Source organism: Cetorhinus maximus, chromosome 28 (assembly GCF_964194155.1).
Source record: "Cetorhinus maximus chromosome 28, sCetMax3.hap1.1, whole genome shotgun sequence".
Classification (NCBI taxonomy): Eukaryota; Metazoa; Chordata; class Chondrichthyes; order Lamniformes; family Cetorhinidae; genus Cetorhinus; species Cetorhinus maximus.
The window spans coordinates 27,786,495-27,900,972 of NC_135906.1; the positions used below are offsets into that span (position 1 = coordinate 27,786,495).

The 114,478-nt window shown below is 45.6% G+C and overlaps 1 protein-coding gene, 1 long non-coding RNA gene and 1 pseudogene across 2 annotated transcripts; 2 read left to right on the plus strand and 1 right to left on the minus strand.

Annotated features, from left to right (window-relative positions):
- Positions 1-12,690: 12,690 nt before the first annotated feature.
- LOC144668976 (phospholipid phosphatase 3-like) lies at positions 12,691-91,451 on the minus strand. The gene is made up of 6 exons (XM_078531514.1): positions 90,615-91,451; positions 51,748-51,905; positions 37,420-37,700; positions 36,486-36,543; positions 23,009-23,185; positions 12,691-16,231 (listed from the first exon to the last, which is right to left on the minus strand). Exons 1-6 carry the CDS (start codon positions 90,787-90,789, stop codon positions 16,130-16,132), a joined length of 951 nt encoding a protein of 316 aa, XP_078387640.1. The 5' UTR covers positions 90,790-91,451; the 3' UTR covers positions 12,691-16,129.
- LOC144668980 (uncharacterized) lies at positions 38,696-52,626 on the plus strand. Its single transcript, XR_013573575.1, has 2 exons — positions 38,696-38,856; positions 51,412-52,626. It is a non-coding gene; the product is annotated as an uncharacterized LOC144668980 (long non-coding RNA).
- On the plus strand, positions 45,373-45,887 carry LOC144668977 (large ribosomal subunit protein uL5 pseudogene; annotated as a pseudogene).
- Positions 91,452-114,478: the final 23,027 nt, after the last annotated feature.

Consider the following 114,478-nt stretch of genomic DNA (forward strand, 5'->3'; position numbering starts at 1 on the left):
CCCCCTCAGGCAGTGTGTGTTCCAGATTCCAACCACACTCTGGTGAAAATTTTTTTCCTCAAATCTACACTTCCTGCCCCTAACCTTAAATCTATTCCCCCTGGTTATTGGCACCTCTGCTAAGGGGGTCAGTTCTTCCTATCTACCCTAGCTATGCCCCTCATAATTTTGTATATCTCTATCAGGCCCCCCCCCGCAGCCTTCTCTGCTTTAAGGAAAACAATCCTAGCCTATCCAGTCTCTCTTCATAGCTGAAATGCTCCAACCCAGGCAACATCCTGAATCTCCTCTGCACCCTCTCCAGCGCAATCACATCCTATGGTGTGGCGATCAGAACTGCACACAGTACTCCAGCTGTGGCTTAACCAGCGTTTTATACAGTTCTAGCATAACCTCCCTGCTCTTACAATCTATGCTAATAAAGGCAAGTATCCCATATGCCTTCTTAACCACCTGTGGCGTTGCCTTCAGGGATCTATGGACATGTACACCAAGGTCCCTCTGATCCTCTGTACTTCCTAGGGTCCTACCATTCATTGTATATTCCCTTACCATGTTAGTCCTCCCAAAATGCATCACCTCACACTTCTCAGGATTAAATTCCATTTGCCACTGCTCTGCCCATTTTACCAGCCCATCTATATCGCCCTGTAATCTAAGGCTTTCCTCCTCACTATTTACGACACCACCAATTTTCATGTCATCTGCGAACTTACTGATCATACCTCCTATATTCACGTCTAAATCATTAATAAATCATTAAACTACAAACAGCAAGGTTCCCAGCACTGATCCCTGCGGTACAGCACTTATCACAGGCTTCCAATTGCAAAAACAACCTTTGACCATCACCCTCTGCCTCCTGCCACTCAACTAATTTTGGATTCAATTTGCCAAATTGCCCTGGATCCCATGGGCTCTTACCTTCTTGACCATTCTCCTGTGTGGGACCTTGTCAAAAGCCTACATGTAGACCACATCAACAGCACTACCCTCATCTACACAACTAGTCACCTCCTCGAAAAATTCAGTAGTGTTGCTGCATCATCTGCTGTGCCAGTGAACAACAATGTGAATAACGGCCCCCACTCATCCCCAGAGATGCTGCACAGGGCTGAATCTTCCTGGCCTCAGTGTGGTGGGAATGGAGTGGGGGGGGAGGGGACTGGGGAAAATAGCGGAAGCCAGGTCAGGGCTGCTCCCTGACGCATTCTCGTCCCCGGAGAAGTTTTCTAGGTGTGGCTTGAGAAGCAGATTGCCTGTCCACTGCACTGAGGCAGGCAGGCTTTTCAAGTAGTTAAGGCCCCAAATGCAGCACTGGCAGCATTTTCCTGGTGGTGGGAGGCCCCTCCCCTCCCCCCGCAGTCAGCTCCACAGAGGTGGCCTCCCTGTGGCATTTTGGGGGTGGGGGTGGATCATTCACCCAAAGAGGGGGCCATGGGCAGAAAAGACATCCCTTATGCCCCCAGGAGGAGGGGTTTCCCTGCCAATCCAAAAGGCCTGCTACCTTCTCCCTTCTACAATATTTCGTTACTCTTACCCCTGTGAGCATTGCCTCTATTCTGAGGCCCCCCTCCTCACATTTTCAGACCTGCCTCAGTACTGTCCATCTCTTCTGTGGTTGGTCTGCCAGTATCAGGAGCCTGCCTGTGATCTAGGACGGTGAGAGCCCAGGCGGCCATTAGGAGGCTGGCTCTTGGATACTTTGGTCTGGCTCCTGGCAAGTGCCGGCTCTGGGATCTGCATTTGGTCCTGAACTTTGGGATCCTAAGACCCACGGGAACATCCTGCCCACAGTACCGCAGCAACTTAGCAGATACTCCTAATTCATCATATTAATACCTTTGACAAAACACAATACCCAGCAGAAAGCCTATGAGATTTTGACCAATGCACCCCTTGACTGGCATGGAGACAGATTCACTGGCTAATTAAGGGCAGGATCACAAAGATGGAAGGCTATTTAGAGACTGGCAGCCTCTGTGGAGAGAGAGAAACAGAGTTAATGTTTGGAGTCCAACATGGCTCTTCTTCAGAAGAAGGGTCATTATTGGACTCGAAACGTTAACTCTGTTTCTCTCTGCACAGATGCTGCTAGACCTGCTGAGTTTTTCCAGCACTTTCTGTTTCTATTTCAGATCTCCAGCATTTTGCTTTTATTTATATAGAGGGCACCTAGTTTCAGAGAGCACCCAGCTACAGTCCAAGGTAAGTAACTGAAAGGCAGCTTCAACTGGAAGATGCCCTTTCAGCTACTTTTTGGAAAATGTAATTAAAAGATAGAAAAAGCAGCACTGCCAATCCCAAACCCCCCTCAGCCAAAATGGGCAACACTTGGGGTGGGGTCAGGGGTCAGGCATGCTGGCCAGTTCCAGTATATTTTGTCCCTATCCCCACTTCCATTCCCAATCTCAGTGGGATCTGGAAATCTTGCACTTTAAGTCAAAACATTTCACTATTTGATCCATTGTTCTGGTACTTTTTCCTGATTTTCCCTTCCCAAATCATCTCTAGATTCTTCAGGTTTAAGCACAGATCAAATAATTAATAAATATGGAAAAGGAAAGGAATGAGAAGGGACCGTTCATTTTATTGCCACTTCTTCAACAGACCATGTTAATCTGTTCTAACAGAGATCTTATTCTATCACCTACAGAAGGCAGCCCTACAAAGTTACCTCCCATCATTGAACAACAACAAATCAACTCCAACTGTGGACGAACTTGCAAAGACAATCTTCATAATTGATCACTGGTGCTGTAGAGATTTGCATCATTAGCTGGGGTTGTTTGTTTTTATTATTCATTCATGGGATGTGGGTGTCACTGGCTAGGCCAGCATTTATTGCCCACCTTATTGCCATTCAGAGGGCATTTAAGAGCCAACCACATTGCTGTGGGTCTGGAGTCACATGTAGGCCAGAAGATTTCCTTCCCTAAAGGACATTAGTGAACCAGCAATGGTTTCACAGTCATCATTAGACTTTTAATTCCAGATTTTTATTGAATTCAAATTCCACCATCTGCTGTGGTAAGATTCAAACCCAGGTCCCCAGAACATTACCCGGGGATATCTAGATTACTAAAACAAAAAATAAAAAATAAAAAAATACCTGGAAAAACTCAGCAGGTCTGGCAGCATCGGCGGAGAAGAGTACAGTTGACATTTCGAGTCCTCATGACCCTTCAACAGAACTAGGTAAAAATAGGAGAGGGGTGAAATATAAGCTGGTTTAAGTCAGGGGGGGAAGAGAGAAGTGGGGGGGAGAGAGAAGGGGGGGGTGTTGTTGGGACAAGCAAGCAGTGATAGGAGGAGATAACCAAAAGATGTCACAGACAAAAGAACAAAGAGGTGTTGAAGGTGGTGATATTATCTAAAAGAATGTGCTAATTATGAATGGATAGCAGGACAAGCAAGGTACAGATAGCTCTAGTGGGGGTGGGGTGAAATAAGACTAAAAGGGCATAAAAGGTATAGATAAATGATCGGTGGAATACATTAAAAATAATGGAAATAGGTGGGAAAAGAAAAATCTATATAAATTATTGGAAAAAACAAAAAGGAGGGGGAAGAAACGGAAAGGGGTTGGGGATGGAGGAGGGAGTTTAAGATCTAAAATTGTTGAACTCAATATTCAGTCCGGAAGGCTGTAAAGTGCCTAGTCGGAAGATGAGGTGCCGTTCCTCCAGTTTGCGTTGAGCTTCATTGGAACAATGCAGCAAGCCAAGGACAGACATGTGGGCAAGAGAGCAGGGTGGAGTGTTAAAATAGCAAGCGACAGGGAGGTCTGGGTGATGCTTGCAGACAGACCGAAGGTGTTCTGCAAAGCGGTCACCCAGTCTGCGTTTGGTCTCTCCAATGTAGAGGAAACCGCGTTGGGAGCAACGAATGCAGTAGACTAAGTTGAAGGAACTGCAAGTGAAATGCTGCTTCACTAGAAAGCAGTGTTTGGGCCCTTGGACGGTGAGGAGAGAGGAAGTGAAGGGGCAGGTGTTGCATATCTTGCGTTCGCATGGGGAGGTGCCGTAGGTGGGGGTTGAGGAGTAGGGGGTGATGGAGGAGTGGACCAAGGTGTCACGGAGGGAACGATCCCTACGGAATGCCGCCAGGGGGGTGAAGGGAAGATGTGTTTGGTGGTGGCATCATGCTGGAGTTGGCGGAAATGGCGGAGGATGATCCTTTGAATGCGGAGGCTGGTGGGGTGATAAGTGAGGATAAGGGGGACCCTATCATGTTTCTGGGAGGGAGGAGAAGGCGTGAGGGCGGATGCGCGGGAGATGGGCCGGACACGGTTGAGGGCCCTGTCAACGACCGTGGGTGGAAAACCTCGGTTAAGGAAGAAGGAGGACATGTCAGAGGAATTGTTTTTGAAGGTAGCATCATCAGAACAGATGCGACGGAGGCGAAGGAACTGAGAGAATGGGATGGAGTCCTTACAGGAAGTGGGGTGTGAGGAGCTGTAGTCGAGATAGCTATGGGAGTCGGTGGGCTTGTAATGGATATTGGTGGACAGTCTATCACCAGAAATTGAGACAGAGAGGTCAAGGAAGGGAAGGGAAGTATCAGAGATGGACCATGTGAAAATGATGGAGGGGTGGAGATTGGAAGCAAAATTAATAAATTTTTCCAGGTCCCGACGAGAGCATGAAGCAGCACCGAAGTAATCATCGATGTACTGGAGAAAGAGTTGTGGGAGGGGGATATCTAGATTACTAGTCCAGTGACAATACCACTGTGCCATTGCCTCCCCTCTCCTCCCCTTGTATTTTAATATACAGTAAAATTGAAATTTCAGAATATCTGACTGCTCATGTCAGTTTTTTCTTTGTAAATACAGCTCTTTACTCTGGCCCTCAGAATTTTGTTGGTTCTTTTTAAACCAGGAGTAAAACTTGGAGGCTGTATATGGTTTGGAGGGAGCCCAATACTAACAAGCTTGATGTGTCTGTCCGATCTAACATCAAATGAATTGGCACAGATGAGTATAACCTCAACATAAACGCTCTTATCAGAAACACTGAAAGCGGGATAATTCTTTGCCAATCACTCATGGTGCAAAGTTGGCTTTAAGGCTGCTAAAATACACTTAGCCCTCTCTCTCCTGCTCCACTGTTTAACTGTTAAAATTAACAGTAATTAAACAAAGTAAACATCGAGCCAGATTATTGACATTGCTTCTCAACAGTTAACATTGATTTTTGCACAAGAATATTGTGGGAATGTGCAGGCTTAATCCATGGGGGATTTTCACTATCACTTTCATCCTGCCTTGTCATAGAGAAACTCATATACACACATGCATGGGCAACGAATGGCTGAGTGTCAAATGCCAAAGTTACATTGAGAAATGCTGGCTGTATTTAAAACTGTACAGAGGGTTGCGAGGGTGCAGAGATGTAAGTTGTAACAGACCCGTAAAAAATTAATCTCTTTGCGGTGCCTCTGAACTCCCAACATCCCTTATCAGCACTTAGAACAAGCATGTCACCCTATCTCAAAGGATAAGAGCTCCTGACCCTTAACGTCCGCAATGGTTGATTTCCTTTCAAAGTAAAATTAATGAGGGGCATTCTTTAGTGTGAGAAGTTTACAGGAAAGTACCAGCATCCCAGACACGGCTTTCACAGTTTCTGGGGAGATAAAGGACCCTTGATGTTGAAAGTCTGACTCCTTGATGGGTCCGTTTGTTCTTGACAATGTAAACTTTGTTTAAAAGAAGATTGTTTTCATGGAGGTTTACCAAGAAGATGTGATAAACATCCCTAAAGCTTGTCCTAATTTGGCATTGTTTGGGCCAGGTGGAAGGATCTTCTGAAGAATCCTTGTATGCTGTTCATAGGCAGAGACGATTTTGACATAGGTCTAATGGTTTTGACAGCTCCTCAAAGCATAGTCTGCTGCTTGGGATGCCCAGAGGAATACAGGAATCATTTGTTGGCATCATAGAATGTCTGTAGCAGGTCAGAGACTGGAAATTCTGCGGCAAGTAATTCAACTCCTGAAATGCTGTCCACCATCTACAAGGTGCAAGTCAGAGTGTGATGGAATACTTTCCACTTGCCTGGGTGTGTGCAGCTCCAACAACACTCACAAAGCTCGATACCATGCAAGATAAAGCAGCCTACTTGATCGGCACCCCATATACATCTTAAACATTCACTCAATCACCGGCACTCAGTGGCAGCAGTGTGTACCATCTACAAGATGCACTGCAGCAACTCATAAAGGCTCCTTCAACAGTACTTTCCAAACCTGCAACCTCTACCATCTAGAAGGACAAGGGCAGCAGACACATGGGAACACCATCACCTGCAAGTGCCCCATCAAGTCACTCACCATCCCAACTTGGAAGTATATCGCCGTTCCTTCACTGTTGCTGGGTCAAAAATCTGGAACACCCTTCCTAACAGCATTGTGGATGTACCTACACCGCATGGACTGCAGTGGTTCAAGAAGACAGCTCACCACTACTTTCTCAGGGGCAATTAGGGATGGGCAATAAATACTGGTCTTGCCATCAACACTCACATCTGAAGAACAAATAAAAAAGTGCCGCAGCCTACTCCATTCCCTTTAAGTGGTGTCAGAAGGTGGCAATGACCCCATAGAGCCATATCTACGAAAGCTGTTTGCCCCTCCTATCTGTAATCATTGACACTTCATAGTGAGCTGGACATTGCACTATCAGTGAGAAGTGGCAGTCTTTGCATGTGTGAAAGGAGGCCTCAAACTGACCATTAATGATCTGGGTGTCCAGGGTGATGTCAAGCAATGCACATATATACTCAGACTAGACCAGGCCAGTTTCCAACACTACCTACATTTCAAGCGTCTACACGGCAAAAGTAACTTTTTGGCTCTAACGGATTTAAGGGTGTCCTGAGGCCATGAACAAAGTTATATAAATGGAAACATTTATTTTCTTTTTAGATGATTTCAATCAAATTCTGCCGTATGAAACAGAAAATAATGAATACTGTGATTGAGCTACAGACTGGAATTTCAATGGGAAGGTCAGATGGTTAATACATAGAATAATAGACACTGGAAAAAAGTTACAGACTGGAATCTAATTGAGGGGTTTGGATGACTCATATAGAGAATAACAGACACCAGAGGGTTTATTTTACTAACTCTCCCAATAGGAAACTTAAATGATCAACTTGGCCACCTGTTTACACCCCATTGATCTTATTTTCCATTAAAGTCAATGGTAAGCAAAATTGGGCAGATTGTAAAATGGCAAGCTGATCTGATTCCATATTAACCTGCTGACTGGGCCAGATTAAAAATAACCACCAGGGTGAGTTACAAGACGGAACGTAATTGAACAATTAAGGTGGTTTCTAGACAGAGAGGGGTTTTAAACTGGAACCTAGCTGAGGGGCTGAAATGGTTTACATATAGAATAATAACATATAGAATAATATTAAATGCTACAGGCTGAAATCAAAGAGTTGGGATGATTTATATATAGAATTACATCTGAGAACTTAATCAAGGGGTTCAGATATCAAATGATAGATACTGAGATGACTGAAATCTGATCAAGGGGTTCCGATAATTTACATATGGTATGGTATGCTATCAATGCTCTGCCCAGAGGCAGGGTTCTTGGGTTCATTATCTCTATTTCACCCTGAGCTGTTTTTGGCAGCAGTGCCACTGTCTTTCACTCTCAATAAGCAGGGCAGGTCCCCAAGTCTACCTGAGCAAGAGCAAGAATTGAACCTATGCTGTTGGTGCTTAATCTGAACCACACACTTGCCAGCTAGCCAACTGAGCTAAACAGCCCCCATAAATAATCAGATACTGAAGAATGCAGGCTGGAGTCTGGTTTGAATGGTTTAAATATAGAATAAACATAAACCTGGGAGTTAGTTACAGGCTTGGATGTGCTAGAGGATTGTGAACATAGTTAACCAAGTGTGTCCTTAGCAGTAAGTCATTCAGGGGAAAAATAATTTGTCCTGATTCATAATTAAATCCCCATAGGTTGCATCAAGTATATGATCAGCCTCAGTGATACAATGGTGTGTTGATTCCTTTCTTTGTGAATGGTTAACAATCCTACCCAGGTTCCTTTCCTTTTTCACCGTTGTTAATGGACAGCCATTCATTATGTGCCTGCATTTCAACTTTCCTGTTCCAACTTGCATTAGTGTATATTTAGACCAGCATCAAACATCATCTGCTATTACTCAGTCTATCAGCTATTTTTCCATGTTCCTTCAATGCTATCAAATCTCCCCTATACTAGTAACAACGTTAGGCAGCTTGCTGCCATCAGCAAATATCACAAGAAGCCACCTGCTCCACATCACTTACCAATAGTATGAATAGCAGGGCTCTCAGACGGACTCTGGAAGGCTGCATCAGCCAATGTCTCAACCTTTGCATTGATAGCAATTCTCAGTTAACTGGTATGCCATTAAATCTACAATCCTTTCTCCTCATGCAGAATTTTCTTGAATGCATTCTGAAAAACCATAGAATCATTGAATGGTTACAGTACAGGAGGTCATTCAGTTCATTATGTCCATGTCGGCTTCCTGTAAGAGCTACTCAGCAAGTCCTTGTTTCTTTCCCCATAGCCCTGTAAATATTTTCTTTTCATATAATTAATTAAAATTATCCAATTCACTTTTGAGAGCCACCAATGAATCTGCCTCCACCACACTCTCAGGCAGTGCATTCCAGATCCTAACCACTCACTGGCTAAAAAGTGTTTTTTCTCATATTGCTGTTGCTTCTTTTAAATCAGCTCCTCTGGTTCTTGACCCTTCTGCCAATGAGAACACCTACCCCATCTACTCGGTTTAGCCTCCTCAAGATTTTAAACATCTCTATCAAATCTGCTCTCAAACTTTTCTCCTCTGTTGTAAGGGTTTGTTCAGTGTTTCACTAAGAGGTCTGGAGGCTTGTATGATTGAACATTAAGTGTTTACTAATAACTCATAACTATATACATCTCCAGGTGGATACTGTCACCATGCTGGCTTCCGCTAGATTCTACTATACTCGGTCTACTATCATGTGACCCTCTCCACCATACTGTGGGCGGTACTGTTTCCCCAGTCCCACACTAACCCTTACAATGCCAAATCCTTTATACCACATTCTTTAAAGCCAGCTGCCCTAGGTTCACCAATCTATCCTCATGACTGAAATCTCTCATCCCTGGAAGGAGCTGATAGCTTAAAAATTTATATCTGCGAGTAGTCTCTAATCTGCTAATTTGCCTCTTCAAAATGTTAAACTAAATCATGCCAAGTTTTTCTTCTGCTCTCAGTGCTCTTTAGATGAGTACTGATCTTGTAAAATGCTTTTGGACACTTTAGCCATGACCAATGTTGGGTCAGCTCTGAAATAGATTCCACCCCTTGGCTCACCTGTTTTCTGAAGGTCAGGATAACATTTGTTATTTTCAAATCGTCAGCGACAGCTCTTGATCTTATGGAGATCCCAAAAATTATGAACTTGACCTATTTACTTTTGTATCTTTGGAGTATTTTAGGGCATATTCCATCTGGTTCAAGCACCTTTCAGATATTTAATTCATACAGGGTCAATACAGAGAAGGAAGGCCATTTTATATACCTTTCAAACTTCCATTCAGAAATATCTAGTCCCCTCACCACCAGGGTTTCTGCTTGGATGTTTATTTGATGTGATCATATTTTATGTTAAAAAAACACCCTCCTAAAAATAGTCCTCAAATGTATCTTTTCTTGTCTCGTTTATTTTGTGCCAACTTTCACTACTTACCTTGAAGCAGTGTTCCAGATTTAGCCTTTTCTATGTTTACTATCGTACATACTTATGTCCTGCCTCAGTTACCTCCCTTTAAGACCGAAGAGCCCAAGTTTCTCCAGTCTCAGTTTATAACCTAATCCTTTGACTCTAGGATAAGTTTTGTGGCTCTTTTCTGTGCTGCCTCCAGGGCTTGTACATCTTCCTTTGTGTGTCAGTGGCCAAGGGTGGAGCCAGTACTCCAGGTGCAGTCTGACCGAAGCATCATACAGTTTTAGCATAACATTCTCCAACTTATAGTCCACTTGTCCTTCAGCATTTCAGATACTTTGCTGCTGCACAATGCCGACATGTTAGATCCCGAATCCTCCAATGCATTTGAGAGGGTTCCAGGGACAAGAGACTTCAGTTATGAGGAAAGATGGGCAAAGCTGGCACTGTTCACCTTACAGAAGGTTGAAAGCAGATTTTACAGGTGTTCAAAATCATCATGTGTCTAGAAAGAGTCGACAGAGAGAAACAGATCCCATTGGTGGAAGGGTCAAGAACCTGAGGATACAGATTCAAAGTGATTTGAAAGAGAAGTAGAGGCGACATGAGGGAAAACCATTTTACACAGCGAGTGGTTAGGATCTGGAATGCACTGCCTGAGTGTGTTATGAATGTTATGACATTATGACCAGAGATATTCAGATTACAATGAAAAGGAAAAGTGAGGCTTTTAGCAGGTACAAGGGAAGCAAATCAGCAGAGGCATTAGTGGAGTACAGACAGTCCAGGGTGGAGCTTAAGAAAGCAATTAGGAGAGCAAAGAGGGGATATGAGAAAGCTCTGGCTGGTAAAAGTAGGGAAAATCCCAAGATATTCTATAAGTATATCAATGGGAAGAGGATAACCAGGGAAAGAGTAGGGCCCATAAGGGACCAAGGGGGCAATCTATGGGTGGAGCCAGAGGACATCGCTGGAGTGTTGAATGAATACTTCACGTCCGTCTTCACCCAAGAGAATGAGGATGAAGGTATGGAACTTGGGGATAGAGACTGAGAGGTTCTTGAGCAAATTGATATAGGGAGTGACAAGGTAGTTGAGGTGTTGGCAGGCTTAAAAGTGGACAAATCTCCAGGTCTGGATGATTTGTGTCCCAGACTGCTGAGGGAGGCAAGGGAGGAGATTGCAGGGGCTCTGACCCAAATTTTTAATTCCTCTCTGGCCATGAGGAGGTGCCAGAGGACTGGAGAACAGCTAATGTGGTTCCGCTATTTAAGAAGCGTTGTAGAGATAAGCCAGGGAACTACAGGCCAGTGAGTCTCACTCCAGTGATAGGGAAACTATTAGAGAAATTTATGAAGGAGAGAATCTATCTCCACTTGCAGAGCCAAGGTTTGATCAGGGATAGTCAGCATGGCTTTGTCAGAGGGATGTCATGCCTAACAAATTTGATTGAATTTTTTGAGGAGGTGACCAGGTGTGTAGATGAGGGTAGTGCAGTTGGTGTAGTTTATATGGATTTCAGCAAAGCCTTTGACAAGGTCCCACATGGGAGACTTATAAAGAAGGCAAATGCACATGGGATACAGGGTAATTTGATAAGGTGGATTCAAAATTGGCTCAATTGTAGGAGGCAGAGGGTGATGACAGAGGGATGCTTTATTGACTGGAAGCCAGTGTCCAGTAGCGTACCACAGGGATCTGTGCTGGGTCCCCTATTATTCGTCATTTATATAAACAACATAGATGACTATGTGGGTGGTAGGATTAGTAAGTTTGCGGATGACACAAAGATTGGCCGGGTGGTTAACAGTGAGGTTGAGTGTCTTGGGCTACAGAAAGATATAGACGGGATGGGCAGATAAGTGGCAGATGGAATTTAACACTGAAAAGTGTGAGGTGATACACTTTGGAAGGAGTAATTTGACAAGGAAGTATTCAATGAACGGCATGACACTAGGAAGTTCTGAGGAACAAAGGGACCTTGGTGTGTGTGTCCATAGATCTCTGAAGGCGGAGGGGGCATGTTAGTGGGGTGGTGGAAAAGGCATATGGGACACTTGCCTTTATCAATCGAGGCATAGATTACAAAAGTAGGGAGGTCATGTTGGAGTTGTATAGAACCTTGGTGAGGCCACAGCTGGAGTACTGTGTGCTGTTCTGGTCGCCACATTATAGGAAGGATGTGATTGCACTGGAGGGGGTGCAGAGGAGATTCACCAGGATGTGGGATGAAACATTTAAGTTATGAAGAGAGGTTGGATAGACTTGGGTTGTTTTCGTTGGAGTAGAGAAGGCGACCTGATCGAGGTGTACAAGATTATGAGGGGCATGGACAGGGTGGATAGGGAGCAGCTGTTCCCCTTAATTGAAGGGTTAGTCACAAGGGGACATAAGTTCAAAGTGAGGGTCAGGAGGTTTAGGGGGTATGTGAGGAAAAACTTTTTTACCCAGAGGGTGGTGACGGCCTGGAATGCGCTGCCTGGGAGGCGGGTTGCCTCACATCCTTTAAAAAGTACCTGGAAGAAAATTCAATCATGGTTTTCAAAAGCGAATTGGATAACTACCTGAGGAGAAAAAAATTGCAGGGTTATGGGGAAAAGGCAGGGGAGTAGACTAGCGGAATCGATCTTACACAGAGCTGGCAGGGATGAGGGGATGAATGGTCTCCTTCTGTGCGGTAGCCATTCTATGATTCTTTGCTTTCTACATTGCTTTCAACTTCACTTTTAGTGTTTACAGAACATTTGCTTTACTGGTTTGTTTACTCAAAACTAATATACTCTATTATTGCGAAAAACTCTATTTGGTGACTATTCTCCAGAACTTTAATTTAACTCATACAAGAACTGTGGGTGGGTTTCCTACATTAACCTGTATTTATATAGAACCTTTATTGTTGGCCTGTTGAAATGCAAAGGTCAATGAAAAAAATACCATAGCTCTCAATAAAATTGAAAAAGGAATTAACTTTTATTTACAATAAAAATTTTATACACATATATTTTGAGGTTTCTCACACATTATACTCACAATTCATAATACACACCAAAGCCCTTTGGCAAGGCTGTTAAGGTGTCTACAAAAGTTGTCTGATAAAAATATGGCTTTTAGCAGCACAAAGAAGCAATTCACAATCAGGCCATTTCCACAACACCAGCAGACATTTATAGAATTCAAGACTTGGGTGGCCAAATACTGCAATGATTTACAAATAAGACAGCCTTTTCATTTCTGGGTCCTTTGTTCAAACCCAGCTGAGACTGTTGGGATGAAAATCGCTCTTCTCTGGGCTGGAAGGGTCCCAAGTGAAATAATTCTGGAATTTGTCTTAATCGAGTTCTTATTGGGACACAAACTGTCCATGATGGCATTAGAATTAGGTACTAAATATTACACTACAGATGGGACGTTCGAAGGCTGGGGTTAAGCAACATGAAGAGAAGTATTCTTCTGGTCACTGTGTGCAATGACATTGAACCTATGTTAATAAAGATTTACTAAACACTATGTTCATGCAAGTTCAAACACTGATGTTTATTGGGCCTTGCACAAATTCACTGCTTGGAAAACAGTGACCATACTTCAAAAGTGATCCAGCGTTTTTAAGGTGTTTTGGGGTGTCCTGACAATACAATAAGGTGCTAACTAAACGCAAATTAATTTTTCTTCACTGGTGTGCAGATGTTGACAAGCAGGACAGATGTAGAATGATGTTATACAAATGGCCCAAATCTATTTTAAGAAATACTTAATCCCTATTCGCACAGCAATGACACGAATGCAGTAGAAACTGCAGCTGGGATGAATGGACATGACACTGAGAATAGAAAACAGAATGTTTCAATTCAGCTTGAATTTTATTTCCCAGTTTTCTACTGAGCTGAAGGAGATTTCTCCACAACCCCCCTCCCTCCATGCCAAGTTTTATCAAGGCACTCTTCCAAGTTCAGCTTCACTGAAGAAAATGTCACTTTGTCCTTGAGATTTGCAATGCAACAGGGCATGTGACATGAATAGAAAATTCCCGGAGGTTTGGAATATTCCGAATCCTCAACTTAACGCTAGATTAAGCTCAGTGACATCTATCATGATAAATATTTCATAATGCTCTTAACAAATAGGGTACAGCAGGGCAGTGAAATTACACAGAGCTAACAGCAATACTACAGAGGTTAATGCTGGTGTTCAGTGCAATTGTGCCATGATGTTTCACCTTCTGCATGCTATTTCTGAAACAACACACTGCGGCTATGAATTTCTCAGAGAACAAGACTGACAGTGGTTTAATGCTATTCGGTTCAGGCAAATACCTCAAGGAAGGGTAAGATATCACTTTGGAGTAAAGAGTATGCTAAAAAAATCCATGGTTAAAAATGGAAATAAAACAGACAAGTTAAACAGATCTAGCAAGTTATTCAACTTAGCATTATATACATGTTTATTAAAAAGTAAAATATAAAACTATTGGGATTAAAATATGGATCTCAACTTTTTGACTTGAATTGAATAAATAACAGTGGAATTGAACTGACAACGTTCCAATTACCCAACTTCCTGATCAGCCAACAGAATAGACCCATGTCCGATGGTCTCTCTTGGTCATAAACATTCAGTAACTGCTATTTGCCCTCAGCCTGACTCTTCTCAGTTGCAGGCTGCAGTCTCTCTGCTCTCCTCTCTTTCTGCCCTCAGCTAGAGTCCTGGTGCTCATGCTGTCTCCTGATTCAGCCACTACTCCTTCCTCTCACATGTGAAGACTCTCAATTAAACACCAATTTCCAATCCTCAGTAGCCCCTTTACACTGCATAATAGACAAGATTGGATTTGCTATTGCACTTTGCACAGATTGTCAATTTGTTGTGGTGAGATGTTACCAAAACAGAGATCATGTGGTTTATTTAATTCAAATTAAAATCACTGAATTAAGAAACTTAGTCCTAAAATGTTATAAACAAGTCAACTAAATGCATATCAAATTAAACTGTACTGAGTTCAATGTAAAGTTGGATCAGGCCCCTTTGAGTACTTAATCTGCTTTCTGACAGAACAGATGCATCCCCCAGCAGACCATTAATATCCCTCTTACCAGAATAGATGAGCCAAAAACAGACAGTAGCAGACATTTCTCATGGGTCTAAACCATCTTCTGTTTAATGCACAATAGCTCACTGATATAGGATTTTAAACTCACTCAAGTTTCCTCCATCTCTATTCAGTATGTTGCATGCAACATTCTGTCAGTGTTGCTTAATGTCAGCCTTCCATCATGTCTTTCATAGCTCTGATCTCTCTTTTCTGCCATTTCAGGTGATTTGTTTGAATCCATTCGAGTCTAGCCCATTTTGCCTCAGGTCAGCCGACTCAATGAACATGCTCAATGGTTTATTTTAACCTTTTTGCTCCTTCTCCCAATCAGTTTACCTATTCCTTTAGGGCATTTGATTTCAAATACATCTGGACTGATGCCTCAAAACTTTGCACATGACCAATCGGACGACTGGACACCAGAGGTAGGGTCATCACCATCTTCAACATTCTTAACTTTTCATTCTGTCCAATGTCATGTCTTTCTCACAATATCCTTCAATGCCATTGATTGTCAACCTAGCTTTATACTGCATTAAAAAGTCTGGAAATAGAATTACTTTTCTTACCACCCACTTGCTCAAGTGAGTAACACATCAGTTCTAGACTTCAAAAGTGAACAGGACCCATTAGCAAAATATATCAGTCTAACTCCAACCCCCAGGTTTAAATCCCATGAGTTACAGATATAATAAAACTAGGTAATTACTTTGGAAAGAAATTAGCTTGTTTTAGCTGTATACTGAATAACTGGTAAATATCTTAACTGTAGATTCTTCAGTCACAATGATACACTCATAAAAGGCTCAGCATAATGTGACTCATAATATTAATTTCTCATTACAAATATAGAATACATTATTGCTCACAGCATTAAGTGTGTGTGTGTATGTGTGTGTGTGAGTGTGTGTGTGCACGTGTGCATTGTTCAGAGTGTCCATGTGGTGCTAGTATCTATGGTGTCAGGCACTTAAGGGCTGTTAGAGAAAATAGGCAAATTGCGACTGCTTAACAGGTTCAAAATCCATTAGTCACTGGAGTAGAAACTGGAACTGAAAGAAGTACTCAAAGCTACCACGGAAAATTCCAGATGATGATCACCAAGCTTCCAGTGAACATGGCATCAGGGACTCGCCTGAAGAAAAAAAATCAGAATGAAGCCGTGCTTGGAGAATGTTCCGGAGATTAAAAAAGAAATGGAAAGTTGTCTTTCAGCACTGGCTTCTTAATACACTTCTGGTGCAGGATGGTTTGTGCTGCCTCCCCAACATCCTTCTGATGCTTTTGGCTCTTGTCCTGCTAACATGTTGTGTGATTGGTCTGTATCGAATTGTCTACACAGATGTTTGATTCTTTTGCCGTCTTTCTCTTTGATTTAAACATGTCCGAGATGTGGAACGCCTGAAAGAAAAAGAATATCGCAATGGTCACTTTCACTATTCCTGGCTAAATCACCTTTCTCAAACCATCAGTCTCATCTACACATGAATTGGAGTTCAATCAGTCAGATTAATAAGACGTCGTCACAGTCTCTCCCATGGTGAGCTTACTCTCTGCTAAGTACAGAAGATGATTCAGCTGTAGTTCTATTTCAGATCCAAGACCCCAGGCAGCCGCACATTGTGTTATTATTACATCTATGCAGAGGAGATGAGATCTATACTGAGGTAACAGGATGGCTCAAGGGGGTGGTGTCAGCTAGATATAGACACTGCCGCTCAGCTGGTGCACAATGACTTCTTCAAACTCCAAATGTGCTTCACTGTTCTGTATTAGTCCAAAGATCTGCAATGAATGTTAGCAATCAGGCTTTGCACACTGCTTCTCCTCCCTCAAAACCCTTTTACAGGCCATGCTGTTAGCTGGAATACTGTCCTGTATATATGCAATGCAGTGAAGTGTCACCTGCTATACTGGGAAGAATTAAGGTGCCATCACAAACTCCATCCCCATCTCTGGCTGCTCATGCAGGCTGCATGCAACTTCGACACCCTGTTCAACAAGAACAGAGCTTCAAAGTGTATACAATCCCATTATCAAAATCACATTTCCATTCAAACACACGAACAAGGAACAGGAGGAGGCCATTCAGCCCCTCGAGCCTGCTCTGCCATTCAATAAGATCATGGCTGATCTGTCACCTCAACTCCACATTCTTACCTATCCCCAATAACCTTTCATTCCCTTGTTAGTCAAGAATCTATCTAACTCTGCCTTAAAAATATTCAATGATCCTGCCTCCATCGCTCTCTGGCAAAGAGAGTTCCAACGACTCACAACCTTCAGAGAAAAAAATTCTTCTCATCTCCTTCTTAAATGGGAGACCCCTTATTTTTAAACTCTCTCTCCTAATTCTAGTCTCTGCCACAGGGGGAAACATCCTTTCAACATCCACCTTGTCAAGTCCCCTCTGGATCTTAAATGTTTCAATAAGATCATCTCTGATTCTTCTAAACTCCAATGTATACAGGCCCAGCCTGTCCAACCTTTCCTCCTAAGATAACCCTTTCATCCCAGGTATTGGTCGCGTGAACCTTCTCTGAACTGCTTCTAATATATTTATATCATTTCTTAAATAAAGAAACCAGCACTGTACCCAGTACTCCAGATGTGGTCTCACCAACGCCCATTACAACTGTGTCAAACTTCCCTACTTTTATATTCCATCCTCCTTTGCAATAAACCACAACATTCCATTTACCTTCCTAATCACTTGCTGTACCTGCACACTAACTTTTTTTGTGAGTCTTGTACTAGAACACCCAGATCCTTCTGTAGCTCAGAGTTCTGCAATCCCTCCCTATTTAAATAATTTGCTGCTTTTCTATTCTTCCTGCCAAAGTGAACAAGTTCACATTTTCCCACATTATTCTCCATCTGCTAAATTTCTGCCCACTCACTTAACTTATCTCTGTCTCTTTGCAAACTCCTTATGTCCTCTTCACAATTTACTTTCCTACTTGGGTCATCAGCAATTTTAACAGCCACACATTCGATCCAGTCATCCAAGTCACATTTCCACCTGCAATCCATCTTTCTCTTACTGCTACCGAAACTGGGAACAATGTTTTGTAAACTCAATTCTTGACTTATCCAATGTCCTCCTTGTTGTTCTGTCCTCCACATCAGTATGTTTACAAATCTTCAATTCCATTTACTGAGAAAGCCACACTGGTTTCTGTATTCCCAGTGTGAAGCACACTCCCCCATAGAGACATGACCCACTTACCCAAGTTCAAAGAGCTTGAGTGCATATTGGCAAAACTAAGGCTTTGGGATCTAACGTATGCACAGGATTACTTATTGCTAGAGTTTCACCAGTTTACTCGAGATGCCCAGTTAGCACCACACTACCTATCAGAGCACTTGCTTGTAGAGCTATTGGGAATTCAATGGCATCCTAGCTCCCAGAGAAAGCCAAGTATTTTTCTGGGTTTACTTTGTCCACAGGAGTCATGGAGTCATTATGGAGTTAGAAGGAAGCCAATCAGCCTATCGAGTCCAGGCCACCTCTTTGTAGAGCAGTCCGGTTAGTCCCATTCCCCCACTCCATCACTGCAACCCCAATAATTTTAAACATCTTGTCCCATTCCATAATGTTCCCTCTGAACCATGCTTTTTCATACTTTCATTTTTACAGACCCCTATATTGCCACTGCTGTTCATCATAAACAGAACCTACATTGAGCAGCTGAAGACTCATGGCACAGACTAACTCACTTCAGCTTTGTAACTGTGAACAACTAAACCAGATCCCACTGGCTTTCTTTCCTCCCCTACCGCTATCTTGAAGCATTGACCCCTTATGGGCTACTGGCCAGGGATGCCAGGTGCCATTCTGCACTTCAACTAACAATATTATTCATGTGCCAACCATGGCAAACTATTCAACAATGGCAGCATTACTGAAGAGATTTATTCTATCTGCAGGCGGGCCCAGATTTTCCGACCCCCCCCCCCCTCCCCTGCAACCCCGGTTGGCACCATCGCAGATTGGACGGGAAAGTTTGGACAGCTGTTGGCTTTTAACAGCTCTCTAAATGTTCCCATCCCGTCCACCAGTGTTGGGGTCAGATCCTATAAGAGTTCACTTCCCAGCACAGGTCACTGATACCAATTACGTGGAAACCAGTGATGAGTTCCAAACCCTAGTCCAGGGGCACTGAGGCCAAATTCAGCACCTCCTACCTCTGCCCTGGCACCCATCAGCTATTATCACAGACGGGGGAATAGAGACTGGAACTTTCCCAGTCTGTGATATTCAACTGCTAATCTTATGAGGTTTAATCGTATATTCTCTCATACAAAAGATCCACCAAGTAGACGCAATATCAAGGATGCTATTAGTCTAATTTACAGACAGTGATAGATACTGAGAGCTGCATCCCAACCACTTAGGCCTCATATTGAGGTTACTTTTCAGAAAAATTAATATGGGAAGTTAAAATGTAACTGAATTATCTAAAGGTTAGTTAAAGTTTCAATTTTAATTCTATGATATTTCGAATACAAAATTACATTAAATAAAATGTTAAGCAAACATTACCAAGAGAGCCTTGTGAGAGCAGCCATGTCCCTTTACTGAGCTGTACATTGTCGGCCCTAAGCAAAGGTCTCATACCAGGGAATGCTGCGGTCTGCTACTCCCGGATAGCACAACAGATCTCTGTTGTCCTCTGGAATTGCATTGAACACACTGTTACCATGCCCTAGGTAATGTACAGCAAAACCTAGGCATTGCAACAGAGTGAAACTCAGAGTTTGTTCAAGCTGTAGAGGACATTGAAGTTGCAAACACTGTCAATTCATTTCAATTCAGATAGACACAGTCTCTGTTCCACAAAGCAAGTGTGATGAGAACAGCCTGAATTCTGCACTGCTCCACACCAATGCTGGCCTGGAATCTATATTCTTTACAGATCTTTGACCCAATTAAACAACACACATGAAAATATTGGCTTGCTCCAAATTTTTGCAAAAGAATTCATAGCTATTTTGTCGACAACACTTGGAGAATGGATTATTCTCACATGACCCACTGAACCCAGATATTGCCATTCATGTTGTGCTGAAACAAATTGACACTTTTTCGTCGTATTATCCTGACATTGTGGGCAGGATTTTGATGGGCTGGGTGGGGTGGGAATGGAGGCGGGTGGGTGCGTAATTTCAAGCCACTGGCCAGTGTGCTGGTTTTCTGGCACCACCCCTGCTCCCGAGCCATTTTGGGGAAGGCCGGATTGGGAGAAGAATGGCTACCTGCCCACAAGTAGCTAGTCAAGGTTAACAAGCCCATTATCAGAGGCTAACTGGAATTTTCCATCCAGCCTGAGGCTCCCCCACTCCCCCCATCAGCCCCCTTTCCCCACACCCCCAACCCCTGACAATGCCACGAGGCAGCCTTCAAGACCTTCTTCAACTACCTTGCCTCCTGCATACTAGTCTGGCCTGGCAGCTGTGGCCATTTTTTACTCCAAATGTTTTGGAAGTTGCTGGGAAGGTGCCTCAAGACACCCTCTCTCCCCCTTACCTGCAACAGCAGGCTGCAGCTCCTCCTGGGCTGGAGGGCCTCCTATTGGCCCTTCAGTTTTGAGAGCCTGTCCATCATCCTTAATTGGACAATAAGCATGACCTCTGGCCACTGATTGGGAAATCTAGACAAAACCAATGCTGGATGACTCTTCCCGGTACAGTACATGGTCGTGACCTGCATTTGACCCAGATGTCAGTGTCCCAGCTAAAAAACCCGAAATCCTGCCGTGGTGATCCGCCTTAAAACGATGCTTTTCTTTGTTACCATGAGTCTTAGCTTTCCAATCCCGTCTGTCTCCTGGAGCTTGAGCAGCAATGACCATTATGGCAGCCGGCAGTGCAATAACAGAGAAGTCAGGATTCCAGCTTTAATTATTGCTCAAATTTTTCTACCCTTTTTTAAGTGTATTTTGCAGCCATCAATCATTGGATGAAGCACAGGAAATACTATCTTGGGGTGAGAAACTTCAGACCATGAGCTCTCTCCTCCATCCTCACCCCTTTTTTTCCATTTCCATTTTCCAATTTTTATTTTTTTATTTCACTTTTTAATTTTTATTTTTCATCCACTTATTTTTATTTTCATTTTTATTCATTGTTTTATCCCTACCCTTTATCCTATTTTCAATCTTTTTTCCCACCACCGTCCCCTTCCCCCCCACCCCACTCCCACAAGATCCATCTGTCACTAGTTCATGTTGTTCTTTCCAAAGTGCTATCCTTGTCCTGCTATTATCACATTCTGCTTTCTGACCTTAATGTCACTATCAGCACCTCCTTTAGCCAGTGTCACTATCATTAACACCCCTTTGTCCTTTTGTCCACAACATCTTTGTCAATCTCTCCTTTGCCCCCACCTATCACTGACCTTCTATCCAGCTCCACCCCCCCTTAAACAGTATAAATTTCATCACATTTTTACTTCTTTAACTCTGAAGAAGGGTCATATGGGCTCGAAACATTAACTCTATTTTTCTCCCCACCGATGCAGTTAGACCTGCTGAGTGTTTCCAGCATTTTCTGTTTTTGTTTCAGATTTCCAGTATCTGCAGTATTTTGCTTTTAAATAAGAGGACATCTCTCTTAACCAACCATAGAATGTCAATGATAGCGGTCCTTAACCCACCAAGTTTAATCCTGAGTGGACACGTCAGTGAATGAACCCATCACATGGGAATGTCTAAGTTTTCATTTTATTCCTTCTTCCAACCTGAAGGGATACTGCAAATGACAACTGACCTTAGCACCCTGGGAAATGGAGGAAAGACACACCAGAGCCCTTGCTCTTGACTAAGTGTGTGTGTGTACGTGACCTTAACTGATGATGGAATTAGTCTTGGTTGTGATATCCCTCAATGGTTCTCAATCGCTGTGTATGTTAAAAATAGCTTCTTGGCCAAGGAACTGGAGGCTGATTGGTGAACCTGGTGAGAACTCTTCTTTAAAGGGGAGCCCATCTTCCCAAGCGCTAATTAATTCCCCTCGCATCTGTTGTATAACAGGGGCGACTTGTTAAAGGAGACATTTTCACTGCCAATTCGAACAGGTTCAGGCTTTTCTCTGAGGCCACAGCTAGTTTCCACTGATTGCAGCAATCCAATTTCCAAATCAGTCAGGGCAATGCAACAAGGTCAAGTAAGGTTCGCTGTGAAGCATAATATCCCTATAGTCGAAAGGAGTTATTCATAATTGGAAACTATGAGGTTTAGGCTCTGCAAAGAATTGAGTCATTGTTATGCAATTGTCAAGTGACAAGCCTTTTAAGTTCAGGCTATGGTATCTACACTTATTGGAATGTGCTAAATGTCAGCATACCCTTAATTATAATATCAATGTGCTCATAGCAGCTCTCTCCACATTTTCACCACATAGACCACATGAGAGATGTTTTCGCTTTACTGAAAACTTTTATAACCCAATGAATGGTGTGCTCTCTTACCCCAATATTTTGTCTTTGGCCAAAAAGAAAATGGGTAACAAAAAATGTCTTGTTGTTTTTGTGGTTGGGAGAGAGTCTGAGTGTAAGAGTGCGTCTGAATCCCCAGGTGAGTGAAAGTGTCTTAATCTCGGTGAGAGAAAGTCTGTGTGCGTATAAATCCGTGTGTGAGACTGAATCTGAGAATGCGTGTGTATCGCTGATTGTGGCTGTGCATCTATGCCTTTATCATGCTCACCCCTTGTTCTGCTTCTGTTAAACCCAGACCGGGCAGGGCTGGGGTTCAGTTTTGAGATTTTTAAAGTTTGAACAAATTATCTGACCCTAACTCACCCATTGATGGGAGCTGAGGTTCAGCCCAAACACTGAAGCCTAAGGCTGGAATTTTCCAGTCCCCCACCCCCACTTGAGGTTTCCCCGTGGCGAGGCCAGTGAGCCACTGAAATCTCCGTTCACATCGGAATGATCGGAAGAGCCCACTGGCGTGAGGGGGCTGGGAAATTCCAGCCTGAGAGTTAACGTCATGACTACCAGCAATGCATTAAATCACAAGTGGTATCATGAGTGATCTGGCTCTTGTCTTCACTGAATTTCCATCACGACTCACTGAATACCAACTGGCAGAAAGAAGCTGGGGTAACACTTTCCTCTCCTGAGCCCTCCTGCCAATTTAACTGATTATAATTAGAAAAAGAAATGAAACAACTTACGATCCAATAGGCGATTAATGCTCCCTGCAGTAATCCCACCAGGACATCTGTCGGATGGTGCCTATAGTCGGACACACGAGAGAGTCCGGTGTAAAATGCCATCATGATTAACAGTGACTGGAGGAGTGGTCTCAGCAATCGTGCCCCCTTCCAGGTAAACCGGGCTTCCAGGTAAAACTGCAAAAGAAAAGGCATTTTTAAAGTCAACCTTCGCCATTGCAATGTTCCCTGTAATGATGGCAGGCTGTTTAGTGTTGTGTTTTCTTTTTCACTGTTGAGACTCGCTAGGTATACTGATACAGGGATCCCCCTGTAAATGTTAATCTATCCCCAGGGACCATTTACAAATATTAACACACTTCCAGGGATCAGCAACACATTCCTCAGATTCTCTTGTCAATACGAATGCACTCCCAGGGACTGTCCACAAATATTAACACACTCCCCTGTAAATCCTGACATTTTGACAGGGGATTTCTACAAATGCTGAAACACACTCAGGGGTGCCTGGCATATATTAAACCTCCCTGGGGTTCCCTGCAAGTAGTAAAACTCTCCTATGGACCTTGAGTAAATATTAAAGCATTTCTGTAGAACTTGTGGCAGGGCCTGGGGGCTGGGGTCCTCCTACGATTACCGACACATTCATGGGGACCTTCTGCAATCACTGGGATCTGGGGGCCTCCTACAAACACTGACAGTGTCAGGGTCTCCAATCCTAGCTTATGAAAGACACATCAGATAACCAGTGCATACTTTTTCCCTCCATATTAAATAACGCACTACTATAGGCAAACAAATACAGAATATATACGTATACAAAACACACACACAGTATTCACGAGATACTGCTTGCAAGCATGAAGACTGATGGATCTGCAGGGGGATCCTTTGTGTTTTCTCTGGGGCAGGAGGATCCTAGTTTTGAAAGCACATAGTTTAGAGTGAGGCAGCAACTGGCATAATGTCACTGCCACTCGCAAACTAGAACTCTCTATAAGGAAATATGCAGTTTTATTATACTAGGAGGATTTGAACCTATAAATCAGAAATCCTGCCTTAAGCCTCCTAAATTTTTTTTTTAAAAAAAAGAACAATTTCTTCTCTCCAACTATCCTCACACTGCGTATTATTCCTTGGCCAGGGTTGAATTCTGGAGATGTCAGGATGGACGAGTGCTCCAGGTTTTGTTTGATTCCCTTTAGGAATCAGGCTGTATTCATATAGAACCTTCCTACAGGGGATATCTGATAGGATAAAGAGCTCGCGCTCTGCCTCAGTCACCTTAGACTAGAGAGAGTGTCAGCCTTAGATTATCTGCACAAATCCTACCGTGGGCTCAGCCACTTGAGTGCCAGAGTTGCCATGCTCCAGATGAAATATTACATTGAGGCTCTATTTACTTATCCCAGTGGAAACTCAGCTTCTTGCGATAATGACTTTCACAGATCTCCTGGCTGAGATTCCTCCCTCAACCAAAAACACACAAAAGAAACATTTATGGCATCTCATTGTGTGCAAAATGGCTGCTGTACTTTTAAAGCAGCTGAATGCATTTGAAGCAATGGGCGATGAGATGATGCAGGTCCTATTTCTTTCTAAAGGTAGACCTTTAAATTTATTTTCTCCCTATACCTTCCAGCTCCGTTAAAATGTATCTTTTAATTGCCTTTCCCAGTAGCTCACTTGCTGGAATTCCATCCTCTTTTCCAGTGCTGGAAATATTGTATCGCTAACTGTTCATGATGTATTATTACTTCCCTGGACTTAACATCCTAGAATTCCAAGCAGCAAGCCATTTATTCAAATAAGTGATCATTGGCATTCCGATTGGAAAGTCCAGGTCAACATCTAAAAGCACATGTCCCATATATACTGATCAGAAAATATCTGGTTTAGTTCGAAAAATATTAGGGAACAAATACGTAACTTGAATATGCTGAAGATGGTACAATATTAGGGACAAATAAATTGCTATGAAATCCTCTGCTATTTTAACAAAGCCCCTGATTTTGGGTAAATATCAGGCAACACGAGTACAAACCAAGAAACAATCTTGATAGAGTCTAGATTTACTTTGTACAAACAAAAATTCCTCCTCTCTTTTTTTAGTCTCTGTTTTCCCTCTGTTCACCCACCACAACAGATTGAATGTCTGTTCAATCAGACAGACATTCCACAGCGGGCTCCAGATAACTCATCTGTGATAAACTGTCCGTGACATGCAAGTCCCTTGTCAGTATCTTGTCCTCAGAGAACCAGAAAAGCCTGCTTTCCACTGATCACTCACTTCCAATTACCACTCAAAACACCTTCACCACCACATGCCTCCCAGAGATTAAAAGGTCATGTTGGAATAACTCAGGGGAATCTTAAACATTTTTAACCCAGTGACCTGAGTTTTAGACGTGCAGATGTAAGCAGATGGATTCAGAGACTAGGGAAATGCAGGGCATAATTTAATTCCGGCGATGTGGTCAGCGAGAGTCCTGTCTCGACTCCTCTGAGGAAGGCCCATTGTGTTATACAGGATCAAGGACCCCGGGGAGGGTGGGAATCCCACATTCCCCCCTCTCCCAAGAGCTGTCGGCCATTCACAGGCCAACAGCTCCTCACCTCTGTCAGCGCCAGCGGGAGTGGTGGTAGCCGCTGGCAATGCCCTCACCAGGGACCCAGGTTAGAGGTGAGTGAGGGCAGGATGGGGGGGGGGGTCGAGAGGTGAGGGTCGCAGGAGGGGGTGGGGGCGGGGCGGGTGGAAGAAAGGGCAGGGCAGGGGTGGTTCTCCTTTCCCAAGGCTGAGTCCCTCCACCACGCACTGAGTGCCTGTCAAGCGCCCCTTCACCCCCGCCCCACCCACCCTGACAGCCTGCAAGTAAACAGGGTTTCCCGCAAGGTGACTGTCCCTCCCGCTGCTGGGTGAATACAAGTGGCCAGAGGGTGAGGTCCTTAAATGGGCATTAATTTCCCACGTAAGGGCCTCAATTGGTGGCAGGACAAGCCCACCCGCCCTGTATCTAATCGGTGCAGAGGCAGGAAAGTGGCAGGGTCCCCACTGCAACCATCTCTCGCACCCACCCCCACCACCCCTTCCGATTCCAAACCCGCCTGGGGGGAGGACATTAAATTTCCCCTGCAGCATAACAACTATTGATGGGACGACAATAATCATTTCAAAATGTATCATCATTTATATATCAAAATACACGCATCGTCTTTATACCGTGAGCAGGGAAATGTTCCTGCTGAAATATATTTGATTCTCTCATTTGTTGAAATGCTAAACCCTTCCGAGTTCAAAAGTAGAACATTTTCATTAGTGGAATTTTTAAATCCTGGTTCACCTGGTGCTGTGGGGATTTTTTTTGGTGGGATCTGGGGTCTGAGGGGCAGGTTATTGTTTACAGATACATCATATCTCCATAACGTTTATAAAGTAGACGGAGGTCAGGGTTAACTATTATACCCCCCCACCTCCCGCACTTTCAACCAGGATAGGTTAGAATTTCCACGATCCCATTTTCCTCAAATATACAGAACAGTGTTAGTTTTCCCACAAAGGAAATTGGCTCTTAAACTGGCCTTCCATCTCTGGCTCTGTACACATCCAAAACTCTGTCTGTATCCCATCCTGCAAAGTCCCACACACCCATCACACATACACTTGCTAGCCTACAATATTAAGAATAAATAAATTGGGACAAAATTCCTCTGCTATTTTCATGAAGCCAGTCGACCCAGGGTAATGATCTCACAGTACGAGTGGAAGCCAAAAAAGGGCAAGTTATACTTGGTCTGTGGAAGGAATAGTCTGGACAGAGTGAATCCCTAGACACCCTGGATTGAAAAAGTGCTAGTATTACTCTAGCATGAGCCTCAAAACACTTGAGTGCTTGAGTGAGAGAGTCAAAACAGGTAATAAATCGAGACCCCATTTGCCTTCTCAGAGATACTGAACATTTCAGGACAATGAGTTTTTCAGATCTCCTGACTGAGGCTCCACCTTGAGCCAGTAACACAAAGAATAAACATTTGTGGCAACTTGCTGTGTGCAAAACGGCTGCTGCTTCAGAGTAGCTGTCTGTATGTGCAACACTGAGCAGCAATTCATTTTTAGCTCCTTAAAGTATTCCAATCTTGTGCTTGTGACAGTGGCAGGTGTACTGGGTTGGGGGGGCGGGGGGGGTAAAGGTCAGCGAGAAAGGAGGTTAGGGATGTCAGTTACTCAGCAGCTGTGGGCTTATCCAAGTCGGATTCCAACCTAGAACAGGGGCCGGAGAACAGGACAGCAGAGGAGGCGAGATGGGTTGGAATTGGGATTATTGAGGGCAAGGCACCCAATAAGAGGGAAATGGAAGGGGATGGGGGTGGCAGGCAGCAGAGGAAGAAATGGAGGGTCTGAGAGAGGCTGAGAAAAGAAAAAGGGAGGTAGAAAGTAATGAAATAGAAACAGGAAATGATGGAAATATTCAGCAGATCTGGCAGCATCTGTGGAGAGAAAAACCAGGGTTAATGTTTCAGGATGTGATCTTTCACTGAAACACTCATTCTGATTTTCTCCCCACAGATGCTGGCTGACCTGCTGACTATTTCCAGCATGTTCTGATATTATTGCAGATTTCCAGCGTATAGGGCATTTTGCTTTCGTGGTAGAAGTAATGAGCCCAGGACTGGAGCAGTGGCCAAAATGTGCAAACAAATGGTCCCAGAGAGAATTCCATTCACAGGAGAGAGGGGAAAGGTCAGGGTAAAGACAAGGACCAATTAGTGATATGTCCAGACAGCCAGCCAAGGGTGAAAGGTAAAACCTTGGTTAACAGAGCAGAAGAGGGACGTGGTCTGAACTACATAGAAATGAGGCGGACACATGATCAGAGGCAGCAGTAAGAGCTTGAGCTGGTTCAGCTCTGTCTAGCAAAGGATAACGGTGGAGTTTGAAAAGATGAGTGCTTAGCTGCTACAGGTACCAAACGAAACGCAGAAATCATTCGGCAAGTAATTTAGCAGAATTGAGAGTGCAGGGCAAGAACCAGATCAGAGCCTGTCCAGTGACTGGAATGAAAAATTCCCAGCAGGGTCACAGAAAACCAAACCCATAGAAGCAAATCAGTTATGGGAATCGAGGCAGAGAATGTAGCCTCAGCAAAAAGCAACAGTGAATGTCACAGGAAAGCCATAGAAATGGTGGAGGAATGGATTTCAGCCCAACAGGTGACCAGTGTGTGCGTCCAGGACCCAACGCTGCATCACAATTTAACTATAACATTTTGCAATGTTCGCCTATCTGCTCATCATCCCTGCCTAAAACAGGGTCGTTCAGTCCAAGGTCAGGTCTCTCCTCCTGCAAACCCAGCATCACAGGATGTAGAATCCTGGCACTAGAGAACAGTACGTGATCTACACCAAACTCGGACGACACTTGGAAGTCCTGTCATACCAGCCCCACCCGCACAACAGCTTCTAAAGAGATGAATTTTTAGTGCTGAGAAGCTCTAGTGTGAAGGTAGAAATAGCCTGAAGAGTTGGTGTTTTGTTTGGAAAGGGAAGCACTGCTCTATTTAAAGGGGAACTCTATCCTATTTAAAAAAGCGACAAACGTCAACAGCTTCCTCATAAACACAATTTTCTATCAAGTATTCAGATGGGTGTGTCTGTGCACCATGGCAAAGTTCAGCCTGAAGCATTGTCATTTTGCTTCAGGAGAGGGGGTGGCGACAATTTGTCGTCTTCCTGCTTGCTTAATTGCTTCAGGTTTCCCACCGACAACTTCCCTAGCGAGACACACTGTGCCAAATACTCAACTACACAGGATTGTCCTGTGATCGTTTGCGGTGCTCAGCTATGTGCAACACAATGTTGAGTGGAGCAGTGCAAAAAATGAAATCAAGGAGAAAAGAGGCCAGAATGTCGCCCCTAATGGAAAGATGTCAGAAGGTCTTGCGTTGGTTTCATATCTTAGCCCAGAACATGAGCACCAATCCACGTTTGTGCCAATGTTGGTTCCAATTTGTTCAAAATGTGGAAACTTTGCATTTAAACCACTAATGTTATGTTGGGTTTTCTACATCATATCTAACACCAGACACCCACCCCAGGCCCCACCCTTTGCTTCCTCCATGTTTTTCTTTTTTTGCTTAGTTTCCTGGCAGGAAATTGTGAGTTTCCACAGGAAGAACCAGTCAATATCAAAATTCAATTTTTCCCAAATGTGTCCGGATTCCTGGCTTTCCAATGGATTTTGGGTTCAGTCAGGTTTTCTGCTCTTCTCCAGCAGACACTAACTTTTTGGGGTAATTAAATGTTTTGAAGTGCAGTCAATGCTAATAATGTGGGGAAATGTAGCTGCTAATGTGCCCACAGCAAAGTCCAACAAACAGCAATCGGATAAATGACCAGATAATCGCTTTTGTTTTAAGTGATGAAGGTTCAGGGATATGGAATCATAGGGTGGACTTCTACCAGTGGGATCTTCCGATCCTACCACAACAGGGCTGTAAAATTCCGCCCATAGAACCATAGGAAGTTTAAAGCACAGAAAGAGGCCACTTGGCCAGCCTAATCCCATCGGGTCATCCAAGCCTAATCCCATCGGACCATCCAGCCTAATCCCATCGGGTCATCCAAGCGTAATCCCATCGGGTCATCCAAGCCTAATCCCATCGGACCATCCAGCCTAATCCCATCGGACCATCCAGCCTAATCCCATCGGGTCATCCAAGCCTAATCCCATCGGGTCATCCAAGCCTAATCCCATCGGGTCATCCAAGCCTAATCCCATCGGGTCATCCAAGCCTAATCCCATCGGGTCATCCAAGCCTAATCCCATCGGGTCATCCAAGCCTAATCCCATCGGACCATCCAGCCTAATCCCATCGGACCATCCAAGCCTAATCCCATCGGACCATCCAGCCTAATCCCATCGGGTCATCCAGCCTAATCCCATCGGGTCATCCAGCCTAATCCCATCGGGTCATCCAGCCTAATCCCATTGGACCATCCAAGCCTAATCCCATCGGGTCATCCAGCCTAATCCCATCGGACCATCCAAGCCTAATCCCATCGGGTCATCCAAGCCTAATCCCATCGGGTCATCCAAGCCTAATCCCATCGGGTCATCCAAGCCTAATCCCATCGGACCATCCAGCCTAATCCCATCGGGTCATCCAGCCTAATCCCATCGGGTCATCCAGCCTAATCCCATCGGGTCATCCAAACCTAATCCCATCGGGTCATCCAAGCCTAATCCCATCGGGTCATCCAAGCCTAATCCCTTCGGGTCATCCAAGCCTAATCACATCGGGTCATCCAAGCCTAATCCCATCGGGTCATCCAAGCCTAATCCCACTTCCCAGCATTTGGTCCACTATGGGGACCAGGGCTACCCTGCAGGTTATGGTAGTTGAGGTGCACATCCAGACACCTTTTAAATGAGTTGAGGGTTTCTGCCTCTACTGCCCTTTCAGGCAGAGAGTTCCAGACCCCCCACAACCCTCTGGGGTTAAACATGTTTTCCTCATCTCCCCTCTAATCTTTCTACCAGTCACTAAATCTATGCCCCCTAGTCGCTGACTTCTCTGCTAAAGTAAATAGTCCCTTCCCATCCACTCTATCCAGGCCCCTCACAATTTTGTACATTTTGTATATATTGGCCTGCACACCAGAAGGACTACACTAATCTTCTTCAAAATGACGGGTGCGAGATCTTTTTAACATTCATCTGTAAGGGCAGAAAAGACCTAAATTAGCCTCTCCAATAGTGCAACCTTCCCTCAGTACTGCACTAAATTGTTAATCTGGATTATTAGCTCAATTCCCTATCTTGGGACTGGAACCCACAATCTTCTAACCCCGGGATGAGTGTGCTACCCCTGAGCTGAAGCTTTCACCTCAAGAGCATGTTTAATTCCTTTGGAGCAGCAGCAAACACTGAGGAGGATGTTGATGCTGCTAAAATCATGCCTAGATTGCACCTGGAGCGCTGTGTGCTGCTTCAAATCACATTGACACAAGGTAAACATGGAGATGACGCAGGCACAAGCCTCAGGGCTGATGTAGTGCCAGGTTTAGTGATGCGGAAAGACTGAATCATCTTGTGAGTAGAGTTAGATCCAGTTGGAAAATCTGACGTGAGGCTATAAACCTTGACCTGGATGAGATAAAAAGGGCCATAAAGCTTTTGCAATGAAACCCAGGTGTTTGGAGGGATCAGGCACTGAAAGGGTTAAATGACACAGCCTTCAGCTGGAACAGATCCCTGTCAGATCAATTGTTTTTTGACTAAATACTGTAGGCAAGGATAGCTGTAGTAGTACAAAGGTTGTAAGAAACTCTGTATGTGGATGTCCAGGGAACAAAGAACAGTTGCTGATTAGTGGAAATTAGCTGTAGAAAGATGCAGAGAGAGAGAGGGAAAAGGAAGGGTATATCAGTAAGTGAATGAGGACAGGATCTTGTCGATCAGAGATTCTCAACCATTTTGCTTTTGAGACCCCCCTTTACGTGTTATAAAAATTCCACCAAACTCAGTAATACAAATATTTTCTCTGTATGAACATTACTTCTACAATTAAATATATATATTTATGGCTATTTTACTTAAGTTAAATGGGACCAACACTCCTAGCATTTGGAAATACAGCACCAGCTTCCACAGTGAGTCGGAAACCAGCTTCCTCGATCAGAGAGCACACTGAGCGGGTTTCCCGGCACTCACAGCTGAGCAGAAAGTATCAATTGTGTTTTTGACATTGCTCCTTTGTCCTTGGGATACAGCAATGGAAGGATGGTGGGAACCCCAATGTGGCCCACGTTTAACAATATCCCAGCCTTCTGCCCGGTAACATTAGGCGCTCCATTGCTCCCAGCGCAATCTCATCATCCCCTCACAAAATGACACCCATTCTGACTGGGCAATGTTCCTGTCTCTCAACAGGGAAAGTCAGACCTTTGAACATCACCAGCCCACTCCCCCCCTTTTTTTTAGGTTTGAAATCTTGCAGCTCCCATCCTGGTTGAGAACCCTCTTAGAAAACGACAAGGACAGCACCTGGGAAAGATGAACAAGACAACGCAGAGGGACAGCGGTCAACATCACATCAATACAAAGGTAGGTCCTTTGTATTGTCCTTTGTAAACTACTTAACTACTGTAAACTATTAATTCTCGTCTCAAATACAGCCATAACTATTACCAACTACAGTCAGCACCAAACAATTGAACAAAGTCAGAATTAACTACACTTCTGTGTATTTATGATGTGAAGTTCTACAGTGGGGATTTACCTAGTTTGGAGGTCTCAATAAGCTAATAGTGTACCTTGCACCCTCCAAAGGCTAATTGCTCAGTATCTTGGAGGCATCAGGAGGTTTGGGGAACACTCCATTGCTGACAATAGGTCAGTGTCTGATAAAAATCATCAAAAGGGATAGGTTATGCAGCACATGGAATTATTAGTCAATTCTTTCCTGTGAGATGAATAATTTGTGCATAGGATTGACTGGAACAGATTGGAGGCTGCAAGCAGACAGGAAGTGGGGAGTATAAAGACAAATGTTTCTGTATTGCATCACTGAAAGGCAAGTTCGTCAGGGTGCGTGGGTGTAAGGAGAGTGCTAAAGTTGAAGTGGAACATTATATTAATCAGAATCATATCAAGTGGCGGTCTCCTGTACTGAACATCATAAAGCACAATGTGTGTTGCTTTCCAGGTTTCACTACCCTGCAGAGTAGCTGACTCACTGGCCTCAGTAATTTTCGACTACATTAAACAGGAACAAACAAATGTGTAATGCCCATGTGTGTAATTCATGCTCCATGCTTTGTATACTATTAGTCACACGTAGTGAGAGCTACCTCTCTCTTCTCCTTTCAAGCCTACTTTATTTATTTTGACACTTTTGGTTATTCGCCCCTATATCTCCTTATGAGACTGAGTGTCAAATATTGCTTTATAATGTCAAATATTGCTTTCTAATGCTCCTGCGAAATTGGGACGTTTTATTACATTAAAAGCAACGGGAACTGTAACATAGCAGTAATGTTACTGGACTAGTAATCCAGAGACCTGGACTAATGCTCCTCAGACACAAGTTCAAATCCCACCATGGTAGCAATTAGTAAATCTGGAAAAAAACACTAGTCTCAGGAACGGTAATCACAAAACTTCTGGATTGTCGTAAAAGCCCATCTGATCCACTAATGGCCATGAGAGGAGGAAATCTACCATCCTTATGCAACCTGGTTTACATGTGACTCCAGACCTACAGCAATGGGTTGACTTTTAACTGCCCCCTGAAATGACCTAGAAAAGACACTAAGTATTAAAGTATTAAACTGCAACAGCAAAATGGCACCAGGCGGACCTACACTGCATGGAACTGCAGTGGTTCAAGAACGCAGCTTCCTCTGGGGCAGTGAGGGTGGGGGAACAAATGCTGGCCTAGCCAGTGACACACACATCCTGTGAATAAACAATAAGACAAACGCGAGATGGTGTTTTTGTTACTGTTTAACTCCTTGCATGTAGATTGCTAGCGGGGTTGGAGTTGATTCTGTTTTAAGGATATTTTTAAATGTAGTGAGTTTGTGCTTTAACTTCACCTCATAAATGAAGGGTAGGGCATGTGACCTGGACTAAATCTTGTTTCAGTTGTGCCCAGAACAGTTGTGTTTGTAGCACAGTTTGTATTATAAGCCTTCCCCATTAGTGTTTGTATGTGATGTTTCCAATATTGCTATGGGGGAAGGTGGAAACCTGTTGGGGCCAGTTTGCAATAGGAGCAGGGGATGGGTGACTGTACTCACCTTGGCACTCATGCCCCTTTGGGAGCACCATCTGAAATGGTGCTGCATTTAAAATGGAAAAGGGACAGCTGTCACTCGCAATGCCATCTTCACAACAATTGGACTGTGTGGGTACTCAGGCCAAAAATAGCAGTCACCTTCAACATAATATCTAGCTTCTGGTTTAAGAAAGTCTCACACCAGAGAATAACACTGATAACCACACTAACTGGGCTGTGTTACTGCACTTATATCTTGCAGCTTCCAATAACCACTCTCCAATTATCCGCTAGTCCAGTAACATTACTGCTATGTTACTGTTCCTGTTGCTTTTAATGTAATAAAACGTCCCAACTAAATGGACAGAACTTATTTGTGAGAAAACGTTGCATGGGACTAGATGAAACCATATGACCTTTCCCCTTGCTGTTTGCATTGTTCATCTTTACCCCTACACTGGGGCTGTTAATACTGCTGTACCCCAGGATGAGGTGATTAATCAGTTATCTCCTGTGAGCTGAGGGTTAAATGAAGCAATGGCTGTATTCAAATAGTGGCTATAAATAGGTTCAGCCTCCACTCATTCACTGGAATTGGGGGCAAATGGTCCCTCGAGGTAGCACATCATAACCCTGTGAAAAGCTGCCTGTAACTTATACCAACACAGCTCCATGTGACTCCAAAACAACAGGTTCAGACAGAGCGAGAATAAAACACTTGACTGAACAAAGGGAACATTGCTTCATAGCTGAGAGCCTTTTGCAGCTGAGGGTGTCTTTCCTGTGATGCAGTAAAACTCCTTTTCCATTCTTTGACAAAGACATCTTTTTTCTATTCATCTTTACGTAATATTGGAGAAAGAAAATGAGAGAGAGGGAGAGAATGAGAGCAGCTCTCATGCAAACCAATAATTGAGTTAGCCGCACTTTAGACTTTTCAATTCCTCTGATCCAGACTGATGTGGTTTTATGATAAGCATCACAGTCCATTTTCATAAGTAAAATAAAACGTCATTAGTTACTGCATTTATCAAAAACAGGTTTAGTGACAAAAGGGCTTTTAGAATAAGACGTCCAACAATTACGTCAATTCTTCCAAAGAACAGCCTGTTTACACATCATTTCACTATAGCCCTCAATCCCTTCTCCCTCCAGGAAAGCATCCAGTACCTTCTTGAACCCATTTATACTGTTGACTTTGATATTGTTCCCTGGTAATTTATTTCAAAAACTTATTACATTTAAGGGAAAAATGTGTTCACATACGTCGCCTGCCAATGTACTCACTTTGCTAACAATGCAGTTTACAGCGGATATGCTGTACATGATTCAGTTTTAGTCTGTGCATGCCAACACTGGTGTTGAGTGAAATCCAGGCAACATGTGGATAAAACCTTGTTAATTTTGCCTCATGAAGCTAACGTGGAGAGAACATCTTTCAGTTAATTTTAACACACTTTCATCGTGCTGCAGTGCCACCTCTACTGGAATCTTTCGACAACAGCCCTCAATGTTATAAAATAACTGATTTTAAAATTTATTCGTTCATGGGATGTGGGCGTCGCTGGCTAGGCCAGCATTTATTACCCACCCTAGTTTCCCTAATTTAGAGGGCAGTTAAGAGTCAACCGCATTGCTGTGGGTCTGGAGTCACATGTAGACCAGACCGGGTAAGGACGGCAGATTTCCTCCCCTAAAGGACATTAGTGAACCAGATGGGTTTTTACAACAATCGACAATCATTAGAATTTTTTATTCCAGATTTTTATTGAATTCAAATTCCACCATCTGTGTGATGGGATTCAAACCTGGGTCCCCACAGCATTACCCTGGGTCCAGTGACAATAAGACTATGTCATCGCCTCCCCTATTGGATATTAGTGTATAAATGCTGGGCTGGCCACAGGAAGACATTAAACATTCATAAGCTAACGTCATGCATGGTTACTTCCAGGCTTATATTTAACAGTCTTCTTCCTCTTCTCCTAAGGCAGCCCGTTGGGATAAAGGATGACTTGCTTCCACTCTGATTTGGTGGACTTATCAGCCACCCAGAAGCCAATGCGCAGACTCTGCCACACAGGTTGTTTAAAGGTTCGTGCGCTCTTGTCGACACGTCGACTTTGCCTCTGCAGGTTCCTGACAAAGTCTCTCGATGTACTCAGTGCCTTCCTGGATGAGCCTTCTCTATATTGGCCAGGCACAAGCCAGGGACACCCACAGGGAAGTCCTCTTTGAGGACATTACCTAAAGCATTTCCACTGTCCTCCTGGGGTCCTTCTGCCACGACCAAGTCCGAGTAGAGCAGTTGCTTTAAGAGGCTGGTGTCAGGCTTACAAACAGCATGTTCCCCCACAACAGAGCTGGTTTTGAGTGTTTAATAGAGTGACACACTGGGAACAAACATGCACAGAGTGATTAACCTTCTATTGCCCTCATGGGTTTAAGGCCCATTTTAATGCCAAGATTCTGGCATCAATGCTATGCATTCCTCGCACAATTGGAATGCTACTCAATACAAATCCAAACCTAAACAAAGCAGCTCAAAGTTTAACAGTTCTAGCAAGGAAATGGTTAAATGTATGAGCTTGCATAGTTTTATCGAAAAAATTATATTGCTTCTTCCTACTCCATGGCATGTTTCAATGATCATGTTTAGGCCCTGTGTGTCCAATGGAAGATGCCTAATAGACACTTACCGCCAGATAGAGCAGGGTGTACATTGCAAAGGAGGCGTGTCCAGAGTAAAAAGATTTCCTAAGAATAAAACACAGAACTCAGAGTGAGACACTCAGGTTAAGGGCAAGCACTTTGTATCAGAAAGAAAATAATTGTTAAAAGACTTTCCGTGTCCTTCACAGGCTATTCAGCCCAGCCAGTCCATGCCGGTGTTTATGCCCCACTCGATGCTCCTCCTGTAACTGCTTGTCTATATCTACCATCGCAGCCCTCTATTCCTTTCTCCCTCACATTTTTGTCTAGCTTCCCTTAAATGCATCGATGCTATCTGCTTCAACCACTCACTGTGGTAGCGAGTTCCACATTCTCATCCCTCTCTGGGGTAAAGAGGTTTCTTCTGAATTCTTTATTGGATTTCTTGCTGACTATCTTATATTGATGGCTTCTAGTTATGGTTTTCCCTCATGAGGGAAAACATTCTCTCTGTGGCCGCTCTATCAAAACCCTTCATGATTTTTAATACTTCTATTAGGTCAGTCCTCAGCTCTCTTTTTTCTAGAGGAAAGAGACCCAGATTTTCATCCTTTGCTGATAAAGTATACCCACATGGCATCACCTTTGTAAATCTTCACCCTCCCCCTCAGCCATCAAAGCCAATTGAACACCCTTCAGCTGAGAACAGTAATTCCAGTTTGGGTGACAGATAAAACCTGGGGGCCCTGCTGATCTCTATGGTTCTATAATGACGCCAGACAGTGTACTTAGAGCAACAACCACCCAGCCCCGATGTGCGGGCTTGACCAACTAGGCACAGAACAGCAGTGGCGAGACAAATCATCCACCTCATATCTTGGGCTAAGGGAGCAAAGAGGGTGGTGGGGATGGGGCCAGCGATATAGGAGAAAGAGGCATCAGTTAAAAAGCAAAAATCCAAGATCAACAGGGCTGTCCTACCGAGCTTCGGTTTCTGCTGAAAGTTTCACATTGCAAACGTACTCCTCAACATATCCTTTGGAGCAGTTAATTTTTGAGAAATCCGGTTGGCAGACATCCAAGAAATGGGGCCTCAGCCTCCCAACAGCAACCTTCGCCAGATCGGTGAGGGACTGGCTAACTGCACAGCCGAAGAGGAAGCAGCCAACCTGCTTGTATATCACCGAAACGTAGGGGTTCGAGACAAATGACTTTGTTTTCTCATTCAAGAATCGGACTCGATAGCTTTCGCCAAAGGCAATCTGTGGGAGAACAAGACAGAAAGAAAAGGAAAAAGTAAGATTTTGCAAGGCTTGTTATCTTCAACTTTCCACCCCCTTCCCCCACCAACTACCCTTGCATCCTTCCCCGTCTGTCATCTTACTATGGGCACCACTGGGGACATGAGACAGTTCAGAATATGCAGGAGGGTGCAGTGGCTGGGGAAGGTAGTGAGGGGAGTTGGGGGTTGGGTGGGGATGTGTTGTCATGGAACAGGGCAGTCAGAGTTTTTTCGCCCTTAACTGTTTGGACTAAAATTTGCAGAAATCAATATGGTCAAGTAAGAGAGAGTTGAACTCATGCTATCCAAACTGAAGTCCACTACCATGAGTGTACCTTCATGGCTGTGAACCCTCGACTGTTGTGTATGCAAGCTATCTAAACAAGAATCAAAATCTCAATGTGGCTGAACTCTTCCCCATGGGATTTATCTCTGACTGATCCCACAGTTCAAATCCTGTGAAACTCAAACTTGGGTCCCTGTGGCCTCATTACATACTAACAACTTAGTTATTGTAATTCAAGGACACAAAGTTAGACAAGGCCCTTGTTATATTAAGGCATTTTCGGTCTGCTTCGGTAGCTGACAAGCAAGGCTTTGACACTGTATTTGTACAGTTAGTAAATATCATGATTGTATGTTAAAGGTACATGCTGACCTTTGTGCTACCTTCAAATAAACATCCCCACCAAATAAAGCAAGATTCTATTTGTGTCCACACAGTGAGAAGTACATTTTAGTTGACTGATCTGACCCCATCCTTCCCAGTTGTGTTTTCCACAGATCTTTTCAAAGTCAAATTCACAGCCTCCAAGGCAGAATAGACAGCTGTGACGTCAGTGCGAGTCCAATGCCAAGATAAATTCTGTGGCACAGGAATGAGCAACAGTTCCTTCCCCACATCATTAATCACACAGGGAGCAGGCAGCATGAAATGAGGCCTGTACAGTTTGACATCAAACATGTAAATAACGACAGGAATTCCTTTACAGGAACAAACTGCTGACGTAGATTTATAGTTTATTAACCCCTTCCGGTCTGGGAAAACAGCCTTTGCGCCGCTAAGCACACAGCAGGGACCGGCAAGACAACTGGATTACTTCACTGTGCAGCGCTCGGGGGTTGTTCTGTTCTAGGTAAGAGCAATGGATGTGCAGAAAATATCTTGCTTCATTAAACTTTCCAAGTCAACTGCAAGTTAGTGTTTTGGTGCAATATTCATAATATTGTCCATCCTTTCAGACCCACTTTCTAGCCCTTAGCTGATTTTGCTGCTTCACAACCCTTGTACCCTCAGTTGTGGTCTGCCCAGTTTTACGATGCCATTTGTTTTAGGAGTCTGAATATAACAATTCTTACAGCAGTTTTACGACAATATAGATGCAAGATAACAGCACCTGCCAGGTGTTTGAGGACTCCTTCAAAGTAATATTAAACGCCAAACATCACTACACAGATTGCCCAAGAGATTGCAACTGAGTCAGCCATGATTTCTGGCAATCAACGTACAAAGTAACTCCAGGGCACCTTCTGTAACATCTTATATTATCAAAATATTTCAGACAATTAGTGACTTTGGTGGCAAATTGACTTGTTATAAGGGAAAGACATGGCAACCCACATACACTAGTGACATCCCACAAATAGCAATGTGCTGCATGGCTAGTTACTCTGTTCTTAGTGATGTCGGCTGAGAGATGGATGCTGACTTGAATACCAGGGGAGCTTTGAATAGTGCCATGGCTTCTTTAACATCCACCCGAACCCCAAAAACAGACAGGAAAGACAGCAGCTTAACACCTCTGACCATACAGTTCCCAGTATTGGAATGTGAGCTCAAATCCTGGAGTGGGGTTCATGACAAGAGTCAGTAAATACCTAAACGCTGACAGCTGATACCAAGGACCTTTTCTGCCAGTGAGTATGAATGGGAAGGAAATGCAGCCCATGTCAAACAATATGATGAACATTTTGAAATGGCAACTGGTCAATAAGGTAGGAAAATAAAAATGTCCCTTTGAGACAGATACTGGTGCAAGTGCATATTCATTCTTGTTTGTATCCAAGGTCTGGGAACAGAAAGGGTGCAATATAGAAGTTATATATTCTACAATGTATGATTCCTACTCCCCCTATAATTGGTAATACCCACTAAATCCCCTTTGGTATCCCTCTTTGAATCCCTTGAGAAACGAAGGCTGAGGGGTGACCTAATGGAGGTTTCTGAAAGTGTGAGGGGTTCTGATAAAGAGAATGTTTCCTCTTATGGAGGAGAGCAAAACAAGGAGCCATCAAAATAAGATAGTCACCAGGAAATCCAGTAGGGAATTCAGAAGAAACTTATTCACTCAAAGAGCGCTGAGAGTGTGGAGCTCACAAATAGTATCGATGCATTTAAGAGGAGGCTAGACAAACATATGAGGAAGAAGGGAATTAGAGGGTTGTGATGATCGATTTAGATGAGGAAAGATGGGAGGAGGCCCAAGTGGAGCATAAATGCCAGAATGGACAGGTTGGGCGGAATGGCCTGTTTCAGTGTCTGATATCCTAAATAAACCTATGAATTAAGTGATCTAAAGTATCTCGAACAAGAGAGAATCTAACCACCACCACTGAATCCTTCACTATCAACATCCTGGGGGTTACCACTGACCAGAAACTGAACTGGGCTAGCCATATAAATACTGTGGCTACAAGAGCAAGTCAGAGGCTAGGAATCCTGTGGTGAGTGACTCAACTCCTGACTCCCCAAATCCTGTCTGCCATCTACAAGGCACAAGTCAGGAGTGTGATGGAATACTCCCCACTTGCCCGGATGAGTGCAGCTCCCACAACACTCAAGAAGCTCAACACCATCCAGGACAAAGCAGCCCCGTTTGATTGGCACCCCATCCACAAACATTCACTCCGTCCACCACCGACGCACAGTAGCAGCAGTGTGTGTACCATCTACAAGATGCACTGCAGGAACTCACCAAGGCTCCTTAGACAGCATCTTCCAAACCCGTGACCACTACCATATAGAAGAACAAGGGCAGCAGACACATGGGAACACCACCACCTGGAAGTTCCCCTCCAAGTCACTCACCATCCTGACTTGGAAATATATCGCCGTTCCTTCACTGTCGCTGGGTCAAAATCCTGGAGCTCCCTCCCTAACAGCACTGTGGGTGTACCTACACCACATGGACTGCAGCGGTTCAAGAAGGCAGCTCACCACCACCTTCTCAAGGGAAACTGAGGATGGGCAATAAATGCTGGCCCAGCCAGCGACACCCACATCCCATGAAAGATTTTTAAAAAATCTCAATAGTTTCTTATTGACTCCAAGGCAGAACCATGGTGCAATCTGCTTTTGAATTTATATACTGATTCTGGTTTGTTATATCAGAATAATCTCAGTTGATAGAACTTTTTGCCTTTGAGTCTGGTCTGATTGTCAGTTCAATGACGACATTGTGGTCTAGATTAAAACTCCATTGCAGTACCATGGTAGTGATAAATGTAGTAAGGGCATTAATAAGGAATAGCTGCAGTAGACCATTCAGCCCTTTGGGCCTGTTCCACCTATCAATATGAACTCCACCCATCCCCATGTCCCTTAATTCTAAAGGATCCAAAAATCTATCAATCTGACCCAAAGACTGAACAGACACAACCCTGACAATTCCAAATATTCACCAGCCTTTTGGAGAAGAAATTTCTCCTCGTCTTGGTCTTAAAAGGCTGACTCCTTATTCCAAGACTGTTATCTCCAGGCAGGAGATACTCTCTCCCCGCATCTACCTCACCAATCCCCTTAAGGATTATATGTTTCAACAAAATCACCTTTAATTTTTCTAAATTCTATGGAATCCTCTTCTCCCAGGAATCGGTATAGTGAACCTTTGTTACACTCCCTCCAAGGCAAGTATATCCTCCTCCAGGTCATTGTCCCTCAAATGAAGAAAAATATGGAGGTCCCATCTATCTGTTAATGTTGTTGCTAATGGTCCCACAGCATCAGAGAATTATTCCAGTGTTCTAGCTGTTAATCATTTCCCAATCAACACTGCCAAAACAGATCAGCCTGTCATTTACTGTTTGTGGGAGCTTGCTGTGTACAAATTGACCATGGCATTTGGCCGCATAAGGGCGGCTGCACTTCATAAAGTGATTCATTGGCTGCAAAGTGCTTCGTGGCACCTTGAAGTATGGTAAGTTGTGTATAAATGCAAAATTTTATTTTGTTTATTAACAAAATAAATTCAACACAAGAGCTTTAATGATGGGTTTTGGTAGAGATTCACAGGCTTCTCAAGTCAGATACTTGAGGTTTATGATATCATCTGGATGCCTTGATGAAATTCTTGCTGATCATGCAGGTCCCACTCATTCTCCCACCATCCTTCACCCTGCAGAGTCCACAATCTGCAGAAAAATTAATCATTTCCTCCAATGTCACACTAACTGCATTAGTTCAGCTTCCTCCTGATCTTCAGTGAACTGTCCTCAGCGTGTAACTATTTCCATGTTCTCCTGAAGTTACTGAATTAATGCAATGTGCAAATACTCTTTTTTTCCATTATAAATGTATATGACCTCATCAGTTATGGATCATGAGCAGTTTACTCAAGGGGGTATCTTCACATTTCACTGGTCCTTTTATTCCAGTTTGTAGCCCTTTAAAGTGCAAGGGGATTGTTTGCACAGCCGTGAGATTGATAGAAGGGGAGTCTATATTCAGGAGCCACCCTTTTACTGCGTATTACACAACCTTTTGATCCAGAAAGGGGACATAAAGAAGCACATTTCACACCCGGTAAGATCTGTGGTAATGGAGAATAAATAATCAGTTCACACACACCCCTGAATCCCACCCCCCCACTGCACCAAAAATTTAGGTATGCACTTCATCAAACAATGAAACGCGATTCTACATTGCGACGAGGATAACGATATGACAAAATAAAGTCAGAGGAGAAAAACGTTCAATCAACTGTCACCGCCCAGAATCCATGGGAGGAGTTTTACGCTGGCGGGATTTTACAGTCCCACCGGGGTAATGACCCGCTCCGGCTGTGAAGGGGGCCCATAAGATCCTGCCCCAGGTTTAATTGGATCAGGGTAGCCGCTCTCCCACCAGCAACATTCGATTCCCTACTGGAGCGAACATTAAAAGACAGGATTTGAGTCCCCCAGGGTTGGGGGCTAGCAGATGGGGCCCAAAAATACTGGCGCCTGCAATTTTTGGGGAGGCAGTTTCACAGCCCAGAAAGGCTGCAACCCCCCCTCTCCCCACCCAACCCCCACCCCCACCCCCGCCCACGAGACAGGCAGCCAATTGGACTCATTAAGAGTCTGTTAACAGTAGATGTACTGGAGCCTAATCGGGATTCTCCAATCAGCCTCCAGTTTTCCAACGCAACGGGAGGATGCGAGAGGCCCAGCTGTAAGCTGGGGTTGTCAGTGCTCCAGACAGGCCTACTTGCCTTCCCTATCTGCCCGGGTGGAAGCACAGCCAATAAAGGAATTCCACCTCTACCCCCTGCTCAACGGCGATCTGGCTGCTTTTCTTTTATTTAAAAAAGTACCTTGAAGTGCCCCCCCATTTACTTACCCTTGACTGAGGGCTGCCTCACCACTCGAGCTGGAAAGGCTCTAATGGGCCCTCCAGCTTCTAGAGGCCCTCCCGCTACCCTTAACTGCACAGGGGAATCTGGCTCCTTAGCAAATAAGGGGGAGCCACGATCAGAATCCCAACCAGTGATTGTTTGCTCCCCCAGGAGTGGGTTTGGGACCCAGAAACAATCCCGGTTTCTGTATCATGTCCCCACAGTGAAAATTCAGCCTTAAGTTCTTCCCTGCCTCTGCTTCTAAATATCTCCAGCTGTTACTCAAGTCCTTTTCTTCATAGATATTATTCCAGCTCTTTTCAACTGATTCCAAATCAACTCCCTGTGGAAGGAAAAGTTTTGTCTAATCTCTCACCCAGTTTAAGTTTATGAAAATCTAATACCAGTTGTACATTCCTCAAGACTCCGCCCGCCTTTGCGTCATTTGGTTTCAGTCCGGCTCTGTGAAGGCCAGACCGTGGTTGCACACCTTTTCAGTTTTATTTTCTCCCATTTTAACCCTTTCCTGAATGCTTTCCTGTGGTATGGTATGCAATGTGGAATATGTTGACCAAGCAGTTACTACTCATTGCATTGGCGGCAACAACGAGTGTAAACAGATTACAATAGTGAGGGTATCACAGTTGAGTCACTCAGCACCTACATTTCAGTAAGTTTTGCTTGGTAGTGATCAGGAACAGGATCCTCAGGATGCATGCCTGACATGGATGTACACTGCAAACATCAATACCACCTCAGAGTGAAACACGGTTGTATGGAGAAAAGTGGAATTCTATTGAACTTTACAAAACATTTCAAATTGAATGTTACTGAATGTCCTTTTACAAATTTTATAAATAAAGAGGAGGTAGATGGATTTTTGAAATATCGGGGAGTTGAGGCCTATGAGGAGCTGGCATGCAAGAGGGGTTAAGGCCTGGGGCAGATCAGTCGTGATCTTATTGAATGGCAGGGCAGGCTTGAGGGGCCAAATGGCCTCCTCCTGCTCCTATTTCTTATGTATATTTTTGGGGAAAAATAAAGATTCTTGGCTGAATTGTGCTTATCGCCCAGAGGTACTAAAAGCAGCTGTACTACTCCCCCCCATCAGCACCCCAGTGAACAGCAGCTAATTCAGCACAACAACCTGGGATACTCACACTAACTCCCAAAGCCATTGATAGGGTTGGGCTCCAGGCATTCTCACTTTGTTTTCTGCTATTCAGTGGGGGTTGCACTTTGTACCAACATGAGCAAGGCTCAGGCATGTAGAAACAAGAGGAGCAGATAATGCGCGGCAGTAAACAGCAAGCGATGGATCACAGGTTTTGTGAACTGGACTAGCTGCAGCCAATGTGACTGAAGCAGCAAATTGTCTTGGTGCATTGTGCCAATTTGTGAACATATTACATCTTCTATTTGCAGTAAGACACTTGGTGAAAGAATCATTTCTGCCTCTTGCCAAAACCAAGCTGGTTCCAGGCAGCAATGAGCTGACTCAGCACGAACAATATCTCATTTTGATGGGACGCTACACTAATGCTGGCTCTCATTATGTACGTTTGATAGAAGGAGTTGTCACACAAGATTCTGCAGATTGTGGACACACACACTATTACCACGTGACACTATATCCTACCATCACACACCCTCTGAATAGTAATTCAACAATGTTCAAATCTGAGAGAGAGTTCAACACTTTACTCAGCTAAAACTGGCAATTCAGCCTCGTAATGTCCCCCCCAAAGACAGAGACCTGTGCTTTATGATCAAGTAGCTCATGGATGGAAACTCCAAGTAATTAATGCAGCCAGTCAGATCCTAGGATGTCTCAATCTGCAAATCTTCCCACAACATGAATGAAACCCCAGCAAAATATCTGTCCATTGATCAGCAACTGAACTGGAGTGGTCACATAAATACTGTGGCTACAAGAACCGGCCAGAGGCTGGGAATTCTGTGCTGAGTAACTCACCTCCTGACTGCCCAACGCCTGCCCACTATCCACAAGGCACAAGTCAGGAGTGTGATTTTGCTGTGGAGCTGCTGTGGGGATGAACAGAAGGAAAATCCTATGCGTGAGCTCCGCTTTAGGAAGCTATGCCTGAATAGCTGTGGAGGTGAAAGTGGTGATGGACTCACCAGAGCTGCTAAAGTGCTGGAGCAACTCACTGGCCAGATCCCAGTGTTTTCTAAAGCTCGCTATACTGTGCGATCATTTGGGGTTTGAAGAAATGAGAAGATTGCTGTTCATTGCACAATCTGTGGAGCCAAAGCTGAGGAAATTTTAGAGAAGGGTCTAAAGGTTCGGGAACATGAACTGAGAAAGAGCAACTTCTGTAACACTGGGAACTTTTGGCTTTAGGATCCAGGAGCATATCGATCTGGGCATCAAATATGACCCTAGTGTTGGAATTTATGGCCTGGATTCCCATGTGGTGATGGGGCGGCCTGGTTTCGGCATTTCTGATAAAGAAGGTGAAGAGAAGATGTGCAAACACAAGATTTCCAAGGAGGAATCAATGAGGTGGTTTCTGCAGAAATATGATGCTATCCTCCTGCCTGGAAAGTAAGAGCACACGGAACATGCAATAAAAACTATTTTGTAACAGTGAAAAAAAAATACTGGCCATTTGCCTTGTTGAGTGCAGCTCCAACAACGCTCAAGAAGCTCGACACCATCCGGGACAAAGCAGCCCATTTGACTGGTACCACATCCACAAACATTCACTCCCTCCACCACCGACGCACAGTAGCAGCAGTGTGTGTACCATCTACAAGATGCACTGCAGCAACTCACAAAGGCTCCTTCAACAGCACCTTCCAAACCCACAACCACTAAAGCAGATACATGGGAACACCACCATCTGCAAGTTCCTCTCCAAGTCACTCACCATTCTGACTTGGAAATATATCACCGTTCCTTTACTGTCGCTGGGTCAAAATCCTGGAACTCCCTCTCTAACAGCACTGTGGGTGTACCTACACCACATGGACTGCAGCGGCTCAAGAAGGCAGCTCACCCACCACCTTCTCAGGGGCAATTAGGGATGGGCAATAAATGCTGGGCCCAGCCAGAGAAGCCCAAATCCCATGAATGAATAAAAAAAAAACTCAAAAATCCGTGCAGGTGATGCTCAGCCTCTGTCTAAAATCTGGAAATTACCAGCTGCCTGCCTTCTACCGAGGCCCAAGTCAGATGTCATCAAATTTGATGCCTTTGTGCACCACAACGGTACATAGCCTCAGAAACCTCAGATATTGCTCAAACACATATTTACACGTATCCGCAGCTATCTCAAGCTGCTGGATGTGTTGTGTTCCGATTTAAAAGACTATTAAGAATGGCCTTGTTCAAAACTCCGAGAACAAGAAAGTTCAAACAGGACAAACGCAAAGAAGGAAGGGAAGCCCAAATAGGGCTAAGTCACCTGGGTTTATACCTTCCTGTACGCTAATGTCTCTTGGTAATTTAATGTTATTTTCTCTGCTTGAAAAGACTTAGTGGTTTGTCAACATCACCGGGCAGGTGGTTTGTGGTGGGACAATAGTCACAAATCATGTGCCTAATATATAACTCGTCAGTGAGGGGGGAGCATAAAAATAACCCAGGGTTGAATTTTATGGCCCGGGGAGGGGGGAGGAGATTGGTGTGGGTGTATTGCTTGAACCCCCACCCCCATCACGCTACAATATTCGGTTTCAAACTGACCGACTTAAAATTAGACAGCTCCGCGGCAATTAGATAAAAATAAAATACTGCGGAAAAACTCAGCAGGTCTAACAGCATCTGTGGAGAGAGAAACAGAGTTAACGTTTTGAGCCTGTGGGACTCCTTAGGGGAGATCTAAACAAGCAGCGAATGGGACTGGAGCCCCTCGGGAGGGAGGGACCTCCCTTGAGAGTTGCCGGCCAATCTGGTTGGCCAGCAGCTCCCGCAGTCCCGGAGTTTGCATGTCACCGCTCTGGACAGCCCGGGCAAACCTCCAGCGCTCTCAGCCAATCAGCGGGAGGGAGCGGCATTCCACTCACTCCAGGTTAATCCGGCCCCGCATTTGTCTGACCTCCCAACAGAAGCACAGCTGATGACTCTCTCCCAAATCCTCTCACATGTTGCCAGTACAGAGAAAGATGCAAGCTGTGGGTCACCATGTGAACACACCACAAACCACCTGGGCCCCAATGGGTTAACATTTGGAAACCAGTGTGTTAAAAGAGTCAAAAAAGTACAATTCTCACTGGGGGCTGGATTTACCCCCGCCCCCATCACTGCCGGGTGTGTTTTTGGTGGGGGCGGGGGGCATGTAAAACATGATGGATGGCTAGCCCACCACCTTCCCGCCCACCCCCCCACCCAGTCCGTGTAAGGCGGTAGGCGGTGGGGGGCGGGGGAGGGGCGGTGCCGAAATCGGCAGCCCCGTCCACCATTTTGATAAATATGACAAGCTCAGTAGCCCATTGGTTAACAAGCCAATTGGCCAGAATACCATACCCACGATGCAGTTGATGTGGGCGGGTGAGCCAGGGTTACAATCCTTGTTTTTAGAAAAACACAGCTGGTTAAAAGGCAGAGAGGAAGGGAGGGTACACCCTTCGGGGGTGGGGGTGCCCTGTGCCCATTGGGGGCAGGCCCCCCTGCCTTTGTGCCTCCCCACCCGGACTCCAAAACCCATCCCCGCCCCTCCCTAAAGGTGCCTGGTCCATTCCCACCCTAAAAGCCCAGGATCTCCCTTACTCCAGGTCCGCTGCTCTTCTTTCTGGAACCTGCTTGTAGCCCCAACAGCGCCCAATACGGAGTCCTGGCATTGCAGGGACTGCTAGAGCTGCTGGCCAATCAGGTTGGCGGTGAGGCTAGCAATATGCCCCCACCCCCCCCCGCAAAACTGTAAAACTCAGCTACTCAGCTCTGGGTTTCTCTACACTTCCCTCTCACTGACAGAGTTTATGTTAAACACAAACACATGGTTTGCGATGACTGCGTCACCATAGACGACCTGCCTGATGATGCTAACAAACCATTGATCCCACTAAACCGTCTCAACCAAAGAAAAGATGTCAGTGTACAGGAAGTGCTTGGACCACATACTAAATGTTTAAACTAATGTATCCCATCACAAAATGTGGTGCTAATTTTTTCCTCCACTGTCACTCTGGAACTAACAGCTATGCATGTACACATTGGATTGGTTATGGTTTCAGACTCACTCTGGTGCCTCACTGAATTACTGACAATTCAGTCAAAAGGTTAACCTTACTTCCCAAATTACAAGTGAACTCAATTTCAAAAGTACCTCATTCATTGTAAAGAGCTTTGGGACTTCCCGAGGTTGCGAAAGATGCTGTAGTAATTCAAATCACTCCTTCTTTCTTTGCATGCTGCAACAGATTACAGAGATCCCAATCACTTCCTCGACTGCCGCTCCCAAAGCCAGGATCTCCGTCACCCAGAAAGGCAAAGGTTGCAGGTGCATGGGTACACCATCTCCACCAAGTCGCACTTGGACTTGTAGCACTGTTCCATCATCAGCACTGGGTTAAAATCCTGGAAAACCCTCCCTAACAACATTGTACAAGTGCCTTTACCACACGGATTGCAGCGGATCACCATAGCCTCGAGGGAAATTAGGGATAAGCACTATAGCCTGCTTTGCTTGTGATGTCAATATTTTTTTAAAAAATTCATTCATGGGATGTGGGCTTCGCTGGCTGGGCCGGCATTTTTTGCCCATCCCTAATTGCCCCTTTAGAAAGTGGCGGTGAGCTGCCTTCTTGAGCCGCTGCAGTCCATGTGGTGTAGGTACACCCACAGTGCTGTTAGGGAGGGAGTTCCAGGATTTTGACCCAGTGACAGTGAAGGAACGGCCGATATATTTCCATGTCAGGATGGTGAGTGACTTGGAGGGGAACTTCCAGGTGGTGGTGTTCCCATCTATCTGCTGCCTTTGTCCTTCTAGATGGTAGAGGTTGTGGCTTTGGAAGGTGCTGTTGAAGGAGCCTTGGTGAGTTCCTGCAGTGTATCTTGTAGATGGTACACACACTGCTGCTACTGTGCGTCGGTGGTGGAGGAAGTGAATGTTTGTGGGTGTGGTGCCGATCAAGTGGGGCTGTTTGATTGGCACCATAGGATAAATTTAAAAACACACGTTTAAAAACATACAAAATGAAATTCACACAACTTGGTTAATACCGTGCCCCAAATATCCTCCAGCAGCTTGCTTATTAAAAGGGTCCAATGCCAATACTTCAAAATAAAATTGCAAGAGAATTGTTTGCTAAAAAATGTAGTCCCATTAATAATATTCAGCCAAGAGAATGAAAATGAATTGCTGTTAATAAATTATTTTAATTTGCTTAATTAAGACACCCTGATGGAAACTGATAGCCTTTCACCATATAGTAATAACCCCGACTGATTTAATTAGATCAGGAATCGATTGGTGTGAGAGCAATTGTCCACATTAAGCCGTGTCTCTTTATTATTTAATATTCCTCCAATCAGTGTCAGCTGCCAAAACTAGTGTTCTTTATTTCTGTCTGGGGTTTGTACACACTTCCAGGCTTTGTGACAGCACCCACTGGGTTAAAGTAGTTGCTGTTAGACAAATTGCCGGCATCTGTTCCTCATCAAATGACATCTTTATATAACCTTGTGTTAAGGTTAACCTCCAATCAGATTGGACAGATGTTCCCTATTTCCATTTAAACAGGTCTTGTTAAAATTTCTATAAATTCTGGTGCTCTCTTACAGGGAATGGGCAGTGCGTGTACAGTAGCTTTTGAGAAAATGGGGATCAAGGGCTTGACAGCCTGAGTTCCTTCTTTTTGATTCTCACCTTCCCTGTCCTATTGTACTCATTCTCGATCCTGGTGCTGACATTTTCTCTATGCTAGCTCCGAGTCAGTGTTTCAAGTGTTGACGCAAGGTTTGTTTTATAATGGCTTTCCGTCAATGTAAAGTTATTTTCTATTTAGCCTGTGGTACTATATCTGGACAGTTTCTATCACGCCAGTATTGGTGGCCACACCTTCAGATGTGTAGGCCCCAAGCTCTGAAATTCCCTCCCAAGACCTCTCTTCCTCACCTTTGTCCTTTCAGACACACCTTAAAACCTACACCCAAACACAAGGGATAGGAGGAGTAGACCATATGACCCATCGAGCCTGCTCCGCCATTCAATTTGATCATGGTTGATCTTGGGTTTCATCTGCCTCTTTCACCCAGGTTTTGGTCATCTGACCTAATATCTGCTCATGTGACTGCGTGTCATGCATTGTTTTATAATGCTCCTTGAAGCACTTTGGGCTTTTAACTATGTTAAAGGTGTCATATAAGTTGCCGTTGCCCTACTGGTTGAAACAGCTGACATTACCATTGCAAAGCCACATCCCATTACCTGTCTATTACCATGTTTTGCCCCATCCCATTATAATGCCTTGCTGTAACACATCCGCAGTACTTTGCTTTTGGCTTTCCCTATCGTAATGACCTGTCTCGCTGCCACACCTTCCTATGAAACCAGCTCTTTCAATCAGTAAAAGATTCACTAGCCTTATAGGAGTATTGTATTTTGAGAGCCACAGATACAAGGGGTCGTGCATGCATGCCACTGTGCATGCCAGTGTAACGCCAGTGTGCATGCCATGCTCCCAGCGCAATGTTGAACTGGCACCATCTGAATAAGAGCAGAATGTGAAGCCCCATTGTATTCTGGCTTTCAAATCCAGAGCTCTGTTCCCATTCTGTCGCTTACCATAAGTAACGATACTTAGTGCAAATTTGCTTGCACATCACTCTATGAACCGGAGTAAGGTTTTCCCATCAGATGCTGATGGTGTGTGACCCTCTGACCCCTCCTCGCTGTGTCGAAACAGCATCCCCCCCATGAAAGAACATGTGTGGCTGACTTGCTCGGGGAACATCCCTGTAAGAGTACATCTATAAAGGACACCACTTCACTCACCCAACACCTGCCTCCTGGGTCCAGCTGGGATCAGATGAATACTTTAGCTGTATAAAAACTCCCAAATCATTTCACATTTCCTTTGCATGTTGTGATGTCATAAATGTATTCTTTATAAATAAGCAATCTGCCACAGCCACTGCAGAGAGCCCACCATCTTCCTGAATCGTCAATCGCTTTGGAATGGAATAAAGACAATGAAGCTATTCAAGCTCTCTTCACGTTGAGAAGGGAGTTTCTTCCAAGTGGGACTGACGTTGGTATTTACCAGTGGAAGATGTGACTGAGCCTTCCCTACCCAAACTCCCCTCTTCCCCAGCAGCAACTTCATAACTACCCTGGTGGCCAGGAGTGGACTACTTGTGCAAAGAGAGAGATCGGAAATGAAAGGATATACACACCAAAACAGTATCAGCCATTTTGGCACAGTCCCTGAAAATGTTAACCACACAGAAGAAATACACAAACTTACAGCAACAACTGTGATTAAGATGCCGGCAACGCACAGCACAGGGTCACTGATGGTCTCCTCTTCCTTGTGTGGGTAACTGATGCTCTCGTCATTGCAGTAGAAGCCACGACGATACGGTTTGACAGTGTTGAACTCCACCATGAAGAAGGGCAGGGAAGCTGTAAGAGACAAGACAGCTGGAATGAAGAGCTACGTGTGACAGCTTGGAAATAAAGAATCATGTTAGCTTCTACATAAAACGCATTTCAGGGCAATCCAATAATAATGGACTGTTCTTTCCTCCCCTGCTGCCCCCACCTTTTCTAAACTCCGCACTTGCTTAAAGTTCACTGCATCTCTAACTTATATCAGTTTTCACCAAAAGCCGTCATTCTCCACAGATACTGCCTGACCTGCTGACTATTTTCCACAGCTCCTGTCTTTATTATGTGAAGAGATTGATTAGGGAGCTACTAACAGTGGAGCAATATTGGAACTTGCTCAGTTATTTGGTTGTAATAATTTTCACACACCTGCTGGAGGGACTGACGGGGCACGGCTGCTGACAAACAAATCGACTAATTCATCTCTAGGCTTGTTCCTTGTCTTGTGAAACACCGGATGAAATGCACCCCCAGTTTATCTGCAATTCAATGGAGGGCAGAGCCTAGTTCATCCTGGCATTTGGAAAGGGCCTTCATTCCCCTAAAAGGGGCGGTTTTAATGCTGATTATCTATCGTCACCCTTATTGGTCCATCAAACTAGGCCCCTGCTCTAAATCACCCCTTACTGCTCAGGGTCTGTTACTCTCCTTTACTTTACTGCATCACTAATGGCGCTACAGAAATACAACTTGTTGAAATCATGTCAATAGAAATAAAGATATTTTTATTCCAGTCCAGGAATTGTCTTCTTTCAGGTGTTTTACACATTTTATAAAAACAATTGGAAAATCAGAATGATGAAGAAGAGTATTTCTGATTCTGTTACGGTTATTCTGATAGCCAGTGTGAAAATTCCAACAACCTATAGTTGTTTTCTTTAATTCGCCTCGCTAATTTGACTAGACAGCAGTATCTAATCTTCCAGGAGGCACACTGGAACTTCGGCCTACTGAGACTGCTACGCTGTTTTGTTAGCCACAATTGCTCTTTAACCATTTAATCCCAGGCTTTCTTGGGCCTTGCAGGGTCTTTACACAGAGTTAGGGCGTCTGTACGTTGCTCTTAATCACATTCAAACTGAGTGATGACTAGTTGCTCTGCCAAGATCGAGGGTCCAGTGGAGAAACAGCATCCAGGACTCCGACTTCCACAGGTAGTTGAAGCTCTGCCTCCCATTCTGGAACTCCCTATAAAGTGCCATCGGGAATCTGGATGATTAAACTGGCTTTATTACCATTGAATGCTTCATCCAGCCCATACAGAAATACAGCCCCTTTCCAGTGTGTAACACTGCCCCAGACCCATACTGAAAACTAACCCTACTGGGTGTATAACACCACTACTAACCCATACAGGAATTCCCGGTTTTGCAAATGAAGCTTGAAATGAATAACTAAAAGGCTCAAACTCAACATCGCAATATGACATCAATACAATAGGATTGTGCAACTCCTGTGTCCAAATATAATCCTCCGTGTCTCTGATAAGCATCACATCAGGAGACTAATGTGAAAAATTACACTCAGTGTAATTGTGAAAGGTCAGTAAAAGGATTCACATCAGTTTCTGGTGTAATACATTTAGAGAAAATAAACGTCAGCTCTGGGCAGTTCAAGTAGAGGGCATTAAAAGTGTCCTCTCTCTGATGGGAGATGGGGTTTCTATTGTTATCTTTTCATGTCTGTAACCTGGGTTTAAGTTCAGCGCAGGTACAGGAGACAAGGAATTCAGTGGTACAGCAAGATACGTGTGATAGATTCTAACAGGACATTCAATTCTGGACCTGGGTTTAAATTCACCCCAAGTTTGTTGATTTTAACTTAAATAAGTATCAAGCATCAGGATATTTTCATACCCATTTCTAAGGTTTATAAAGTTGCAACAGATGATGCCCCTAAAACACACGCAGTCGTTGGCATAAATCTATTTCTCCCTGGGGTGGGGCCAAGGGAGAGAAGCAGGGGCCCCACGAGATAAGCAGAACAAAAGGGTGAGCAGGGAGGAAGGAGGAAAGGTTGGTGTGAGACAGTGAGTGAATAAAACTGGCCCAGCTGACACAGTAGAAGGTGCTGTGATGTTGGGTCTGTGGTACATTGTCAAGACAACACACAGGAAGGCATTGCCTTGAATCCACACCATATCTGGGGGTACCTGATACTGCCCAAGTGCAGAGAATTCTGTGACTCAGGCATCAAATCTTGTTTGATAACATTCCTGGGAAGTGCCAGGGATGTCAAAGGCGCTAGATAAATGTAAGTTGTTCTTGTTGTGCTTAATAAAAATGCACCCACACATCACTGAAACAACAGGATAAATTCCAGTTGACCTCCCCATCAGAGTGGGCAGGATTTTTGAGGCCTTCAACTATTAGGAAAGTTCCTTTTGGACTTGCCTTCCAAACTCGATCTTCCTGTTGACTTCCAGTGAATCTGCACACATCTGCAGCCCAGATTTTTCTCCCCCAAGTTACAGGAACCAATAGAAGCTGTCGGAGTGTTAAACTATTCACTGCTAGACTCAGGGATTGGGCTTATTTGACGTCAAAACTGCTTTTAAAATATATTCTCGGTCTCGCTCTCTCTCTCTCTTCCTGTCCTGTCAGGAGAGCTTGGGCTGAGAAATTCTCCACAAGCGGCATTTCTAGTCAACCAGAAGTCAGGAAATGTGAACCGTATGGGTGGGCTGGGAAATGTCAGTGCCTCCCTTCCTTGAAGATGGAATGCCTTGTAGTCAGATGGGGAATGCATTAAATTTGGCAAAATGATTAAGTCAGAAGCGTCCCGGGGTCTTGAACCGCCGACCTTCTCGCACATTAATTGTGGCCAAGCTGCTGCCCGCCCAGCCCCACGTCTGCACTGTGTAACGCGATTTATCCTTACACCTTCCTCTGAGACAGGGGGGGGAAAGAAACGACTGATGGAAGTGCTCGAGATTATGAAGGGTTTTGTTAAGGTCAATAGGGCCAATCTGTTTCCAGTGGTTGGTGAGTCAGTAACTTAGAGGGCATATATTACATCTCATCGGTAACAGTACAAAGAGAAAGGGCTGAGAGTGTTTCTGACCAGAGGATCACTGGGACATGGTTCAAGCAGAAACACACCAAAACGTGTAACAACTTTCAAAAGAGAAATGGATAAATACGAGGGGAAAAATATGTCCCGACGGGGAAAAGGGGGCTGAGTGGATAGCTATTTCAGAGAATGCTGATAGACTTCCCAATGTACTCTCAAATGTTATAAAATGAGTTGGCATAGCATCATAACAGCACTAAAGGAGGTCATTTGTTCCATCAGGTTCATGCCAGCTCTCTGTAGAGCAATCCAATCTGTCCCGCTCTATCCCTGTATCCTTGCGAGTTTATTTCCCTCAAGTGCCCGTCTAATTTCTTTTTGAAATCATTAACTGCCTCCACTTCCACCACCCTCATAGGCAGCGAGCTCTAGAATGAACCCTTACTCTCTTCTCAATAAACAAAAATCCGTTTGAAGTTTGCTGCTGTTTTATTTCTCACTGTTCGAGAGTTAATCCACATTGTGTTTATTGTTTTTGGGGGGGGGGGTGTGTGTGTGCGCGCACGTGTGTCCGTGTGTGTCCATGTGCGTGTGTGTGCATGTGTGTGTGTGCGAGCGCGTGTGTGTGAGAGACAGAGAGAGTGTGAGTGTGTGTGTGTGAGAGACAGAGAGAGTGTGAGTGTGTGTGTGTGAGAGACAGAGAGAGTGTGAGTGTGTGTGAGAGACAGAGAGAGTGTGAGTGTGTGTGAGAGACAGAGTGTGAGTGTGTGAGAGACAGAGTGTGAGTGTGTGTGTGTGTGTGTGTGAGAGACAAAGAGAGTGTGAGTGTGTGCGTGTGTGTGAGAGACAGAGAGTGTGAGTGTGTGTGTGAGTGTGTGTGACAGAGAGAGTGAGTGAGTTAGTGAGAGTGTGTTTATTGTTGGGGGTGGTGGGTGTGTGTGTCTGAGTGAGAGAGAGAGAGAATGAGAGTGTGAGTGAGTGTGTGTGTGACAGAGAGAGTGAGTTAGTTAGTGAGTGTGTGTTTATTGTTTGGGGGGGGGTGTGTGAGTGTGTGTGTGACAGAGAGTGAGTTAGTAAGAGAATGTGTGTTTGTGTGTGTGTACGTGGCTGTGCATGAGAGCGTGTGAGAGAGCGTGAGCATGTGTATATATTTTAAATATACAGACACACACACACTCTCAAGCAAAATCCGGAAAAGGTTGTTGAATTTGTTGAATATCAGTGTGGTTCCTACACATTGCCCTAGAGCGGGATCTCCATCATCAACATTACACTGAACTGTACAGATTAGAAGCTCGCTCAGCTGTACCAAGTTGAGGCAGTAGCTGTGGTGCTACAATTGGTTTCAGCTTCCTGCTCCTGACTGCTTCAGTGACTTCACACTGAAAAGTACTTGTGTGTGGACAGGATCAGATTTGGCTCTGATAAATAGCACGCCAACCCCTCCTGTTCAGTTTCCAAGATGAAGAATAGCCACTCGAATGGGGCGCCAGATGACAGCAAAACCTTTGGAGCCAGGCACTAAGGGAGGATCCAGTGCCTTTAGGAAGGAGGCAAGAAGACCTAACTACACATTACTTCAGTGCAGAGAGAACAAGAGGGTGGACATACATCAGCTTCTGCTGACACTGCTCAACAGAAGGCCCCGATTCTGACTCATGTTGATGTGGGGTTTTATGTGCTGCTCATTTATTAAAACCATTATAATACACCCATAAACTTCAATCCTGGAACTCCCTCCCTAACAGCACTGTGGGTGTGGCTACACCACAGGGACTGCAGCGGCTTAAGAAGGCAGCTCACCACCACCTTCTCAAAAGCAATTGGGGATGAGCAATAAATGCTGGCCCAGCCAGTGATGCCTACATCCCATGAATGATAAAGGCTTGAATCAGTTCAGTCAGCACACTGAAACATGTCAATGTGTTTTACAATAAGAACAGAGGGCAGACGCCGGATGTAGGAGAGGTGTCAGTGCAGGGCCAAAGACCTGGTCAAAGTGACTTTTGATGGTGGAGAGAATGGGATTAGGAAAGAATGAAGGGGCGGAATGGTTGAAGGCTCTCTGGCCGATGATGGTAGTGGTTTAGGATGCACAAACATCTTGGACCTGAATGCCCAGGTTTCCTATAAAATCAAATCCTGGTCGTCCACTCATCTCCACAGCAACTCCTGAATCCAGGAATAAGAGTGTCCGTGATCCTCCACAGTAACAACCTGGGCCAAGAGGCTCAGTGAGAGCGCTGAGTGGTGAACTGCTCCGAAATCCTTCATGTAACTGCGGAGGAGGGAGAGTGAATACTAACTCTCACAATACAGCTGTGTTAGATATTTGAAAACCACAGAAAGAATGTAGTTCAAAGCAGCTTCTTATTCAATCACTATCTGTACACAGCACAACACATCCCATAATAATTCTCTGCAACCCAGAGGAAGACGCGGTTGAATAAAGTATGTATTTACTCTGTCGTTTCCTCGTCATTGGCCAGCTTTCCTTTAATGCAAACAGCAGGATTGTTTATGGGGTCACATTAACCACTTTAGGGCAGCAATGGCACAGCCAATCAGAGCAGTCACCCAGCCCAGTCCCTCAGCCAATCAGAGCAGTCACCCAGACCAGTCCCTCAGCCAATCAGAGCAGTCACCCAGACCAGTCCCTCAGCCAATCAGAGCAGTCACCCAGACCAGTCCCTCAGCCAATCAGAGCAGTCACCCAGACCAGTCCCTCAGCCAATCAGAGCAGTCACCCAGACCAGTCCCTCAGCCAATCAGAGCAGTCACTCAGCCGAGTCTCCCAGCCAATCAGAGCAGTCACCCAGCCGAGTCTCCCAGCCAATCAGAGCAGTCACCCAGCCGAGTCTCCCAGCCAATCAGAGCAGTCACCCAGCCGAGTCTCCCAGCCAATCAGAGCTGTCACCCAGCCGAGTCTCCCAGCCAATCAGAGCAGTCACCCACCCCGGTAGCTACCTAGCAGGCCATTCACCCAGAGCAGCAGTAACCCAGCCCAGCAGCCCTCAGCACAGCATTCATTCAGCCCAGTGCTCTCCCAGCCCAGCAGCCACCAGCAGACCCATTCACCCAGCCCAGCAGCCACCAGCAGACCCATTCACCCAGCCCAGCAGAGCAGTCACCCAGCCCAGTGCTCTCCCAGCCCAGTGCTCTCCCAGCCCAGTGCTCTCCCAGCCCAGTGCTCTCCCAGCCCAGCAGCCCTCAGCAATCAGTCAGAAGCAGCTGCTTCCCAATCACCCTGTAGTGTCCTCACTGACCTGTTATCATTCTTTGTTTTCAAACTTTTAAAAGCAGCAGAAACCAGATTTTAATCCAATGACCATCTGTACAACACAACATGTCCCACTGCAGCGTTATTAACCTTCAGCATTTGCATCTCAGACGTGGTTATTAGTATAAAACAATTTAGGAGCAGTGACCACTGAACTGTTGAACTGAGACTGACCTTTTGATGTGATTGAGCAAATTGTGTTTACTGCTCTATTCCCCTTGTTAGTAGCTAGTTTTCCTTTAAGTCCTGTAAGATTGTTTGTAAGGTCATATAAATCAGCCAAGGACAGCAGTGGGCAGAGAGCAAACACCCAGCTGTGACCACCATTGGCCCAGCCTGGCCCAGCAACCCCTCACTATCTCACACATCAGCAGCTGGTCATCCCCTTTCCAGGCCAAACAGCCGAGTCTATCCAGACTTTCCTGACTCTAGGGGCTGGATTGTCCCTGTCTGAGCTTCTGGACGCTGTCATCAGGTTCCAATGGGGCTCAGCAGCTTGCAATGTACGGGCAACAGCCACTCATTGTGACTTCTTTCCCTCCAGAGCAGCCAGTTAATGGCCAGAGGTTCAGTGTCCGATTAAGGGTAGCAGACAGCCCCTCGGAACTGGTGGGCCAATCAGATGCCTCCCTGCAAAGGGAGGTAAGGAAGAGAGAGGGTGCTTCAAAACTCCAAGAAAAGTTGAAATAAAGATTTTTTTTATTTCGCAGCCATTGGGGAGGGAGAGGTGATGGGAATGGCCTCTGGAGGATTGCCTGCAGCTGCTGCAGCATCCAGTTGAGCAGCGTGGGCCTCCAGACCTGCCTGGAGTACAAGGCACTGGCTCTGTCACTGGGAGGCCACCCCCAGACTGTTAAACCAGCCCTTGCCGCCCGAGGGAGCCTGGAGGCCAACTGGAAAACCCCAGTGGGCTTCCGTTAGCCGGCCTTAATAGGCTGTTAGTTACTTTAATCGGCTACCTGTCATGTGTCACCTCACCCCTCCCATCCTGCCTCCAGGAAAATGGTCCAGGGTCGGGTTGGAGCTGGGGAAATGGTGGGGGCCTAAAGATCAGGCCCTAGGAATCGGTCTTATGTCTCTTCTCTCTACTGCTCTACGGCTTGTTGATCAGGGCACGGTGTGGACTGACCAGAGTACAGTTTGAGCGGGGTGCCCTCTGATCTGTACTGTACGTTTTTGGCTCAGTGAAAAGCACTGAACATTGAGAGGAGAAATGAGCGACACACGTACACCAGAATTGGAACAGAATTAGTCAAAAGCAAAGTTGGTAAAGACCTTGAAGGCATCTTACACTCAACATGTCCGATATAGAGCAGCAGTTAATAAAACCAATCGAATGTTGAACCAGTCAGACAGAAGCCAGTTTGGACTCTCTAGAATATGAAGCTGGTGTGGAGAGATCTGTATGTGGTATCTGATTCTATCACTTCTGCTTATACAAAGGGTGGGATTTCACACTTTGCCAGGAGGCGGTGGGGAGTGCACTGGGAGAGAAGGGGGGCATAAAATGAGGTGCCACATTCATAGCCTAGCTGCCTCCATAAATACTTTACCAGTGCTGGGGAAGGCTCTGGGCCAATTGAGATACTTAACTGGACAATTAATGGCCACCTAAGGGCCACCTCCCATCAATGGCATTATTCTACTGCACAAGCCATGTGGTGAGGCTGCCAGGTATACCCTGGCTGCCTTTATGAAGGCTAAGGGGGCTGCCCCTCCTGTTCAGAGACCACCCTCCCCACCATAGTATCCGTCCACCCCCCCCCTCCCGTGTTCCAACCCTGCCACCCTCCCAAACCTGGCCGTCCACCCCCTTTAACCAGGACCAGCCCAGAGTGGCCCTGGCAAACCACCCGCCCCTGCCCCATTCATCTTTGAACCTGGCCTCCATGGCTCCTTGGCATGGTTGACTGCCTGCAGTTTCAGCCGTGCCACTTCTCCCAGTGGCGTTGCTGAGACTGCGGAGCTATTGGCCATCTGATCGGTGGCAACTCTCAGAGGTGGGTCTTCCTCCCAGGTGAAGTTGAGGCAATTAACAACCCAACAGCTGTAAAATCGGTTCTGGGTGGCCTGGCAAAGCGGAAGCGGGCTCTCGCTTGACTTTTAAGCAAGGGCGGGGGTGCTGTGTCTACGACTTCAGTGCAAAATCCAACCCATAGAGTCATTACAGCACAGGATGAGGCCATTCGGCCCATTGAGTCCATACCAGCACTGACATTTTTCTAGTACGTTTTCCCGGGAAAGTGATGAAGTGGATTTATCAGCGCAACAATTAAAATCTTCACTCGAGACTAAAATATCTGCTGTTCAAGAATTATGGAAATTATTGCTTGTGGAAATAGAGAGATGTTTACCATCAGAGTCTCTTTGTTAACTCACAGCTGCCTGCTGAGATGGTAAGAACCCCTTTCCATTCGCTGCAAGGAGACTCAGCCCCTTTCCTCTCATCCGTCAGTGATCAAACCAACATAAAACCCCGAAACGCATCCTAGTGACAGATTGCTGGGAACAGCTCCATCGCTTTCTTGGAAATTAGAGCTGGAAATCAGGAACTGAATGGTGGATGGAGTGGGACTCCTCAGGGAACTCAAAACCCTCGAGCGGTGAACAGTCCTTCTGCTGCCCGAGAGCAGATAGTAAAATGAACAAAAATGGCTTCAGTGTGGCACATGGAGAGCTGACAACTTAACTTAGCCCTCTGGCATTAAGAATGAGAGTACAAAGCTCAGTAAATAGGTACATTGCTTATTGGATTTCTGAGCCACACAAATATGGAAGATCCCTGGCTGGATGAGGTTAGCTGGTCAAAGCCAGAATGGTGCCAATTTTTATCTGATAATGGCCCCCGTGAAGCACCTTGGGACATTTCACTACATTAAAGGCACAATATAAATGCAGATTGTTGTTGTCGTCGGCACAGAGCTTTGGAGAGAAAATTTAGGCAGGATTCTGTTCCCAGTTGCTACCCCGAGACCCCAGAAAGCACGTGCTTGTAAATGTCCAGTGAGAGCTGTATATGGAACTGTGACGCCCCATGCAGTTGAACAGGCCCAGTGCTCCACCCACCGATATGCATCGTGTAGATATCCACATGAATGTCCTTTCAGCGAGGCACTGAAGGGTTAGTTGTACCCACGAGTTCCCAGCCCAGCAACAAGTCAGGCTGGAGAGGAGGGGGACGGGAGGTGAAGGAGTCCAGTCAGAGTGGAGGGTGTCAGGCTGAGGGTGTGAATCTGTTCAAACCCGGTTGGTGAGGTCTGGCTTCTCAGCAACCAGGTTTCAACCCACTTTAAATCTTTGTACAAGAGCAGATTGTTCTGTGCAGGAAGATGACTGTGGAGCTGAGCCCAGTATTTCAGTGAATGAAGGATTTCTACAGCAGACATTCCAGCAAAGCACATGTGGTTTGTTAACTGCTGAGCTGGACTCACAACTTTAAAGTCCAAACGGAGACGACTCCACTCACTCTTGCAAAGCACAACCCTGCCAACCTCATGTGACTAAACTCACCCCTAATATCCTGCTCGACATAATTGCAAAATCTGTAACTAGGAGGCCACGGACTCGAGCTCAGCAGCTGGAAGGAGAACAGTCCATTTTAGATTTAACTACTTCACCTGGAGGATGGTGAACACTTGAGGCTCTGCTGCCCGTGTCTTAACTCACAGCGAGTCCCACGCCCTCATCATTCCTGCCCTCCACTGAGCCCCACGTCCCCATCACTCCTGCCCTCCACTGAGCCCCACGCCCTCATCACTCCTGCCCTCCACTGAGCCCCACGCCTTCATCACTCCCACCCTCCACTGAGCCCCACGCCCCCATCACTCCTGCCCTCCACTGAGCCCCACGCCCCCATCACTCCTGCCCTCCACTGAGTCCCACGCCCCCATCACTCCTGCCCTCCACTGAGCCCCACGCCCTCATCACTCCTGCTCCCCACTGAGTCCCACACCCCCATCACTCCTGCCCTCCACTGAGCCCCACGCCTTCATCACTCCCACCTTCCACTGAGCCCCACGCCCCCATCACTCCTGTCCTCCACTGAGCCCCACGCCCTCATCACTCCTGCCCTCCACTGAGCCCCACGCCTTCATCACTCCCACCCTCCACTGAGCCCCACGCCCCCATCACTCCTGCCCTCCACTGAGCCCCTCACCCCCATCACTCCTGCCCTCCACTGAGCCCCTCACCCCCATCACTCCTGCCCTCCACTGAGCCCCTCACCCCCATCACTCCTGCCCTCCACTGAGCCCCTCACCCCCATCACTCCTGCCCTCCACTGAGCCCCTCACCCCCATCACTCCCACCCTCCACTGAGCCCCACGCCCCCATCACTCCCACTCTCCACTGAGTCCCACGCCCCCATCACTCCCACCCTCCACTGAGCCCCACACCCCCATCACTCCTGCCCTCCACTGAGTCCCACGCCCCCATCACTCCTGCCCTCCACTGAGCCCCACGCCCCCATCACTCCTGCCCTCCACTGAGTCCCACGCCCCCATCACTCCTGCCCTCCACTGAGTCCCACGCCCCCATCACTCCTGCCCTCCACTGAGTCCCACGCCCCCATCACTCCTGCCCTCCACTGAGCCCCACGCCCCCATCACTCCTGCCCTCCACTGAGTCCCACGCCCCCATCACTCCTGCCCTCCACTGAGTCCCACGCCCCCATCACTCCCGCCCTCCACTGTGTCCCACGTCCCCATCACTCCTGCCCCCCACTGAGTCCCACGTCCCCAATCACTCCTGCCCTCCACTGAGACCCACGCCCCCATCACTCCTGCCCTCCACTGAGTCCCACGCCCCCATCACTCCCACCCTCCACTGAGTCCCACGCCCCCATCACTCCTGCCCTCCACTGAGTCCCACGCCCCCATCACTCCTGCCCTCCACTGAGTCCCACGCCCCCATCACTCCTGAGTCCCACGCCCCCATCACTCCTGCCCTCCACTGAGCCCCACGCCCCCATCACTCCCGCCCTCCACTGAGCCCCTCACCCCCATCACTCCTGCCCTCCAGAGCCCCACGCCCCCATCACTCCTGCCCTCCACTGAGCCCCACGCCCCCATCACTCCTGCCCTCCACTGAGCCCCACGCCCCCATCACTCCTGCCCTCCACTGAGCCCCACGCCCCCATCACTCCTGCCCTCCACTGAGTCCCACGCCCCCATCACTCCTGCCCTCCACTGAGCCCCACGCCCCCATCACTCCTGCCCTCCACCAGCTTCTGTTCAAGCAATGGCCTCATTTTAAAATTTTCATCCTTGTTTTCAAATCCCTCCATGGCCTCACCCCTCTCCCTATCTGTATAATCTCCTCCAGCCCCACACCCTCCGAGATATCTGCGCCCCTCTAATTCTGGCCCCTTGTTCATTCCCAGTTTTAATCACTCCATCACTGGTGGCCACGCCTTCAGTTGCTTAGGCCCCAAGGTCTGGAATTGCCTCCCTACATCTCTCTCCCTCGCTCTCCTGCTTTAAGGCGCTTTTTAAAACCTACCTCTTTGACCAAGCTTTTGGTCACCTGACCTAATATCTCCTTATGAGACTTACGTTTTACAATGCTCTTGTGAAGTGCCTTGGGAGGTTTCATTATGTTAGAGGCGCTATATAAATGCACATTGTTGTTGTTGAGACAGGAGGCTGATAGTGTCAGTGATTTGAAGAGAAAGCTGGAAAGTTCTTGGTGAAAGAATTGAGGGTTTAAAGAGCCAGCGTAAAGTGCAGGCTTATTCGTTTTGTAATCCTCATATCCAGCCAACTGGACTGCAGTGCTGTGTGAAACAGGAGGCAGTACCCTCATGCCTAGCATATACTGTGAATCATACTGAGATAGGGTTCATATCCACACTGCAGCCAGGTGCCCATTACTAAGACAGGATTCCACAGGTGTACCAGCCTCGATACTGGGAGAAAGGTCCTTGGCAGCTGGCCATAGTGGGAGAGTTTAACACAGGTCCTACCCGATGCTAAAGCAAACTTCACAACAAGAAGCAAGGGCAGAAATCTGGACCACATTCTGGTCACAAGAAAACAGCCGGCTAATGTTTCAACATTGTCTCAAAATAAACAATCTCAGGTCCCCATGTTCTGATCCAGTGAGCAGATTAGGATATTGAATAGGGTGAAGAGAGCGTGAGAGAGAGAGAGAGAGAGAGAGACGGAGTGAGGGAGAGAGGGAGGGAGAGAGAGAATGGTTGTTGGAATCCCGATACCGGCCGCCTCTCCTTTGAACATGCTGTGAATATACCTCTGCTATCTTCAGCTGGGGCAGTATGGTGGTTGGCTGGGTGTGGGGTGGAGGTGGGGGGCACTGATTGGGAAGGAGGAGGATTGACTATAAAGGGCCAAGGCTTCGCAGTGAAAATAGCAAATGGGCCAGGCACAGCTCCAGCACATGGATTTGTTTTTCCCCAGCACATAATGTCCCCTATTGTGAAGAGACACTTTTACAGCTACAGTGAATCTTCTTCAATGAACCATGATATTGCTATGGTCGATCACCGTACATGCTCCCGGGTTCTAGGTTGGATTTTATTTCTTCTGCTGAATTCAAAGGGAAAAGGCTCTGCTGCTGCTTTTCACAAAAACCTTTCCCCCCCCGCCCCCGCCCCCTCCTCACCTCGAGGGGTTGAACTCTTGGGGAACAATTCCCCGGGAGCTAGCTGGCCTTGTTCCCGTGTGTAAACTTGGATGAGAGAGTAAGTGATCCAGCCTGGGGCCTTCCAGTCTGCATAGCTTTGAGCTACAAATGCAGAGCCTCAATCCACGGGGCCATCAGGGGATTCAAAGAGGCTCTTTCATTCGAGGAATTCAGGGTCTCCTCAGTATAAACAAGCAGAGAACCAACAACATTACAGAGCCACAAGGAGGTGGCTGTACAAATGTGCCTTAGAATCAAATGACTCACCACACAGTAGGCAGGAGCAATGGGCGCCCTCCCTGTTCAGATAGAGGTACAGAAAATGCCCTCAGTTGTACCTAATAATATAGTATTGTTAAGTTCCCTCTTCTGGCTGTGTAGATAATGATGTTGTGTGATAATGCTGCTGTGTCATACAGGACCTAGAGGATTCCTGCTTCAATTTGTGGTCTCTGCCAAACTATTTGGCCTCAGCTGCAGAGGGAAGTGTGGTAGGAGCAGTACAAAGGGCTCTGGGAAAGGGCACAGAAAAGTTTGGGTTTCCTGCTCCCGATTACATGGTCAGGAGAGGCCAGAATTGGGCTTGACAACGACAGCCAAATATTATGTCGACATTCACTACCTCGGCCCCAGGAGTGATGACTGGGTAAGCCAGTGTTCAAACCCCCACGAGCAGAGCTTCCTGGAGAGATGGGTTAAAGGGCCACAACTCAGGGCCAAAATGGACAAAGGATTTTGGAAAAAAAAAGAACATAAGCACAGTGAAAGGTGTCAGTGGGCAGCACGCTCACCCCTGTCAACAGATTGTGGGCTCAAATCGTACTCGAGACTCGGGCACATGACCTAGGCTTACACTTCCAGCTGAATTTTCACCTCGGGGGTGGGAAACAGGAATTGGGATCGTTTGTGGGATCTGAGCCCACTCCCAGCAGGGGGGTGGGGGAGAGGGCATTCACTCTGGGATTTTCGCAGGGTGGTGCCCCCTAATCTGGCATGGAGACAGGGTCCCTGTCCAATTAAAGGCTGCAGTAAAAGGGTGTGTAACTGAGAGAGCCCTTTCACAAGAAAGTGCCCTGTCACCAACCTTTTTAAAAATTCAAAGAGAAAACTAGTAAAAGCAGCCAGGGCAGCAGTGTGGAGGGTGGATGCCTCTGCAGGGTGGCCTTTGGCTGTACTCCCACCCACCCAGGCAGGGAGGCAGGGCCTAAAGGCCTGCTTGGAGCGCTGACCCATCCCGGCCTACTGCCTCCCGGGCGCCTGCCTCGTTCCAGTTAAATTGCCCCCCGCTGCACCCCACCAGCCCCGTCACATCGGAAAACTGCAGACTGACTGGGAATCCCAGTCGAGCTCGTTTAACCGTCCGGGATTTTCGACCCCCACCCGCCTTCGTCTCCTGACCTTGGTGGTTTCCGATAAAAATTTCCCTTGGAAGCAGCACTGAGGGAGTTGGAGGTGACGTCTCTGGAAGGAGAGACCCCTCTGCTCTCTCAAGCGCACATAAAATATTCCAAGATACTTTTCAAAGAGTCCTGAACAATATTTATCCTTCAATCCAGCATCACTGAAAAAAAAATTCTGGTCCTTATTCCCAGGTGGGTCCTTGTTGAAAACGCAGTAACCAATTTCCACACATTACAAAAGAGATGACATATCCTGAGTTTGTGAAAGGCACAATATTAATGCAAGTTAGTTTCTATTTTGTTTGACGTTGTATTCCCCAGCTAACAAGCATTTCTACTGCAATTCCTCTAATATGTTTTAATTCAGGACTAATTGCTAAAGCTTGCAGTTAGCTGCAGGCGTTTCTGTGTTGTTGCCAATATAGCTGCTCAGTGAAGATTCTTTCTGTATTATGTCTAAATGATAGTTACTAATCAGATAATAGTTGTTGCTTGGGCTGCAGTGTTTAGGTGAGTAAAGCTCTGTCATCTAATACTCCGCTATTATCCCGTTCCAATTCAAACTCATCCCCATCCCATCTCTGCCCCTCTCCATTGACCCAGCTCCCAACTTCCACCTCACTGACTCAAAATTCCCCCTCACTCCTCAGTTAGTAGCAGAGCCATCAACCCACCCTCACATGCACAATGGAGTTGCCCTTCACTTTGGTATACCTACCCCATCCTCACAACTCCGCTTTGGTCAGGATGTGGAACGCACTGCCTGGCAGTGTGACAGGACGCAGATTCAAAACATGGCTTTCAAAGGAGAATTGGATCATCATCTGAAGAGAAGATTGCAGGGCTATGGGGAAAAGCTGGGGGAGTGGTACTAGGTGAATTGGTCTTACAAAGAGCCAGCACTTACACAATGGGCCAAATGGCCTCTTACTGTGCCGTAAGCATTGCATGATTCTATGATTGACATTACCTTCAGTCTAACCCTTCTCCCAACTGCTGATTGGTGTCCAACCCAACTTACAAACTTGCTTTAAAGATGCCACACAAGCGGACTTCTGGCTATACATGAATTTCTTTCTGAATGTGTTCAAGAATGTGCACTCTCGCTGGGGGCTCTTTAACACTGGGTCTTCTTATCATGTCCATGGACAGTCTATACATGGCCCAGCCAGAACTGGACACGTTTTTGCGCCTTGTTGTTGAATTTGGAAAGATCTGCAACAAAGCAGGGTTCCTCTAGAGATAAACGTTGCAGAAGACGTTGCATAGTCTGTGGCTCAGTTCCACATTCACAAGTTGTCGGGCAGGTTGTATATCCCCATTTGCTTAGTGACACCTTTGAACAACCTACACCAGTCCTAAGTCTGTTGACGCACTTCCAGGTTGCCCAGTTGCAATTAGCTACTGGGGGAAGGCTTTCATCCGGCAGAATTTCCATCGCTGGGGGTTGTTCGAGACTGGCGAGTCGGTCTTTCCACAAGGCGATGCGGGCTTCAGATGGGGTTGATTGTAATGGAACAACACTGTTCATGATGCTCTTCTTTGACTTTAGGCGGCTGGGTGTAGGTGTATGACCATGTAGAGGGTGCCTCTCATCTGATGTTTGACGGAGTCGCTCTTTCTTGCTGGCTACCGTTCTTATATCAGGGGAGCGATACCCGCCAGGATATATAGTGGGTTAATACTAGAAAGCCAAAATCCAGACTGACCACCAGCTGGCTCTTGGCTCCTGGCTTTTTCAGTGAAGCAGGGTTGCCAGTTTTGGTGGGTTGAGGAGGGCTTACATACCCATCACAGCTAGGCCGGGGGTGGGGGTGGTTACAATCAAAGGAGGAGGGGCCCTGGCCTGTTAATCACTCCGGTTGGATCGGACTGCTCTGCTGCAGCATGCACATAGAGAAGGACAGAGTTAAGGGCGATAGATCTTAAATAAATTGAAACTGATAGCTGTATAGCAAAGCTTCTATACTGCAAGTCTGGCAGTGAGGAATCACCCGCTTACCACTGTAACTCTCATGGTGCTGTCACCTCAGAAGTTAAACTACTGACCCCGAAGTTGCGCTGTGCAATTGGGTACGGAAAATAAAAGGGACATTTCCAGGAATTATTTAATTAAAAAATGCACATTAGAATCCAAAGATTACACTGCGTAATTACAGCTACAACTCAGTCCCCACAAGGATTTACCAGATACCACTCGCATCAGAGGCAGTCAACTAAAATAAATGCTTAAGGAACGTTTAATCAATTTTTCCAAGCATTATTTAATTGATTTAACAAAAATGAAATTGGCAACATTGTTAAAACTATCCAAAATATTTCTGTTGCCTGACTGAGAGGTTTCATCAGGAGTTGACAGCAGCCGCTAGTATTCAGGCCTGAGGGGAGCCTCAGGGAATTAGGGCCTGGTTTACAGGCCAACAGTTGACAGTGTTCAAGTGTTTACTCTGCGGAGTTATTTAATCTTTGGTCTCTCGTTAAACTGCAGTGGGATTAAGTGAGTCCACCCTGACCATGTTGACAGGATTTCTTCACAAATGATACTCTGTGCAAACATGTTGTGTAAATAAACAAATGCTACAGCTAAAGATACACAAGTTGTCACATTCACCTCATCAGGTGCAAATTGGCAGGGTCACTCCTCACCTGATAAAAGAGAGATTGCTGTGGTCCCAGCTCATTTGTACAGAGACGGCCTATACCCCTAGGCCTGGGGTTCACTCCGGAGGACATCACAGCTGAATCCTGCCCACAGCAGAGTTTCTCTCCTCAGCAAACTCGTAGTGTTGCGTTGGTTGGCATTTTTTTGTTTATTTATTCTTTCATGGGTTGTGGGTATCGCTGGCAAGGCCAGCATTTGATTTGTCACCCGTCCCTGAGTGGCTTGCTCAGCCATTTAAGAGGCCAGTTAAGAATCAACCACATTACTATGGACCTGGAGCACCATATGGGCCAGACCCAGTAAAGATGGCAGATTTCCTTCCCTAAAGGACAGTGGTGAATCAGATGGATTATGATCATCGATGATAGTTTCATGGTCACTGTTACTGAGACAAACTTTCATTTCCAGATTTTATTCATTCAATTTAAATCTAACCAGCTGCTGTGGACCACCTGGGCCTCTGGGTTACTAGTCCAGTGACATTACCGCTACACCACCATACAGTCAGGCTTCACTATGACGTCCTCTGCTATTCAGAAGCCATCAACAACAACAACCTGTACTTATATAGCACCTTCATTCTGATGAAACACCCAAAAGTGCTTCAGTCACCTTCCAGGAGAAAGGGCAAAATCTTCACCTGTCCGGTAACCACAGAGTTGGAACTACTGCAGTCACAGCCAGCGCCTTCAGCAGGGGAGGGAAGAGAGGGAAATCTAGGGAGAAAAACATTCAACTAACGACTGGGTTCCTCTCAAGTATTGGAGACCCCACAAAAACTGCAGAATCTGGTGTTAACAGGTCAGCCTGTTCCCATTTGCTCTGATAAAGCCTAATCTACAGGGAACCAACAGACACTTCTTGCACAATCGCAATGGGTGAATATTTTGCAGTTCAGATAAAGCATTCGGATTGGGTCACGTACGAAAAGGGGATTCACAGTGTCTGCAATCAGAGAGATTGGAATGTGTTCTCCTGAGACATCGCATAAGTGGGCAATAACCCCACAAGTCAAAGAGACATCCAGCCATTGCCACTCAGCTTTAACAACCGTGTGCTAAATTTAAAAACAGCAATAAACAAACTACTCGGAAGCACACAGCAAACTGCCACGCTGATCAGAAACACAAGTCTGCCATCATTCCTCCTCTTTCTCCCCTCCCACCCTCTACCTTTTCACTGATAAACTGAACCTGGGTGGGCCACTGTTCTCCGTGCTGGCTATGATGTTTATCACTCTGCTTTCGACTGTGTTTTGTGTCGCTTTTGCTGTTACAGTGTACAGCACACATGAACAGGCTGTAGGAATGCAACCGACCATTTCCTCCACCTGATAGCTTCAGCTCGAAGGAGTGTAGAAGCAGAGACGGTGGGAGGCTGCAGGAATGCATGCTGGCATTTCCTGTCTCAGGTAGCTGATAAACAACAGATAGGGCTGTTGTTTTTCCCCATATACCAGTACATGGCAAATTAGGGCAGCTTTCAAAAAAAACCCCCACTCCTGTTTACCTGACCATTTCATTCCCCTCCTTTTCAAATGTTTGTCTCTTTGCCGGCCTGCACTTTTAAAGAGGGGGAGGCGGGGGGCGTCAGCAGCTGTCTGGTACCTCACTGACTGTCCATTAAACTAGAATCGAGCCAGATCCTGTTCCCACTAAAAAATAATCACGCACAAGCAGGATTCCCTGGGTAATGTTTACACCCTGTCCAATCTCGCTGCTCAGGAGCCCAGGTGTACCGGTCCAACTGCAAAATTGACTCTCATCTCCCTTTCCCATTGGTGTCTGTGGCCCCCACCATTAACCTTCTCCCTTTGGCTGCAAAGATCTGGACAGTGCGTTAGAATAATGGGTAACTCGGTTGAGTAGAGGGGGCACCCCACTATTGAGCTTGTGTCACAGGACCGCAGGGCACAATGTGCTTTACCCCGGTTTGGAAACACTCCTTCAGACATCACTGGGCAACGATGTTAACCTCAATGGAAAGCAAGCCAAGCATAAAATAGGCAGCCGTCCGCAAGCTCACCCGCATAATTAGTCTGGGAGTTAAACTGCAACCTCTGGAGATTGGACTGAGGGTAATGAGGCAGTGTAGAGGGAGTTTTCCTCTCCATCCAATTTGTACAGCACCTGACCCAAACATGTCGATACTGATTCCAGTTTGCACAAAGTAGAAATACATCCCATTCACCAGATCGAGCACCTATCACCTTGTTGTCGCTCTGGACTACAGGCAAGATAGAACATGACAGACAACACTGAGTTTTTTGCTATGGCCTTATGATTAAGGCCATGAGAAACTAAACCACCACAGAGCAGCAGGGATCTCGATTTGACCCCCAGTCTATACTGGGTTAGCCAATCCTAGCCAGTGAAGTAACCACAATTGGCCTCTGCGCCCATGATCTAATGAAGAGTAAATCAGTCCAAGTTCTCACTCGGAATTGCTTTCCAATGATATCTCCTGGAATGAGTGCGTTTTTGAATGAGTATCTTTAAAATCGCAGGAGGACAGGATCGTGCTTGGCTGTGATGCCCCTACAGCTGAATATCTCGTGAGAGCGAAGGTCAACACGAGAAGAGAGACTTGGGTAAGAGAGGAAAAAGTGTCTGTGCAACAGCAAACAGTCAGCACCTTTAGAAAAGGGGATAAAATGGGAAGGAACAACTCCCCTTTCTCAGAAGCACGACTTATCTCTTAGATATTAAACCATCTGCCAACAGTGCACTGTTACCCAGATTGGCATCATACACTGTAATTAAAAAGCTAAGGAATTAAGGCAGAATCAATCTAAACCTTCCTATCAACTGCACCTCCTTTCACTGCACCAATATCAACAAACAGGGCCTCAGTAGGCGGTATCAGACCTACACTCAGGCGCCTGCTAAGGCACCGGGAGAGTTTCCCCTCCAGCTGTTGCTTCCAGGGCTCTTGGCTGCTGGTGGATGAGTCAGTGAGAAGCCTCCGCTGATACACGACTGTAGCTACTGCTCACTTAGTGAAGAAACAATGGACATTACTGCTGCTCCTTGAAGGATTCAAATGCAAAATTTAATTCGTAATGGATCCAAGGAATCAGTGCCAGAATACTTAGTAAAGGGAATATTCGAGGAATTGTGGCAGCAGGATATCAAGGATGACGCTGACAAGTCATTATATACATCAGCTTAAATTGTACATTTTATGTCCATTATTTGAAAAATCTTAGTTAAAATTGATTTCTCCGTAAGAAGTTCAAATAGAGAGCTGCCCTGTATCACAGTTCTGTCATTCACTAATCCACCCTATGTCCCAGACTGAGATGATCTTGAGTGCTTGCCCCAGTGTCCCCCACTTTATGATCTATCACAGCATTAAAAGGCCAGGGAAAGGGGTGAGGGTTACACTGGACTATTCACACACTCCTCACCCCAATGTGGCTATTCCTCATCTGTGAACATTAGTGTGTGCCAAAAACATGAATAATCACAGCCAGCCTAAATCCAGTTTACTACAGAGTCACTAGATAGTGATCAGGTGTAAGAACCCTCCCTGACTGACTGACTGCTGCATTCTCTGTGTAGCCCAAGCAACCCAGGCCTGATAGTCATCATCAAAACTTCTCTTAAGGTTGAAGCAATTATCAAAATGAGTAACAGGACAGCATTTTATTTTCGCTCTCTGTAAATAACATGGGTGCATTCAGTACAAAACCTACTGTTAAAGTCTACACTCCAGCATGAATGTTAATGGAACACTGTTCACCCACTGAATATTTCCTTTCAGCACTCGAAGAGTTAACAGGGTCGCCCGCAGTAATCTCTGTCAATGTTTAACTTTAGTGTAATGAACAGCTTGACCTCAAAATGTCCTCCTGTAACTCATTTTAATCTGTCAACACACAGAGTAGAGGTTGGGCAAAAATTAATAATTTATATTGGCATTTTATATCCATTAACTAATGATTGTAACCTTACTTGAATTCAGGTCCCCTGTGCCTCGTCTGATGCAGGCAGTAATAGCTAAGTTATGTAACTAGAAGGCCCTGACTTTGATTCCCAGTATGTGTTGAATTAGTCACTTCCAGGTTTGGGGTGGACAATTAGTTGCAGTGCTTCTGGGCTGGAGGAGAAACTGAGTCATCCCAGGGTCTCACTCCCATTCACTAAGAAGTGACCTTCTGCAGAAAGTGCATATGTACCTACATGGAAGTCAAAGGAGAACATGATTGGGTGTGGCTGAACAAACCCTCAACCAATTTTTAAAATTCTTTCAAGGGATGCTAGTGTCATTGGCTAGGCCAGCATTTAGTGTCCATCCTTAATCCTTTGAGGAGGTGGTGGTGAGCTGCTTTCCTGAACCGCTGCAGTCCACATGGTGTAGGTACACCCACAGCGCTGCTAGGGAGGGAGCTCCAGGACTTTGACCCAGCGACAGTGAAGGAATGGCGATACAGTTCCAAGTCACGATGGTGAGTGGCTTTCAGGGGAACTTGTAGGTGGTGGTGTTCCCATGCATCTGCTGCCCTTGTCCTTCTAGGTGGTAGAGGTCACAGATTTGGAGGGGGCTGTTGATGGAGCCTTGGTGGGTTGCTGCCATGCATCTTGGTACACAATGCTACCACTGTGCACCAGTGGAGGAGTGAACGTTTAAGGTGCTGGTTGATCACGTGGGCTGCTTTGTCCTGGACAATTGCTCATTGTCCAGACTCCCTCCTGTGGCCATTCAGATGCTGTTGACTAGTTGCTTCTGGGACTCTTATCTGTGCATCTACAAACCAACTTACTACATTGGTCTATGTCAGAGGAACTCCTCTAAGGCAGTGAGGGGGCACAGGGACTGAAGCAAAGTGCACTGCTGTCAAAAATATCTTAGGAAAAACTTTTAGCATTAGTTTACCTTATGAATTGAAACGCATCCCAGGATTCCTGGAGCCCATATGGTCATAGTTAATAAGGAAATTAAAAGATGTGCAAGTGACATCTGCAATCTGGTTTTCAGGAATATAGAAATTGGCCACAAGAGCCAGAGTAGGTAGAATTATTCCAAAATTCAACTTGTAAGAATAAATCACAAAATAAGAAAATATGATTTGTCATCCCCATTTTCTGTGCACACACAAACTCTATGTAAACCTCTCAATCTTCAGGAGAAAATTAACCACAGCTACATCACCAAAAAGATAAGTTCTCTGACATTTCTCCCTGACCCCTGAAGTTAATGATGGAAAACTCAAGGCTAACCATTCAACCTGCACAACACCAATAAATTCTGAACAGCTGGACTCTACAAACAACATACCACAGCTCACAGGTACTAACACATCCTCTCCTCTCTCATTCTTACAACCTCAAACCCTCTTTTAAATGGGTGTTTACCCAACTTGTTGACTTTTGTTCTTACAAGACCAGTGATGCCATGTTAACCAATTTGTTTGCGATTCCACTCCATGGATTTTTTGTGGTAGAAGGAAGCTCTATTCCCACACTCCCTCTGCTGAAGTTTGAATGTTATCTTCGTGTGATTTGTACAGGGGCATTCTCCCCAGATTCCTGGCCAATATTTATCCCTCAATCAGCATCACAAAAAAAAACAGGTTATCTGGTCATTATCACATTGCTGCTTGTGGAGATTGCTGTGTGCAAATCGGCTGCCACATTTCCTACGCTACAACAGTGACTATGCTTCAAAAATACTTCACTGGCTGTAAAATTCTTTGAGACATCCGGCAGTCATGAAAAACACTATGTAAATGCATGTCTGTCTTTTTTCATTCTGCACCCGCAGTTCATTTTAAACAGCCTGCCAATGTCTCTATTATCTGTGTCACCATTTTAACGATCTGGGAGATGTTCCAATTTTCCAGAACGCTCCCTCTCTGGGGCAAGTTTCCCTAAAACCAGGTTACTGATAACACTGGTTTGTGTGCGTGCTTCGTTTAAACAACCTCTTCACTAAATATAAAAAGGGACACATCATTTGGGTCCTAGGAAGCCCAAGTTTCATTTTGATAAAGCTTCAGTTGCAGAAATCTCACGTCAAACAAATTAAATCTAAACCACACGATCATTCCTTTAGTTCTCTTTTGAACTTTCTCCATAGCATAGTTGGCTTCTAAGAATATAGACGCACAAAACGTTCCAAGTCTGATTTACCGATGAGCTTTGAAGGGTTAAAATCATTTGCTTTGCTTTACAATCTAATGTGGTGGAGATGAATTTGAGTGCTTGTTCAATCCTGTTGACAAGAGCCTTGCATTGACTGGAGGCTCTCAAGTTAATGGTCAATAGTCACACCCACATCCTGTTCCTTTTCACCTTTGATAATGTATATCCATTCATTGTTCACAGGCTTCTCATTTCCTGCTGCACTGAGCATTACCCTAATGTTTCTCCACTTTTAAGTCCATCTGCATTTCCTCACTCATCCATTTAAATTATGATTTCTACAGCGTCTGGAGTGTTGGAGAGGATGCTGTAACGTCACCACCTTCATGACTCTTACCCAACACAGCAAGCGTGGTGGACTACAACGGAGTTCACATTTATACCCATGGGACACCCACTGCTCCTTCACAATCCACAGAGAAAACCACCCTTCCTTCCATACCACATTACTCCACCCCACCCATCAAACACATCCCCTCCTTCTAGAAGCAATCCTCCATTGCACTTGGGATGTATCCATTCCTTCCACTGGCTTTCTGCGAGCACATTCCTGTTTTATTTGACACGATGATAGAAGATAAGCGCTTCAATATTCAAACCGTTTTTGGTTCTGATCCAAACTTGACTAAGTGCTACCAGCTGAAGCATGCCAACATGAAGGTTATTAATTCAAGCTCCAGCCCAACTTCAGAGACACCTCAACTCCATTCTCCTGCCTAAACCCACATATCCCCTTGATTCCCTTAGTGTTCAAAAATCTATCAATCGCAGCCTTTAGAATTCTCTATCCCAGAGAGCTGTGGATAAGAACACAAGAAATAGGACCAGGAGTAGACCATTCGGCCCCTCGAGCCTGCTCCGCCATTCAATAAGATCATGGCTGATCTTCTTGTGTTTCGATTTCCACATTCCCATCTAACCCCGACAACTTCCGATTCCCATGCCGAACAATAATCTAACTCCCTCCACCTTAAATATATTCAATGACCCACTTCCACCACCTTCTGAGGCAGAGAGTTCCAAAGTCGTACAACCCTCAGAGAAAAAAATTCTCCTCATCTCTGTCCTAAAAGGGCAACCCCTAATTTTAAACCAGTACCCCCTATTTCTGGACTCATCCACCCTTTTCACGTCCACCTTGTCAAGGCTGTTCAGGGTCTTTTATACTTCAATCAAATCACCCCTCACTCTTCTAAACTCCAGTGTTTAGTTGTTGAGAATATTCAAGATTTATAGCCCCCGGATGAAGAAATTTCTCATCTCAGTCTGAAATGGTTGACCTCTCATCCTGAGACTGAGCCCCTTAGTTCTATAGGCTCTCCAGCCAGGGGAAACAGCATCGCCACATCACCAGGATACCCAGAGCTGGTCCAACAAAGGCAGGTTTGTGTTTGGCTGAAGTTCTGGTTACAGTCTGTCTGGACTTGAACATGAAGAATGGTTAATTGTGCAAGGTATGGCAGGACAAATCACCAAGGAAAACATCCCTTCAGCAACGGATGGAGAAAGTTTGGGAGTTCATGATGAGGCCAGCCCAAAACTAAAAGCTGAGCCTCAACAGCTGTCATTTTGTAGGCAAACACATTATATTCACAGTGCCAAGCCCATGGGTCACCCTCACTATTTAACTACTGCAATCAGCCCGATAGAAACAAAAGCTGTGCCAACGTGTCCAGAGAGTACCCCTGTTCTGGCTGCGCTATCAAAAGCACAACCCATTTCCAGAACAAAGGCTAAGAACAAAGGCCTTGCTTTTATGGGTCATGTTACTAGATGTGGTTTAATCAATTCAAAAGATAACGAAGGTCAAAACAGCCCTAGGTGCATGGATTCATAGGAAACAAAACACCTTTCAGGGCTCCAGTACCACACCCTGGGAGGCGGGGTCAAGCTTCACAACCGTGCTTTACTTTGAGTCATAAATTAGATTCACAATAAATTTTACCAATACATCAGGAATTATCAACAATGCCACCCAGGATCGGTGGTTCGCAAAGCAGCACTCTTTCAAGAGACTGTGGTATTGGAGAAGTTTTGTTGACAGCTAGTTTATAGTATGTTCACTCCCTCCGTGGATCTCCGCTTGTTGTGGTGGAGAAGCCTGTGTGCCCCGGCAACCCCTTGGGCAGAGCCATTGGGAGTTCCCTCCTCCTGGTCGGGCCACCCACGTGACAAGGTTGGAGGGGGTGGGGGGGGGGGTCGGGGTGGGAGGTGCCAAACAAGATGTGCCCCAAAAAGTCCTCAACAGCAGTGCTGGCAAAGGAAGACTGTGCATCTGACCAGCTGCAAGGTCGTCCCAGTCATTGTGGCTCGAAATGTCACCGAAATCTGACCACCAACCTGTCACCATCGTGTGGACAATGACAGCGCCCAAGGGCTCCACATTAAACAAAGTCACACGCAGGCCTCTCCAGGGGCCCATTTGCCAAGTCCTGTGGCGATGGAGAATCGGCGACAGGGACAACAGGGCTGTGAACCTGGGAATCTGACAGTGGCTATTCACCTCATCAAAGGTCAACTATCCTCTGGTGCCAGTATTAAATACTCCCTAGATAGAAAACTTCTCAACATCAGTCACTCCCATGCTAAAGCTAAACAGGCATCCATGACCGACAGTTTGCAGATGACTGCACTATTGTTGTACACTCTGCACCAGATTTACAAATCGCTCTCCATTTCTTCAACTCTGCATACAAGAAACTCAGTCTGGCTTTGAATGTTGCCAAAACAAAACTCATAACCCCCCACCTGGTCAGCCAAATAATCCACCTCCGTTCCATTCTAAGTAACTTCATTGTCGCTTTATAAACTTGTCTTTGCTGCTAATTTGCAACAAAGCAAAGCAGATTGTGACCCGACTTGCCCAGCATTATGGCTGTGTCATTGTAGAAGTCTGCACGATGCGAGTCTGTACAGAAAGATGAACATAAAAGCTCGGAAGCTTGGGATTGCTACCCTACACCAGCATGTTCATGACAAAGGAAGCGCTGTTTGTGGGAAGCATGTCAGAGGCTCCATCCTCTGAAGACACACACTTTCACAAGTCTTGCAAACTAGCATGTACTGAATAAATGGGGGACAGATTCCCTCCCATTCTCCTACACAAATACAGGTCAAGGCCACTGTTGGGCCTTGATTTGAAGCAGTGGCAGGAAAAGAGGAAAAATGGAAAGGCTAAGAAGGGTTTGCGGGTGTCTGTCTGAGTGCCTGTATCTTATACACTGCTAAATTATTCAAGGTTACAGGTCAAAGTTAGCAATTATCTCCTGAACCAGGTGGCCTGCCCTCTCTGATCTGTCAATGGCTTTTGACACTAAAGGTTGGATCTATCCAGAGCCGGGTCGACTCTGGAGGCCTTTAAAAACGACAGGCGGGGCCCAGATGCACAAGTCCCACTCTCATTTCGGGCAGATCCCATTTTTGTCTGCAAGGGAAAGGGGCAGAGAATGAATCACACAGGCAGGAAACCTGAACTCAGCATGGCCATTTGAAATTAGTACTGAGTTCAAACAGGCTCCATCTTCCCTGTTCCAAGGTTCTTAACCCACGGTGTGAGAGTCACAAATTTATGGAGGATGTGTAAATGCTGTTGAAGGGTGGATAAGGTCTGTTTACGGGTTGTGATCCAAACTTATTTAAATCCCCAGCCCTTTAATAACAAAAATAGGCTGCAGGCAACAGAGTAGAAAAAAATTCACTGCTGGAAATGCATTGATTGATTGGCCATCTGGAATAGCTTAGAAAAAAAATTACCATCTATTCCTGCAGTTTCAATAGACTTCATTTCCCAATGACTGTTACTACAGCTGAGCCCATTATGAATGTCTGGCTGAGTTTCAAAAGCTATAAACCGCTCATTTCAGCGGGGGGAGCTGAGTTTGCATTTTGATTGACAGTTTTAAGAGGCTATTAAGGGATTAGCTGTTTTTGATGTGGTTACTGAATAGAAGTTTGGTTTCTTTTTAAATAACAGGTTGACTACTTGAGGGGATTTAAAATCCTTTAATAGGTTTCATTAGATTTCATAATTTGTTTCTGTATCAAGTGTATATAAATGAGAACTCTCACAGATTATTAGGAGTTTATTTTCTTTTCATCTCCACAAGACTCCTGATGTCTGCATAGTGGATACTGGGTGAGTAGTGGCAAAGGGGTATGAGGGGCCATGGGGGTGGCATTAAAGCTTGAAGAGCCATGGCAGTGGCATGGGGGGGGTGGGGGTGTGAGGTGGCATGTGGAAGTCAGGTTTCAGAGATCAAGGGACACTTTTTCTATCTCCCCACCCAGTCCTAAAGGCTGGGTACAGATACACATTGAGGAACCATCCCCAAGTGCCTTACTCATGTGGTCACAAATGTCAGCAGATACCTGAGCTAAGCCCAATCTAATTCACCCAACATCTTTAACTAGGAACTCCGAACATGCTTCACAGAATAACTACACCACCTGGACTGCAGCGGATTAAGAAGGTAGTTCATTACCACCTTCTCAAGGGGATGGGCACTAAATACTGGCCTTGCCAACTATGCCCACATCCTGTAAATTAATTAGAAAAAAATCTCTATGGGCAGTCAAATCTTCTCAGTACTGCACATTTCAATGTTCCTAAGAGCCGGCTAATATGTCTCCAATTTGGCACAGGTATTCTGGACGACTGTAACTCTCCACCAGAGACCCAGATGGCATCTGGTAATTTAGCACAGAATACAGAACCAACCTGGGTTCTTCCTGGTCTGCTTAGCTGAGCACCTTATCACCGCAGTGTACCAAGGATAGCTGAAAGGACAGTTCCCGAATGATCACATTCAGCCCATTCCCACATCAAAAGGAAGCTTTGTCCCTCTCTGTAGCTGAATTCTGGGTTTGGAGACCAGTGCTTTTACTGAGGTCTCAGAAAGAGAAAGTATTTGTCCATAAAAAGCAGCTTTCATATACTCTGGATGTCTATAGTAGATCACAACAAATGATATACTGTGTGTTGTATATGCTGTGCACTGTACTCACTGTTATGTGGCAAATAAAACACAATTAATTATCACATGGAAAAATACCACGAACAGCGGTGAGATTTCTGACTGGTCAAATTGTCCTTGTGGTATTGGTGAAGAGGAGAATATTAGCCAAGACAACAGAAAAACTTCCTGCAATTTTTCAAATTGTGTTTTGGGATCTTTCATGTCCAGCTGAACTATAGCAAGAGCCATGGGGTCTTGGTTTACTATCTCGTTGGAAGGGCACAGTTTCTAACAATGCTGCACCTCCTTGGTACTGCACCAAAACATCAGCCTAGATGACCTGCTCCTCAGTGCAACCTGAAGCACATTCTCACTTACAGACAAGACTTCACCGTAACATTGTCTGCCTCCGTCCCCTTGGGGCTGAAACCCTCAGCTATGCCTTTACCACTTACAGATTCAATTACTGCAACCCTCTGTAAACATCAGCTCACCCAAAATCTGCAGCCACGGTCCAATCCTGCACCAAGCCCTGCAATTTAAAAGTTGAACGTCTCTTCCTATCTCTGTCATTTTCCCCTGCCCTACAGTCCATCGATCATTTTGTTCCTCCGACTCTTGAGCACCACCTTTCTCCACCAGTCCCATCACTCTCCACCCCTCCATTGGCAGCCAAGCACTCATCTGTCTCGCCCACTAGATTTGGTGAGAATTGGATATTGGACAAGCACAGGAATGGGAGGGATGGCCTTCAGTTCAAATATCTTGCTGATGTCAGGGCTCACACTAAGAATAACCACATGTAGGATTCTGTCGGACAGCCAATTGCTATTGAACTGTACCCCAGCAAGCCAGCAACATTGGGAGAGTGCTGAGAAAATTAGGGGGGGGCTTAACCCTTTCATACAAACATGTTCGTATGTACGCACGGAAGGGTTAAGTTTGCACTTCCTATCCTCTACTTATATGAGTGCACGATAATTACCAAAATTTTTCTAAAGAAATATAAACGGGAATCAAGACTAATATTTTTCAGCTTTTATTTATCAAACACAACCTTGTGACCCAGACAGTTTTATGGAAGTATGCTTATTAAGCAAGATGAAATGAGAATTAAGATAAATATTGAGCATTCTTCTTGTGCGTGGGGTAGGCTAAACTTGGAAAAAAAAAATCCAACGATATCAAATTCGCAGTCAGTGTCCTTAACCCGAAGTTTCATGGATGTTAACCGGATCGTAGACACAAGTTGTTCCGCTACAGACTACACGTGGCTCTGAATTTCCTTTGCTTCAAGAGGCTCCTGGGGGAGTCTGCACTTAAGATGGTTGGCTTCTAATGCAAAGTCATCAAGTTAACAAGGCTGACCCCAGTTTTAAACAGTACTTTCATAATAAACTGATTTCCATCAGCCTGTCTGAATCAGACACATTAATTCTAAACAGCCCTCAATCCTAGTTTCTGTTGAATTGCTCCCCCAGTATTTTTTAAACTCAAACGATCGACATAATCTCATCCTCCTTACACACAATGCACGCTATTCTGCTGCCCACACTCCAGGCCATTGCGCTGGGGGTGCAGGGGATGTGGGGGTAGTCGGGTGCTGGGGGGGGAAATGGGAAAGGAGGCGAGTGGACTCTGTCAGCCAGACTGTGCCCCTTACGTTGCTGCAGGAGGATTACACAGGTCCAGAAAGACAACAAAGGCAGCAAACTAAAAAGGTAAAAATTAATACATTTTTAAAAAAGGGACAAGTTCTACTTTGGAGGATGCTCTAAGAATTATATTCTTCAACCCATTACAGTCTTCAGCATTGGCTTGTTGCTTATAGAGCACAGGGCATTAAGCTCTTTGCTTTTCCCCTCTCTATTTTACTTGCTGTGCACTTGTGCAGATTATAGATAGCTTTTGAAAGGACTCTATATACCTTCACACTCTAACACTTTCCAATATAACCTGATGTCTCACGTTGCCTGTAATCTGTTCAGAGGCCCTTTAAGAGAATCTACCTGAAGCATCGTCTTTTGATGGTCCACCATTATCTCTGGCCTGACACAGCTTCACGGGTGAATCCTAATGTGTCCACACAGCTCTCCAGCACGGCATTGTTTTCAGTGTGTGTGCCAAGCAATGGCATCAGGAATCTGGGACTTCATATCTTTTTTTTTAGTTCATTCATGGGATGTGGGCTTCGCTGGCTGGGCCAGCATTTATTGCCCATCCCTAATTGCCCTTGAGAAGGTGGAGGTGAGCTGCCTTCTTGAGCCGCTGCAGTCCATGTGGTGTAGGTACACCCACAGTGCTGTTAGGGAGGGAGTTCCAGGATTTTGACCCAGTGACAGTGAAGGAACGGCGATACATTTCCAAGTCAGGATGGTGAGTGACTTGGTGGGAAACTTCCAGGTGGTGGTGTTCCCATCTATCTGCTGCCCTTGTCCTTCTAGATGGTAGTGGACGTGGGTTTGGAAGATGCTGTCAAAGGAGCCTTGGTGAGTTGCTGCAGTTTATCTTGTAGATGGTACACACACTGCTGCTACTGTGCGTCGGTGGTGGAGGGTGTGAATGTTTGTGGTTGTGGTGCCAATCATGAGGTTAGGGTTGGGCATCAAATTAAATTTAAGAATCCTACAGACCAGGAAAGTCACAGGTTCAACTCCTGATATGTACTGATCTCAACCTGGGCAGCAGCAATCTGTTATTATTGATAAAGTACTCAAGAGGATAAATCGGTCAGTGTTCCATTCTTGACCCTTATGCAGTGGCCCGTTATGGAACGTGCTTATGTGTTGGACAAAGATGGAACGAAGCTTCCTTTAATGCCTCCTGACTATCGAATAACCTGTCTACACACTCAACCTTCGGTCACACATGAAGAATTGGCTCCTCAGTGAGGTGTTGGAGAGTTGCCAGTACCCATAGAACTGTCATTACCTCCGGAAGAGGAGAAGAGAAAATACTCCCAAATGAATACAAACTCTGGCCAAATTATAGGATTTGTAGCTGGAGATTGTTTTGTCTTTTTCCAGGATTTCCAGCCACCTGGATCCCAGTTGGAATACTGACACTCATCCCAGCTTAATGCTCCGACAATGTCATCAATTCATAGTCATTACATTCGGCCCATTGAGTCTAGGCCGGCTATCCACACAGCAGTCCGGTCAGTCCCATTCAATGCATTTGATAGGTGGAGAACGGACAGAAAGGCCTGACGCTTTCTGGCAGGGGCCATTTCCAAATTTTCCTTTGAAATTGGGCAACTTGCCTGGGAAAGTTCGAGCTGCCTGCAGGTGAAACATAAACAAGGGCCATTTCCAAGAAGCAGATATTTAAACACTTGATGGATAATTGCTGGCCTGTTCTGTTCTTAAACTGCTCGAGGGCACAATGGGACCATATCCATTCTTGCTGCTGCATATCACCTGGTATTCATTGCCTCAGGCAGGGAACATTCCTGGACAGACACCTTTAGAAACAGGAATGAGAACTAAGGCTGCACATGCTGAATCCTGCCTCTTAGAATCACAGCCAATAAACTATCAATTTTTTTATGCAGTGGGTGCTTGCAATGCTCTTTGGCGTCTATACCCTGCACTGATTATGAGCCAATGTTCCTGTGCATACACTTATTCTGATCCCGAGTCGGGGGCTATGTACCATTCAATTGTGCTAATGCCTCTTGGGACCAGTAGCCTTTCTTCAATTCCTATTTTCTTCACCCCCATACGTGCTAATGTACTGTTCTGCAGGTGTTTGTAGATTTCCAGAGTACCACACCTCCCCTACCATGCCATATGCTATGGGTTATTGAACCATGAAGGGCATCACACCTGAGCCCTACCCGTGGACAAGCTACCAGAGGGCTGCGGGTGCCCAGAGAATGGCCACTGACTTCGCTGCATCCTCATGAAGCACTCACATACACCTGGTCTTCTGGGAGGGTCATGATGAGGACTGACATCCTCCCTAACCCAAGGCATCAAGACTAAGAGTTCACATAAAGCTAAACTCTGGTTTGAATCAACTAACTTAGGACCAATTGAACCCTGGTGGCTTCAGAATTACACAATTCAGGCATTACAGCACCACAGTACTACAGTACAGCCACCTTTCTGCTGTAATGTACATATGCATTTCACAACACTACATGCTGCTCTGATATCAACAAACTGCATTTATATAGCGCCTTTAATATAGTAAGGTACCCAGAGGAGCATCATCGGAGTGTAATCGAACAGGAATGACATCAAGCCAAAGGAGGAGGCATTAAGACAGGGAACCAAGAGCTTAGTCAAAGAGAGAGATTTACAAGAATGGTTCCAGGCATAAGGGACTTCAGTTATGTGGTTAGATTGGAGAAGCTGGGGCTGTTCTGCTTCGAGAAGAGAAGGTTAAGAGTAGTTTTGATAGGGGGGGTTCAAAATCATGAGGGGTCTGGCCAGAGCAGGTGGGGGGAAACTGTTTCCATTGGCGGCCAGGTAGAGACCCAGAGGGCACCGATTTGAGGCGGCATTAGAATCAGAGGCGACATGAGGAAAAACTCTTCTTTTAAAAAAGGCAGCGAGTGGTTAGGATCTGGAATGCATTGCCTGACAGTGTGGTGGAGGCAGATTCAGTGGTGGTTTTCAAAAGAGAACTAGATAATTATCCCAAGCGAAAAAAAATTGCAGGGGCACAGGGAAAAGGCAGGAGAGTGGCAGATGCTAAGTTGAACTTGCAGTGGGCTAGCACAAGAACAATGGGGTCGAATGGCCTCGTGTTCTGTAACCATTCCATGAATTGATGATTCTAGGCAAATTTTAAACAAAATTATAAAAGGTAGCAGTATCAATATGAAAAAAATGTGAAAAATGCAGGTGTATAAGATTGATTTCCTATTAACCAAGTAGTTTGACCGTAGCAGAGACCCACAACTAATCAGGTACATCACAAGCCTGCACCTACTGGTGTCTTTAGTTTGATATGGTTTCACTAATTCTCGCATACTCAGTATTTTGGATACTGAGCAGTGCCTGTTCTGTAAGTCAGCGCACAATAACAGCTGCCCCAATGTCTGCAAATCTCCACCATAAAATCATGACTTCCCTTTGAGTTCAGTCATTACCTTTATCTTTAAAAAAAAAAGAGGACCACAGAGACTGGAACACAGCAGCCCAGTGGTAATAAATACACCGCATACCAAGAGAGCTGTTGCACTGCAAATTTTATAGACAGGTTACACCACATGGTGCAGTTGTTGCAAAATTAGCAAGGAACCTATTAGTCAAGTAGTGTTATCTACGGAGCAGGGAGCTTCACACAGCTTGGGCTGTAAGTCTGTAAACCTGCCTCACACCCAGATTATCTTGCTTTATACTGGGAGGAGAGCAGGCAGTCCACTCACCTCCACCTCCACGGCACCTCCATTCACAGGCCCTTGGCAAGGCACGTGTGCCAAGAGCATTTTTGTTTTAAACAGAAGGAAGAAAGCCAGTTATTTTCTGCTGGTATGTTTGACCTTGAGCTGACCTCTCCCAGGTGGCAGGAACTGGTGCTGCGAGTTTACAGGCACTTCTCTCAAGCGGTTATCCTCAGATCCCCAAGGGCAGTACCTGAGCAGTGACTTCGGAAGGGGCAGTCCAGGCTAACACAGCTCCATCTGAACAGCTAAAGCTCCACAGGTTGTGCTCCGTCTAGGCACTGGGCCACTCCAGGAGCACCTGCTGTAGTTTTACAGCTGATAACTCATTGGGAGTCAAAACAACAAATCTACTCAAGGGTTTAAACACTGCAACAAAATGGTCGCTTCCTCGGTGTCTGCCTCTTGCCTCTTCTCCATCTCCTCCCTCTCACGCTTTTAGCGAGGAATAAAAGGAAAACCTATTCAAGTTCCCTTCCAGTAGTCATTTGAATTTTCTGATTGGATTACAGTCAGTAATTCACTAATATGCTCCACATAAACTGATTTTCTGAGTCAATGAGTGACAATAATAACAAACCAGTCGCTCCTTCTATACTAATTGTGGATCAGGACTTAGTTACTAAGTACTAGGTTCCATAATATCACTGGGATCAAATCCAAATTCAAACCTCGATTCCACTCCACACATACAAAGTGCTGATGTTTTTTAAACTCGTTGAAGTTTTATAGCGTTTGTAATGGATGGAAATTTGGGGATTTAAATTCAAGACCTTACACAGGGAAGTGTACCTGTGCAACTGAAGTCCACTTCCAGCCAGTCCCACTCCATGCTGTGTACATCAGGAAGTTACTAACTGGATTCCCTGCTCTGCATACAGTAGCATAGAGGTTACATTACTGGTCTAGTAATTCAGAGACCTGGACTAATGATCCAGAGGGTCAACCTCTGGATGGGGGATGCAAATTCAATTAATTAAATAAATCTGCAATTGAAAGCTAGTCTCAGTGATGGTGACCATGAAAGCGATTGTCATAAAAACCCATCTGGTTCAGTAATGCCCTTTAGGGAAGGAAATCTGCCGTCCTTACCCGGTCTGGCCTACATGTGACTCCAGACCCAGACAGCAATGTGGTTGATCCTTAACTGCCCCTCCGAAATGGCCTAACAAGCCACTCAGTTGCATAAGGAAGGGCAATATATTCTGGTCCTTCCAATGCTGTTGACATCCCGCGAATGAATTAAAAAAAAATATTGCTGAGAAAAGAGACATGTCGAAGCTTTTGGTCTTGCACTCATCAGGACACTTGCAAGAATAAGGGGGAAAACAACAATTTATACTGTGTGAAGAGAGTGCTGATTGGTTGGCAAGTGGCGTTGCCATGGAGAATGCACCACCACATACAGTACAAATTGTCATTTTCCCATTTATATTGGTATCCTTGCGAGTGTCCTGATGAGTGCGAAACGAAAAGCTTAGACATGTCTCTTTTTTCAGCAATACTCAAGTTCTGTACCAAACAAAAAAAATAATTGTTTCTCATTTCATGCCCTGAAGGTATTGGACAAGAATTGCTCCAAGGGCATTGATCGGCTTGCTGAAGAAGGCAATAACCAGCGATAGACTGTTTTACTGAGAGCATTATCAAAGTTGAGCCTGATCTCAGTCTCTGCAGTGACTAGGAACAGAAACCCTAGTTGATTTTTTCCTTGTGCAAGCCCCAGGACACCTGAGACCAATTGTACCATCCCACCTCACTCCCTTTGAATATGCAAGTGTAAAGCCTACAGTGACACTCTGGAGTGAGTGACCCTAACATTGATCCTCATCAGTGAGAGTAATTTCCAGCTGCAGGTATGACCTGACTGCGCAGATACAACAATGCTGTGATCTGAAATTTAAACTCATCTCAACTGGTTGGGGACAAGAGAGAAAAAGGGTCTGAAAAAGGGTCTGAATTTCCAGTTGACCCAATTGGGATTAGTTTGGGTTCTGAAACCACTTTGAAGCTGAAGATGCATCTGTGGCACCTAATAGAATGATTAGCTCAGTTCAGTGGCTGCAGGGAAGGATCTGTGGGAGAATCTGTTTACATAAAATGAAAAAAAAATTGTACTTATATAACACATCTCATGACCACCAAATGTCTGAAAGCACTTTACAGCCACCGAAGCTCATTTGTGGTGTAGTCACTGTTGCAATGTAGGAAACATGGCCACCAATTTGCGCACAGCAAGATCCCACAAACAGCAATGTGATAATGACTAGATAATCGGTTCCTTTTGTGGTGTTGATTGAGGAATAAATATTGGCCAGGACACAGGGCATTAACTCCCCTGCTCCTCTTCAAAATAGTGCCATGGGATCTTTTATGCCCCCCAAGCATGAAGGTGGGGCTTCAGGTGCTGGGAGATGGCACCGCTGACAGTGCAGCACTCCCCCAGGACTGCACTGTAGTGTCAGCCTTGATTTACGTAAAGTGGGACTTGAGCCCAGAACCTATTTTCCAACTTTCTCTCAATATTTAACCACAAGACTAGACTTGTCTTGTCAATCATAAACATCACAGGAGGCACCACTAATGATAGTTAATTATTCTAGCATCCATTTCCACTTCACAGAAGAGTACATAGACTGACCAGTTAAAGTAAAAGTGAAGGCCATTGCCCATAAATGATTATATCAGTTGGTCAATAGCAAATATTGCTAAATAAGTACAGCAGAATAGAAGCAGGAGTAGAGGAGGCCATATAACCCCTCCAGCTTGCTCCACCATTTAATAAGATTATAGTTGATCTATGTCAACCTGACTCTATTTTTCATTGTTTAACACTGGCCTTGAACTAATTAAAACTGGAAATGCTGGAACTATGCAGCAGATGCATCACCATATGCAGAGAAAAGACTGGTGGTCAGATGAAGTAGTCTTCACCTCAAACGTTAACCTGGCCTTTCATATATCACATACTCACGGGCTTCTTGTGTACCTCCAGCATTTGCTGTTATCTCAGATTTCCAGAGTACACTTTTCCCCTTCACCACACGCCCGTTCCTGGTTTCATTCTCAATCTCTCCTAATTGCCAACAGATATTCCACATCAAGCTTTGGCATGAGGTGACTTTAATTTCCCAGTGGTTTCAGTGACACAGCTGGCAGACAGCTGGGTACTAATGCAGCACAGGGCTAAATAACAAGATCCAGACTCCCACCTGCACTGCTGGGAAGAGGGGTCATGGGCTGAGGCTCAACACCCCATGCACACAACAACTTGCATCTATATAGCACCTTTGACGTAGTAAACTGTCCGAAGGCACATCACAGGAGCACGATCAAAATTCTCCACTAACCTCAGTGGAGAATTAGTAGAGGTAACTGCAAATTTGGCCAAAATTTGGTTTTATTGAGTGTCTTTAAGGAGGAAAGTGAGGTTTAGGAGAGCAGGAAATTGACATTTAGGGGGGAATTCTGGAGGTTAAGACCTTGGCAACTGATGGCGGTGATGAAAATTGGGGATGCGCAGGAGGTCACAACTGGAGGAGCGTAAAGATCTTGGAGCAGCGTAGGGCTGGGCAATATTACTATGTTTGTGGGGGGTGAGGCGGTAGAGGGATTTGAATATAAGGATGAGAATTGTAAAACAAAAAGAACATTTTTCATTGGATTACACAGAATATATAGCACGGAAACTGGTCACTGAGCCCAGCTATCCACACTGGCACTTAGGGTTCCAAGTCTAGTCACCTCCCATTCTTCCTCAGCTAATTCTATATCAGCATAACCCTGTGTTCCTTTCTTCCCTTAAATACACATCTAATATTCACCTCAACGAACGTTCGGCATTCTCACTACTCTCTGAATTTCCTATTTGATCTCTTGGCAACTATTTTATATCGACAGTCTTCACCTTATATATATTATATTTATATATTATATATTTATAATATATATTATATTTATATATATGCACTATTTTATAATCAACAGCCTCCACTTTTGCTTCTTCCTGAACGAGGGAACAAATTCCCTGTGTCTACTCAATAAAAATCTTTCAGAATTTTATCAATCTCTATGAGATTATTTCTCAGACTCCAAAAGACACAGCTTCTTCACCTCTCCTGAAATGTATAAACTCGCAGTGTCATCCTAGTCAATCTTACTTGCACCTTCTCCAGCGTCTCTATACCCATGATAGTCAGAGCTGCCCACAGTGCTCACAACTGTGGTTCAATTCAAGGCAAGTTTAACACAACTTTTCCACCCAATCCCCTCAGAAATAACCCCGAGTGCTAGGGTTGCTCTAATGTTTAAAATGGCTTTATTGACCTGCATTGCAACTTCTAATGATTTGTATATCCCGCCAGATTCCTTTACCCCCCTACCCCAGTATTCTCATTTTCTAAGTAATATGTGACCCCCTCCTCGTTTTTCTGACCAGGACGCCTCACACTTATGGTGAGTTGAAATTCATTCTCCAGTTCCATGCCCGATCTGAAAGTTTATTGAGTGTTGTCTAGTTTGTTGCAATCGTCCCGAATGTTGACTGTCGCTCCCAGTGTGGTGTTATATCGGACCATACCCACACAGATTGGGGGTGGGTGCCCTGGTACTGACATAGTACCTTCCACACTGGCACAGAGCAGGGGGAATGGGACTGACTAGATTGCTCTGCAGGGAGCTGGCATGGGCTAAATGGGCTGAATAGCCTCCTTCTGTTACACACTGATCAAGGGCCTGAAATATTAACCAGGGCAATGGGAAAGAGCAATGAGTGGACTTGAGGGGGGAGGTAGCTGAAGTAGGTTACAAGGAGACTTTCAATGAAATATATGGAAGCAAAGGTAGTTAAGAGAATTGGGAGCAGAGGCATAGGAAAGCTGAGGAAAGGGAAGGGTGTGGGTGGGGATACAGACTCCAGGAGATAGCAGAGGCTGGATGGAGCAAAGTTGTAGATGAAATGTAAATCAGGACAAGACCATGCACGGAGGGAAATCACTGCCCAGCAACTTTGGTGGGCACCGATGTTACGGAGATGGGAAGAATTAGCTTCGGGGCAATAACATTAAAGCATGCAATCCTCACTCAAATAACTTCACAGCCCAGATATAAAGAGAAACTCTAATCCCGGATTTTAATAAGCTTTTTCCCCGCAGAAACAAGTTATATTCCGCCCAGTTGTAATGAGCAGAGTCAGAGAGGTTAGGGGCTGTCTGAGTCCCATTGAGGTCTTACCCAGTATAATGCAGATCATGTCCAGGAAGATCAACATCCTTCTGCCTCGGGGGCTTCTGCGGTCTCGACCACCACCTGCGACATCAGGCTCTGAATCACAGGCATCTTCACTGTCCGGAATCCTCACGATCGCTGCAGTTGGAGTATAACTCCCGTCTTCCTTGCACTTGGACATGGTGGTGGTGGTTGGGGGGCTCTGTCTCGCCTCTTACCCCGGGACTCTGGCTGTCTCTCTGCCTCTTTTTCTCACGGGCTCCAGCTCCCCCCTGTCCCTCCAGCAACCCCCAGTCTCCAGTCCCGGCCACTTGACCCAGGCTCTCGTCTCCGTTATTCCAAGCGGAGGGTCCAAAAGTTTTCTTCGCACGAAAGGTCCCACAAACTTTGAAAACTTTCCAAGAATTCCTCCCCTCAAACCTCCCTCCCTCCCCACCACCACCCACCACCACCCAACTCCCACCAAAAAAACACACACACAAAACTTTTGCTGCTCAGTCTGATTCTTCAGTTTAAACAGCGACAAAGGAACATGTTTCCAAACAAAACAAAAAGTTTCAAAACTCGGAGAAAGAAGTTCCGAGCGAATCCAAGCCTGGGATTTGCAGCTACAAACAGCCTGGCTGCTTCTTGCTTCCTCGTCTCTCTCTCTCTCTCTCTCCTCTGGTCAACAGAACCACATTAACTGGTACCTCAGAGGGCGGACTCTTTCTGTTTAAACTCAGGACCCCTGGGGACACCCTGGTGATTGACAGCCCAGTCAAGTCGGAAATTTGGGGGGTGGGGGTTTGTTGGGAGGCGAGAGGACAGGAGGAAAACTTTGCTCCGGCGAGTTTAGCCAAACTCATGCTCCAGCAGAAGGAAGTAAGGAAAGACGCCAGAGCTACAGGATTGGCTCATTCCAACTCCAGCATTTGAATTGAGACTTAATAATGCCCTGATCCTCTGGGCTACAACACTGGGCTGCCAGACAACAGCTGGGGAGGGAGAGGGACCCGAACCTGCAAAATCCAACATTTCCATCTATTTCATCCTCCTGAAGGATAGGGTCTGGAAATTAGGAAGCGTCTCCCCTGATTGGTTAATAGATCCTAAATCAGAGCCGGAAAGATCTGTTGGGACAGGCAGCTTGAGATCTCCGAAAATCAACAGGCACATTCATCTATGTAAAAAGTTCTAAGTCCCACTCCAAGAACTTAATCTAGAGCAACAACCCTGTGTGATGTTGAAGGTGTGTCAGACTTTCCTGGTGCCTTGTCTTGAATTCAAAGAGCCAGCATAGGTACTGAGGGGCCGAATGGCCTCCTTCTGTACTGTAAGCTTCAACAAGGCCCTACCTTTCTGACTGTAGTGGTTCATGTTAATGTTGACCATCCTATGGCAGTTTGGGCTTCCAGGCTAACTCTGGAAAGAATTAACTGACCTGGAACTTGCTGCCCACTAGGGTACTGGAAGCAGGGAGCAATAATTTCAAATGGAAATTGGATGGGCACTTGAGCGAAATAAGCTTGCAGGGCTACGGGGGTTAGATCAGGGGAATGGGCTTAATTGGATTCCCTACACAGGTCGTGAGTCCATTGCCAACTACTATAAAGTGTATTCCTGGAGCTTTTATCACATGACTTGCCCCCACCTTCCAGCCATTAGTCAGTCAACATATCCATCCTTGTGCCTCCTACATCAATTGGAATGTAAAAAGACTCATTACCCAATGACTGTCAGCCAAACAGTCATTTTTCCCCATTTTCAATATTTTTATATTTGGTAAAGAGAAATGTTCAAGGGAAATGACAAATTGTTTTTCATGTCCCAATGATTTTTCTCACAGCAGTGTCCTAGAGATTGATCTTCAATTCCTGGAGACTACAGACCAATCCTGGAGAGTTGGCAATCCTAGTTGATGGGCTGAATAGCCTTCTCCATGACCCTATAATTGGTCACACATTGGCACAGAATGGTTACAGCATTAAATGTCACTGAATTGCAAGGAGAGATCATTCTGTGAGCTGTTCCATGGAACAGAATCACACAGAAGCAGGCCATTCTGCCCATCATGTCCATGGTGGCTTTTTGTAAAAATGCAGCTAGTCTCACTGCCCTGCCCTTTCCCCTTACTCCTGCAATGTTTTTCTCTTCAGGTAGTTATCCCATTCCAAAGCCAGTGCATTCCAGATTCTAACCACTCACTGTGTAAAAACGTTTTTCCTCTGGCTTTGACCCTTCTGCCAATGGGAACAATTTCGCTCAACTCCATCCAGATTTTGAGCACCTCCAACAAATCTCCTCTCAACCTTCTCTTCTCAAAGGAGAAAAGGCCCAGCTTCTCCAATCTATTCGTGTGACTCGAGTCTCTCGTCCCCGGAACCAGGCTGGTAAATCTTTTCTGCACCTTCTCAAAAGCCTTCACGTCCTTGCTGAAGTCTGGTGTCCAGAATTGGACCCAATACTCCCGAGACCAAACCTTTGTCCTGTAAAGGTTTATCATAACTTCCTTGCTTTGTACTCTTGTGCCTCTGTTTATAAAGCCCAGGATCTCATATGACTTATTAACCACTTTCTCAACCTGCCCTAACATCTTCAATGATTTATGCACATATACCCCAAGTCCCTCTGGCCCTCCACCCTCTTTTAGAGTTGTGGTCTTTATTTTACATTGCCTCTCCCTGTCTTTCATATTTGATATAAGATCTATGGTAACATAAGCTGACAGTTTTACAGGTACTCACTGAAGCTGGGTGGCTAACCCCTGGTTTAGACTGTGGAAACTCATTATTACTGCACTATTTTATCAGATTTCACTCCTTTCAGTTATATATATCCTTCCCCATTTGTCTTCCACTTTCTTCTGAAGCCAACGATCCTGCTTGAATTTGCATCATGTGCTCAGCATATCTTGCTCCTCTTTGCCTCCCAGTCTACGTAATACAGTATATTTACCGGGGCCCTACACTGTCTACATATTGGAAGACTGGTAGCATGTCGGGCCTTGTTGGATTTATTCAGGCTGACATCCTGGTCCAGGAATGAGGGAGTGCTGCACTGCCAGTGATGCCATCTTTCAGATGAGATGTTAAACCAAGTTTCTGTCTGCCCTCTCAAGAGGATGTAAAGGATCACATCGCATTATTTCAAAGGACATCACATTATTTCGAAGTTCTCTTCGGTATATTGGCCAAACAATAGTGAGTGTTCAAATTCCTCTGTGGCCTTGCCCCTCCCAATCCCTGTAATCTCCTTCAAGCCCACAACCCTTCCCCACCTTAAACCAGCTTATATTTCACCCCTCTCCTATTTTTACTTAGTTCTGTTGAAGGGTCATGAGGACTCGAAACGTCAACTTTGTTCTTCTCCGTCGATGCTGCCAGACCTGCTGAGTTTTTCCAGGTAATTCTGTTTTTGTTTCCAATGTGAACTGTGTTCCTCCAATCCTGGCTCTTGTACATCCCATTCCCTTTCACCTGCCAATGATGGCTGTGCCTTCAACCATCTCAGCCCTAAAATTCTTGAATTCACTTTCCATCTCTCCATTTCTACCTTCTCATAGAATCGTAGAATGGTCACAGCACAGGAGGGGTCCATTTGGCCCATCGTGTCTGTGCTACTTTCCTATATGTGCAACTCACCTAGTCCCACTTCCCTGCCTTTTCCCTGTAGTTCCTGTAATTTTCTTTGTCTTCAGATAATTATCCAGTTCCATTTTCCTTTATAGCAAGAGTTTGGTCTACTGTCCTAGTGTCTCTTTACTGGGCAACAATTGTTTTGTGTGATGTGGTGTCTAGGAAATGAGTTTGAATGTTTTACTACATTAAACGTGCTATATAAATGAAACTTGTTTTATTTATTTATACAATCTCAGCTGTGTATTATCCTGTATACAATGCCTATTGGATAAAACTTCATCAATTACTGATATACTTTGTAAATAATTTATTAAAGGAAGGCGTCTTCTTGATCCCAGTAAATCATATAATCCATGGCTCCACTCACTAGGCTCTGGAAACGTATTGGATGAACATCTGCATGCAGCTGCTATTTGATGTCAGAGTGACAACAGCATGAGGGCTGACACTGAATCAGTTTGTTTTATAATATTTCAACACTAGTCCGGGATTATAATGGCAGCAGCTGACAGGAAGAGATAGTTTCACTGAGAGTTTTTTTCCTGCCTTATATACATTAAAGCCACTTTAATCTTCCATCTCACTCCCAGTCTCTTATCTTTGTCCTTGACCTCCTGCAATTCCAATGGAGCTCACCACAAGCTAGAGGAACAGTGCCTCACCTTCCCATTTTACATCCTTTTGGCCACAACATTGATCTCATCACCTATTCCCTTTCACCCCAACGGCAGGTTCTGCTAATGGTTCTGCTGTGGCTCTTTCCACCTCCTCTGCAACCTGCTTTTTCATTTCTCCATCGCCCTCATTACCCTACACTATCATCCCTTTCGCTTTTTAATCTCTTATTGCCTTCTACAATATCACACACCTTCTCATTTCCTCCCCTCCTCCCAGCCACCGTTTTCTCATCCTCGACTTGTTTACAAACCGTTAAATCTCGAACTTCTTCCAGTTCTGATGAAAGGTCACAGCCTGAAATATTATCTCTGCTTCTCTTTCCACAGATGCTGCCCGACCTGCTGAGTTCCTGCGGTATTTTCTGTTTTTTTTAATCATTCACTATAATGATTGCAATATCCAGCATTTGGTGGTAAGGAATCTGTTTAATTGGATGATGTTTACAGAAGCAGAGATGTGAGGGAATTTAGAAAACTCTCAAGAAATGCTGCTTTATACAGGGCCATATATACAGACCTCCATAGTTACACAGGGCCATATATACAGACCTCCATAGTTACACAGGGCCATATACACACCTCCATAGCTACACAGGGCCATGTACACACCTCCATAGTTACACAGGGCTATATACACACCTCCATAGCTACACAGGGCCATGTACACACCTCCATAGTTACACAGGGCCATGTACACACCTCCATAGCTACACAGGGCCATGTACACACCTCCATAGTTACACAGGGCCATGTACACACCTCCATAGTTACACAGGGCCATGTACACACCTCCATAGTTACACAGGGCCATGTACACACCTCCATAGCTACACAGGGCCATGTACACACCTCCATTGCTACACAGGGCCATGTACACACTTCCATAGTTACACAGGGCCATGTACACACCTCCATAGCTACACAGGGCCATGTACACACCTCCATAGTTACACAGGGCTATATACACACTTCCATAGTTACACAGGGCCATGTACACACCTCCATACCTACACAGGGCCATGTACACACCTCCATAGCTACACAGGGCCATGTACACACCATAGCTACACAGGGCCATGTACACACCTCCATAGCTACACAGGGCCATGTACACACCATAGCTACACAGGGCCATGTACACACCTCCATAGCTACACAGGGCCATGTACACACCATAGCTACACAGGGCCATGTACACATCTCCAAAGGCACACAGACAAAGGACTTTATCAAGTCCTTCCAGTGGCCAAATTGTGTTTTAATTTCCATGTAATTCCATGTAAATGCCAGATGGTAGAGTTATTGATTCTCAGATGGAATGTTGCAGGTTGAAGTCTGACTTCAGATACTTGAGTTCATAATCTAAGCTGGCATAACAGTGCAGCACTGAGGGAGTACTGCACTGTTGGTGGTGCTGACTTTTTGATGAGGCCTTATCCCATTTCAGGGAGATATAAAAGACTGCTTTTGGTGTTTTTAATACTAATCAAAGTACTATTTAGAGATGAGCAAGGGTGGGGAGTCTCCCCGTTCTCCTGGCCAAGGTTTATACCTCTTCCAACATCACTAGAACAGATGATCTTATTTTTTGCATTGCTGTCTGTGGGATCTTGCTGTGTGCAAATTGTTTGCAATGTTTATATGACAAACAGTGTTCTCATCTAATGCTTTCCAATTGGTGTAGGAGGGCAGGGCATCACAAGGATGAATGTGTTTGGTGGACTAATGGCTGGAGTGTGGGGGCAAGTCATGTGATGAATCCTCCAGGAATACATTTAATCACAGTTGGCAACCAAAGCCTGCACTGACAATGGTTCTAATATTTGTATGGATGGAGCATCCTGGTAAAATGCAAACTATTTTTAACTTCACAGTTGTTAGATTTTTGATCTAAAAAAATCAAACAGGAAACTAAACACAATATTTGTCTTAAAAACAAAAAGCTAAAAGCTACTGCGGATGCTGGAAATCCAAAACATAAACAGAATTACCTGGAAAAACTCAGCAGGTCTGGCAGCATCGGTGGAGAAGAAATCAGTTAACGTTTTGGGTCTTCATGACCCTTCTGCCAAGGGTCATGAAGACCCGAAACGTTAACTGATTTCTTCTCCACCGATGCTGCCAGACCTGCTGAGTTTTTCCAGGTAATTCTGACAATATTTGTCTTCATCTATATTCATCAGACACTCATTTCTTCAAAGACTCCTTAACAATCAATTTCCCCTTTAAGAGACATTTCTCCAGCTCTAGTCCTTCCCTCAGACCAGAGGCACATCTTTACCCCTAGCGCAGAGACTAGTCTGGCCTGAGGGAGCAGCATCACCTAGAAGCTGCAGCAGGGCCCAACAGGACGATTATTGGATTATCAGGCGCAGACCAACAGCAATCTCTTGTTCCAAGTGCCTTGAATAAACTGAGTTGTAACCTCAATGTATAACAATGCACAGATATGTAAACTCCAGGCTAGACTTCTGCTTGTACCCAGAGCCATCTTTATATACCCAATGCATTTACATGCACAGGCTATATCCATATATTCACATCCTCTAGTCTAACACATTGTTTGGGACATACCATTTATTCATGCATATAAACACATCTCCAATCACACACACACTCACACACACACACATTTGTGTACATGTGCATTTGTGCGTGCACAGCTACACATTGTCACTCACACAGCAAGAGATGCACACAGCTGTGTCGAACTGTGTAGAACCCCTAGGCACAGAAACAGGCCATTCAGCCCATCTTGTTCATACGCCACGTGATCCTCCTCCCAACACCTCTTTCCTCCCTGCCCCCAATATCCCTCTTGTCCCTTCTCTCATTAAACACTAGCTCACTCTCCCTTCCCTCTGTGTATGTGCAGAACCATCCTTTTAGCTTGATGCTGTCATGAGTGGAGCAAGTTAAAAGGTCGCTGGATAAAGGAACACTGGGATGCACTTAATTGGTTTTCACTCCTATCAACCAGTGAGATTAAAACCCTTGGGATTTACAATGAAAAGTTTTGGGTCTAGAATATATTTAATTTACTTCCCCCTCCCCCACACATCTCAGACAATGGGATAAAAGACACTGGAGGTGAAGGCAGCCTTGCTTCTGGTGTAGTTTTTCCCCTCGGTTGGGTGTTTGGTATTAGTGTCAAGGGGAATTTAAGTTTATCTCAAATTGTTTTTATCTTATATATCTCGAGCAGTAATTAGATGCCAGATTTGATCAATTATTCAGGATTAATTAATTACTGTACCACAAATTGAACATGCCATTAAATAACAGGAAATTCGTTGCTAACCAGCCAGCTGTGAGTGATTTTTATGACAGGAAATTGAAGAGGAAAAGTAATATGAAATGGATTTTGTTGGTTATAGCTTGATGAGGATTTAGACTAGAATGTAATGATAAAGTGGAAAGTATATTAAAGTGTATAATTTAGTATGTTATGGTATAATGGAATATGAATTAGTGAAAATTAAATGGAGTAAACGTGGGGAAAGACTATTATTGGGATAGTATGTGCTCGTTGGTATGTTAAGGTATGTACTCTATATCAATGGAGGTCTTGTGGCACAGTGATAACACCCCTGTCTCTGAGTTTTTTTTATTCATTCATGGGTGTCACTGGCTGGGCTAGCATTTATTGCCCATCCCTAACTGCCCTTGAGAAGGTGGGGGTGAGCTGCCTTCTTGAGCCGCTGCAGCCCATGTGGTGTAGGTACATCCACAGTGCTGTTAGGGAGGGAGTTCCAGGATTTTGACCCAGCGACAGTGAAGAAACGGCGATATATTTCCAAGTCAGGATGGTGAGTGGCTTGGAGGGAAACTTCCAGGTGATGGTGTTCCCATGTGTCTGCTGTCCTTGTCCTTCTAGATGGCAGTGGTCGTGGGTTTGGAAGATGCTACCTAAGGAGCCTTGGTGAGTTCCTGCAGTGCATCTTGTAGATGGTACACACTGCTGCTACTGTGTGTCAGTGGTGGAGGGAGTGAATGTTTGTGGATGGGATGCCGATCAAGCGGGCTGCTTTGTTCTGGATAGTGTCGAGCTTCTTGAGCATTGTGGGAGCTGCACTCATCCAGGCAAGTGAAGAGTATTCCATCACACTCCTGACCTGTGCCTTGTAGATTGTGGACAGGCTTTGGGGAGTCAGGAGGTGAGTTACTCACTGCAGGATTCCCAGCCTCTGACTTGTTCCGGGTTCACGTCCCGCCATATTTAAAGTGCGCCAGAGCTCAGCCTACTTCATGTCTACAGAGCAGGACTGCTCCAGGTGACAGATGGCCCCAAAAGCAAAGAAGATGGCAGCCCCCAAATTTAGTGGCGCCTCACTGGAGCGCCTGCTGGGCACAGTGGAAGGCTGGCGTGATGTCCTTTACACCCACTCTGGCTGCAGGAGGTCCAACAGAGTCACCAATCTGGCCTGCAGGGCAGTGGCAGTGGTGGTCAGCACCACCAGAGCACAGAGGAGGACAGCCACCCAGTGCAGGAAGGGAATGAATGCTCTCATCTGTTCTGCCAGGGTAAGGCAACCACCTCATCACCCTCAACTCACACACTCCCAAACCCATCACACACCCACAGGGATCTCACACCTCAAGGGACAAAACCACTAACTCTCACACGCACCCTCACATCTCCAACAGGCTCATATCCTCTGGAGCTCACATTCTCATCCCGCTCATGGCTCTGCTCACCAAACAAACATTCCACACAGTGCCATGTGTCCTGCTCACACTCTCTCTGTCTGTTTTCATGCAGGAGAAGCTGGCTCACAACAGCAGGGAGGGGTCCCAGGCCGGGGGTGGAGTGGCCCACATTAGGCCCCTCACTCACTTTGAGGATTGTGCCATCGCACTGGCTGGTGAGGATATGGAACATGTCTATGGCGTTGGTGAGGTCAGTGGTGAACACCCACATGATGATCCTGCACCACATCATCTCTCGCTCAATGCAACTGCGAGTGCCCTCTCTCTCTCTCTCTCTCTCCTGTTTTTGACTCTGCTGCCTTACAGTAATTATCTCTACTTTGGGTCACAGGGACCTCTGCCAAGCGTCTGATACCCTCAGCCAGCCAGTCCCTCACCTCCATCCAGGTCCTCACCTCCAGCCAAGAGGACACCTCCTCCATTGAAGAGCTGGAAATAAGCAGCCTGGAAGACCCATCACAGCGCTTACCCCCACCCTCCACCAGCACAGAGACACACACCTTGGTGGGACCTAGATCTACAGCAGGCGCGGGTTCACAATCTGGTGGTCACCGCATGGACACACGTCCGCAGCAGGAGGAGGCAGGTTCAGCCGAGCTCCCCGGCACTCGGAGGGCTGCTGGGGAAGAGGTGTCTGTGAGGTCTGAGTCAGGTGACGAGCTTCTGGATTTGGCCTCCCAACTCATCCTGGAGACTCAGCAGAAGGCGTGGGAACATCACACAGAACTGTTGGAAGCACTCAACAAGAGTGGCACGTGAGTTGGATGAGTGCGTCCGCTTGCTCTCTGACCAAGTGGTGCCCACATGTGCGCACATGGAAGTCTCCAAGGGAAGGGTGGCAGACGCCATGGAGACCCTGGTCCAGCAGATCGCAGAGTTGCGCGCAGACCTGCAATCCATCATGGTAGCTATGGGTGAGTTTCTCAGTGGCAACACGAGGGGAAACGGGGCATCTCGACATCCCTCTAGGTGCTATTTCCCCTCAACGAGTCAGGCCAGGGCCCTCAGGCACCCGAAGGGAGGAGGAGCGGCAACTGGACACTCTTGGGTCATCCACTCAGAAATCTCAGAGGCTGCCTCTCCTTCTGAGTCCCCTTTGCCTGTGACACAGAAACATGGAAAATAGGAGCAGGAGTGGATCATTCGGCCCCTCGAGCCTGCTCTGCCATTCAATGTGATCATGGCTGACCCTCTACCTCAACGCTGCACTCCCGCTCTCTCCCCATACCCCTTGTCACCTTTAGCGTCCATAAATCTATCAATTTCCTTCTTAAATATATTCAGTAACTTTGCCTCCACAGCCTGTGTGACAGGGAATTGCACAGGGTCACCACCCTCTGAGTAAAGAAGTTTCTCTTCATCTCAGTCCCAAATGGTCTACCCTGTATTCTGAGTCTATGACCCCTTGTTCTAGACCCCCAGCCAGAGGAAACATCATCCCTGCATCCAGTCTGTCCAGCCCTGTCAGAATTTTATACGTTTCAGTGAGATCCCCTCTCATCCTTCTAAACTCCAGTGAATACCGGCCTAGTCGGCCCAATCTCTCCTCATATGACAATCCTGGCCAGGAATCAGTCTGGTAAACCTCCTGTCACCGCAGAGAGAGCAGCTGGCCCACCAGAGGACAGCCAAAGCAAGCCGGGGCCCTCAAGGCATTTGCTCTCCAGAGGACACATGCCAAAGTCATTAGAGGCAACAGGGCCAACCATTGAACAGGCTGTCTCCACCCCTGCTACAGATGCCAGGGCAGCACCTAGAAGAAGTGGTAGGCCTAGAAAAGTTAAGAAATCCTGATCACAAGTGGTTGCACAGGTGAACACATTTTGTTACTTTATAATCTGAAAATATATTCACTGTTACTGAATAATGTGTAATGTTGTCTTTCAGCTTCATCGACAGGCTTTGCAGGTCCCCACCCCATCCCCCACCCTGCCTGACACGACGCCCGACGCTAACGGGGCCGGAAAGTTCCGGCCAGGAACTGTGCACGGGCAAAAGGTACGACCCCGGCAGTTGCAGTGTCACCAAATGTTGCCATCCTGAGGTGTAGCAAATGCTACATGAGTTAGCCGATTGCATCTTAAATGGAACAAACATACTGCAAATTGTGTGATGTTAAACACATGGACACTCTTTTTGCATTTTTAGCTAATTGGAATATTTTGGCGGTGCAGATAACGAGATCCTGCCAGGTATCTAATGTCCCCTTCTATGGAGAAACATGCTCCCAGTCGATCCGGAGTGACTTTATGATTTATTCAGGCCTTTCAGAACCTCTGCTGGCTTGTACAAGATTAAAGAGCACAGTCTGGCTGCCTCACATCACTACGGCACTTACCGACAGGGGTACTGGAGAGGGGGGAACCATCATAGGGTCTGGGTGTCAACAATCAGACACGTCTAGAAGTATTAAACTGAGGGGATGTGTAGTGGGGAGGACTATGCAGCAAACTAGGCCATCCAGAAGCCAGGCCTCATAACCTCTGTGACCCAGGGTAAACTTTCCCACAATCCATTCTAAAGAAAAATGAAATTTTAAAAAATGCAATTCAAGGAATGAGAAGGGAAAATGAATCATTCCTTCTTTTTCTGCCGGGGAACCCTTTTACAAGGGAGTCTACAGCACCATTCCTTAATTCCCTCCTAGGGGGACTGCACTGAGCCACGTTGATAGCCACAGGTATCCATAGCCGCCAGGTTCCATTCTTGGACAGTGCTGAATTGCCAAGCTCACTCAGGCTCCAGCACCTCTGCGTTTAACCTATTCCATCCCTGAACTGGGATCAAGGAAAGGGGGGCACACGGTCCAGGTTTCCTACTCTGTTGTTGGCTGGTGACTCCTGGAAAGTGCTGATGTGTAACTAGAACAGGAACCAGCCCCCTCCACTGGTCACAGAGCCCACTGGCAGACTGACAGAGTGAAGCACTGGATGCCTGTCTCTGCCAGACTAGTAGCAGTTAGTGACTTCAGCAGAGTGAAAAGGAGGAAGGAAATTAATCCAAGATGTGAAGCGTAAAGGAAGAGGAAAGATGGAGGGATGACATCCTTATGTTGGCGGAGTGTTAAGGGCTGATTAGTCACTGGGTAAAGCTATTCATAACATTGTCTCTGCATGTAACAAACTCAGAACAATGCAAATAACTGTTGGTTATAAAAATAAATCTTGGATATTGTACAGGTCTATGAATTAAAGAGAATTTCACCAGGATGTACACTAGAGAGTTATACTTAATGTAACCCTAACAGATCATTGAACCTGTACAATATTCTGCTTAACACAGAAATAACTTTACACAGAATTACCACAGGCATGCTAACAGTGTGCTGCAGTTCATTTTATATTTGGGCTTGAGGGATTGATATGAGGGATACTAGTTCTAAGAATAGGTTACTTCCCATTTCATGGTTACAGTGATCCATCATAAAGTCATACAGTTATACAGCACAGAAACAGGCCCTTCAGCCCATTATGTCCATGCTGTCCATCAAGCACCTTTCTAATCTAATCCCTTTCCCAGCACTTGGCCTGCAGCCCTGTATGCTATGGTGTTTCAAGTGCTCATCTAAATACTTCTTAAATGTTGTGAGAATTCCTGCCTCTACCACCCCCTCAGGCAGCGTGTTCCAGATTCCAACTACCCTCTGGGTGAAAAAAATTTCATCAAATCCTCTCTAAACCTCTTGTCCCTTACCTCGTGCTCCCTCCCCCACCCCTAAACCCTCAGGTCATGTACAGCACGGGGTTAGGTACAGAGTAAACACTCCCAGGACAGGTACAGCACGGGGTTAGATACAGAATTAAGCTCCCTCTACACTGTCCCCATCAAACACTCCCAGGACAGATACAGCACGGGGTTAGATACAGTGTAAAGCTCCCTCTACACTGTCCCCATCAAACACTCCCAGGACAGGTACAGCACGGGGTTAGATACAGAATTAAGCTCCCTCTACACTGTCCCCATCAAACACTCCCAGGGCAGGTACAGAATGGGTTAGATAGAGTATAGAAAGAAAGGCTTACATTTATATAGCACCTTTCATGACCTCAGAATGTCCCAAAGCACCTTACAGCCAATGAAGCATTTTTGAAGTGTAGTCACTGTTGTAATGTAACAAATGCAGTAGCCATTTTGCACACAGCAAGATCCCACAAACAGCAATGTGATAATGAGCAGATAATCTGTTTTTAGTGACGATGATTAAGGGGCTAAATATTGTCCAGAACGTCAAGAAGAGCTCTGCTCTCTGAAATGCTGATTGTCACCTCCACATGAGAAAACAGATGAGGCTTTGATTTCCTATCTCATACAAAAGACAGCACCTGCAGCAGCGCAGCACTCCCTCAGCACTGCACGGGAGCATCTGCCTTACTTTCTGTGATTAAGTCCCTCGAGGGGGGACCTGAACCCACAACCTTCTGTCCCAGAAGCCAGAGTGTTGCCCAGAGAGCTACACCTGTCACAGTTCCCCCCAGCCTGTCACAACAGCATCTCCTAGCTTTCCCTCGCTCTGCCAAAATGACATTTTCCATTTGAGACAGCAGGCAGGAGGAGATTAAGACATGGCATGTTAGGGTGTTGAGGACTCCTGATCACTCACATACGGGACTCAGACTGTCCAAACTGATTTCACTTGGGGACTCTTACAAGTTGCTGTGTGATCCCTGCATCTCTTGGACCCTGAGCAAGCCCTGACATCAAGGGGGACAATATCCCACCACCTATCCTACTGCTTATGTTGCCCATAGGCTGATCTGCACAGCCCTCAGTGGACATTGTAGCTGTGCTTATTGCTGCAATTGTAACACAAAATAAAAATGCGAGCAGACATTGGAGACCTAATGTAGGGAGAATGCCTGAGATACGAAGTGAGTCCAGTAATTGATTCCCAGGCTCCATCTGCTGGAGGTGTTGGGTCCGAGCATGTGGGACAGCAGAACTACTCTTTTCCTCAGTACCACTCCCCGCATACTGTACAAAATGGCAGGTCAGCTGGCTGGTGTGGTATTAAGCCAGACAAATGGAAAAGTTTCAGCAGCTTCAGTCATTGATCCATGTTGAATTAACTCATCTTAATTGGCTCCGTGTCACTAGTATGATATTAAGCCCCTAAACACGTGTGTAAGGTACAAGTTACAAACCCTGCTTTCCCCCTGTGTGTGGAGGAACATAGGAGCAGGACCAGGCCATTCAGCCCCTCCATCCTGCTCTCCCATTCACCCCCTCCATCTTCCATCCCGCTCTACCATTCACTCCCTCCATCTTCCATCCCGCTCTCCCATTCACCCCCTCCATCCTGCTCTTCCATTCACCCCCTCCATCCCGCTCTCCCATTCACCCCCTCCATCCCGCTCTCCCATTCACCCCCTCCATCCCGCTCTTCCATTCACCCCCTCCATCCCGCTCTTCCATTCACCCGCTCCATCCCGCTCTTCCATTCACCCCCTCCATCCTGCTCTCCCATTCACCCGCTCCAGCCCACTCTTCCATTCACCCCCTCCATCCCGCTCTTCCATTCACCCCCTCCATCTCGCTCTACCATTCACCCCCTCCATCCCGCTCTTCCATTCACCCCCTCCATCCCACTCTACCATTCACCCCCTCCATCCCACTCTCCCATTCACCCCCTCCATCCCACTCTACCATTCACCCGCTCCAGCCCACTCTACCATTCAGCTAGATCATGGCTGACCACCTGCCTCAATGCCATTTTCCTGAGCTATCTCCATATCCCTTGATGACATTGGTCTGTAGAAATCTATCGATCTCAGCCTTGGACATACTCAGTGACTGAGCCTCCACAGCCACGGGGGTAGACTCACCACCCTCTGAGTGAAGAAATTCCTCCTCATCTCAGTCCTAAATGGCCTACCCCACACTCTGTGAATGTGTTCCCTGGTTCTAGACCTCCCCAAAGCCGGGGAAATATCCTTTCTGTATCTACCCTATCTAGCCCTTTAAGAATTTTGTATGTTTCAGTGAGATCACCTCTCATTCTTCTAAACTCTGCAGAATCCAAGCCTTGTCTTCTCAATCTCTCCTCACAGGACAGTCCCACCATCCCAGGGATTAGTTTGCTGAACCTCCATTGCACACCCTCTATGGCAAGAACATCCTTCCTTAGGTAAGGGGATGAAAACTGTACACAATTCTTCACAGGGAGAATCACAGAGAATTGGTACAGTGCAGAAGGAGGCCATTTGGCCCATCATGTCTGCACCAGCTCTCCGAATGAACAACTCACCCTGTGCCATTGCCCACTTTCTCCCCGTAACCCTGCACATTCTTCCTTTTCAGATAACAGTCTAATTCCCTTTTGAATGCTTCAATTGAACCTGCCTCCATCGGACATGGCCAGAGCATTCCAGACTCTAACCACTTGCTGCATGAAAACATTCTTCCTCATATCACTTTGCTTCTTTTACTAATTACGTTAAATCTGTGCCCTCTCGCTCTCGATCCTTTGACGAGTGGGAACAGTTTCTCTCTATCGACTCTGTCCAGACTCCTCATGATTTTGAACATCCCTATCAAATCTCCTCTCAGCCTTCTCTTCTCCAAGGAAAACAGCCCTAACTTCTCCAACCTAAGCAAGACGTGTGTGTGCGTGTGTGCGTGTGTGTATGTGTGCGTGTGTGTGTGTGTGTGTGTGCGTGCGTGTGTGTGGTGTACACAAAAGAGTGCCCATATATTTATGCGTGCAAATGCACGTGTGCATGTGTCTGTGCAAATGTCTGAAATTTTGCGTGTGAAAATGTGTTAACAGTTGTAGTGTGTGGCTGATTGTGAGAGGTGAATCCACAATTTCACATTAACAATGGGGAAGCTTCATCTCAGGGTGTGTGACGGAGATGGTGCAGCAGTTCCCCTGATTCACTGACCCTCCCCACTCCCTGTGAAATGAACTCAAATTTATGGAAGATGGGAGGCTGGCTGTGGGAGGAGAGGAATCCTGGAGAGGAAGCTGGGGGAGAGAATGAAAGAGGAGGAGACCGGCAGGAAAGCAAGTGAGACAGAGAGAGAGTGAAAGAAACAGTCACAGACAGACAGAGGAGTAGACTATGACAGAAAAGTATGAAAATGTGAGTGCCATAGAAGGAGAAACTAAAAGTAAAACAATTATTAAGTGTAATACGGAGACATGAGAGTATTTGTCTATTATGTAAGACTAACGGTATATGAAACGCTACATTTGTTGGTGTCACATTCCACAAACAGGAGGATGTGTGAGTTGAGCCAGTAGATGGAGCTCCCTCATGTATGGCCAATCCCTGTCCAGTGAAGTAAGGGTTAATTCATAGATGGCAGGACTCAATAATCTGGGGCCATAACAGCAGCAAATGTGGACAAAGCAGCATTCGCTAAACACACAATTCACCTTAATGATTGTTCAGTAAATAGAAATGAATTCAATTGGTGTCAAGAATTAGCTGCGGTTTTCAGCTCATTTTAAACGGTTATCATTCAGTAAGTGAATTTGACTGGAATCCATTTTTGTTGAGATTTAATTCTTTTATAGATTGTGATCAATCATGGTTGGGCCATTTCCTACCTAAGTTTAATGTTCAATTGTTCAGTGTTTGATTTGTGCGTATGGTACCTCTGTGTGTGATTAGTTAAGCCTGGGTGTGGTTACTTAGAAAGAGACCCTGAACTGGGGCAAGCTGCTGTATGTATGAGAGCAGACATTTTAAAGCATTGAATAAAACTCCTGTTACAGACATTTAACCCGGAGTGTGTCATCTCTGCATATCTCTGAGGCATAAAACACAATACGAATGCATAGGGGTTTTAAAATGTGAACCATTAGGTAAATGACTTATTGAGCGGATTAAAAAACCCAAGAGAAATAGTCTGTGAGAATTAGCAAGTTGATGAAAGCAGAAAGTTTGTCAAAAATAAGGAGAACCACAAATAAACAGCCCGGTTTTATTCACAGGACTGGAGCATTACCAGTGGCCAAATCCACTGGAGGTTATTACACAGAGAATAATGGATACCTGACAATGCCCACTTCTCTTCAGCTGTGAGGTGTGGATGGTTTACACAGGGACCACATCTAAACTAACAGTGAGCTGGCTCACTGTGTTTTAGAGAATGAAGCAAGATGGGATTTAGATACAGCAGCGCAAACTGGCAAAACCACCTGGCTCCCAGGATCAAAACCAACCCAGCACCACTTTGCAAAATGGTTAAAGCTCTTGAAATCTTTCATCTCAAACATCCTCGCGCCATCACAGAGACCAAACGCAGGCCAAACACACGTCCTTAATATGGCAGGTCTCAAGATGACACTCGGCAAGCACTCAGGTGTGAGGGTCTGGGCATCTATTCAGAATCACTGATGGACTGTGACGAGGGTAGTGATTGACTTCAAGAGAACGTAGACAGGCCAGTGGAATGGACAGACACGTGGCCGATGTAATTTCAGGCAGAGGAATGTGAAGTGATATATTTTGGTTGGAGGAAGGAGGAGAAACAATATAAAGGTACAATTCTAAAAGGGGTGCAGGAGCAGAGGGACCTGCGGGTATATGTGTGCACAGGTTGCTGAAGGTGGCAGGGGAGGTTGAGAATGTTGCTAATAAAGCATGTGGGATCCTGGGCTTTCTACAGACATGGAACACAAAAGGAAGGAAGTTCTGATGAATCTTTATAAAACACTGGTTCGGCCTCAAATGGAAAATTGTGTCCAACTCTGGGCACCGCACTTTAGGAAGGATGTGAGGCTTTAGAGAGGGGGCAGAAAAGATTCATGAGAATGGTTCCAGGGATGAGGGAATTCAGTTACCTGGATAGATTGGAGAATCTGAGGCTGTTCTTCTTAAAAAAAGAGGAGATTGAGAGGGGATTTGATAGAGGTGTTCAAAAGCATGAGGGATTTGGATGGAGTAGAGAGGGAAAAAATGTTCCCTTTGGCAGAAAGGTCAAGAACCAGAGGACACCGACTTCCGGTGATTGGCAAAAGATCCAGAAGGAAGATGAAGAAAAACTTTTACACAGAGAGTGTTTGGAACCTGGAATGCTCTGAGAGTGTGGTGGAAGCAGGTTCAATCGTGACTTTTAATAGAGAATTGGATAATCATGTGAAGAGAAAGGATTACAGGATTACAGGTGGGGAGCTGGATTTAGTCTGGCAACACAGAAATGACAGGCTGAATGGCCTCCTTTTGTTCCATAACCATTCTCTGATTCTATGAGAGGCTGCCCACACTTGACTTTATTTCCAAGCTGATAGAGGGTAAATCTTCCTGTGTAACAAGGGTGCATTGAAAAGAACCTTGAGACCCAAGTGTGAAACAGCTACAGTTCTATACAGCTGCCATTGATGGTGCTATTCTTTTTGGATGTCTCTCCTGGTCCCACTGTCTTAGAAAAGGAGACTCTTTAAGGGTAGAAGCAGATCCTGCTCTCGAAGTATCTTGACGAGAGTGAAGAGTTTCATGAACAATGAGAATCAAGCCCCCCCAGATCCCCCCTGTCTCAGTATTATTGTCGGATGTGTTCAGGGAAAGGGCTACAATCCCTCAGATGCAGGACAAACCGGTTCCTGAACTCATTTGTGTCCTAACAGGAGTTTGATAGATGAACGTGGATATACGCTCAGGGTGTGTCTCACTGACTGGTTATGTTAATGTATTGGAATGGTTTTTAATTAAAGTTACGTCTCTGTGATAGTGTAATTTTCTTTCTTTTATTGTTACTATGCAATTATATGTAAATTTTTAAAACAAACAAGCAATTGAGAATTTAATTTGCCACGATGGTATCGCTATGAGAGATAGCGTGTTGACAGTGTACAGTGGAATAATAAGTGAGAAAGGAGAGGGAACATACTGTTGATTCACAAGGGCAGCAGACACATGGGAACACCACCACCTGGAAGTTCCCCTCCAACTCACTCACCATCCTGACTTGGAAATATATCATTGTTCCTTCACTGTCGCTGGGTCAAAATCCTGGAACCCCCTCCCTAACAGCACTGTGGGTGTACCTACACCACATGGACTGCAGCGGCTCAAGAAGGCAGCTCACCCCCACCTTCTCAAGGGCAATTAGGGATGGGCAATAAATGCTGGCCCAGCCAGAGAAGCCCATATCCCATGAATGAATTTTTAAAAATCTGTATTTGAATCTGCTTGCATATTGGACTAGGCGACTAAAGAGGACATTATGAGTGGAAACTCAACACCCCAGGGCCCAGCCTATGACCCAGTGAAGGTGAAAATCATCAGCTAACAACGAAGAATTGCAGATACTTTAGTTGTAGGATACCAACTGGAATCTAATCAGAGGGTTAGAGTGATTTATATACAAAATAACAGATACCTGGGAGTAAGTTACAGGCTGGAATCTAATCGAGGCGTTTGAGGTGTTTATATATAGATTAACAGATGCACAGGAGTGAGTTACAGACTGGAATCTCATTGAGGTGTTCGAGGTGTTTGTATAAAGAATAACAGATAGCCACAGAATCACACAGTGCAGAAGAGGCCCTTCGGCCTATCGAGTGTGCACCGACATGTGAGAAACACCTGACCTACCTACCTAACCCCATTTACCAGCACTTGGCCCATAGCCTTGAAGGTTATGACGTGCCAAGTGCTCATCCAGGTACTTTTTAAAGGATGTGAGGCAACCTGCCTCCACCACCCTCCCAGGCAGCGCATTCCAGACCGTCACCACCCTCTGGGTAAAAATGTTTTTCCTCACATCCCCCCTAAACCTCCTGCCCCTCACCTTGAACTTCTGAAGTTGGGAGTGATTTACAGATTGGAATCTAACTGAGGAGTTCAAGGTGTTTATATATAGAATAACAGATAGCTGGGAGTGAGTTACAGACTGGAATCTAATTGGAGCATTCCTGGTGTTTATATATAGAATAATAGATAGCTGGGAGTGAGTTACAGACTGGGATCTAATTGGAGCATTCCTGGTGTTTATATATAGAATAACAGATAGCCGGGAGTGAGTTACAGACTGGGATCTAATTGGAGCATTCCTGGTGTTTATATATAGAATAACAGATAGCCGGGAGCGCGTTACAGACTGGGATCTAATTGGAGCATTCCTGGTGTTTATATATACCAAATGGATACCTGGGAGTGAGTCACAACTAGAATACAACTGGACAATAATTTCTTTTTGACTACAAATCTCAATGATGTAATAACTTTAATATGTACAATTTGGTAGCAATTCCCCATCAATTTTCCACCTCCTCTCCTGAAGATGTTGACTCTTTGTTTAGTTTACATCTGCCAGTTTTCTATTCTGCAGATGTGGGCCGAGGTATTCAGCATCAGCGGGCGATCTGATTGGCTTGTGGAGGCATTGGGCTAGAGCCTGATCATAGCCTCACCACCTGGTCCACTGTCCAGCAGGAGGCTGCTGACCAGGGATGGGAGCACTGGCTAATTTTTCACTTCCCTCTTGATGGCGCTGAGGCCATTGCAGCTTCCCGCCTGTTAAACTAGTTAAGAATACAAAGGTAATTTCAGATGAGGCCTGACACTCGGCCCTTCCATAGAACCTAGATTCCCCATCACAGCATCAAACTGCTCCTCAAACTATTGAGGTTTTGCCTGTAGTGTTCAATTGTTCTGTGTTTGATTATGAGAGATTAGGGTAACTGATCTATGCTCACTGTGCTTGATTGGTTAAGCCTGGGTGTGGACTCGGAAAAAGGACTGTAGAAAGAGAGCTGACGCATGGAGCAGACATTTTAAAGCACTGTGAATAAAACCTGTTACACACATAGAAACTAGTGTCATCTCTGCATAGTTATGAAGTATCAAATATACAATGTTGCCTTCTCTCCTCTACCCAGGGACCATTCCAGGTATTTTATGTGATGTGCTCCCTAAAGTTCATCCTGAGCTTACCATTTATCAATTTGCACTTGTGTCTTTCACCAGCACTTGAAAATGGCCATTGCAAATCTCTACGACTCAGTTCTTGACTGAGTCCTCACCAAGTAAGTCAGGATTTCTTTGCTATCGCTATTGATTTGGTATCAGTTAACCAATTTCCCATTGTTGCAGTCACAGGAACGATAGACATCGCCCAGAATCCAAGGAATGATTGATCTGTTTACAGAATAGAGAGATTGAGTTTCCGTTTGTAACTCTCTCCCCCTATAGCTTAATCTCAGTTAAGATTTTGGATGGTGGGGGCGGTGGGGGAGGAGGTGATGGGATTGTGAGTTGGCTGTCAAAAGTAAGTTGATTTGTAATTTGAAATCTTGGGTTGTATCGGTAATGATTTCGGTTTGGTGAGAGTGATTAGATCCCGACAGGTTTGAGAGGAGGGCCCACATAGACTCGATGGGCTGAATGGCCCTCTGCTGTGTCGTAATGAATCAATAACTCTAGGTGAGATGTGAGGTAGAGTTAAGAGATTTGGAATATGAAAGGAGATTTCAAGTGGAGAGAGAAGGGGGCGAGATTTCAGGTAGATTTGTAATCCGTCGGGGATGATCCCAGAACCTGTAACAATGCGAGTCAGGTTGATGTTACAGACTGTAGTGTTCAAGAAAACTGAGGCTCTGTGATTGACGAGGCCAAATCACAAACTGACAGCCAATGGCCAATGGATCTGAGGGTGAAAACAGGTCTTAGTCCCACCCCCAGGAATTTGAACAAACATCTTCACAACTCCCGTTCAGGGGCATGAAAATCCAGAGAAAAGCATCACTGTATAGAACCCGGGCAAGTACCCGAGATAAAGAGAGAGAGAGTGAGAGAGAGAAAGAAAAAGGAAGAGAGAGACACTGACAGGCTGAAGGAGAGTGTGGGGAATGTGAGGGAGCCAGAGAGTGAAAGAGAGAAAAGAGAAGAGAACGGCAGAGACATGGAGTGAGAGGAAGGCAGGAAAATAGAGAGACAGAGAGTGAAGGAGAGAAAGAAAAAGAAAGAAAGCAAAAAGGTCAGTGGAAAGTGAGTCAGAAAGGGCGAGAGAATGTGAGAGAGAGGGAGAAAGTGAGAAAGAAAGTGGGAGCATGAGAGAAAGTGAGGGGGAGAAAGTGAGTTTAATGGTTGCAAACTAGAAAAGAGACAAGAAAAATCAGAAGCTGTGGAACAATTAAATAGGGGAGTCAGAGGACAAGAGAAGGGTGAAGCAGAATCATTTTTGCACTTGCTGAACAAACAGAGCTGACTGCAAAGATAGACTGAACAAAGCAGAGTCCCAGTGACCACTGCCCTCCCTGCTGAGGTGAGGCTGTGACTCAGTTGTCCTGGATTAATGCTGGTGGTGCTGGCTGCTCTCTCGCTGTCTCTCCAGATCCTGCTTGGCCACATCTCCTCAGCAGGTCGCAGCGGAATAATCACCCGAACGTATTCTAGTTGCCTTCGACTTGTGGAAGGAGATTGAAGGTAAAGTGCCTTAGTCGCTTTTATTAACTTTAGATTTATGTCTTTGGAAATAATCAAAGTCGTGGGATGTCCAGCATTAGTCAGGCGACACTGTGTAAGTGGGGCTGCAATTGATGCAGTGGCAACAGAAAGTGTCCACTGACTAGGGAACTAAACTGAAAATGATGCAGGTATGAGGGGAGGGGAAACTGATCAGTATGCTGCTTATAATAAATCATATATATGATCATGTTGATAGTCCCTTGAACAGTAACAGAGGAAATCTCTCCTCCTGCAGTGAATATCATTATTGTTGGTATTAGTTTACACTTGCGGCTAGTGAAAGTACTGGACAATAGCCGATTACAGCAGACTGCTGTGAGGGCCACACAGTTAGAGGACAGCTCTCTCTCTAGGATCTCCGTACAGTGTAACACTGGCTGTGTGAAAGTGTTTGCCCTGTTTCCACTTCAACCAGCAAGAAACATCCGACAGAAAATGAGATTCTGCCCTTCTGAACCTGAGCCTTCCAGGGAGATACTGAGCTGGACAAGGCTGTGGTGAAGTCCTGGTGTACCTGGGTGGTTATAGGTCCATCACTGAAGGTGGCAGCAATTAGAAGGGATGAACTGGGAGTAAGTCAGAAGTGTATGGCATTGAGATGAGCTTTTCCTATTATTTAGGACAATTAAACAAATCCACATTGCAATGTGAACTTCAATAACCCTGCAGGATTCAGGAGGTACTCCGTCAACTCCAGATAATAGTCTGATCTGCCCAGAGACTTTGAAATACATCCAGAAATCCCCAAAGTGGAATCGTAGAAACTGCAGCACAAAAGGGAGCGACTCCCCCCGGCAGAATGTCCTGGTGGCTCTTTGTCTTGTGCAACAGTTTGGTTTGGGACCCCCCCACTATTTTACTGGCCGAGGATACTACCAACTTAATCTGGTGTTCTATCTGTACTTGTATGACTGTGAAAAGACCTTAGGTAATGGAAATTGAGTTGGTAAAATGATGTGGGCTCAGCTGTTGTCATTGCAGATAGATGTCCTTCCTCTCAGGACCACATGCTGTTGCACAGGTTGCAGGGTCCTAATGCCCCACCCCTGCCCCTTGCAGCTCCAACTTGATCTACCAAACAGGATTTTCCTCTCAGGCTGCTGGGATTAGGGACAGGCAGCAGCAGACAATCGGGCAGGGAGCCATGGGGCAGGAGCTGACACGTTGCATGCCATCGGTTTTCCACCAGAGGTGGTATCAGGTGTAGGAAGTGCCCACCCAAAGATGGGTGGGGGCCATTAAGCAATAAAAACAGAGCAAGGCTAACGGAGTTGGGAAACACAGAAAGGGTGGTAGAAGTTTGGAACTGTCCTCTGCAAACACAGCTGATGCTAGGATCAGTTGTTAACTTTAAATCTGAGATTGATAGATCTGTGTTAACCAAAGATATTAAGGGATACAGGGATAAAGCATATGGAGTAAGGTCACAGATTAGCTGTGATCTT

Coding starts and splice junctions, on each gene's coding strand:
- LOC144668976 (XM_078531514.1), bottom strand. CDS start 90,789: ATGTCCAAGTGCAAGGAAGACGGGAGTTATACTCCAACTGCAGCGATC. Junction 51,906..90,614: donor CATGATCTGCATTATACTGG/GTAAGACCTCAA, acceptor TGTCTCTTACAG/CTTCCCTGCCCTTCTTCATG. Junction 36,544..37,419: donor TCAGCAGAAACCGAAGCTCG/GTAGGACAGCCC, acceptor TTTTATTCTTAG/GAAATCTTTTTACTCTGGAC.